The 142,714-nt window shown below is 52.1% G+C and overlaps 3 protein-coding genes and 1 long non-coding RNA gene across 8 annotated transcripts; 1 reads left to right on the top strand and 3 right to left on the bottom strand.

Moving 5' to 3' along the window:
- Positions 1-3,577: 3,577 nt before the first annotated feature.
- LOC144719838 (suppressor of cytokine signaling 5-like) lies at positions 3,578-13,806 on the bottom strand. 3 transcript variants are annotated; one of them, XM_078596079.1, is made up of 2 exons: positions 13,702-13,806; positions 3,578-10,646 (listed from the first exon to the last, which is right to left on the bottom strand). In XM_078596079.1, the coding sequence occupies exon 2, from the start codon at positions 10,636-10,638 to the stop codon at positions 8,830-8,832; it is 1,809 nt and encodes a 602-aa protein (XP_078452205.1). In that variant the 5' UTR covers positions 10,639-10,646; positions 13,702-13,806; the 3' UTR covers positions 3,578-8,829. The 3 variants fall into 3 exon arrangements, with proteins under 3 accessions (XP_078452205.1, XP_078452206.1, XP_078452203.1); XM_078596080.1 differs by having other exon boundaries at positions 13,731-13,781; XM_078596077.1 differs by lacking the exon at positions 13,702-13,806 and adding an exon at positions 11,435-13,448.
- Positions 13,807-20,376: 6,570 nt separating this feature from the next.
- Positions 20,377-66,250, bottom strand: LOC144719837 (pleckstrin homology domain-containing family H member 1-like). Of its 3 annotated transcripts, XM_078596074.1 has the most exons (31): positions 66,124-66,250; positions 65,819-65,964; positions 57,292-57,433; positions 56,623-56,937; positions 48,070-48,132; positions 42,630-42,785; positions 41,207-41,290; positions 41,020-41,089; positions 39,106-40,220; positions 38,607-38,697; positions 38,404-38,498; positions 37,073-37,316; positions 36,783-36,922; positions 35,872-35,982; positions 35,391-35,477; positions 34,230-34,388; positions 33,898-33,978; positions 33,221-33,409; positions 32,424-32,532; positions 31,584-31,696; positions 30,176-30,355; positions 29,247-29,344; positions 28,149-28,326; positions 27,692-27,847; positions 27,268-27,365; positions 26,703-26,844; positions 26,424-26,569; positions 26,146-26,275; positions 25,644-25,730; positions 24,927-25,100; positions 20,377-24,309 (listed from the first exon to the last, which is right to left on the bottom strand). In XM_078596074.1, the coding sequence occupies exons 4-31, from the start codon at positions 56,920-56,922 to the stop codon at positions 23,938-23,940; spliced, it is 4,968 nt and encodes a 1,655-aa protein (XP_078452200.1). In that variant the 5' UTR covers positions 56,923-56,937; positions 57,292-57,433; positions 65,819-65,964; positions 66,124-66,250; the 3' UTR covers positions 20,377-23,937. The 3 variants fall into 3 exon arrangements, with proteins under 3 accessions (XP_078452200.1, XP_078452201.1, XP_078452202.1); XM_078596075.1 differs by lacking the exon at positions 65,819-65,964 and having other exon boundaries at positions 66,124-66,213; XM_078596076.1 differs by lacking the exon at positions 66,124-66,250 and having other exon boundaries at positions 65,748-65,838.
- Positions 66,251-72,434: 6,184 nt separating this feature from the next.
- Positions 72,435-127,701, top strand: THADA (THADA armadillo repeat containing). The gene is made up of 39 exons (XM_078596072.1): positions 72,435-72,665; positions 76,208-76,308; positions 79,773-79,948; positions 80,781-80,965; positions 81,109-81,141; positions 81,311-81,359; positions 81,950-82,137; positions 85,183-85,277; positions 85,931-86,053; positions 86,282-86,406; positions 86,854-87,548; positions 87,895-88,158; positions 89,031-89,200; positions 89,785-89,940; positions 90,705-90,830; positions 91,193-91,316; positions 91,940-92,076; positions 93,069-93,224; positions 93,890-94,028; positions 95,000-95,135; positions 96,256-96,392; positions 98,793-98,944; positions 99,585-99,694; positions 100,905-101,037; positions 101,707-101,829; positions 102,358-102,480; positions 102,647-102,738; positions 103,756-103,848; positions 104,679-104,816; positions 108,620-108,791; positions 114,961-115,085; positions 116,825-116,910; positions 118,679-119,094; positions 119,752-119,876; positions 119,987-120,062; positions 120,434-120,590; positions 122,265-122,390; positions 125,913-126,139; positions 126,462-127,701. Exons 1-39 carry the CDS (start codon positions 72,587-72,589, stop codon positions 126,963-126,965), a joined length of 6,372 nt encoding a protein of 2,123 aa, XP_078452198.1. The 5' UTR covers positions 72,435-72,586; the 3' UTR covers positions 126,966-127,701.
- LOC144719836 (uncharacterized) lies at positions 123,240-142,330 on the bottom strand. The gene is made up of 3 exons (XR_013585671.1): positions 140,764-142,330; positions 129,493-129,584; positions 123,240-128,328 (listed from the first exon to the last, which is right to left on the bottom strand). It is a non-coding gene; the product is annotated as an uncharacterized LOC144719836 (long non-coding RNA).
- Positions 142,331-142,714: the final 384 nt, after the last annotated feature.

The raw sequence follows: 142,714 nt of genomic DNA, 5'->3' as shown, positions 1-142,714 counted from the left end.
CAGCCACCAAGCCCGAGGCGCAGCTCCTCACGGTCCGCCCCATCAATTATTTAACCAATTCACTCGCTCGACGCCGATAAATATTTTATTGGAGCAGTCTGGCGTTTCCATTAAATCCACACGGTGCCGCCAGCCCGCGATGTGACAGGGGGCGGCAGTCGCCTGCGTCTCGCTGTGTGCCGGGAGCAGAGGGGGTGGCATAGCGAGGTGGGCACTTGTGAGGAAGCGGGGTTGGGGGGGGGCGAGAAGAGTCTCATGACGAGGGCGGAGGGGGGGGGTGCAGGTGATACGGGTGGGTGGGGGGAGGGACACCAGTGTGTGGGTGTTCGAGCGATGTCCGTGATTCATACACGCTCGGCCGTGAGTAATGGGACATATAATGATGCTGGGGAAAAAAAAGAGGGTAAGGAAGCTGAACGTTGACACAAATGTAGTCGGGTCTATGATTCATCATCACCAGCCATGGTCTATCCGCCACCGGATGACGGTCTCCTCATTGTGGCGCCATCCATCAGGGGGATAGCAGACTGCGGACATTGGCATTTATCGCCATACGCAAGAATAAAATTGCTGCATCGCCATGGAGGTTGTCCTTTTTGGAGTTCCATGTTGGCTGCTGTTCAGTCACCAGTCTCGTTCATCTGCCGTCGTCCCTTAGAAGTGACGTGCCCTGTCCAAGCCCACTGATTCTTCATAACCAAAAATATAAGCAGACAATACTTATCATGTATACATGTCTCTCCACGTAAAACATAACTGTATTTTTTCCACAATCCATCAGCCTCACGGCCTTCTGGGGGTGCACGTAAGCAGGATTTCGACATACGTTGGCTTATACTGGTAGGAACCACCTGGTTCCACCAGCCCACAGGGGATTATTGTGTCCGTCCGTCCGTCGTGCATCCAAAAATGGGAGGGGTGGGGCTGGGTGGAGGGGAGGGTGGAGAGGGGCTGGGTGGGAGGGGTGGGGCTGGGTGGGGAGGGGCTGGTCACCCCGTGGTGCCCTTATAAAACTCAACGTTTAACCTACTCACGCCGGCTTGTGCCGGCCCTCACAGTTGGGCATATTTGCGGAATACACCACGCCGCCATTGACCCTGGCCATTGACCGAGAAACCCAACGTTCCTACCAGCTCCCTCCGCAGGAATGTGTTCAGCAGTGTGCACTGAGGAGATACTCTTCGTCGAAACTGGCCCCGAGTTTGGTTGTACTGAATCAATGCTGCCGAAATGATGCACTCCCAGAAGGCCGTGGGGTCGATGGGTTGTGCAAAAAATACTTTTTTTTACATTTCATGAGAAGACAAAAGCTCATCCATATTGTTATATGTATTCTCTGCAACGATGCTCAATAACTATTTCGTGTTATTCTGCAGTCAACAAGATGTTATAATTTCAACTCCAAACCATGCATTCCTCAGCGTAATTTTCTCCATACCTTTTCCCTCAGAATAGACGATAATGGAGTGTTTTTTTTGGGTTAGATCGGGTAAATATATAAATGTGTCGTTACAACCCACCTCCACCCGACACAGCCAACTAGTAAGGGTTGTCACGTAAACAGAACATGCCAATTCGTCACGAGTACGGCACACCGATGTGTTGGAGAGCCAAGCCACAACATTTACAATCAGAGTACGACGTTTCACCAGTAATTACAACTAGCTTCATCAGGCGATAGCCAGATTTGGTTTAAAAAAACCCTCGCATTTTGGAAAAAAACTTTTTTTTCACAGATTCTCGGTGTATTGCTCATACTTTTCGCTCGGAATCTTTTTAACTGAGAAACAGGAACATAAACTATAGTCCACAACCCCTTTGTTGAAGGTAGACAAGTGCCCTGGGTAAGTTAGGAGGGCATTTGCCTTGGCCGAGTTGGTGAATCACTCGGAGATAGTCATCGCAATTGAGACAACCATTTGCAGGGCTGTGAAGTGCTTTTCAAAGATCAGTGCAAAAAGTAGGTTTATTAAAGAGTCATCATCTACTTACATATTTTTTTCTCAAATGTGTTAGTTTCTCTACATACTCTGGTTGTGGCCATACTTAATACTAAATTCATCGAAACTAATACCCACAACTCTCCACCAAGCAAAAGATTCTGACATGTACATAAATGATTGACTGATGGTTTATATGGAAAATGGCTCGTCATTGTAATGTGCGATGCTAAGAAATTATATATCTGCAACTGACCATTGCGTTCTAGGTTTGTGCACGTTGGTTATATAAACTATAAATTGGCCGGCCACTCAAAACTAAATGACACCGCATGCAGAGAACATGAATAGTAGATCCAACTAATTAAAACACTGCCAAAATATATATTTTAAGTGGTTTATTTTTGCTAACATATCAATACGCAAAGCTTCCATTTGGAACACTCGCAAAAAAAGCAGCGCCAAATCGCCCCAAATTAAAGGACGGGCTCTGGAAGGTTTATTTTTGTTCTCAAGAACCCATAATACAAAATAGACATTGAAGAGGGGGAGAAAACGACAAATCGCGTGTGCAACAAACCCCTAAGCGATGCACCCTCAAAATTAGGCACAGACCGCGTGGGCGTCTTGGCCCGCGACCCCACCACGGCAGGGGTAACGGCCGGGAGCAGTGTATTTGCGGAGGGGAAGAAGATGCAAGAAGGAACGGTGGGGAAAGAGGGGAAGTAATGTTAACCAAACAGAACGGGAAATAAAATAACATGAACACGATGTCCAAGTTGTGTCATTATTATTTTCTCCCAGGAGCAGCGAAGGAATCTGGAAGGAGTTTTGACATCAATCGTGATACCTTCAAATAACTCGTATCCACACTTGGCCGTGCACCATCCTCACAAGCGCTGCTAGACGTTGTGGATAATACGGAATTTGGAATTTTCTCATTTCATTTCCGAACATGGGTTGTTTTGTGCAGTCGCACTGTAACTTGAAACTATTAGTGAATGATCAATCATATTATTGGAGCTGATCAGCCAAGCCACACCTCCTTAAGCCACTTTGGCAGTCATTGCTCCGAGTCTGAAGCATGGGAACACCGCCAACGGGCAGGAAATCCATCCGTCAAAGCTGAGAATGACTCTCTTTTCAACTCGGTTCAGGCATTACATTCCCATTGCATCCATCATGTTTTAATTGGCTTGGGACATTTACTATTATGTACAATAATGCTTGATACATCGAGCTCACCGACTGCTGCTGCCAATGATGCACCTCTTCATGCTCCTAATGCGAATGGATTTCCCCCCCCATTATTATAATTTGCCCCTCTCACCATGCATGACTCATCACCCACACTGATTTATTGTACTGTGGCATGCAGGAAGAGGCTGCTCGTTGTGTTCCTCCTTCAGAGACCCGTGAAGTCACGAGCTCTATCGTGCCATGAGTGAGATTAAAACTGCTGGGAATTTCCCACACTCCCCCGTTTCCCCCGCTCCGCAACAATATCGGCAGCGCATTGATAATACCACACAGCCGGAACGCGCTTAAATACGCAGAAAGCACATTTAGAATTTTACAGAAATAAATCATCATTGCCATATTTTCGTTCCGTATGAAAGCAAAGCAGAATGGTGGTGTAATTTTGCACCGTCTTGTGCTACTTTATTAAACAGTTAAGTAGTGTGCCTTGGTATAGCAAGGATGCAAACCCACAATACAGCACTTGTGCAGTCGTTTTAACAGCAGTGCAAATAACCCAATGTTTCACGGTGCGCGGTGCGGGACACAGCACACTATTCAAGCCGTGCAGCACGCAAGCCACACTTTTTAAGGGGGGGGGGGGGAGGGGGGGTTCAAACCCGTCTCCGGCGCAAAAGACAAGAGGCCAATGACCCACACTCAACGTGAAGTATCTCTGCAAGGAAGAACACGCAGGGAACGCGTGCGGCCTGGTTCCACAGGTTTTCCATCAAGCGAGAATCGTGACATTTTTTTTTGCCTTGTTGAAACCTGTACCGTTGCGTATATGTAGTTGGTGTCGTTCGAGTCCTTGGCCCTGGGCTACTGGCGCAACGAGACAAAATCACGGCTGCGCGTGTAGGGTTCACACCACACCCGACTTCAGTCAAATATGGCTGTGCTTTGAGTGACGCTTCACCAGCTGCTTCTTTCATGTGTGCAATAGGCAAATAAACAAAACGCGTTGTACAAACAATAAAATACACGACAATGTGACTACGCACAAATACACAGTTTAGTGTACGTCCTACATCTACAGCAAGTTCAGATGACGATTCAGATGGGAGACTTCAACAGAGTACAGCACGTAAAACGTGACACGTCCTTTAAAAGGTGATGTAAAAGCTACTCGGCTATTACCAGCTCAGAACCAAGCTAGGCTTTAATTAAACATCAGCAGGAGTGCAAGGCTCATATAACGCGATTCCGTGTTCATAAATTAACTTCATCAGCAGCAGTAGCGGCGGCGACTTGGCCTGCCAAACTGCACCACGAACAGTGACTACGCGAACAAATACTAAATGCTCACAGCTATAACGAGTACAACGACCAAACTACAGCTCCACGTGTGTGTGTGTGGAGCTGGGGTCAGAGCACTGGCTCAGACATATTCTACAAAAAAACAATTCACATACACCGCAATTGTGTCCAGCTGCAATTGTAGGCACATCTTTCCGTGTGTACTCGTCTCTCTGTATTGATACAAGTTGAAAACCCCACAATGCAGGTCACACTCGCAGTGCCGACGACTGCAACAGTGTGTGGCACCTGCTCACACCGGCACTGGGCAATCCAATAAATGTGTTAGAGCAGAAATGAATAACACAGGAGAGCATTAAATATTAAATTCACATACAGACACTCCTCTACTTACGAACATTCGACTTACGAACTTTCAGAGATACGAACAAACCTGTCCCCGTATGTCCAGTTGTCTGTTCGGACCGAGTGTCATAAGTTTAACTACCATACAGCAGAGGTCGCAAACGGGTTTTGATTCCTTACCCGTACCCGGCCGGATACGGGTAGGGTACGGGTATCGGGTACCCGATTGCGACCTCTGGGATGAAGCCATGTTGCAGGCGCGGGTGGGTTGATTCTAGGAACTTGAATTGTGAGAAGAGACAAGACGTTGGGAAATGAGTGACAAACGGTTACTCACCAGTGACTCACGGCCTACCCGTACCCGGCCGCACCAGGGTCGCAAACGGGTACCCGTACCCGGCCGGGTACGGGTAGCTGGGTATCGGGAAGGGTACGGGTATTGGGTAACCGATTGCGACCTCTGCCGCACAGAGATGGCGGTGGTGGCATCTACATCCACGGAACATGAAGAACCATTGGCATCTACATCTACAGGAGATTATCCAACTTTTAAAGCCATTCCCCGTGTTTAGTGTACATGCCGTACATGTTTGGAATCGACAGGAGTAAAGTTGGACTTACAAATAGCCTTAACAGACCTCTGAAACCTAACTCATTCGTAAATAGAGGAGTCCCGGTAATTATAATTCATAGCCACCTTTCAATCCAATGCTGGATGAAGGCTTTCCCATCCTGTCTCTATTGGTGAAGTATGGGGCAGCCAGAACTGGTTCCAATATCACTCACCACTCATCAATGCTGTTAGCAATGGTCAAAAATTCAACTTAGGTCGCCAGGTTCACAGTACAGCACACGAACCACTGCGTTACCGTTCCACCCTGGTAAAACCTGAGTGGTTATCAATGTAATTATAAGGTCAATAAAAGTAAAATGTGATCAATGTTTCAAATGAATAGGCCATCAGTAGTATCATTGCTTTTTTTGTATTACAAAACATCCCGCTACATTTAATCGGTTCTGGTGGCGCTGGCGATTGAGATATCTGCTCAAGCCCATGAACCAGAGACGTGGAAGGCGGCCGCAGAGGCGGAAGTCGGCGCTTACAAAAATGTGACATTGAAATCAAAGTGAGAAGTGCCTTCGACCACAAACCAACGTGACCGCATGGCTGCGCCACCTGCATACGTTCACAAACCGATCGCACCAGAGTCTGCGGATTTATGACGGCCTCTGGTGGTGGTGGTGGTAGCGATGTTCACACGCGTATTTTGCGCGTGCGCCGCTCAGGCTGAGGGAAAGAGCCGACCAATTGTTGTTTAATGTCAACTGCACTTCTGGTTACAGAAGTCTAGCAAGTGCCACCCGCTCTTGCGTTAACTCCGAACACATTTTAAGTTTCATCGCCCGTCTCAAAAGACACAGGGCAAACTCCGCCTCACTGTCTCATCATGGCATTTATGACTCAACCAAACAAGATCACCTATCCAGACTGAGAACTGCCATGTGTGGATAACCTTATGTAAATAACATTTAACATTAGTGTAAGCAATCGTCATCATAAGCAATTCATAAATGTCCACGTTTCAGAGGGCTGTGGACAATACTTTTCTTGTGTCATTCAATGAGTATACAGTAAGCTCTGAATATCTGGATTGTTTCAAGATTACACCATTTTAATAAATGGCTGGGTGCTTGAAGCAGTGTAAACCAGTACCCTGTCATATCGCTGGGCGAAATTAAACACGCCTGTAATCCTGCCAACTATTTAAACTCGAAACTATTATATTCACCAGGGAAAGCCCACTGAGCTATTAGCTCGTTTTCAGAAGTGGCTTATCATGTGGATATTTATAGCAGCCAAATAATCTATGCAGAGTAGCAAGGTACTTACACTGCACGTAGTAAGTACATGGGTGTGAGTACATCACGGGCAGGTGCAGTTGTTTCTGCTCAAACATTTGATGGCGGGGAATGCTGTAAAGCTGTACCCTGCTCAAATAATCACCTTGCTGGGCTCCTTGGCTACTCGCAGGTTCCCATGGCTACCTGCCCTCTCAACTTAAAAAAGGTTTATCACATGCCTGCTTGCAGAGAACAGAAGCTAACATGTTTCTGACACGGTATTTTGAAGTAAGTGTACATTGCAGTTGTAAAGTTGTACGTTGGAAAGGATCACAAGTTAAAAAAGGGAGTGTTACAGATGTATTGAGGTTATTCTACACATAGTACTTGTATTATTATTTATATTCCTTCGAGATATATAAAAAATCACACGGCTTCAAATCTCCAGCACCCTGCTTGCATGCACAGCACCTACAGTTGGCGATCACGGGATTTTATTGCAGTAGCGTGGACGGTCAGCTCAACCGAGATTGAAGCCAGGGCGATTTTAATCGCAGGGAGCACGTACGCAGAGCCCACACGCCAGAGGGCTTAACGCGCCCTCACGGCCAGTCATGAGATAGATATTCCTTTCATAACTACCGTCAACAAAGACCGCCCTTTTAAGTACGCTAATAAAGGTGGAGGGTTTCAACGTGGGTTCATAGCGCTCTGAAGGCGCTCTTGTAATATGTGCAAGTATGTAAGGCAGGGCAAGCAAGTGGTTGTTGGCTTTCTGCTAGTGCACAATACGGTTTAGGACCCCACTACCCTCGCAAGACTGCATGCCAATTCTCATATCGTTTCTTATTACTTTAGAAACACGTTTTTTCCCCACCGTTATACAAATACAACACACGACAATAAAATCACTAAGTGGTCAGTGTCTACCTTTGGTCAGCCAGCTGTCAAACGACAGTAGCCAGTAATCATTATAAAAAGGTACAGAAACCTGCACTCAACATTTTCTAAGTTTGCGAATTCGCAATGGCTACACACATTGGCGTTAGGACTTAGAAGTATGGTGCATATATGTGTATATACATATACACACACGAGAACTTCTAATATTTTATGCGACACTTCAAAAGTCTCAGCCCTGGCATGTGAATATATACATTTACACAAATATTGATATATTAATCACAAATAATGTACGCACATACATACAACACACATAAGTCAAAAGTCTAATTCGTTGGTGCGACCTTGTGTAAAATACAGAAAGCTTTTAACTTAAGGGTGTAATGATTCATTCCCACGGTATTCGACAAATGGTCCAATGCAAGGTGGTGATTTGATTCAAGAAAATATTTGTGTTTGTTACTTTGTGAATGGAGGGGCCTCCAGTGGTTGCAGGAGTCACGTGAAAGCTTTACATATAGGAATCCAAAATCACCACTTCTTTGAGACACAAATTAACGCACGATTCGGGTTTTTACAGAATTGTTACACCTCTAATTTGTACCCGTGTCCTGTATGCGTGCGTGTATACGTGTGTTCACATATGCAGTACACACATCATATCTCTCCTGCACATGTAATATGTAAAGCTACAAACTCAAGCCCTCACCTCAACCCCTAAGTCACCGTTAGTGCATCTTCTTGGCTGGTGGTGACGAATATTGCCATTTCTTCTCTCCGTATAGAATTGATGCTGCTGCGAGTTGCCACAGGAAAACTTCCGTATGTGTGGTTGGCCAACCTGTTGCTGAGGCAGGTAAAATTCTTGATGTCTTGTCATACGTTGAATTAAAATGTGTAGGTATTCTCACACGAGTCAATAATGCAAATAATATCATAGGTGGTTCTATTCAGAGGTGCACCCCCCAAATCCATAGGTGAACAGCGGAGTTGGAACAATTTTCTCCTATATTTTGATGAATTTTCACAAATTGGCATCACGATTGGATTCACGAATATTTTCTTTTTTTGCCATTGTGGTGCACGTAGAAATTTCAGTGGCTGCAAAGGTGTTGACAAAACTCCAGTTTCTACGTATCAATCACGTACGAACCGTATATATAATCCATTCTTACAATGCACAAACCGTGCGCATAAGGATCGAGCTTAACTCACAATTTGTTACAAACCCAACCGAGAATTCGATGCTCCCAGTGCTGGACCCTGCGGCGCTGCCACCACCACCACCGTACAGTTGTCATCAGCGCAGCCATAGTGGCTCGTCCAGCCGACGCACGCGCACCTTCTGCTTGTAGTGGTACTCCTTGAGGTAATCCTTGAGCACGTGTGGCACCGGCAATGCGTCGATGCCGTCGTAGGTGACGCGGCCGCAGATGGAGGCGCGGCACAGGCGCTGCAGGCTGAAGGGGAACGAGCGGTGGAGCGGCGTGGCGAGCAGAGGCTCAAAGAACATGCATGCGCTCGGGTCCTTGTAGTGGCGCAGCAACGCCGTGACAGCCGGCGCGTGGAACACACAAGGGTCGTGTGCATCGAAGCTAAAGTTGTGGTTCCACTGCTCGACACGTGCGTGCAGCGAGCGGCCGTAGCGCCGGAAGCTTACAGAGAAGAGGTAGTCCTCCTGGGCCGAGTCACGCAGCAGGAAGGTGCCCTCGGGACGGCCCTCGAGCAATGCTTCCGCCTGGTACCGGTCCATCACGCCCCAGTAGAAGGGACTCTGTGTGATGTCCAGCAGATCTGGCACCAAGCAGTGGATGTAGTCGATCTGCGTGTGCGCGAGGCGCACCAGCCCGCCCACCGCAGGCCCCGCCGCTGCCCCCATCACCGCCGCCGACTGCTGCAGCTGCTGCTGCACCTGTTGACAGAGAAGCTGGCTGAACATGAGCGCCGAGCTGGACTCCAGCCGGTGTCTCTGGGGCGGCGCGAGCACTGCAAGGGGCAGCTCATCGTCCTCAGAGCCGGATTCGCCGCCGGCCCCACTGTGCCCCGCTGGCGGTGTGTTCGGCTGGCTCATGCCAGGTGCCAGCTTGGGGCCAAGTTTGCACAACGGGTTGATCTGTGCCGTTGTCTCGAAGGTGTGAATCTGTGCATCAGGTGGCGGGTCCACGCCCTCCTCTATGCTCATCCTCCTGCGCTCCCGCAGGGCATCCTCCTCATCCTCCGCCACGTCTAGCGAAGCCGTGAGGAACGGCCCACGCGTTGGCCCTACCGACGTTCCCACTGGTGCCGTGTGCTGCTTGATGAGGTGCCATTTGCGTGCCAGTTCCGAGCCTGCTGGGAACGGGCAGTGGTCCAGCATGAGCTCCGACAAGTGAATCTTGCGTTTGCTCGAAAGCTGCCCGACAGACAGCCTGTTGTTGCTATTGTCACAAGCGCCATACGAGGCGTGGTGGCGACGCGCGCCGGTGCCGCACAGTGGGAAGCACTGCCCGACGGTGTCTTGCAGGCGGTTACGCAGCGTCCGCGAGCGTGCAGGGGTCTGCTCAAAGCGGTGTTCCGTGCACACGCGCGCCTCTGCGCTCTCCACCTCAGCGTCAACACTACCATCGCGGCCCTCTTCGCCCACCAGCCTCGGCTGAACATTAAGGTCGTCTGCATCCAAGCAGGCGGCAGCATCGTCACCGCCACAGCCATCACCACTACCACCACCGCTCTGGGAGCGTTTTTTCTTGCTGGCCCAGGGAGCATGGCGGAAGTACGAATCTCTCAATGAGTTAACAGCACCGACTTTGGATTTTGGTTTTGCCCCCGAGCCGCCATCCTGGGGAGAATTGAACCCAACCGTGATCTCTGGCACAATAACAACAATGTCAGAGCCGCCTTCGCCCTTTGCGGCTTTGTCACCGCTCTCCGCCACCTCCACGTTCAAGCCCGAGGCGTTCTCCATCGCAGCCATTGCGGGGCTCTCGTGAGCCGGCGATTCTTGCTGTTGCTGGGCAGTGGGAGCTCCCTCCGGATGAGAGGTGGTCGACCCCTCAGCTTCACGACACTCACTAAACCAGCTGTGGCATTTGTACTTCAAGCTGATCCAGGCCTTCTCAACCCTCTCCATTGAAGCACCTATGGAAAAAAGAAGATTAAAGGGTTTTAATCTGTTTTGATGTATTGAAGAGCAACGGATGTAAGCTCTCGGAGCTTAGCTTTAAATGAACTACTCTATTAAAATGTACAAGGCCAAAGGACCAATTGGAAAATTAATTTCACATGTGACTTTATTTTTACTAAGCTCACGCAATCTGCAGGTTAGAAATTACAAAAACAACATTTAATATTTGTTTAACTCGTATTTTCCATTTCCGATAAGTCATTCTCAATACACCTAGCTCCTGAATGGCACATTACAAGCACAGAAAAATATCCCCCACATCAAACCAAACCCGGTCATGGGAGTTTGATTTTTAGGCAGGATTAACATGAGTAGCGAGTTAAACCTGCATCTGGTTTGGGCTTCCTCTAGGTCGGCACAGCCTCACGTGAACACCTTGTGCATCGTGTAAACATCAGAACTAGGTAGACAAAATTGGTCCGAGCATGATACTGGCCACACTGGTCGCTCACGAGCCATCTATGAGTTAATAGGCGTTTGTCAACAACAATTACCCCAACAATTCATCCAGGCTGTGCAGTGGATAGTTGTCTTTGCACGCATATCTGTGTGGATGGATCAATGGACCCATATGGTTGTATCTTTGTTCGTGTCTGTGTGGGGAGCGGTGGCACATGGGTTAACGCACTGCGTTATAAACCCAGCGATCCGGGTTCGATGCCCACTTACGGTCAACACCAGTGACAATTATCTGAACAGGTCCTGGGCCTCCAAAAAGGTCGACTCAACCTCGAATGAGTACCTGGTGCAGTGTAAACATCACTACTGGGGAGACAAATGCGGTCGGCGTAGTGCTGGACATCCACCCTCTCGTGTACCATGCCGGGTTTCATAAGTGCTTGCTGACAGCACTTGCCCCAAGCCTGTTAAAGTAAAGGGGGATTATTCTTTGTCTTTGTCCGTGTCTGCAATTGGGTAGCGGAGCCTGGAAAACCAGCTCGTCAGCCAAGCCAAATTCACACCAAGTTCGAGGTTCAATGTCTGCCACTATCATAGGTACTTTCAGTGTGGCATTACCTAAGCCAAGTGTGCTGTACAGCAGGTAGATAACATCCCCGTGACATTGTTTAAAAAGTATGGCGCTGACAGCGGCGAAGACTCAACAACCCACGTACATTTCGATTTAAAGCTTTCGTGACTGCAGGGATTCATCTTCTTGGTTCTTTCGGTAGAGTAACGTAGAAGGGAGATAATAAAATAATAAAAATAAAACATAAAAAAATAATACAATTATGTTTAATTTTTATTATTTTATTATCTCCCTTCTACGTGACTTTACCGAAAGAACCAAGATGAACCCACATACACTAATACTTATTAACAATAAAAGTGAGTCTATACAAGCACCTCTACAATTAAAGACTGAGTCCTCTATATCTGTATAAACATCTACAGCCACCCTGTATGTATTGAGGCCGGCATAGCACAAAAGAGGGTGGTCTGGTCAGCACCAAGCTCAGCCACTTGTCACCCTAGCCATAACACGTTCAAACACCACACCAGACACAGTACTCATTTAATGCTAAATCAACCTCGGAGAGGCCCAGCACAAGCCTTGAAAACACTTACCACTTTTGTTAGCCATGGCCGGGAATTAAACATGTAAACCAATAATACACTCATCCACATACACACCCCAAGGCACATTATTTCACGCAAAAAAAAAATCACATGCAAACAACACTGAACTACTATACACACGTACACAACTGGAGACATCCCTTAAGGTCCATAACCATCCCTACACACAAACCAACACGCACACACCTGCACATCCTAATAACAGCCGCCATTCGCCACAACATTGGCGGTGACGTTACCACAGCTCTTGTGCGAGGCTAGAGGGTCAGAGGTCACAGGACGCGTGAAAGGTCGCCGACGGGTCATGGGACAGATCCAGGTGTTAAGGGCTACGTGACTGAGATTTCTGACACCCTTACAGTGTACTGTACAGTCTTTGCATTGACGCACAACGCTCTCGACACCCTCCCCAGCTATCTCCAGACACCTACACGCACACCTCTATACACACACACATCTTCAGAAGACCCCCACCACACAGGCCTGTATACCACACACCTACACAGCTTAGACAATTGACACAGCCCTCAATAATAATCCTTTACATAAACATCTCCACATACCTACACACTATTAACACTCCCTCCACATCCATCCGAATATAACTGATTCATACCCACCTGTCTCTACAATCACACACGCCACAAACACCTCCACACCAGCGTCAATCTAGTCAGCTTCCACGCACATAAACATGACGATTAACAGACACAGAGATCAGCCATACAAACTGAACAGACTTGGGGGCAAGTGGTTAGCGAGTAGAAGGCCGGCACGGCACAGGTTGGTGGCCAGCCTCGTGGCAATGTTTACACATTGCACCAGGTACTCATTTGAGGCCGAGTCGACCTAGGGGAGGCCTAGAACTCGGGCCATAGGGTTGGAGGCAGTGGTCACCACGACTCGACTGCTCCCTCTCCATACTTCACCCTTTCCCCTAACCCTCTACACACACAAACATCCCGCTCCTCTCACCCACACACCACCCCCGAACCCTCCTCTCACCCACACACCTCTCCACACACACACAGAGACCTCCACTCACCCACACACCTCTCCACACACACAGAGACCACCCGAACCCTCTCCACACATCCCCTTAACAGTCTACACACACACATACACACACCCGCTCCACTCACCAACACACCTCACCACGTCCCCGCCCCCACACCTCTCCATAACCCCCACACCACCCTAACCCTCTCCACACACACCGTCTCCACACCTCGCCTCGATCATTTCCCAAGCGCCACAAGCGGACGCCAACACCGACCGACAACCGCCTCATCAAAACCACCAACTTCACGACGCGATTTACTGCCCCGCGTACCGTCGCCCCCCTTCCGCACCGCCCCCACCATCCCCACCGTCCCCACCGTCATCACAACAAACAAACATCGCCTCAAAAACACGACGACCGCGCACCCCGAGCGAGCGAGCAATGTCCGCCTCACGACGTTCTTCTCCGCTGCCGCCACAGCTCAGCTCCCTCCGCTCACAATGCGCGGGAAACAATGGAGGGGTGGGGGGGGGTCTCGTGAAGGTGGAAGGGGGCGGGGCGAACTGACACGTGATGTCGCGAGATCCAATAGCGCGCGCGAAGACGTCATCCATAGCCCCGCCCGCCCGCCCCCCCTATCCCCTGGGGACGTGCGTGTGACGTCATCACAGCGAGAAGCTCCTCCCCCACCTCATTGACACCCCCACTCCCCACCCCCCACCACCCCTCCCCCCACCCCCACCACCCCTCCGCCCACCCCCACCACCCCTCCTCCCACCCCCACCACCCCTCCCCCCACCCCCACCACCCCTCCTCCCACCCCCACCACCCCTCCCCCCACCACCTTAAAGGAGTCGCGTTCATTGAGACTGACAAGCCTCGCGCTTAGTGACGTCACTCATTAGAATACCAAGGCCAATGAATGGGATTGTTTAAAGAGAGATTGCTAAACCGAGGTGGATATATATAAGGAGGCGGGTTGAGAAAAGTATAGACGTTGGAAGTTGAACCGAATTGCAATTTGTCACGCGAATTTGTTTTTGTTGTTGTTGTTCTCACTCGCAATACACACACGCCTACTCCAAAATGCGGTGACATCATCATAATTGCACATCCAGTCAAACGCACAAACGGTTGAAGTGATCCCCACTGGACCCCGCCCCCTCCCGACACACCAATTAGCAGAGGTGGGACATAGTCATTGTTATGCAAGTCCAAGTCGAGTCGCAAGTCATCAAATTCATGACTCGAGTCTGACTCGAGTCCAAGTCACATGACTCGAGTCCACATCTCATAGGTGGGACAAAGTCATTGTTATGCAAGTCCAAGTCGAGTCGCAAGTCATCAAATTCATGACTCGAGTCTGACTCGAGTCCAAGTCACATGACTCGAGTCCACACCTCTGCCAATTAGTGACATAATCCTGCTTGTCAGCATACCCCAACCCAACGATCATGAATGACGTCATTTTACCAGGCCAGCCAAATACTCAATGAGTGACGTCACTGCAAGATCCTCCCCCTCCCTCCCTCCCCACCACCGCTCAATGAATGACAGCCCTCCGCCCTCCCCCCCAAACGCCCCTCGCCAACAGATGAATGAATGACGTCACCCAACCTTACCTCCACCTGACGTCATCACACTGCATTACGTTACTGTAATTCATTACAGTCTTGACTTCGTTTCCTGCCAATATGCAAAGGTAATTTCTGTGGTGAAAACCTTAATACTATTCCTGTAAATCCTGAGGGAAATAATCAAATTTTATGGTTACAAAAACAAATATATCTGCGGATAATTTATATTTTCTCCACGTCTAATTTCTAGACTCCTTTTTGAAAGAGGTGCTCATGTATTTGTACTGGAGGAATCCGATGAGATATACACCTATTTTTCACAAATCTCATGAATGTCCTTGCTAGCTACAAACGAATAGGCAATGAACCTAGCATACAATGACACGATAAGCACTGGGAGCATGAAAAACGTGTCAGCTTGATACCTTAAAACTGATATCACTTAAGAGACCAAAATGGAACCATAACGAATGAGACAATATCTCAATATTGTACCGATAAAGGAATTGTATGCATATTTCTTATTGCAAAAAGTAATTTAGCCCAGAAGTCAAATAATTTCAGATGAAGAGGAGGTTCCTGATGTAACACTTGAAACCCTTTTTTTTATTCAATATTTCACCTGGAAAGCCCCTTGAGTTGGAAACATCTCGTTTGCCAGGGTGTTAAAGTTATCACCCCACAGTCAACGTGGAACGTTGATCCAACGTTGGAATGTTGACTGAGACTGCCCTAGGCATTAGTAACTTTTGAAAACTTGACCAGATGGAATAACTGGACATCTCTGGAAAAAAAAATGATGAAAAGCCATTTGCTGAAGTGGAAACTGAGTCTTCCAAGCTCTTACGAACCAAGTATTTAATTAATAAATACATGATAACTAAAACTAAACCAAAAAAATCAGAAGATAAGTTAGGGGAGGAGATACGCTCTCAGTTACACCAGAATAAGCGATAAAACCCTGGATTGAAGGAGCAGGCATACAAATACAGAATCAACGCATTTCCCATCCCACATTTGCTGACTAAAATGTAACTGCAAGCCACAACTAAATAAGTTAAGAAAGAACGAACACTATCAGGTGTAAATACTCTTGGGATAATTATCAATTGCTAGTATCATGGGAAGAGTGCTGGAATTAAGCTTGGCGTTCACGCCAAGCTTAATTACATTTTAAACTGTTACAATGTCCTCACGATGCAGCATTGTGAGGTGATTTTAGGGTACTGGGATCCCACAGTCGTGTACATAAACACATTCCTGCGGAGGGAGCTGGTAGGAACGTTGGGTTGCTCGGTCAATGGCCAGGGTCAACGGCGGCGTGGTGTATTCCGCAAATATGGCCGACTGTGAAAGCGGGCACAAGCCGGCGTGAGTAGGTTAAACGTTGAGTTTTATAAGGGCACCACGGGGTGACCAGCCCCTCCCCACCCAGCCCCACCCAGCCCCACCCTCCCCACCCAGCCCCACCCTCCCCACCCAGCCCCACCCTCCCTACCCAGCCCCTCCCTCCCCACCCAGCCCCTCCCTGCACGACGGACGGACACAATATTCCCGTGGGCTGGTGTAACCAGGAGGTTCCTACCAGTACATGCCCCACACTACATCTACTGCATACATGTTAACCCCTTATCAGTGCCCTACCTTATTACAGACCAATTCAGACCTTATTGGTCACCCGTATACATCTCAACGGTCATCCCACAAAGTCCCATCACAAGGGAGAAACACAGACAAATAGACAAATTATTTTGGGTTTTTTTGCCCGTATTTAAAACGGCTGTACGCTTTATGGACCTGAAAAATCAATTTCCCTGTACAAGAATAAGGGACATCGCGTATGGGTTTACAATCTATGTCTACACAGTCGTTAAACGCAACAACTGTCATTAAAAAAACAACAACGTTATATACAGCGGGCATGCACAGACACAGGCTATGTGGCACACTTGAATGAACGTGACCTGGGTTGGATTGTTGGAGGTGACAGGATTAACCGATTGTGACCCCCTCCGAGATAACCACAGGAGCCACATTTAACATTTCACCTAATCGCGTTCATCGGCAACCATGCACGCGTTTATCACCCCTGCCAATCCCAGCTTTGTTTATACTGCATGTTCCCTTCCAGATGAGGGAGGGAGGGAAATTGCAGTTCACGAAATCGTCACAAAAACCTGATTAATTGTGCCACCAGCGGCCAGTGCCCATGCTCCCGAGGGCATAGTGGCAAGCGGTGCGAATTTAATTGCACTGAAAATTATGATTTATTTATCTTTTATTCACTCCTTACAAAAGCATTTATGTTACTCCAAGAATGGTAGTTTGTGTGTCCCCGAGCTTATGAATAAATAATGCGGATGATTGTTGTTGTTCTTGTTGTTCTCCTCCCCTCAAACTTGGCTCTCAACTCCCAGGCTCTGCGCTTCAAGGTGGAATTTTGGACTCGTCTGTCCATTGGAACGATGCGTTTGTTGCAGGCGTTAGCTCTCAATGTCGAGTTCACTTGAATCCCCATCGCGAGCAAGGCTGCCGTGTGCGTTGCAGCCCAATTCGTTGCAGATTGCTCATTTCCCTTGCCCCGGAGAGCCCGAGCAGAGCTTCTCACACTGCGGTCACCACAATGGAATGTTTGACCGGTTCTTGTGTTTTTTTACTTCAACGCGCGGGAGGAAACCATGATGGCCAAACCATCCCACCCCCGCTTCAAACGTCGACTATAAGAAGTGTGTGGCAAAACCTACTTGCTGTGCTTCCCCACACGAAGACACTGCCGGCGTTTTGCCTTGCAGGTGGGTATCCCAAGCAGCCTCCTTCATCTCTATGAGGCTCACCAACCCCACCGCCAAGTCTATGGGGGACATGGCGTACGTCCATAATACAGGTTTGTTTTTTTATTTGGGGGGGGGGGGGTTAGATCGCGTCAATATATTGATGTGTCGTTAAACCCGCCACCACCCGACACAGCCGATTAGCAAGGGTTTGTCACGTAAACGGGCGTATGTCATTTGTGACTGCATTCGGCATGAAGGGAAATATCTGCCTGACTTTATCACACGAGCGTTATAGCCTCAGCTGAGCCACCGACCCGAAACAAACAAGCTTGAAGGAAAGCCGCTGGACTGCTATTTCTCAGAAGCGGCAAGGACGAGGCCGCGAAAACGTGAATGTCAAAGACGTTCAGAGCGAGCTTTTTATATCACCAGAGTTCCAAGTGGATTAAGCGAGTTTAGCTCGAATAATTTGAGACTTGATTTAATACGCAGCGTGTGGACAAAAAAAGCACAGCTTGAGATGATTCCACGGCGAACCCTGCGACACGTTAAACACCCAGGTTCAATTCCTTATCCTAAATCCCCTCTTGGTTCCAACGGCATGCAGCGAGAGACAGCGCTCCTGGCAGGCCCCCCACCGGCACCAAACCCAAAGGGGTCGCTCCTGGCAGCCCCCCAAGAGAACCCTCTTCCTGGGTTCCCATTGTATTCAGATGAACGAGAGGCTGTAATTCATAATAAAGGTTTTTGGGTTAGATCGCGTTATTTATCAATGTGTCGTAACAATCCACCACCCGACACGGCCAAAGAGTAAACAATGTGTCACGTTCAATTTTGATTTAAAGCTTTCGTGACTGCAGGGATTCATATTCTTGGTTCTATCGATAAAGTCACGTAGAAGGGAAACAATACAATAATAAAACAATACAATTATCACGACGTTTCGACGGCAACACAAGCAATCATCATCAGGTATGAAAAACACAGCAAGCAATATTGAAAAAGTGGCGGTTTTTTCTAATTTTCTTGCTGTTTTTCACACCTGATGATGATTGCTTGTGTTGCAGTCGAAACGTCGTGATAATTGTATTGTTTGATTATTTTTATATTTTATTGTTTCCCTTCTACGTGACTTTACCGAAAGAACCAAGAATAGAATGTGTCACGTTCACAAAAGACAAATAGTTCACTACTTTATCCCACCGGTGTGTTGAAGAGTGAATCAACAAGAGGCGGTAAGTTGCGCTTTGTCTCCACGTGTTGAATCCCTTCCCTGCCTCGCTCTCCGATTAGGCACCTGGGAATGCTGTTATCTACTCTCGTTAATTAAATTACTCGAACGGGAAAGAAGCAGCGACGGTTGAGCGGACACGCACGCGTATTGAATTTATGAACGCAGCACTGATCAACCTTGTCATGGAACTCCCGGACCATCTTGCCAACTGTGGTTGCGTGGCCCCATGAGCGTTCAGCTGAGTGAAACTACTCCTCAAAAATCCATGTTCTCAAAAGGGGTCAAATAAAATAAATTTGAATTTACAGCCCTTTTGTGAATAGACTGCTGGATCTTTGGCCATGTTTCTCTACGCTGGTCAGTGTGGATTGGTGGAAAAGCTCTAAACTTGTTCATTGATGTGAGTCGGGCCCGGGAAACTAACTCAGATGGTCGGGCTTATAGCACCAACACTCCACAGGCAAAATGGATAGCGAGGCTTTATTTATGGGGCTTCAACGTGTCCCATTTTTATTATTACACGCTTTTATTTAACTCACTGTCTGTTGTTGTCGTATCCTCAAATCTTGTAACTCAATTTTAACCCACTTCCCAATGTGGTATCGACTACAAGCTTGGTATACTTATGTCATACTGATGACAACACTATATTCTATCATAAAAAAAAGTATTTTTAAACATTCATTTTTAGATATTATGTTTCGGCTTGGGACTAATTGTCCACGCTCAACTGACGTTGGCTGTAATTGGCCACGGTCCCTTACGTTATGGAAAACTTCGGGGCCACTTCCTGGAGTTCTGCCATTACGAGTCCGGGTACATTTAATTAAAGCGTGTTTAAAAAAAAAGTATTTTTAAATATTACTTTTTCCATTCGGGGCACCGAACACACATTCTCGCTACATATTTGAAGACGACGACGACTAATGTGCTCATTACCTAAGTCAAATTGCAATTCTCAGAAAATAATAAGTCTCGAGAAATGGCTCTTTTCGGCATTTAAAGGCTGAAAGTTTTTTTTTTTGGCAGATTATCCAACAAGAGCGACGTCACATACTTTTTAGACAGAGCCGAACATCCGCTGGTGGTGCCAAAGCCAATTTCGTCGAGGCTCAACAATTCACTTACGTAACCTATATTGCAAATAGTTTTTTCCTCTCTCGGCACCCACCGTATACCACTGCGTGAATTCCATGACCCAAAAGTAAAATGTACAGTTTAATAGCTTTTTTGTAATCTATGCTGTAATTTACATAACATACGCTTCTGCAGCCCCTCGGCTACGTGGCACACATGAAAACGGCAGTGAAGAAAAAGACATTGGTGTACTCTACGACATGTTATGCTCCCACGTCGATGGTCACCACCATCACCAACCCCGCACTAATCGGCATGGTGATTTATGGTCAAATAACCCCTAAGGTTGTCCTCATCCAGCAGTAGATTATCCATTCACGAGCCCTTGCACGGTGGGAACAGGGTTCGCGAGAAATCATGACTCCAAAAATGACGCCGCTAATTGAATTGTTTTTATTGTGGGAGGGTAAAATGTTACAAAACAAGCGTTTTAAAATGCTGCAAAGCTGTGCTTACGTTTACAACAAATCGCATGTTCTGGCCCCTACATTAACAACGATTAGTGGTCTTATCGTCAATCCGTGTGAAATGATAAAACCTGCTGTGTCCATGTCAAGACCAACCCCAGTGGTTCTAGCTCGCAGTGCGGCAGTCACACCGAGAGCATCCCGCGTGACGAGGTGTCGTGAGATTTCAGGTATTCTTGGCGTTGTGTATAAATACATTGTAGTTTAGAGCGCGCACCCGGTGGCCCAAAGTGATCAAATGTGCAATGGAGCATTCCAGTGGGACCTCGAGGTTGGAGGGACATCGTTTGACAGGCGGCACAGTGGTTATGGTTCGCATTGGCTGTTTTGTAAGGTGGCCGAGCCTCTGCTGCAGATGGTTGTAATTGAGCAGGCGTGAAAATGATTCATTTGTGGGGGTGGCCCATTGGCCGAGATAAGAGAGGAGGCATTGAGTACAGAGGGTTGCTATCCTCCTGTCACCGCGACCTCCTCTCAGATCTGCCTTTTACACCTCGTGGCACATCCCTCAACCTGCTCGTCGTTATACTCTTAGGTTTTTTCGGTAAAGTCACGTAAGAAAATTTTTAATTACTAAAAGTAATAATAGAATAATAGAAAAAAAGTAATCATTAATATAAAATAATAATAAAATGTGATTTTTTTTTTGTAATTTTATTTTTTACCTACGTGACTTTATCGAAAAAACCTAAGAGTATGAATCCTTGCAGTCACGAAAGCTTCAAATCTAGACCCTTCCCCACGGTCGCTGCGTCCGTCTGGAACGCCGCGTCCGTCTGGAACGCCGTTCCCCCATTCCCACAGGGAGCACTCGAATCTTGATTCACTTTTGGGGGGAAAAAAGGCAGCCAAAGACGACCCTGTTCTGGCGAGAGATATGAACCGAGCTGGGCTCCACGCCTCCAGAGTCGCGCTAAAACCGGTTTGGTTGTTGTCAAAATTGTGCGCGTTATAAATAGACCACCGTCATTGTGCGGTGGAAAGGCGTTCCATCCCTCGCCTGCTATCCAGGAGTACGTGGGTTCGATCCGGACCCAGGCGTCGCCTCTATAGTCAGAGTCTGCGTGTTCTCTCCCCCCTGGAATTTGTTTTTCTCTCCAGATCCTCCAGATGTGTTATAGCCTTGCATATTTAGAAACGTGCGTTTTGATTATTTAGCCGCTTTGCTATAAATCCCCACATGATGTTGTTAGCCACACGGGCGAGCTATCAGACGTTGTCATGTTGCCCCTGAAAACTCCTCCTTAATAGCTCAGTGGGTTTAAACCTTGTAAATCAAATCATGTAGTTTTAGGTTGTTGTTATTGTTGTTGAAAGCGGGGCTTGACTGCGGCTCAGCAGACGCAGCTCAGTGAAAGCGTCAAGGTTGGCCGCTCGCAGGAGCAGCTGCTACAGCGGCTGTGCTGTGCAAGTCGCAAAGCTGCGACTATGTGGCCACATGCGGCTCTTTAAGGACCGCTTCGTGACCTTGTCTGGTTTGGGCCACCCGTCTCGTATTCACGTGCGTTGTGCCTCTTGACATACTAAGGTTGGATCCTTTTTTTTTAACCAAATTCGACTAAGATGGCTGATTTAAAGTTATTTTGGTTGCCGACCCATGGTCTCGTGGCAAGTGGAACCCTGGGCTTCAAGGACTTGACTTCCTATATCACCCCCAAACTGTTATAAAGGAGGTTTTACACACGTGGGGGAAAAAACATGTATCCGTGTGTTATTCCGGCAGCGCTACAGGGGACGCAGGAGACAGGCAGCGGTTACAAGTTCCTGGTTTTTGGCTGTTGCGGAAGGACGTTTGATAACACACTTCGGTCAGTCGGTCGGCCGTCTGATCCAGTGCTACGGGTTCTGTTCCAACTCTGTGCTGCGCCTCGAGCTGTGATGGGCGGCGTTCGCTGAAGTGGCAAGTGTTCGCCAGTGACTGGACCCGAGTGTTTACCGCACGCGTCGCCACGTGAATGCTTTTCTTTAAGTCACCTTTGTTGTGCGTAACAACCATTGTAGCTGTGCCGTGACCGGATGGTTGGTGGCTCAGGCCGGTACAGTCGGTTGTCTTGGATAGCTGCAAGCTTTGTGAGTGTGACTGAATGTGCGTCCCCTGCGCTACGAACCCCGGCCACTCGAGTTCGACGGTTATTTGAACCGGTCCTGGGCCTCCGCTATGTCGACTCAGCCTCAAATAAGTACCTGGTGTGGTTTTTGTAAACATCACCGCTGGAGAGACAAAGGCGGGCGTGGTACTGACCACCCACCCCTCGTGTGCCATGCCGGCCATCATAGCAGCTCTTGCCCCAACAGTATGTTACAGGTTATACGGGGAGATCGTTGTCTTTGTTTGCATTCCCTGCATTAAGAGTGAGCTGGGTTGTGGAGTGGGACAGGGTAAGGACCTGTGGAGGTGTGTGCGCGCACGCGTGTGCTCTATTTCACTCCTGCTGTGTCCACTCGTGGTCTGTCGGTGGCTCCCGAAAGACACGCCACCACTCGTCACCAAAGTTAAACCCGTTCCGTCTTTATAACGTGTAGTGGCGCAAAACCAAAACCGTCACACTCTTCAAACAGGATTACAGAAGCCAACAACAATACGATGTGGGCCAGGGTTGGTAAATGTGCACAACTGGCCAAAAACTCCATGTTGAGAGAATGCCCGGCTTAATAGTTAATTGTACAACGTTGTCTTCAAAAACAAGGCTAACACTACTACTACGAGTCTTTGTCGAGGATTAGGGTCGTGAAGACCACGAAACTTGATCTTGACTCAGTTAACTAGGTGCAGGACGCAGTACTCATCACCAGGGCCACTCCTGGTGGCGAGGTTGACTCGAGTTTATCTGTGTGCGGTGACGAATGACTGCGAGGCAGAAACGTGTTCTCGGCCCCCGGTAGATTCACAACTCTAGCTACTGGCGTAGCCACGTCAGTTTGAACTTTAACAAAAATGCAGCCACGCCCTTGCTTGGTCTTTGGCATTCGCTCTGCGTTTCCTTCGACAATTCTCGAACGTGGAAACTCAGCGGCCCCTGGTTTTGGCCCACGGCGCACAGCCTGTGCAAATAACTCCCCCCGTTCGTACGTGTCACGTGGGCTGGCGCGTCTCACGCAGCTGAGGTAGGCTACTCGACACTCGGGCAGGCGGCCTGGTGTCACACCCTGCGCAATCACTATCCGAAGTCCCGTGCTCATCTACTCTCTCAATAAAAATAAACAACTGCTGCTACGCACGGCCTGGCGAGGGTGTACAAAACGTACCGAGCTGTGAGCGCAAGACTCACGTTCGCGTCAAGAAGTGTGCAATAAAAAGAAAACAAAGAGGAATTCACGACCACAGCCAACAGTCGTTGACTTAAGACTTGCACGGTCGATCGTTCTAAAAGGTTAAGACCACTTGACAGAAAGAGAACTCGCAAAAGTGAACGCAACAGCGAACGAGAACAATTTAAAACAACGACAGTAGCACAGAAACCGTGGCACGCCGTCACAGTACGGTGGGCCCCTTCATGGCACGAGGCAGCGTGGCAGGGCCTGCGGGGACAGCCCGCCTCTTGTCCGTCGAGTTGCCACCTGGAGCCGCTGTGAAGATCGGCTGCGCGCGCAACGGCGACGTGGGCAGTGGCCTCTGGGGCGACTGCGGCAGCGGCCGCTGTGGAGAGTGCGGGAGCTGCTGGGGGCGGCCGCCTGCGGCAGGCGTGTGAGCTGACGCAACGGGTACGGGACCCTTCGCCTCACCCTGCTGCAGAGTGGCAAAGCCAACTGGCTGCAGGGCTGACACCCCTGCATGCTGGAAGCCCTGCTGCTGGTTTTGGCGGCTGTTGGCATAGCTGGCCACCAGCAACGTTATCTCCAGGATCTAGGGATGCCGAAGGAAATCGATGCACAAGAACATATTTGCAAGTGCGGTCTTTCACACTGGGTGCATATGTGTCTAAAATACTCACCAATCACGTAACCTTAACAAACGGTTGACATACTAGTAGTGAACATTACGTAGTGGTAAATCAGCGTCATTAGCAGCCATGATGAATCCACTGCTGGAAGGGGACTGTCACATGCTGTCGGCATCCCACGTGGTCCTGCACCGCAACACTCCATCTCACTCCTGCACTCGTGCACATGAGCTGATGCCCTCGCTCCACCTCTATGGTGGTAGTTCACTCCTTTGGCTGGCGTTCTTTCACCAGCCTCCTCAGCTGTCATCCCCTTCCAGCGATGTACACTTAACAAAGCCCATTAAATCCCTCTATGGTCAATATGAACATTTTGAACTTACGTATATCACATGTCATACAACGATTAATTACAAATTTATGTTTAAATAATATTATATTTGTTCTTCTGCACCACTATCATCAGAGTCACATATTAAAAAAATACATATATTTTGGTGCAGAGGCTTCAAGCCGAGCGCCTGTGTGTGCGAGCAGCATCCTCATGTTTGACGATCCCAAGATGCGGTGGCGGCGATACCTTGGGCGAGGGCATGCGGAAGAGCAACTTGTGCGTGGGCGGTCGGGCTCGCTGAGGTGAGGGGACGTCACCTTGCCGGCACGGAATCGAGGCCGACTCCACGACCAGCATGAAGTCATCGCCGCAGCCTCCAAACGACATCACCGAGCGGTACGGGTACCCGGCCAGCAAGCGCTGCACGGAGCCACGGGGAACCACGCCACATTGTGTCAGTCCACAGCATTCCGCTTGGAGCTTCACGGTGACGCGAGGCACCAGCGATGCAAAGCCATAATCCGACCGTCTGTGCACTACGCGCGTAGGCGTGCATGATATCCTCACGGTTTCCCAACGGTATCCCACGATAAGCAGTGCAACATCACATTCATCCAGGTGTGATGCATAAGCCTCATTAAAACCATTGGTTCTGCACTCAAGTTGGCAAAAGGGTGCTAAATTGCAACTGAACATGCACTCCCCGTTGCAAGCTATGTGGGGAATTTGCTGCCACTACGGTGGTGCTAAGAGGTCACTTGAAGGAATCTTGGAAGTAATTCTGTAATATCCACTTCCATGGGCTATTCTCTAATATGAAGGGTTACACTGTTTCGCGTGAGTTCCAAACCGATTCTTCATCCCGTCACGTGACACCAATTGGATAACGAGGATAACATTTATCGAGAAAGATCCAAATGTATTTATAAAAGTAAAAGCAAAGTCCACGATATGCAAGCGTACCATAGCGGGTCCCTGCAGGATGCTCACTCCGTCCTCCTTCACCGCCAGCCACACCGCGCCCTCACCCAGCAGTGACGGCAGCACGGGCTGGAGGGGGGTGTCACACAATGACGGAAACTTTAATACATCTCAATGATATTCTCCGTTGGCATGATCCAACCGTGTTTAAAAAATGAAGCTGTCATCAAACCGGAACGGTTTACATAGCACATTTTTACGACGGAAAGCATCTTTGAAAACTAATAAAATTGTACTGCGTGCCTTGGAAACTTCACAGTGTGGAAATCATCAGATGCCGCCGTGACAAGGCTGACAGCAAAATAATGTCCGTCACGAATAAACGTATCCAAAGAGGTACAGTTGAAAATCGTACGTACGTACACATATGAATCGGGAGGAATTCTATCTAGGGGGTCACTAAAATGAGCCACAGGAAATCCACCCACAGGGGTGAATCGAGCCAAGCTATGCGCAGCACCACATCAGTGAACCGCTCCCTCACCTTGGCGCTGAAGAGCGTGGCCCCAAAGAAGGGCCACTTGCGCACCACCGTCAGGAATATACGGGCACAGTCCGGGGCCGAGCGTCCATGCAGGCCGCTCCAGCGCGTCGCCAGCGAGTTGCACAGCTGCCTGTACGTGCGCGTGGAGCGCACGGAGGCAGGCGGGGGGATGAGTCGGTCGCACGGACCATCGGTACAGACGTCCGCGTCGCATGCCACCTCTGCCCGCGTGCGTCGTATCGGTGCGTGAACGAGCGTGTGCACGTGCGTGTGTATACCGGAGCTGCTCGGGACCGGAGCCCGCTCTGTAATGCTGGGGGTAGAATCGGTCGAGAGCCTGTGCCAGCATCTGATTGGTTGCGTGCTGAGGAGGGGAGGAGCTAGCCAGGGCAGATGTGGGCCACTCCAGGTCTCCGTACTCCACCTGGTACTCGCATACAGGGTGACCCCATGCCGTGCCCCCACGTAGCCTTTAAGGCAAGCATTCTCAGCCAGCTACGTAATCTCAACGAGCAAAAAAAAAAAGAGGACAGGAGAGGCATGCGCAATCGCCTCACCTGCGCCATGAGGGCGGCCATCTCCAGGGCGAGCGCCCTGCTGGCGGGGAAGCGTCCGCTCGCCACCTCCGCGCTCACCTGGTGCGCGAGCAGCACGCGCTCGCGCTCGCTCTCGTCGCGCCACCGCGAGCGGTAGTAGAGCCTGGGCGCGCACCGGGAGCGCAGGCAGAGACAAGTAACGGTCGCACTCATTCGATTCGTACACTCGCGAGATACGCACGGAATGGACAACATAAGCAAGCAACACAATCCGGAGGGGTAAAAATTAGACGAAAACTAAGAATCATTCGTTGATGTGAATCATAACCGTTTTATCACAAGTGCAAGGTGGCATTCTTGGCCACTCACAAACTCCCAACACTGCCAAGCTCACACACGCACACATACATAGACACGCACACGGACTCACACATGCATGACTCACCCCCCCCAACAGACTCCCACACAGACTCGCGCACACAAACAGACTCGCGCACAGAGACTCGCGCGCACACACACACACACTCCCACGCACACAAAGACTCGCACAGGCACAATCGCGTGGGACTGGTGGGGAGGCCGCCACCTGTTCTTATAGGTGAGTCGGACGGTGCGGGCGGCCTCGTGCGGCCCCGCCTGGTGCCCCTTGAGCGCTTGCTCCCATCGTGAAATCACATCGCACACCTGCCGCGACACGCCACACCTGTCAATAGCTCGCCAACGACCGCCCCGCCCCCCCCCCCCCCAAGCGGCTGGCTGCCGTGCTTCCTCCATCCGCTTCCCGGCCGACTGGAAAACCCTGCCTTCGGTGGCGGTGGCTCTCGGGGCCGGAGGGCCTCGCCCCGGCGTGAACACCTCATCGTTTGTGACGATGAAATTGCCACCTTTACATCAAGAGTGAATTGCCAGAGACGTGGACAGTGAAGGCTGAAAGAGTGCGCAAAGACTGAGGGGGGTTCAGGGTGCAGTGGGCACCGTTGACTGAGAGTGCGCAGGGGTGCAGTGGGAACCTTGACGGCGGCGTGCAGGCAGTGCAGGGTGCTGTGGCCAGACGGGTCGTCGATGTAGAGCGCGAACCCCGAGAGTCGCGAGTGCCGCACCCCGACAGCCGTCGCCAGCGTTGCCTCGAACTCCTCCACCGTCGAGGAGCCATCGAAGCCCACCACCTGCGGTGGACGGCAAGTAGTCAGCACCGCGCAACCGGCGGGACGCGTGGGCGGGCGGTGGCGCATGCCTGCGATCGGGTGCTTTGAAGGAAAGGGTTGGGCGGATCATGCAGGGGATTGCAAAACGCCTAAATCCAATTAACCTCGTTCACTGGAGTAGACATTTGCAAGATATGCAACAGAGTGAGACAAGATAAGAGAACTAGGAGAGTTAGGAGGGTGTGCGACGGGAGGAGAGAGGTAGGGGAGTGCGTGCAGAAGAGCAGAGTGAGCACGTGTCCCCCCGGGTAGAGCGCTCCACCTGGTAGGCACCGCTGGCGAGGTGCACGGGGATGCTGAAGGGCAGCGAGTGGTGGAAGGGGTTGCGCAGCAGCAGGGAGAGGATCTCGACGCGCGAGGGGCGCGCCACCCGGTCGCCCGCGCGCAGCGTCCGCTCCACGCACCGCCCGCAGTACGCCGCGTACTTGCCCACCTCTGACCTGCAAAGACAAAAGATCCCCACTATAGCCTTGTAACAGACTGCTGGGGCAAGTGCTGTTAAGCGAGCACCTATGAAAGCCGGCACGGCACGGCACGCGAGGGGGAGGGTGGCCAGCATGTATGTACGTTGAACTTCTTTCCCACGGTACGTAGCCAACCAAAGCTAATTGGAGGAGCGGGGGTAGGACAACAAATTAAACACAAAAAGCAGTTCTAAATAAATGAGAAGCATTCCGCCCCAGTGGTGATGGTCACACATCGCACCAGGTACTCATTTGAGGTTGAGTCATCACTGGTGTTGGCCGTGAGCGAGAATCGAACTCGAGTCGACGGGTTCATAGTGCAGCGCGCTAACCGCTACACACACGTGCATGTACACACACAGAGAGGTATGTACACATGCAGGTAGGTAAGCACACATACACTTGTATACATGTATGGTTAATTTAGATGTCAGGTGACAGGCTAGCCCTGCAGAAATGCTTGTTCTAACTCTATTCCTTTTGCACCAAACCTTAAACACGTAAGCCTGAATCCCAACTTTCAAACCGTGACACAAATCCCCATATAACCGACACATTAAAATCCAAACACTAAAACCCTGAACTTCTAAAAGCTCGATTAAAAACTCTAACCTCACAAAAATTTTTTTACAACAATTTAACCATTGTACCTCCAACCACAAACCCCCAAATCGAAATCCCAACTCTATTCCGCTGGCTTTATATTACCACCAACAAATATCTCGCTCAAAACATCAACCCTCGTTCTTCAACCCCCACATCCGCTCGGTCCCCAACCCTGAACACCTGAACACGTCATTCCTAAACTGCAACCCTAACCCAATAATCCGAGAACAAGAAAGCACGTGGCCCCCGTCGCGACTCCCCCTGTGGCATCTCGCTGTGGCCTTGCCCACCTGGGGTCGGCGTGCCGATGCAGGTGCTGCTTGAGGTACCACAGGAAGCGGTGCTGCGGCAGGAAGAGCGACACGGCCAGCGCCAGCAGCTGCCACGCCTGCGAAGCGGCATCGCCACATCAGCCACTTTCCCGCGTCAACCCATACCTGGTGCGCGAGTGTGTGCGTGTGCAATGTGTGTGTGGAGCGGCGGTGCAATGGTTAGCGCGCTGCACTACGAACACTGTTGACTCGAGTCCGATTCCCGCTCACGGCCAACACCAGTGACGATTATCGGAATCATTCATGGGCCTCTTCTAGGTCGACTCGGCCTCAAATGAGTACCTGGTGCAGTGTGTAAACATCGCTACTGGGGAGACAAAGACGGCCGGGCGTGGTGCTGGCCACCCACCCCCTCATGTGCCATGCCGTCTTTCAGAGGTGCACGCTAACAGCACTTGTCCCAACAGTCTGTCAAGGCTACACAGGGGATCTTTGTCTTGGTGGCAGTTGAGAGTGCTGAGCTACAAACCGAGGCGCCCGAGTTTGATCCATAGCCGTGTACACCCACGGTGGCCATCGGAATCACAATCTAAAGTTTCCTTTCGACTTCTGAGAGCATTTTGCACAAAATAAACAATTAGCCTCATCATGAAATTAGTCGTACCACTCACAATTAGTGGTAATTGTCCGTAAGCTGACTGCACATGTTTGTAAATATCAGAACAACGTGCCCAGGAGTTCCGTCACCCGCACCGCCACCGTGTGCGACACACATATGCGAACAGCGCGGTAGTCGAATACCGGAACCAAAGGTGGCCCGGTTGAGGTGTTCGCCACACCACTGCCTTGTGTGCCACACTGCTCTCATAGGTCCTCGCCAACATGCACCGGCTCCTGCATAGCCTCAAGAGGGTGAACGTGCGGGCGACTGTGTTTCGCGCATTTGCCTGCAGGAGCGAGTAGTGGTTGAGCGGTTGGCGCCGGCTCGTCTGCTTGATGAGTTGGCCGTACATCTCGTTGTGCAGCTCGGGGTGTGAGATGCACACTTGCAGCACGCTCTGTGCCAGCGACACGTGGTAGTCGATGGCGGGCGCGTCTATCAGCACGTTAATGAACAGCTGGCACGACTGGCGTACAAGCGCACACACGCACGCAACGACGACGACGCAACAAACACAATGGGAAGAAGCGGCGTTAGTTAGGCGTGAGCCCCCTGCGTTACGGCAATGTCAGTGTTTACATTCACAAAGGCTTCACAATTCTCTTTCATTTTGCTCCACTTGTCCATCTGCCATAAACCTATTTACTAAGTTAATAACAATCGGTTACTTCAACTTATTAAATCGTTTCCTGTATGTGTGTAGAATTTTTTTTCGCTTTCGGTAAATACATTGACTCGTGCTGGTAAACAAAGATTGCTGTATTTACGATCCATGCTTACCCACAAATAAGTTAATCGAATGAATGAGAGAGAACAAACAAGACAGGTAATATAAACACAACCGTGCAAAATGAAAAAAATACAATCAACTGTTGAATCCAACCTTAACCCAGAATCATCGCAATTGAATCGTATCGGGAGGTGGGGGGGTTGTGTAAGTGAAAACCACTGTATGCCGACTATTTTCTGTGTAATAAAACACGTTGCTATATTATTCTTATCTAGATTTTATTGATTTCAGCAACAAGGGCCCAATGAGCTGCTCATCTCTATTTTCATGGGCATCCTGCACCGGTACAGATGTTGTTAAGTAGAGATCCTAGTTCCACAAGTAATGGGTTTTATATGTGTGCTTCATCTGTTACAGGAATAAGGAAGCGTTCAAAAGCACAAAAATAAAAAAAAACGACTACATTATTTTTATTTACAAAATTAAATTAACTACAAAATTTAAATTTTACAAAGCAAACACAAACTATTTAACTATTTTTCTTTTACCAGGCAAGGCCCACTGAGCGTTTTCGCTCTTTCTCAGAAGCAACCTGGCCACAAATAATAGCTCAACGAAGTGGCTTATCATGTAGAAATTTATAGCAGCCAAATACTCTAAATGCACGTAGATTCTAAATGTGGAGGGAAAACCCAGAGCATCCCACAGAAAAATCCAAGCGACTACGGGCAGAAAGACACGCAAACTACAAATAAACAGGCAGGCGTCGGTGTCCGGATCGAACCCATGACCTCCTGTAAGCCAGGTGAGGTAGCTAACATCTCGCCACCGTGGCACCCCCAACGCAATCGGTGACCGTGAACCCCAAGTACAATCTAAACACATCGGAATGCAATGTAACACAGGTTATGAAAGTTAAACCACGGACGAACGCTGGGGTAAGGGGCCTGCGCGCGCGGGGTACCTTGAACAGCTTGACGGCCTCGGTGTGCAGCGCCTGTGAGGGCAGCGTGGTGAGCGGCCGGGCGATGCCCTCCTTGCTGAAGCACAGCGTCGGGTGCTGCCACAGCAGCGAGCCTGCAGGGCACACAGGCGCAACGAGAAAAGCATCCGCCGACACAAGAACACAAGTGAAGGAAAAATCATTCGTTTGCACGGGATTCTCTAGCACTCTCCATCGCGTGTTCGCTTTCAAAAGTATGCTTTAAAACTCAAACATTGGATTCACCAGGTAAAGCACTTTGAGCTGTAAGCTCTTCTTTAGAGGGAATCTGGCAACACATGATGGCTCATGGAAGTGGCTTACATTATCACGTGGGAATTTATAGTAGCGGCCAAATAACTGCGATATAAATGCGTTTACATGCGAGCAGACATCCAATTTTTTCTCTGTTTGGCGTCTGCTAAGTATGGGGCAACCCTTTGACCAATGTGGCTGGTTTTCAATCGGGTACATTCCAAAAAACAACATAACTTTAAACCGCAGCAGATTCGTTGACGTAGGATCATCTTTACTCGAGTTATCGTGCCATACCCCCACCGCACACATTACGGAGGAGAAACGCATCCAAGATGAGTTGGAAGGCGTTAAAATAATTCCCAAACTGTGCATGCATCATGTGGTGGCCACAGACAGAGCCGAAGTGAAACTCGTTTCATCGGTAGAATAAACACGACGGCGTGTGAGCTGCGAAAGTTTATCGGTGGAAAAGAAGTGGCGAGCGAGCGGCGTTTGTGAGCGGTGCACGTTTGCGAAATTAGAGCGGGGGAGTGAGCGGCGAGCGTCGGTGAGTGGACGGCGTACTCGGGTCTCCATCCATGTCCATCAGCTGGCCGACGAGCTGCTCGTACTCCGTGCCCACTTTCCCGCTCGTGCTCCCCGCGGCCACCGTCAGGTGGTACAGCCACGTGTCCTAGACGCGCGCACGCACACATATCACGCAGCACGCCGTGTGGGTACGCGAGCTCCGCCCCCTTGCTCCGCTGTGGCTACCCTGCGGTGCTCACTCACGCCGCCGCCCACAGAGAGCGCCAAATCAATCGTGGAAGCTTGCGCTCACTCGGGCGAAATCACCTGGGATGGCATTGCAGCATTGTGTGCGCTCGCTCACGTGAGGTTATCTCAAGTGTCGGGGCTCACGAAGGTGAGGGGTCACCTGGGACGGTTCTACATTATGGGTGCTCACACAGATGACATCGCCTGTTCGTACGCTACAGCACTGCGGCTGCTCACACAGGTGAGGGTCAACTGCAATGGCTATCTATCACTATGGAAGCATCTACAGGTAAGGGGTCAATGACGGCTCACACAGTCAAGGTCACCTGGGTTGCTTCTTTACCACCAATGAAGCTCACGCAAGTGAGATCACCTGTTGCGGCACCGTAGCATCACGGCCGCTCACACAGGTGAGGCTGCTTGTGGTGCTACTGGAGGGAATGAACGTGTTCACTCTGGGGCCACGCGCGCTGGTGACGCTGTGTACCAATTGCTGCACCATTCCGCGCCGCACTACACCGCACCACGCCGCACCACTTTGCACCACTCCGCAACGCACCACAACCGTAACACTCCACAACAGACTATCCCACACAGCGCCGCACCTTCTCGTGCCGGCCGGCGATGAGCAGGTACGTGGGGCCCTGGTCGCGCGGCTGCACGCACAGCGTGAGGTGCGGGGGGGCGGCCACGCTGCGCCGCGCCGACGTCACCTCGTAGTCCTCGTCCGAGTCGCACGAGCGGTCCACCTCCTCCACGCGCGCACCGCGCACGTTCAGCTGCCCCAGGGGCATCTGTCGGGGCGAGGGTTGGGCGGGCGGCGTGAGCACAGGTTGCACGTCACGCGCGCCACGTCCGCATCACGCCTCCCGTGGCTCGTTAGTAACGCTGGCTTGTTATCGAAAGCGAAACAAAATACATAAAATAATTAACCACAAAGTGGAGACACGGTGTTCCTTTCCCAGGCTGTGTTCTTTCCGCTGCGAATGAAGCGGTGCCAAATCTTAACAAGAACCCCCGTGGCCAATTTCTATGCCGGTCCACACACTGGGGTCTTCACACATCATCATCCCGCGCATATCAATATGCTCTCAGAAGTTCGGCTACCAGAATGTGTTATTAAACGTACGTTACGGACATAACAGCACGTAGTAGCATTAAAATAAATAGTAAATTGACTCGCCGACTTTCTTTAATTAAACCTAAAACAACTGCTTCTGGAAAGTATACTGAAGGCTTTCAAGTTATTCTTCTTCGAGCCAGCTTGCTGGTGGACACACACCTTGTCCTCCTGGCTGCGGAAGTAGTAGAAGACTTTCCCGACGAGAGCGCACCATACCCGCTTGGAGTAGCCATGCTTCACCTGTGGCGGGGGGGGGGGGGGAGGACGTAGCAAACGCAGCCCAGAGAATGACAGCAGAGATGTACACAACATAGAGAGGGGGCAACACGGAGTTCGACTGAGATAGTTGAGAAAGGAGATATTCAACCGACGCCACGGTGGCGTCAAATGTTATCTCCCTCGCCCGGTATGTACAAGGGTCGTGGGTTCGATCCCGTGTGCGACACCAGGCTCAACGCGGACACGTGTTCTGGGCGTGTGCGCGCGCGCACCTTGGTGAGCCAGCCGTGCGCGCAGGGCTTGAGGTGCGGCCACACGAGGCCCGGGCGGGCGGCCTGCACGTGCAGCACGGCGTGCAGCGCGCGCACCCACTCCTCCAGCAGGTTGGGCGAGTCGGCCGCCAGGAACATCACGCGTTTCTCCGTCACCAGCTGCGCGGAAAAGAAAAAAAAACACGGCAGCGGCGGCTCGAACCGCGTTGATATCGGCCGTGACGTCGAGGGAAGATGGCGGCAGACAGCCACGAGGGAGGAAACGCGCCACCGAGAGAACGGCCGTCGCAGAGATGGTGACATTCCCCCGTCACCCGATTTTATTCCAACCAAGTTATCGGCACAATCAATTGGTGGTTGGGTGGGGGGGGACGGTCGTAGAGAGTCAGAGGAGAAAACGCGCGCGGGTGGACATCCCACGCAGACGTGGAGGGAATCGTCGCAAACGACCGTGAGAGGTTGAAATGCGTTAATTAGGGAGGCCTTCACACAGCAGTGGATAGAGCATGGTTGTTGATGATGCTATCAGCGTGATTTCCATAAACAACTTGATCTATTGAGAATTGTTGTAGAAACAGTGCATCATGCCATGTTAGAGAATGGTCGGTGGAAGGAGCTACAACAGCACTCCAGAAATGCCTTCAAGTGACTCTCAATTCACACACACAGTAGGGGGCGCACTTTCCCACATTCAAACCGATATCTGTAAGTGCTCGGGGGGTGGAAATTATCCAAACTAAATACAAAGCGAAATTTAACATAATTTTTCTCCGTGCAATAATTGCCGACCGTACCGAGACCATCATCAACTCGATACACTTGGCAACCCGGCTTTTGATCTCTGGTGGCTCAAGCCCAGACTTGATGCTGGCACCTCGGTGGCGTAGGCTCGAAGCCTCCGACACATGAGCCACCTGACCACCCCCGCATCTCTATTCTGAAGGGGCCGTCGGGTGGCACAGGTTTGCCGGACTGAACGGCGGAAGGCAGAGGTCGCAAACGGGTTTTGATTCCTTACCCGTACCCGGCTGCACCAGGGTCGCAAATGGGTACCCGTACCCGTACCCGGCCGGGTACGGCTAGCCGGGTATTGGGTAGGGTACGGGTATCGGGTACCCGGTTGCGACCTCTGGCGGAAGGAAGAGACTCGGGGGTCCTCACCTGCATCATTTGAGCTTCGTCGCCACGAACCACGCGGCAGCACGCGTTCAGCTCGACCTGCCCCTGGGGCTTCCTGATGACGTCGCTCTGCAAGATTTCAAGGGTCGAAGGGCGGAGGGGGGGAGAGGGCAGTCATTAGGTCCCCAGTTAACGGTGACAAACACCCAGCCAACCTTGAGGGATGGGATGCATGGCATCACCGTAGCGCACACGAGGACACTGTGATTGAGCAGAGCTAAGGGGGTCTTCTCTCTCTCTTCCCATCAGCACAAAGTTGTGCCAATGAGACAAAAAAAAGAGAAATAATACGATCAAGATTGTGAAATTGAGACAAAAACACATTTAATTCCAGGCTTCAGAGCAGCATTACACAGTTGATTCACGCACTGCACTTTAATCCCTGTGAGTTAAAAGTTCGACTCCCAGACGTGGACAATATTCGTGGTATCCGGGAACAGCGGCCTGGGGACGGGTGTCTCACCGGGGATTTGTAGTAGAGCAGCTCCCCGCCCCGCAGCACAAACCAGCGGCGCTTCCATGCGGGCACCTGTCCGCCAAGCTTGAGCAGATAGCCTGACTTCTCCAGGGTTTCCTGCCAACGCACGTCAAGAACTCCCTTTATACACCCAGGGAAGCGACACCGAGTCTCAAGCCTTTCTTGCAGGAAGGTCCCGCAATGGGGCACGTTGGGCCACTGCCGGAATTTATGTTTGTGCACGCCGGAGGAAACCAGCGGGCCCCAGAGAAAACCCCACGCTTATAAGCGGGCGGCACTCTCAATTCTTTAGAAACTTGCTGTACCGCCATCTCCTGGGACAACGTAGAATTCCTTCAGGATGCAAATTCTCGCACAGACGCGGCGATCTCTGCATGATCCACCAACCCTTACCCCCACCCCCCTCCCCCCCAAGGCAGGATGCTACAGGCGTGCGGCGCCGCATGCGTACCCTACGAATGGCTGCTCAGTTCAGAAGGCGGCCAAGCGACACGTACGTCAAGCACCGGGCTTTATATCGCGAGAGGATCTGGGATCAGGAAGCGGAATCTAAACGGTGCTGGCTCGGTGCTCTAATAACGCCAACATCTATTCATCGAGTGGCATAGCTATCGAGTGTGCAGGTGATGCAACTGCACCAAGGACTCACCGGCGCTGGGCTAACAGGAGAGAGGGAAATCAGAGAGGAGGCCCAATTTAATTCCTTGCAGCAAAGCCCAAGCCAACTACGCTACCCTACTGCATCCATTGTTTAAACTTTCAGCTCTCAACTGATCTCTTGCGCTCCCAAAAACATCCCGACTACGCGACAGGCATCACATCACGAAACTCTCGCACTGCGGTGTCACCGAAACGGCGAATGCCGATGCTGTAACTGCACAAGCGGGGGAGCTTACAGCACGCGCGCTGTCCGAAGATCGCGCCGAGCAGGTCTTGAGCAACTTGTGCTCCGGCTCCGAGTGGTCGCTGTCGGCCCAGCAGGCGTCCGGCGGGATCGCGTAGTCGCTTTCCGACGATATCGACGACATCGACACGCCTGCTCGCAACGCACGCACGACGCACGCACGGCACCACATGAGCCGCGCAACGACGCCAACCCGGCAGAGATACGATCCGTCGTAGGCAAGCACGAGAGTAAGGATTTCAAGAAATCAGCGGAAGCAACGGAGCAATCTGTAGGCCTCACCTCTCTTGACGGCGCGGGGGCTGCCAGGGCCGCTGCCCTTGCGAGCGGCGGCCGTCGAGGGCTGTGCGGCCACGGTGGGGGTTTGCGGTGGGAGGGGCGGGGGTCCGGGCGGTGGCGCCGGCGGTGCCGACGATGGAGGCTCGGAGGCCGAGGCGCGGGAGCTGGCGCACGACGAAGAGCCGTCCTCGTCCGAGCACGAGGCCCGCTCGGGCGACAGTGGTGACGCGCTCAACTCCGTCGCTTTCTGGAGCACGCGAAGCGGGAGGGGCGGCAGAACAATGTCGCACTGGCCACAACGGTGTAGAAGGCTGCCTGTGACGCGGGGCAGCTTCGTGTTGCGGACAGGGTAAGCCTTGCACGTAAGAGTGGATCTGTATCGTCATAGAGGTGAGCACGGTTGGCTACGTACAGTGCGAAAGAAGTTCAACTTACATACATACGTACATGTGACAATGCATCGATTCCTCAGTGAAAAATCGATGCCATTGCTCGCAGCATGCGCATCGAATCGTGCGCGTCATGCAAATTATATATTAATGCTAAATATAGGCTCACGGAGAGTACGGCAACATACAAATAAGGCAGGATTATCATTTTAATAATAAAAAATTATATCGTGAATGCTAGACAAAGATTAACCTGCTCTTGAATCGATGGGGGAACGGGAGTGAATCATGATGCGCACACTGCACTGTAAACTCGTCGCCCTCAGTTCGAATCCCGGCCATGGAGACCATCAGCAGCATGTGGTACCTGAACCTGTCGCGAGCCTACACCTGGTCCACTCAGCAATAAATGAATACCTCATGCGGTGTGTGCAAGCAAAGGCACGGGGGAGACTAAGTTTGCAGGGGGTGGTGCTGAACATGCAACCCACCTTATGGGCTGTACCGACGTTAATAGGTATTTGTGAACAACACTCAACACTCATCCGAGTCTTGATGGCTTAATGAGGGACTTTTGTCTTTGAGGAAGGATCCGAGTAGGAGACTTCTAAACTATTGTGTAAGCGATGAATTGGGCACGACACGGCTGCTCATGAACATATTTCGTTTTTAAGATTTTGCCACTAGATGGCAGACGTATCACGTGGTAAAACTATGGGGGGGTACCCTTGCACACCTGCACATTAGAATAGTGGTACGATGTAATAAATTGTTTGTAATCTCACGACACGTGACATTTATACAACACTGCAATACGGCCACAACTGTACGAATCACGGAAACCATTTGAAATTGCGCGGCAACATTTAAACAGATGTTGGGCCCTGTTCACTGCGGGAGTGCCGATAGTGCAGGGCCGTGTGCTCTGCAGATGGTGCCGCTCACCCCCTTGAGCATGGCGTACACGGGGGCTGTGACGCTGTTGTAGATGAAGTTCCTGAACGGGTTCGACGACGCCCAGGCCACTGGGCTTGACACGGCTGTGGAGAGAGAGCGAGAGGATTGTACGACAGGCGACAGGCAAAAGGGGGGCAGCAGATTATCGAGGCCAACAAGCGCCGTCGCCCGTGCCGGACAAACAGACTCACCCCGACCCGCTGGGACCACGGACTCCGCACCAGCGCTCCCTGATCCTGACATCCTCAGGCCGGACTTGGCAATGGCATAAATGCGGCTCTCCTGTCGACAAAGCAATACATTCATTTTTTTAATGAATAACAATATATATTTAGACTGCCATGACTAAGTGAGTGATGTAAATTCGAATTATGTTCTAGAAAGGCTACACAGGTGAAATTTGGTAAAAACAAAAATCTAAAACCGGCATTTTTGTAATTATGGACACTACATTTTTCACAATATTTTATTTAATTTCCGTATAACTAGGCCCATAAAAGTATCTGGTGGTGTTGGAAGTTTGCCGAATCCAAACATGAAACCTTGTTTATAACACCAACATTTTTCTGGTACTTGTTTTTGGCGAGTGCAGCCCTAAACACCGATAACAAATGGGCTGCGAGAAGTGGTCGTCGGTCGTAAATCAAATACAAAAATGTTGCGGAACACGCCGCACGTAAGAAACTGTACCCAAGATGGCAGGCGATGGAGCGGTGGCGTTGGTGGTGCCGGGGTGCTCGCCACCTGCCCCACCACCGCCACGCCCTCCCCGTCGTCGGTCTCCATGCCGTCGCTCTCCTCCTCCCTCTGCGTCTCCGCCGTGCAGCGGCCGTCGCCGTTTTCATCGGCGACCGTCTCTCCCTCTGTGTCGTCGTCGTCCTCGTCGTCCTCCTCATCCGTGTCAATCTCGGTCTCGAAGCGAGCGCGGATGGGCGGTTGGCTGCGGATGTGACGTCTGAGCGCGAACTCTGACCTGCGCTCCGCCGAGTCTTCGTCCGTTCCGCACGCTCGCTGCGCGATCCCCTCCGCGGCCGCGCGCACCTTGGGGAGCGTCGTGCACACGGGGCGGGTGTCCTGATGCGGACGGCGCGAGATGCCGCCGTCCTTGTCGCCGTGGCGTTGGCCGTCGCGGCCGTCGTCGGCGTTTCCCGTTGTGCTCTCCGAGCCCGCGTCGCACACCGAGTTCGAGTTGGCCGGGCCCGATGTGGGGCCGCAGGCGGAGTTCGAAGAGGAGGAGAACGAAGAGAAAGATGACGACGAGAAGGAGGGCGGAGTGAGGCTCAGCGCAGACACGCGGCTCGGAGACAGCTCCAACGCGGCGGCATCACCGTCGCTCGCACCCCCGAAGCCCGCAAGCGCAGGACCAGCTGCGCTTGCTGGGGTCGGGGTGGCGTCCCTTACGGTGGCGATGGGCTGTGGAGGAAAGGCCGGGCTAAGAGGCGGCACAGGAGGAGCGGTGCACGGCCTCCGGGGTGGGCTGGACGCCGCTACGCCCGCCGCTCGCGCGTAGGGCCGCAACTGCTCCCGCGTCTCTGGCGCCACGAGCGTCTGCTCCGCTTGGCGCACGACGACGCCGCCGTCGTCGTGGGCGGGGTGGCGGAAGCGAGGCTCCCAGGCGCTTGTCACCGACGCCCGGCCCGGACTCTGGCCGCTGGCGCTCGGCAAGAACGACCTCGACTCTGACACCGCCAATTCCACCGAGTCGGCGTTTCTGCGCGGTTCGCCCGATTCGGCGTCCGCGTCATCGTCGCCGTCTATGTCGTCGTCCCCATCTTCCTCCATCATCGCTAGCAGCGTCTTTGTGGCTGTGAGAGAGAATGCGGAGTTCGAAGAGGAGGAGAACGAGGGGTTCACCACCACCCACGTGGCACCCCATTTGAGCAGCTCCTCATGGTCACAAACACAACTGATAAATGAACCCCTCCCCCTTACTTGAAAATGCTTGAATTTTTCATTGCACGTGAAGTTGATCAACATTTAATTTGTGGTCTGATTTGTTATTGTTTTTTAAGTGATAGATTTATACATTGAAAAAAGGTTTCTTTTAGGCTCATCCATGGACTTGTGGCTTTCGAACCCCCCCCCCCCTCTCATCTCACTCTACTGGCCTCCAAAAGTTATCTGCTCCAGCAACGAAGATCTTCTGTTATAACATCAAGACGTCCTTTGCTCAATGTGAGGTCATTCCTTCTGTCTATAATTACCTCCCACTATCCTTGCACTGTAGCCGCGCTGGAAGAACCCCTACTTGTATTAGTCCAGGCTTAAGAGCTTCGATCTTGATGCCTTCTCTAAAAGCGGTCTTCACATACAAGCAGACAACACCGAATTTAACTCCCTTTTCCTCTCTGCCCTACACCCTTCTCCCCTCTCGCTGCCTCCCATACGCACGACCATACTGTCGAAAATCCGTCAATGTGCTCACATCCCCCCCCTGTTTGTCCAGGGCATGGAGACGTGTTCACAATCACGCGGACCATAAACTCGAATAGCAGTCTACAGCAATGACGCTTTCAACACGTGGGACAAACGGTCGCTTTGACCGTGCGCGTGATGCGGCGCGTGATGCCACTCCCAAGACAAGGGGGCCTCTGCAACACTTACCCTGCAGGCTCTGAATCTGCTCCTGCTGCTTCTGATTGGCTGCCCTCAGGGCTTGATTCTCAAACTCCAGCTGAGAGAGAGGAGGAGGAGGAAACAAAAAATAGAAAATATTTTAGCACAACGAGAGTCGGCAAAGACGCTGACCCCTCGGCATCGCCGCGAGCGCCGTGGCCTCCGTGCCTCTCACCTCGCGTAGCTTCAGCGTCACCCACTCCTTAATTTTCGCGGCTTTCTCTTCGATCATTTTGGTCTCCTGAGCTCGGATTTGCTTCTGTTGAGGCGGAGGGGTGGGGAGGGGGTGCGGAACGAAAACCGACGAGGAATCAGAACCTCATGCCATCAGGTTTCAAGCAACGCTCACTTGGTTTACATTCAGTCGCAGGATAAATAACTCATTTGATTTCATATTCATTCTCATCAGATGAGGAGTTTATAAGTTTCCAACACGGAACTGTTCCTCTTTAAACAGCCACGACCAGAATCTCGTGATGTTAGTCACATGTTGGGTGTTGTAGTTAAGAGTAGCATCCTGATCAGAACCATCTGCAATCGGACGAAATCCATCAGGTGCAGGTGGTTTTGATCTGAAATGGATTCACTGCAGCCTAAATGCAATAGTTTGAACAAAATGTAGAGGTTGCATTAACTTGTATCGCTCAAATACATTTTGTTCAAATACGTTTTATTCATGCGATGCAATTTGGATTTGAATACCTGGCACACTAAATTTTGAACAAAAAAAGTGAGCTGTTCATCTGTAAGATGAGGTCACGTGCAGTAGCGTAACGAGGCCATCAACTTTAGCCGATACACAGAGAGGGTGACTTCAAAGGGCCCATCACCCATGTGGTCACGTCCGACCAACACTCTGGTGGAGCCTGGATAAGAATAGGCCACAACAACTGTCACCAGGCATTGTGAGCCCCGGCAGAGGGAGCAGGGTGAAAGGGCGAAGTTCACGCGGAGGGTAACACGTTCACACCTGGAGGTGGCGCTTAGCACCCCCGTGGTGCAGAGGTCGCAAACGGGTTTTGATTCCTTACCCGTACCCGGCCGCACCAGGGTGGCAAACGGGTACCCGTACTCTACCCGATACCTGGCTACCCGTACCCGGCCGGGTATTGGGTAGGGTACGGGTACCCGTTTGCGACCTCTGGGATGAAGCCATGTTGCAGGCGCGGGTGGGTTGATTCTAGGAACTTGAATTGTGAGAAGAGACAAGACGTTGGGAAATGAGTGACAAACGGTGACTCACCAGTGACTCACGGCCTACCCGTACCCGTACCCGGCCGCACCAGGGTCGCAAATAGGTACCGGTACCCGTACCCTACCCGAAATGAGTGACAAACGGTTACTCACCAGTGACTCACGGCCTACCCGTACCCGGCCGCACCAGGGTCGCAAACGGGTACCCGTACCCGGCTGGGTACGGGTAGCCGGGTATCGGGTAGGGTACGGGTATCGGGTACCCGATTGCGACCTCTGCCGTGGTGTCACACCAAGCATCAGATGGGGACGAAGGTGTGCGTGCGCAAGTGCGCGACACGGGGGGGGGTGGGGGGGGGCCACACATGCGTAACTGCGAGGTGAAGGTGTGCGGGAGATCGTGCCTGCTGGTGCAGGTCGCTCTCCAGGCCGGCGAGGGCGATCTCCTTCTGGTGGAGGAGGTCGAGCAGCGAGGGGCAGCGAGGGCAGGGCCCGTCTCCCCTCCCTCCCGAGTGCGAGGGCGACGACGTGGCTCTCAGTTTCTCCTCGAGCACCCGCACCTGACGGCCACGGGCACGCACACTCGCTCGCTCGGGACGGCGTACACGGGAGGTGGCCGGGTGGCTCCGAGGTCAGGGCATTCGTGGTTCGAAGCGGAGTTTCAGACGCCGGTGATTACGTCGGAATTTTAAGCGTCGCACATCGATGGTCTCGGCCAGGTCACCGATGACTGAACGAAAGATTCCGTCACATTAGCATTTGGTTATTCATTATTTCGGTAAATTCCAGCTGAGAATGTGAAAACAGCAGTGTGGCTGCCATGCGATGAACTTTTTTTTTCCCGTAGAAAGCTGGAAATGACCAGTGCCCCTCCGTCGACTGTGTCGACAAAAGAAAGACGTTTTGAGAAGGGACCTCCGAAGCGTTTCTAGGAACCCTTCTTCCGCGGGCCGTTCCCTAGAATGCGCACAGCCGGGCCCCGACCTCACGCATCGTCCCGACGGCGTCACCCCCAACAGCAGAGTCAGGTGTTACAATTGTGGAAAAAGATGAAGCAAAGGGAGCACCACACAGGCACAGTAGTAGACACTGAGAGGGGAGGGCTAAAGACACACAGGGGGAGACAATGGAGGCTGTGGGAAGGGGTGAGCCCAGAGGGGGGGGGGGGACAGGCTCGCGCATGTTTGCACGCTCGAGTGTGTACACACACGGAGAAAGAGGAGAGACCCCCCTTCCCCCCCTCGGCAGCCTTCCGGCTCCCCCTCCCGTCCACGGTTTAAGCAAACAAAAAGCTTGCTCCGTGCTGAAGCGCGGCTAAGTGCTGGGATTACAAACACGGAGCACGCATCTGTAAGCCCGGGCCATTTTCTGGGCCAGGAGAAGCAGACAAACGGCCGCTAATTGTTTTGTCTCCTCCTCTCAAGAGTGCGGCGGAGCTCTTTTCATTCGCTCGAGCGGCCCGTGGGGCTGAGGCCCGTGGGGCTGAGGGCCGTGGGGCCGTGGGGCCGAGGGCCGTGGGGCCGAGGGCCGTGGGGCCGAGAACCGTTGCGCATTCTTGTTTTCTCCCGAAAAAAAAAAATCGCCGACAAAGCCGTGCGTTTGTCTCGCTCAGAAACGCACAGAGCTCTTCCTGTGCCAAAACCAACAGCTGATCAATATATATATCTCTTTTTTAATCCCCATCAGCTGAAAAGAAACATGTCTTGTGAGAATTTGAGTTTTGAAGTATTTTTTGTTTGAAATGTACTGTAAACATGTTTCTTATTGAAGCTGCTTTCATCCAACTGTTGACCGTTGGTGGCAGCCAGCCCCCACCCCTGACTCCCACATCCTCTCCCCGACCCCCAAAATCCTCTGGGACCATCCTGAGCTTTGCAAGAGAAGTTTTTTTTTTACGCCAAACAAAGCTTGGGGGGCGGGCGGTGGGGAAGGGCATGGAGGGGGGGTTCTCGTGCTCCCATCCCAAGCGCAGCTGTGATTAAGTCACCTTGCTGACGAGTGCGACATTTCACACTTTTGGTTTTGCCAGCAGGAGTCCGAGCGGCCGCAACCAAGCCCGACGGGCAGCCTGCGTAGCATGCGTAGCCGCCATTGAGCGGTGACAGAGCGAGGGGGTTGGTGGATCGTGCGGGATCCGGGGAAACTCACAAACTCGTCCGTCTATAAGGCGGCCCAGAAGGTGGCAGTGGAGCAGGTGGGTCGTTGATCCTGCCTGGGTGAACGTTTTGAGTGTCATCCTCTTATGATGAGCGAGTTTTGTTCTAACACTGTGTTCCATATTTACAATTGCTTTAAATGGAGTTGGGCAAACATCCCAACGTACCGAGTCTGGAGACGTTGAGTAACTCTCCTGGATAGGTACGTACAGTGAGAACTGACAGTTTAATGTAGTACATCATCATCAATATGATCATCATCATTGTTACGTGTCCTCATGGAGCTCACCCCATCTTGGCATACCGTGAGACTGAACGTGAGTTGGATGGATACAAAATAAAATGGAGATGGCAAATAAAGGCAGATGATGCGACGTAGAAAATCTCACAAGCGATGTGGGAAGAGGAAAACGGGCACAACAAAATGCAAAACAAACGGAAACGCGCTGTGAATAGCACGCACCCAGACCCCGGCAGGCGGCACCGTCCGCGGAGTTGAAAACACGCGGCGCGGGATTAAGATGCCTTGGAGGCAGGATATCTCCCACACCTCCTCGATGCACAGCCGATTTCAGAGGCGCGGGGGAGACTCGTTACATTATCGTTCCTGTTTAAATACGTACGCCACAAAATGGAACTTGCTAGATGTGTGCGAAAGCCAAATTGCTCAAACAACTTTTAATCATGAACGCCGCTGCAGGGTCACCCAGGGTTCGTATTTGTGCCATCGTCGTCCTGATCTTTGTGGCAACTGTTGCGGCGTTACTTTTCGGTCGGGTGGGCCGAGCGAGGCTGTGTTTGGTGTCCCCGATGTGCAAAGAGCAGTTGGGGGGGGGCTTAGGGCAATCGAGAGCCGAAAAGCGTCGCAGGCTTTCACGGCGCCGCCACAACAACAACGCGCGCGGGAGTTATGTGCACAACGCGCATCATCAAAGCCAAAGAACCCCCCCCCCCACCGTGTGGCCCACACAGGCTGGGGGGGTAGTTCTGTTAGCGAGTGTCTATGGAGGCCCGCAGGGCGGACGAGGGAGTGGTGTGGTCACAATTACTCGCGGCCACGTTCGTCTCCACGCTGCTGAAGTTGTTGACGCGCCGCAGCAGCGACTCGTTTGAGGGCCGAGGCGGCCGCATTGAGGCTCAGAACTCCGGTTTCGGTGATCACGGCTGTTGTTCGCCACGGCCAGGATGAATCCCACTCAGGTTTCCGGGTTCATCGCCCGGTGAGCTAACCGCTATGCTACCGGTCCGAGCGCAAACACCACATACACACACACAGACGCGCGGACGCACGCACGCAGGCACGCTAGTTCGCGCTCACCATTTTTTTCGGCAAGAAGGCGCCAAAATGGAGGGGAAAAATATCAATCCATTTAAGTATGAAAGGAATGCCCCCCCCACCACCACCACCACCCCCCCCTCCCACCACCCCCCCCCCCTCGGATAAAAATAAAATGGGTAAAACCTGTTGGTAACAGAATAGAACATCATCGCCCGACTGCAGCCTGCGTGAGCAGCAGCCCTGTGAAGGCGGCAGTCGGCACAAAACGAGGACCGCACAAACGACGACGGGGGACGATGTGAGGTTTGGTTGGGGGCTAGGAATGAGGCTGGGGGAGGGGGGAGACCTGATTTTGAGCCCGCAAAGAAAGATGAAGATCCCTCCGTATAGCCTCAACAGACTGCTGGGGCAAGTGCTGTCAGCGAGTGGCGTCTGTGACGGCTGGCGAGGAGTACGAGCAGATGGTGTGGCCAGCGCCACTTCTAACCCCCTTCGTCCCCACAATGCCGGTGTTCACACGAAGCATCAGGTAATCCGTTATGGCCGAGATGACCTAGGGGAGGTCCCAGGACCGATTCAAATATCAATGAAGTTGGCCATGGCTGGGAATCGGAATTCGGGTTTCTGGGTCCTGGGTCAGTAGCGCAGTGCGCGAACCACTACCCCTCCCCCACTGACACACTCTCCCACACGGACAGGCTCATGGACACACGCACACAGATTTACCGGTATTTCCAGGTGCAGTTTGATGGCTAAATTGAGGGTTTGCTTGTGGGAAGTTTTCAATATTTTTTCCCTTCCTCTTCCAGTTTTTCTGCATTGTTGTGAGCGATCTTAAGGGTTAGCAGCGCTCCTTCCGCGGAACGGTTTAACGCCCGTTTCGGAGAACCGAGACCGTGACTTTCGCAGCCTGGGTTCGAGTCCCAGCTAAAGTAAAGCAAAAAACAATAACCCACTTATTAAACGCAATTCTTACTCTCATCAAATTGGGTTAAGCAGATTATTTTTCTGGAACATCCATTGTACGGGATTGGGTCACGAAAACCACACGAAAGGTTAATGGAATATAGATTTCATATCCTGACTGCAATTGTCAAAAATCATGAGCCCGGACAGTGACGATTCAGTGAGTTTTGGACGGGGGAGGGGATTGTAAGAGTGGCTAATCTCGGCACAAAAGCACCCCACTCTCTCAGAGAGACACCTGCTGGCCTGCTTCATGTGTTAAGCGCCGCCAATCTATGAGCGCCTGGAATACTGACAGAGAGGGGCAGAGCGGTGGCGCGGTGGTTCGCGTGCTGCTCTACGAACCTGGCCAACCTGAGTTAGGTTTAATATAAGAATAGGTTAGACCCATTCTGGCAACAATACAGGTTCTAGATTTGAAGCTTTCGTGACTGCAAGGATTCATATTCTTAGGTTTTTTCGGTAAAGTCACATAGGTAAAAATTTAAAATTTTAATTAATAAAAGTAAAATAAAAATAAAATAAAAATCATTTTTTATTTTACTTTTATTTTCACCTACGTGACTTTACCGGAAAAACCTAAGAATAACAAAACAAGTGTGAAGATGTTAAAACACCAAACCAAAACCTTTCGCTAGGAATCATGTCTGCATTAACCACATCTACTTGTGGTGAACATGCAAACAAAAAAAAGACATGTTCTGATAGTATATGCATTGTCTTTGAAACTTTACAGCAGTCCCTCGGTGTGCCGCTCACACCCCCAACTCCCTCGCCAACCTGCCCTCGCCAGCGTGGTGAGTTGCGTTGAAAACGACCCCTACGGCCGATTGACAACGGGCTGCACTCCGCGCAACAAAGGTCGGCCGCAATGCACGGGAGAGACGTGGGGTAGTGGGGAAGGTGGGAGCGAGCGAGCGGTGATGTGGGGGAGGGGCAGTGAGTTTCTGGCACCATTGTGAGTTCACCACCCCCCCCTAGCCCCCCCCTTCCACTCCCAAAGACTCCAGTTAAACATTCACAACCGCGAGCGTGGTTGTGGGGTGCGGTAGCCGCTGATCGACTCCCCTTCATACGCGAGCAGCCTGCCGTGTCCACGTGAAGTGTTCACGTGATGGAGGGGATGCCCTGTGACCACGTGAAGTGTTCACGCGACGGTGAGGATAGGGGATGCCCAGTGACCACGTGCAGTGTTCATGCGACAGTGAGGATAGGAGATGCCCTGTGACAACGTGAAGTGTTCACGCGACAGTGAGGATAGGGGATGCCCAGTGTCCACGTGAAGTGTTCACGCGACAGTGGGGATAGGGGATGCCCTGTGACCACGTGAAGTGTTCACGCGATGGAGGGGATGCCCAGTGTCCACGTGAAGTGTTCACGTGATGGAAGGGATGCCCTGTGACCACGTGAAGTGTTCACGCGACGGAGGGGATGTCGCCTCACCTGCTGCTCTGCTTCGTCGGCGCGGCGGTCGGCCTCCAGCACGCGTCGATCCAGCTCCCCCATCTGCACGCACGCACACACAGAACACAACGACATTTATAATCCTCACCAATATCATCATCATTCGTCATCTCTCCACTGTTGCATTAAGGTATCTTCAAGGCATCGGCTTCCTTCGTTGTCACGCCATGGTAACAGGCCATCTAGTTCGCGCTCACGAGCCGGTCTCATCGCTCCATCTCCACAATCGACGTCCTTCCAAGCGTGTTTTCCCTTCTATGACTGCCACTCCACCGGAATCAGAATCATCAGAATCTTGATTTAGACTGGAAGAATCGACACTGTCGCAGGTCTCGACCACCGGTCATCATCGTGGATGATAATGATAATAATCCATTGCCGGATGAAGGAATCTCCCGCATTGGTCATTGTGGATGTTTAAATACACTGAGCCCCGCTGCTCAGTGTGGGTGTAAGTTTGGGGGGGGGGGGGAGGGGGGCAAGACCGCTTCACATATCACTCGCCGTTCATGTCAGTCGAGGCTGGGAATTCAACTTCACATCGCGAGTTTTGGAGGGCAGCAAGTGCGCAAGCCGCTGTGCCTGCGGCGTCTAATAGATGTGAACGCGCATTCTGAGCTCGTGACGAAGGGGGGGGATTTTTAGTTCTAAAAAGAAAGAGGAAGTTAGGGATGGAGAGGTACGGGAGAGGAGAGAACGTGTGTATATGCACGGACACAGTTTCGGGCATAATTTGAAATCCGTGGGAAAAACGCAGAATCCACGAGCATCGTCGTAACACGCTTTGGTCGCGCTTCCATTCACCACGCAAATCCGTTCCAACCCCAAAGGCGCCGTGCATCTAAATGCCGAGTTGGGACCACAGTCGATGCTTTCAAATGCCAGTGACGCCACAGGCGTGAAGGGAACTGCGAGGAGCGAGGTTTTTTTTACAGTTATAATCCTACCCACGGATTAAAAAAAAAAAGTGCTGTGTTCTCACGACACCGATGGATAATTCTCGCTCATCATCGCCCGACGGCAGCCTCCCGTGAGAAGTGCGCTCTGCAGCGAGCGGCACTCCCTGTGCCCAGCGACGGCCTTTCTCCTCCCCCTATTTTTTCTGCGGCCACACACTGGTCTGCCATCGCGTGCCAAGGCCCGATGGGCTCTCGTTCCAGGAACGGTTACACTTGCAGACAGAGAGGGCTTCAGTTGTGTGTTCGAGAAATCCGCCACCGCCACCACTTAACCAACTCCCCACAAAGAGAAACCAAAATAAAAAAAATTCCCCACCCTCCCCCACCCAAACCATTCACCTCTCCAACCACGACGCTTCATCCCAGCCTCCCTCCTCTCCTCTCTCCGCGAGACTGTTTTGGAATGTTTTTGGTTCATGAAGCTCTGTCAAGAGCACGCACAAGAATGCTCGGTATTGCAGGTGAGCTCCCCGGGAAGGCGAGCGCAAGACCCTTCCCTCTTCCCGTCTGAGCCACTCCCCGGCTTCACGCAGTGGCGCACAGACGTACGCACGCACGCAGGCAAGCACGCGCCCGCGCGTGTGCGTGCACGCTGGGAAAACATCACACGGGGCCACGGCGGCAATAAAGGGCCCAGCCCCTCTAACCCTTCGCTCAGACGAGGGACCACACACGCAGGCCAGGTGTCCCCCCCCCTCCCCGTTGGGAAGGCGTGCGCTCACACAAACGTGTTTGTGTCGCGCTCGAAGAGGCCCAGGCACACGCGTGTGCGAAGGCGCAGAGACGCGCAAAGGAGCCGACGGTGACCTCTGTGTAACGCGCACACGCCGCGCGCAATGCGCGTACGCCCACACTCTCGCGTTTCCCTTACCCGGAGCCTCGTCAAAGCAACACAGCGGCCAAACGCGAAGACGAGTCGCAAAGCGAGCAAAGAGGTGACGAGGACGGGAGGGTGGGAACCGACACCCGGAACATCAACGTTGCGCTCCGCTGCGCCCGGGCCAAGCTCTCGCACGGGGAGGCATCTCCACCCAAATCCTCCGCTCCCCGACTCCACGCCATCGCGTTCCAGGAGATTGTTTTTTTTTTGTTAGAGCGTTGAGCTCATCCCACGAGCAGAGTCCAAATCCGCAGAGGAATCCATGGCAACGTCGCTGGAGAGCCGGCACGGGTCGAGGTCGACATGGGCGAAGCAGAGGAGGGGTGGCTTACGGCGCGGCGGGGACACGGTGCGGACAGACGATGTCTGGGGACGGGCGATGACATTTTTTGTTGGTTTTGGCGGCAGCGTGGTGGTGGTGTGCACCGCGCTCTCTCCGCTGGTGGGTCCAATGAGATGGCAGGGCCCTGCCCGGTTGCCGGGCCATGCCAGAGCACCATGGGAAATTCATATCGACACCCTCGGACGGAATTTAAATTAGAAAAAACTCAACACGTGCGAGACGTATCGAGTTGTTGATATATATTCGTAATATATTACCACCGAGATGAAACGTGAAAATGCGGAGGAATTGTAGGATCTCCCCTATTTGTGCTTTACGAGGCCCCAAGAGCTGAACTCTGCCCTATTCAATCCCCCGCCACCATCCCGCCGTAGGGTTCAGGCATGCGGGCGGCGGTGTTAATCATTGGAAGCTGGCCTTAAGCGGAAAACCTGCTGTGAAAGCACGGCTTTTTTTGTGTGTGTGTGTGCAAGGATGGAGGAGGGTGCACGTGGCGGGGGAGTGCCCTGTAAATTATGCGTTCGCAGCCAACGCTCAAGTTTGCGTCTCCGCTCCGACACCCACAATTCCAGAGCCGCGACTCACACGACTATGTGCGGGTTATTAATTAATTATTATTGTTTAAAGCACGAGGCAGCTGAACGGCCCCTCCGGTCTCCTCCGCTGCAGGTAGACACGGGGGAGCAGCTGCAAATGGGCACGGAGACGACACCCAACTTCGCTGGCGCCGGCAACATGAACCCAGGCACGATGCGGTGGCGGCGGGGGGGCACGTTGTGGTGGGGGGGGGTGTGCCCCCTTCTCCTCGGTCATCAGCAACAGACACGCACAATGCAGGAGGGGTTCGCGGGCGGATCTCTCAAGGAGCTGTGTCGTTGTGGGGCTGGATTCAGCGGTGGGCGGGCGGGCGAGCGCAGCCCCGGGCTGGGCTCATTGGGATGCACAAACAATCATTCGGTTGTGCACAGCAGGAAGCCGTTTTAATGCGGCCGGCGTGGGAAACGTGGGAGTCCTGTGTGGGGGGAGGTGGTGGAGAGTCGTGGATGAGGATTACGCCTCCCTTTGGTGGGGGAGCGGATCACTCGCATGGCTACCCCGGTCATTTGTGGACTCGATTTCGCGATTCCAGCACTCCACCCCCCACCCCCACTCCACCCCCCCCACTCCACTCCCCCCACTCCCCCCCCAATCCACCCCCACTCCACCCCCCCCCCACTCCACCACCCCTGCCCCCCCGGAGCATTGGCAACTACCACCCGGCCGACCGGCACGCGGAAAACCCATATCAAGGTTTAGCCGCTCGCCCTGTCATTTGGGAAAAACCTCTCAAAATTAAAATAATTGCAGCAAGAGACCTGCCTCTCTCCCCGCCCGCCACCAAAACCGCACCATCATTAAGAGGATGCAGACCCAGCGCCGCGCCATGGCATGCTCCCCCGCGAGCTTTCATCTTCATGGCTGCGAGCGAGCACGCCTGACTGAGCATCCCACAGCGCACCAGCGGAACCTTCCGCCCCGCGCTGCCGGCGGGCTCACCCGCTCACCCGCTCACCCGCCCGCCCGCCCGCTCACCCCGCTCTCCCAACTCGCCCTCTCGCTAACCCGCCTGCTAAACGACTCGTCCTCTCGGTTGCTCACCCTCTCACCCTCTCACACCCTTTCACTCGCCTCCCAACCCGCTCACCCACTCATCCTCTCACCCACTCGTCATCTCAACCACTAAACCTCTCGACCACTCACTCTCCCACCCTGCACACTCTGTCGCCCGCTCTCCCCCCAGCCCAACAGGACCACATGGCCCTGCAAGGAATCCGTGCCGGGGAACGGCAGTGCCACGCTACGCCCTCCCCTTAACCGCCTGGTGCCGTTGGCATACCGAGCCTGAGCCGAAGCCACATTTGCTACTAAAGGGATTCGCGAGCCAAGTCGGTGCCCGGAGACTCGGCCGCGTGGCACCCAGCGCTCTTGGGTCCAGCAGGATGCTACCGTTCGCCACGCGTCGCCAGCCTCCCAGTTATTACCGCATTAGCACGTGCGGCCTGCGGCGGGGGCCAGCGCCGCAGACTGCCTGTGACACAGAGAAAGAGAATGTGTGGGTGTGTGTGCGTGTGCAAGCGTGTTAGAGTGTTTTGTTAATGTGTAGGTCAGTGGTTTGTGCTTTGGACTATGATCCGAGCGAAAGGGGGGGTTTGATTCCCGGCCACGGATGACATCAGCGGTAAGCGGTAACGGAACCTGCCCAGCTTATGTTGACTAAGCCTTAAATTCATATCTGGCGAGGTCTGTGTGCCCAGCGGTGCCGTATCGACCAGACAGAGGGAACACTTCCCACCACACCATCCCTTCGAAAGTGCGAATAGAATCTGCCACTATGGTGTCTACGTCTATGCAGGAGATATTTGACTTCGTTCGTGTTAAGGATTCCACACTCAGGGTCGGGCATTACTTCTGCTCTTCAACCGTTTATAACACGTGGATGAGAAAACAGGACATCGACAAAGAAAATAGAACAAAAGCTGAGAAGTGTGCAAGAAAGTGAGGGGAGGAAGACGCTTAGAATTACACAGAGAGACAGCGCAGGGAACACATGGACCCGATAACGTCACGTTGAGAGTTCGACGCATCACCTCAACCGTTGTTAAGAAAAGCCAAGTGGGGTTTGGGCAGCAGATGTCGCGAGAAGGGACGTTGGCCAGAGGTCGACGCTCACCACAGTAGCGGCCAAAAGGAAGAACTTGAAACCGGAGAGAGAACATCTACCGCGGAGATGGAGCGATGAAATCCGCTCGTGCGTTACATCGCAAGAATGTGACAGATGGAGACAACCTTGTGGGGGGAGGGGGGTGGGGGAGTGGGGGGGGGGGCTTCATCCGACAGTGGCTAGATCGTGGCTGACGATTACTGGTTTTTACCACTGCATGGATCGGAGTCCGTAAACGCCGCTGCTGCTGCTGCTGTTGTTGTTTTTGAGACACAAAAGAGGGCGCCGCCTTCCTGTAAGTCACTGCACCCCCTCCTCTCTCCAGAGAGAAAGGCTGGAACCCAATTAGGTCCCCCACCAAAATAAAACGCGTTTCCGAATTTGAAACGAGCGTTAAATGCCGTCCAATTCGGGCACCGCATTTGGCGGCATGTTAACGCTCGTTGACAACAAATGAAACGCGTGCCGTGGCCGCTACAATGGACGGCTTCCCAAGGCGTATCGTCACAACCGGATCGCACGTGCGGCAACTGCAAGTGACGGATTGTTCACAGAGGTGGCCATCCTGAAAGTAGATGACGAAGCAGAGAAAAGCAAAATCGTAGAATTGAGATGGGGAGAAAAAATGTAAACAATCCCAAGCGAGATGATTTTCCCACCCTGCATCACCGGAAGAGAGAGTCGTTTAAAATCTGTGCGCTCGCTTTGAACATTTTTTCGTGACCAAATGAAAATGCGCAGGATGCACCGTGCCAGTTGCTGTGTTGAGAATGCTCGCATCTGTCTCTTGCCAAGTGTCGGGTGACCTCGGGGGAGAGAAAGACAAACACGGTGGACACACGCGGCCCGTGGCTTCAGCGTTGGACACGGCTCCCAAACACGATGCTAGATTAGCGGGACACGAAAACCCCCACACTCACGGACCAGCACGAGGCCACTTCACTCAACTGGCAGCTTCAGCACACGCGGTCGATTTTGTTTTTCCAATCCGAAGCAGCCAGAGTGTCTCATTGCTCGCATGCAGTGTGGGCCAGCACTCACGGCTGTCTAGAGCCAGCGCTGGAGTTTCCACATTGACATGGGTGGTGCAGTGGTGAAAATTGTGCCTCACCAGCGAGCAGAACCCGGGGATTCGATTCCAAACTTGGATTGCCTTCCTGCATGGAGTTTATATGTTCTCCTATTCTGCACGAGTTTGCTTCGGGGTCTCTGGTTACCTTCCATAGATACCAGTTCTGTTTCGTCTCGTTTCAAACATCTCGTTTGTGTTGTAATCACGAAGTGAGACTGTTAAAGAACGTTGCATTAGCGTATCATTTGCAGAACCAGTAAATAATCGATTCTCGCACGCATGATTCGATGTTTCGATTTAAAGCTTTCGTGACTGCAGGGATTCATCTTCTTGGTTCTTTTTGCAAAGTCACGTAGAAGGGAAATAATAAAGTAATAAAAATAAAACATAATAAAATAAATGTATTATGTTTTATTTTTTATTTTATTTTTTATTTCCCTTCTACGTGACTGTACCGTAAGAACCAAGAAGATGATTCGATGTATTCATCTTGCAAGTAACAACTTATTTTAATTGCTGGATCGATCACATGGACCCCTGGTTTCTGCTAAAAGCTCGACCACCGCACAACACTCGGTCCCCGAAAGCGGTTGTTGTTTTTTGCTAATAACACTCAGCGCCGAGGCGTGTGTGCGGATATTAATTTCACAAGCTTGGAAATTAAGTTCACAAATAAACAGCAGGTGTTTAAAAAGGTACTCGAAAAGAAGCACGAAAAACTCGACCGTGAAACCTTTACAAAAGCGGCCCTGTTCGGAGGGAGCACTGCGCGCTGCTCGACACGTCAGCGCAGACGGTGCATTCTTGACAGTTTCTCCACTTACATGGGAAGTTGGCTTTCATCGTGCGACGTGCGAGCCCTGCATGGCTAACATTACAAAATAAACCCATCCGGGAAAAACCTGACCATCCAAGTCCGTACCGTGAACAGTGCGCCAAAAAAACAAATGAAACATTCCTCGCTCGAGCGTTGCAAAAGAAACCGTTGCATATCGATCAAATATAAGTGTTGGGCTTCAGCCAAGGCAGAGGTGCTGAGCGATGATGGGAGACGCCCTTCAGAATATGACACCCCCCCCCCCCCCCGTATATGTGCGGCATTCCGGCCAAAGCAGACGGCGACCTTGCGGACTTGTGTGATCAGCTGTCGCAGGGCTTTATAAACAGTGACGAGTCTCAAAATCAAAGCTCGCTTGGTGAAACTACATCTGCCGGGATAACAGATGATCGCTTTGTGGATGGACTGGCCCTTGTCGGAGGAATAGGGAATTACGTGATGACATTAATTTATCTAGGAAAGCCTCACCGAGACAAATATTCAGGAGGGTCCTGCATTCGGATGTTTGGTCAATTACATTAAGAAGTCTGTTTGTCCCAAAGAGACACTCAAACCTAACTTCGAAATAATCTGCCTCTAATGTTTGCCATTCAGAGGACAACTTTGACAGGGAACAATAAATGGTTGAAGAGCATACCAACACCAAGGGCAACCTCACACAGAATCCCACTTAGCTCCTTGCTCCATCCCCATGTCAGCTTTGGCCTCATCACCTCCTCCTCCCACATAACGCGTTACCAGGACGACCGCCGCTCCCACGTGCGAGTCCTGGCCGTGCCTCTTGCCCAGGCACGGCGCGAGCTCGCGCTCCGTTATGGAGCAGCTGGCGCGGTGACGCACACCGGCACGAGCACCGACGAGCTCGTTCGCTCTCTCTCGCACCCGTGCGGCCACTCGCGGGTGAAATCGCGCGGGAACATAATGCCGGCGGCGGCGTTGTCGAGGCGGCGGGGGGGGGGGCAAGATCAAACGCGCGCGCGTCGCCATGGTGAAAGTTACCGCTCGATGTTTTCCAGCGTGCGTGTAAGCAGGCACAGGATACGTGTGTCGGTACTGCCACCGTGCACAGGGTTAAACTATTCTCAAATTCCTACCAAGTGAATAAGGCGAACATTCTTCAGACGCACATTGTTCATCAAGGAGAACTAACTACGTTCTTCAAAGACACAATGGTTTCAAGCTGTCCGTGGGTACATGACCGTAAAAAAACAATCCACGTTGCTGCGGTTTAAAAGAATGAGCGAGCCGGAATATTTGTAAAACCTGTACTGCACGCAGGCCATGTGGCAAAGCATTTGAGCGCACAGGCACGCAGCAAACCACCGTGCCTAACGTGGGTCTAGACCTGCGCTGGAAGAAAAAACTAAATCCACACTGCCAAGTTGGGTTTCACGTAGAGGTCATTTAACGCAAATAAATCAACTATTCCCAATGCACAGCTGCGCACGCACGCACGCATGCACCGTTTGCATCAGCGCCCAGAGAAAAGCAGCGCAAAGAAATAGTGTAAAACAAAACGAATCCACTTTCACTACAGATGCCACTCCCGGAGTCTGTGTGGCTCCCAGCAGCGGATAACAAGTCTTTACCCAGCGGGTGCCGAGTCAGTCCGAGCTCAGTGGAAACAACTTAATGGAATTTGGAAAGGATGAGATCACGGCCGATGACGCGGCACCGTCTGTTGCCCCGCGGTTCAGGGGACGCCGGCTCCAGCGGGCGGATGGATGCGGCGAGCGTACCTTGTCGGCGAGCAGCTGGCGAATCTTGGAGGCCTGCGTGCGGAAACGGGACAGCTGGGCCTCCAGCGACAGGCAGCGCTCCTGCCACGCGGCCGGACACGCGGGGGGGCCGTCGCCTGCCCCGCGGCTCCCGTCCCGGTCGCCCGGCCCGCCGCCGCCGCCGCCGCCGCCGCCGTCGGCCCCCGTGGGCTCCACCACCACGGCGGACGCTCCCTGCTCGACGTCGTCAGGCGACATTGCCGAGTCGTCCAGCGCTTGCTCGTCCTGCGGCTCGTGCTCCCTCGCTGCGCTCTCCGCCATGCTCTCCCACACGATCTGCTCAGGGTTTTCAAGTGGACAAGGGCGGTGATTGAAATTACGTGTCACTCGAACTATATAAGTTCATCACACGTGTAATTTGTAAATGGTATCTAAATGACACTCATCCAGGTAGCTTGCAATTTGCGTCCAAATGACACGAGACGTGGTTAATCGCTATCATTTTCACCTGGTGACATTTGCTGCGGTATATACGAGTGCGGCTCGCTCCGGCCTACGGATCGGAATTGTGGGCGCACGATGGCGGGCGGTCACATCGTGGCAATTTTGAGCAGCAAAACAAGACGCGCGTGGCGCTGGGGGGGGCAGGGCGGCAGGGATACACACACACACGACACACACGACACGTACGGCTTGGAAGAGCGCAGACGGCACAGGGAGGGCGGCACGGCCGAGCTCGCCCAGAGGAAGGGTGCGAAAGCCTGGCCACGGCACACGAGCGACGTCACGCCGTCATCTCTCGCAAACGTCTTCGCTGAACGCCTCTCCTTGGCTGTTTTCAAAAGTTGGAGAAAAAAAACGAAGAGATTCCTCTTGTTTTTGTTCCCCGCCCCCACCCACCACCGCCAACATTCAGCTATCGGCATCCTCGAAGGCCCTCTCCAGAGCCGAGCAGCTGTTTGTTTAACCGCGCTGCTCTGCACTTCACACACAATAACAGCTCACAACATTCATAACCCTTACGACACGCATCACTGCTCCCAGGACATGGGTTCCTTTTGTGTGGGAGCTATAAACGTTGGGCCTAAAAAAAGCAGGTCAATTTGTTTTCAGTGGAAAAGTAAACTCATTCACGCTTGCGCTATATATACAGTGTTACGTTATAACGTACGGTCGCTCGGTCTAAGGCGGTAGGCTACGGGGTCACGTTGTGTTGGCGTGAGCACCGATATCCGGCCAGCACAGGGGACGTGATAGGGGTGACGGAGCCAGCACCAACCCGGGCTGCTTTGTGTATTTCCAGTGCCGATGGTTGCCCCCACCGTACCGAGGATTCGATTTTGGGCCTAGTCTACCAAAAGCAAGTCCAGGCCGGGTTCACATTCCAATTGACAACACAATTATTCAGCATAGACCAGGAAATCAAGCCAAGACATTGGGATCAAAGCGTGCATGTACTACCCACTCCGCTACGCAAAGGTATAAACATCCACGAACAATTTAATTTCCACTTACAATTGTACGGAGCGTCAATATGCCACACGGTATGCATACGGTCCACGCATACAACAAATAGTGGCGGAAGATCTTTAATTATAAGAGTAAGCTCGGATATTAGAACGCAAAGTGACGGCTCTCCTCCGTACGAGGTCATGCCAATAAAGTCCTGCGTTCTCAACCGCAAAACCCTTGAAGCCGAACATGCAGCCAGCGCGTGCACCCATCCACAGGCTGATTAAACACCAATCAAGCGGGGTTAAAGTTCACGTCCCGGAGGGGAGCGCCCGTAAAAAGGTTGCCGCTTGCCACTGTGTAGCAGCAGTTCCACACGACAATACGAATGCGGCGACTTAAGAGATGGTGGGGTTGGTGAATCACGCAGTGACGGAGATCAACAACAACAACCGCCATTCGCCACGACGTGGCAGTGATGTCACCACGTTGCTTGTGTCAGGCTAGGTGCACGCACACACACACACCAGTAGGTCTGCCAGGAGATGCAATGTCCTGTTAGCGCGTGCGACTGCTAACAATGCCCTTCATAAACACACGATTTGTGTTATTATACGAATTTCATTTTGAAAAAAATTCCCTTAAAAGGTTAGCACAGCAAGCCAATCTCTGCCGGACGATGGCGACACAGTCTGTGAGTTATCCCCTCGTATGCGTGAGCTTTCTCCAACGACTCTGGTTTCCTCCAACACCGAACAAAACTACTCCAGGTGAAGCCGAGAGGAACAAAACGCCACAACTTCGGTCTGGCTCAAGAAGTTGAGAAGCAGCGCAACACCCCCGGCCGCACAAGTGACGACGATCAGGAGGAATTCATTCTCCTCTTATCTCGCGTCCACTCGCTCGCTTTTTTACATTTTTAACGTCTCGCTTGATCCGTATCGTGTGTACTGCCTCCACTTCATAGTTTGCACGACTACGTGTTGACTTTTTTGCTCATTCAGACGCTGTCTCCCCGACAGACCTGGTCTTCACCTGAGGACGGCTGCTTGCGTTGTGGCCGAAACGTCGTGAGAATTATTTTATTATGTTTGATTTTTATTATTTTATTATTTACCTTCTATGTGACTTTACCGAAAGAACCAAGAAGATACGTGTTGACTGTCTGCCGTCTCGTTTTTTTGTTTGTGCTGTCTCTCATTCGCTTTTCCTGGTGTGTACGATCAGAGTCCTGTCTCGTCTGTACTGTCCGTCTCGTTCCTGTCCCGTCTGTACTGTTCATCTCGTTCCTGTCTCGTCTGTACTGTCCATCTCGTTCCTGTCCCGTCTGTACTGCCCCTCTCGTTCCTGTCTCGTCTGTACTGTCCGTCTCGTTCCTGTCCCGTCTGTACTGTTCATCTCGTTCCTGTCTCGTCTGTACTGTCCATCTCGTTCCTGTCTCGTCTGTACTGTCCCTCTCGTTCCTGTCTCGTCTGTACTGTCCGTCTCGTTCCTGTCTCGTCTGTACTGTCCCTCTCGTTCCTGTCTCGTCTGTACTGTCCCTCTCGTTCCTGTCTCGTCTGTACTGTCCATCTCGTTCCTGTCTCGTCTGTACTGTCCGTCTCGTTCCTGTCTCGTCTGTACTGTCCGTCTTGTTCCTGTCTCGTCTGTACTGTCCATCTCGTTCCTGTCTCGTCTGTACTGTCCGTCTCGTTCCTGTCTCGTCTGTACTGTCCGTCTTGTTCCTGTCTCGTCTGTACTGTCCCTCTCGTTCCTGTCTCGTCTGTACTGTCTGTCTCGTTCCTGTCTCATCTGTACTGTCCGTCTTGTTCCTGTCTCGTCTGTACTGTCCGTCGTGTTCCTGTCTCGTCTGTACTGTCCCTCTTGTTCCTGTCTCGTCTGTACTGTCCCTCTCGTTCCTGTCTCGTCTGTACTGTCCGTCTCGTTCCTGTCTCGTCTGTACTGTCCATCTCGTTCCTGTCTCGTCTGTACTGTCCGTCTCGTTCCTGTCTCGTCTGTACTGTCCCTCTCGTTCCTGTCTCGTCTGAACTGTCCATCTCGTTCCTGTCTCGTCTGTACTGTCCGTCTCGTTCCTGTCTCGTCTGTACTGTCCGTCTGGTTCCTGTCTCGTCTGTACTGTCCCTCTCGTTCCTGTCTCGTCTGTACTGTCCCTCTCGTTCCTGTCTCGTCTGTACTGTCCCTCTCGTTCCTGTCTCGTCTGTACTGTCCATCTCGTTCCCATCTCGTCTGTACTGTCCGTCTCGTTCCTGTCTCGTCTGTACTGTCCGTCTTGTTCCTGTCTCGTCTGTACTGTCCCTCTCGTTCTGTCTCGTCTGTACTGTCCGTCTCGTTCCTGTCTCGTCTGTACTGTCCCTCTCGTTCTGTCTCGTCTGTACTGTCCGTCTCGTTCCTGTCTCGTCTGAACTGTCCATCTCGTTCCTGTCTCGTCTGTACTGTCCATCTGGTTCCCGTCTCGTCTGTACTGTCCGTCTCGTTCCTGTCTCGTCTGTACTGTCCATCTCGTTCCTGTCTCGTCTGTACTGTCCCTCTTGTTCCTGTCTCGTCTGTACTGTCCATCTCGTTCTGTCTCGTCTATACTGTCCGTCTCGTTCCTGTCTCGTCTGTACTGTCCATCTCGTTCCTGTCTCGTCTGTACTGTCCCTTTTGTTCCTGTCTCGTCTGTTCTGTCCATCTCGTTCCCGTCTCGTCTGTACTGTCCGTCTCGTTCCTGTCTCGTCTGTACTGTCCCTCTTGTTCCTGTCTCGTCTGTACTGTCCCTCTCGTTCCTGTCTCGTCTGTACTGTCCCTCTTGTTCCTGTCTCGTCTGTACTGTCCATCTCGTTCCCGTCTCGTCTGTACTGTCCGTCTCGTTCCTGTCTCGTCTGTACTGTCCATCTCGTTCCTGTCTCGTCTGTACTGTCCCTCTTGTTCCTGTCTCGTCTGTACTGTCCATCTCGATCCCGTCTCGTCTGTACTGTCCGTCTCGTTCCTGTCTCGTCTGTACTGTCCATCTCGTTCCCATCTCGTCTGTACTGTCCGTCTCGTTCCTGTCTCGTCTGTACTGTCCGTCTTGTTCCTGTCTCGTCTGTACTGTCCCTCTCGTTCTGTCTCGTCTGTACTGTCCGTCTCGTTCCTGTCTCGTCTGTACTGTCCCTCTCGTTCTGTCTCGTCTGTACTGTCCGTCTCGTTCCTGTCTCGTCTGAACTGTCCATCTCGTTCCTGTCTCGTCTGTACTGTCCATCTGGTTCCCGTCTCGTCTGTACTGTCCGTCTCGTTCCTGTCTCGTCTGTACTGTCCATCTCGTTCCTGTCTCGTCTGTACTGTCCCTCTTGTTCCTGTCTCGTCTGTACTGTCCATCTCGTTCTGTCTCGTCTATACTGTCCGTCTCGTTCCTGTCTCGTCTGTACTGTCCATCTCGTTCCTGTCTCGTCTGTACTGTCCCTTTTGTTCCTGTCTCGTCTGTTCTGTCCATCTCGTTCCCGTCTCGTCTGTACTGTCCGTCTCGTTCCTGTCTCGTCTGTACTGTCCCTCTTGTTCCTGTCTCGTCTGTACTGTCCCTCTCGTTCCTGTCTCGTCTGTACTGTCCCTCTTGTTCCTGTCTCGTCTGTACTGTCCATCTCGTTCCTGTCTCGTCTGTACTGTCCCTCTTGTTCCTGTCTCGTCTGTACTGTCCATCTCGTTCTGTCTCGTCTATACTGTCCGTCTCGTTCCTGTCTCGTCTGTACTGTCCATCTCGTTCCTGTCTCGTCTGTACTGTCCCTTTTGTTCCTGTCTCGTCTGTTCTGTCCATCTCGTTCCCGTCTCGTCTGTACTGTCCGTCTCGTTCCTGTCTCGTCTGTACTGTCCCTCTTGTTCCTGTCTCGTCTGTACTGTCCCTCTCGTTCCTGTCTCGTCTGTACTGTCCCTCTTGTTCCTGTCTCGTCTGTACTGTCCATCTCGTTCCCGTCTCGTCTGTACTGTCCGTCTCGTTCCTGTCTCGTCTGTACTGTCCATCTCGTTCCTGTCTCGTCTGTACTGTCCCTCTTGTTCCTGTCTCGTCTGTACTGTCCATCTCGATCCCGTCTCGTCTGTACTGTCCGTCTCGTTCCTGTCTCGTCTGTACTGTCCATCTCGTTCCCATCTCGTCTGTACTGTCCGTCTCGTTCCTGTCTCGTCTGTACTGTCCGTCTTGTTCCTGTCTCGTCTGTACTGTCCCTCTCGTTCTGTCTCGTCTGTACTGTCCGTCTCGTTCCTGTCTCGTCTGTACTGTCCCTCTCGTTCTGTCTCGTCTGTACTGTCCGTCTCGTTCCTGTCTCGTCTGAACTGTCCATCTCGTTCCTGTCTCGTCTGTACTGTCCATCTGGTTCCCGTCTCGTCTGTACTGTCCGTCTCGTTCCTGTCTCGTCTGTACTGTCCATCTCGTTCCTGTCTCGTCTGTACTGTCCCTCTTGTTCCTGTCTCGTCTGTACTGTCCATCTCGTTCTGTCTCGTCTATACTGTCCGTCTCGTTCCTGTCTCGTCTGTACTGTCCATCTCGTTCCTGTCTCGTCTGTACTGTCCCTTTTGTTCCTGTCTCGTCTGTTCTGTCCATCTCGTTCCCGTCTCGTCTGTACTGTCCGTCTCGTTCCTGTCTCGTCTGTACTGTCCCTCTTGTTCCTGTCTCGTCTGTACTGTCCCTCTCGTTCCTGTCTCGTCTGTACTGTCCCTCTTGTTCCTGTCTCGTCTGTACTGTCCATCTCGTTCCCGTCTCGTCTGTACTGTCCGTCTCGTTCCTGTCTCGTCTGTACTGTCCATCTCGTTCCTGTCTCGTCTGTACTGTCCCTCTTGTTCCTGTCTCGTCTGTACTGTCCATCTCGATCCCGTCTCGTCTGTACTGTCCGTCTCGTTCCTGTCTCGTCTGTACTGTCCGTCTCGTTCCTGTCTCGTCTGTACTGTCCATCTCGTTCCTGTCTCGTCTGTACTGTCCCTTTTGTTCCTGTCTCGTCTGTACTGTCCCTCTCATTCCTGTCTCGTCTGTACTGTCCGTCTCGTTCACGTCTCGTCTGTACTGTCCCTCTTGTTCCTGTCTCGTCTGTACTGTCCCTCTCGTTCCTGTCTCGTCTGTACTGTCCCTCTCGTTCCTGTCTCGTCTGTACTGTCCATCTCGTTCCCATCTCGTCTGTACTGTCCGTCTCGTTCCTGTCTCGTCTGTACTGTCCGTCTTGTTCCTGTCTCGTCTGTACTGTCCCTCTCGTTCTGTCTCGTCTGTACTGTCCGTCTCGTTCCTGTCTCGTCTGTACTGTCCCTCTCGTTCTGTCTCGTCTGTACTGTCCGTCTCGTTCCTGTCTCGTCTGAACTGTCCATCTCGTTCCTGTCTCGTCTGTACTGTCCATCTCGTTCCCGTCTCGTCTGTACTGTCCGTCTCGTTCCTGTCTCGTCTGTACTGTCCATCTCGTTCCTGTCTCGTCTGTACTGTCCCTCTTGTTCCTGTCTCGTCTGTACTGTCCATCTCGTTCTGTCTCGTCTGTACTGTCCGTCTCGTTCCTGTCTCGTCTGTACTGTCCATCTCGTTCCTGTCTCGTCTGTACTGTCCCTTTTGTTCCTGTCTCGTCTGTTCTGTCCATCTCGTTCCCGTCTCGTCTGTACTGTCCGTCTCGTTCCTGTCTCGTCTGTACTGTCCCTCTTGTTCCTGTCTCGTCTGTACTGTCCCTCTCGTTCCTGTCTCGTCTGTACTGTCCCTCTTGTTCCTGTCTCGTCTGTACTGTCCATCTCGTTCCCGTCTCGTCTGTACTGTCCGTCTCGTTCCTGTCTCGTCTGTACTGTCCATCTCGTTCCTGTCTCGTCTGTACTGTCCCTCTTGTTCCTGTCTCGTCTGTACTGTCCATCTCGATCCCGTCTCGTCTGTACTGTCCGTCTCGTTCCTGTCTCGTCTGTACTGTCCGTCTCGTTCCTGTCTCGTCTGTACTGTCCATCTCGTTCCTGTCTCGTCTGTACTGTCCCTTTTGTTCCTGTCTCGTCTGTACTGTCCCTCTCATTCCTGTCTCGTCTGTACTGTCCGTCTCGTTCACGTCTCGTCTGTACTGTCCCTCTCGCTCTGTCTCGTCTGTAGTGCGCGTCTTGTTCCTGTCAATAATATTCACATTAATCAAAAATAATCGGTTGTCACAATCGCGATTCTTTGCACATATCGTGATCTTAACTGAGCATAATCATGGTTAGCGAAAAGACGTCGCGTGACTGCCGCAGATGTTTATATATTACTGAACTGATTAATGATTAATCATTATGCGTATTAGCTTCCACGGATTCCCAAGCAGTACCTACTTTAGCAATGCGCTGGTGGTCGCTATCGATTTCTTTTTTAAGTTTAGACAAAGTATCCAAACCGCGGGACTGCCGCAGATTTCCAAAACGTTTCAAATTAACACGAGACCGCGAGGAGGCTGCCGCGGATTTCTGAAGACCCACTCTTTAGCACTTGCCCATGGCCAAATCATCCGGAATGCGTCCGTCTGGGTCGCATCTCGGAAGCTAAGCCACGGGGTGACCCTGGAGAACGCTCGGATGAGCCATGAATAACAGGCGTCATAGGCTTGCTTCGTTGTCAGCAGAGGGCAATGCAGCATAACACGTTGTACTGTACTTCTACGTCCCGATGCCTATGTTCATCGCCGTCGTAACGCAATATTATTAAGTACGTGTGGTCGAAAACGCCCTCCTCATCCAGCACTCCGATGCTGTGCGTGTTGGCCGCGATAACCGCATTGTGGATGAGACGCGGCCCTACAGTGTGTAGCTTCCACGGATTTCTAAAAAAACTACTTTAAAGTTTACAATTGACGCAGCGGCCAGGTGGCTTCCGCGGATTTCTAAAGACCTACTTCTTAACGAATTTAAAGAGGCTGCCAAGCGCGCTCGGTCTGCTGCACAAAGATTCTCCCAATATCAGTGGTGGCGCAGTGGTTTGCGTGTCCCGTGCCCTCTGAACCTGGCCACCTGGGTTCGACTCCTGGCTAACATCAGTGGGCGAGCGTTATCTGAACCAGTCTGAGATGCCCCCCACCACCACCACGAAACGGCGTCAACACCCGCACTGACCGGCGTGGTGAAGTGTAGCCAAGCGACACAAGGGAGGGGTCTTCATCCAGCGGTGTATTAACAAGACGCCTACATCTTCTTGGTTCTTTCGGTAAAGTCACGTAGAATGGAAATAATAAAATAATAAAAATAAAACATTATAAAATAATTCTCAAGACGTTTCGGCCACAACGCAAGCAGCCGTCTTCAGGTGGAGAACAGGTCTGTCGAGAAGGCAGAGTTTCCACCTGAAGACGGCTGCTTGCGTTGTGGCCGAAACGTCGTGAGAATTATTTTATTATGTTTTATTTTTATTATTTTATTATTTCCATTCTACGTGACTTTACCGAAAGAACCAAGAAGATGAATGCCTGCAGTCACGAAAGCTTTAAATCGAAACAAGACGCCTACAGTATCGGCATATCCTCGAAAGGGCAGTCGATCTACGACTCCACCACCTTCAAAGGCTCAAGCCCAAACAACGCGAATTTCACCCCAAACCTCGCGGCTAAACGCTGCGAGCACGAGCCGAGCATTTGCGTCCCCTGTCACAGCCCAGCGCCACGTTCGAAGCCTCCTCCTCCTCCCCTTGATGATAAACATTCACAATTATCGTGGTGGGGTGGGGGAAGGGGGGGGGGACGATCACAAGTGCGACAAATCGTGTGTCCGTGTCGTACGTGGGCACGGCAGCGAGGCGAGGTCGCGGCTGCGAGAGAGAGAGGATGCGTGGGGGGTCCCAGGAATCCACCTCGGAACTTTTAATCTTCTTTCTGTCTCTCCTCTCTCTCTCTCTCTCTCTCTCTCTGTCTCGTCTCTCTCTCTTCTCGCCCAGCGACTTTGAAACCAGCTCGCCGTGCGGCGATCCGCGTAAGCCCGGGGCCGTGCTCGTAGTCTCTGTCGTTGCAGAGAAGACGAGAGAGTGAGAGGGGCACAGAGAGAGGCACAGAGAGAATCGCCGATTCGCGAGCGGCGTGGTGGTGCTGGTGGTGCTGGTGGTGGTGCTGCTGATGGTGGTGCTGATGGTGGTGCTGGATGGTGGGCAGGGGAACTCACGGCGGAGCGAGGCCCGGGCGGGGGTCGAGGCGGGGGGGTCCGCTGAGTCTGTGGTCGCCTCCACCGCGCGCGGCCCGTGCCCGTACCCGGGGGGCCCGCCCCTTCCCCGCCCACACAGCCGCTAGCCCCGCCTACTGCCTCCTGCCCCGCCTCCCCTATTCACTCGCCCCTCCTCCTGCCTCCTGCCCCGCCTCCACTATTCACTCGCCCCTCCTCCTGCCTCCTGCCCCGCCTCCCCTATTCACTCGCCCCTCCTCCTGCCTCCTGCCCCGCCTCCACTATTCACTCGCCCCTCCTCCTGCCTCCTGCCCCGCCTCCACTATTCACTCGCCCCTCCTCCTGCCTCCTGCCCCGCCTCCCCTATTCACTCGCCCCTCCTCCTGCCTCCTGCCCCGCCTCCACTATTCACTCGCCCCTCCTCCTGCCTCCTGCCCCGCCTCCACTATTCACTCGCCCCTCCTCCTGCCTCCTGCCCCGCCTCCACTATTCACTCGCCCCTCCTCCTGCCTCCTGCCCCGCCTCCACTATTCACTCGCCCCTCCTCCTGCCTCCTGCCCCGCCTCCCCTATTCACTCGCCCCTCCTCCTGCCTCCTGCCCCGCCTCCACTATTCACTCGCCCCTCCTCCTGCCTCCTGCCCCGCCTCCACTATTCACTCGCCCCTCCTCCTGCCTCCTGCCCCGCCTCCACTATTCACTCGCCCCTCCTCCTGCCTCCTGCCCCGCCTCCACTATTCACTCGCCCCTCCTCCTGCCTCCTGCCCCGCCTCCACTATTCACTCGCCCCTCCTCCTGCCTCCTGCCCCGCCTCCCCTATTCACTCGCCCCTCCTCCTGCCTCCTGCCCCGCCTCCACTATTCACTCGCCCCTCCTCCTGCCTCCTGCCCCGCCTCCACTATTCACTCGCCCCTCCTCCTGCCTCCTGCCCCGCCTCCACTATTCACTCGCCCCTCCTCCTGCCTCCTGCCCCGCCTCCACTATTCACTCGCCCCTCCTCCTGCCTCCTGCCCCGCCTCCACTATTCACTCGCCCCTCCTCCTGCCTCCTGCCCCGCCTCCCCTATTCACTCGCCCCTCCTCCTGCCTCCTGCCCCGCCTCCACTATTCACTCGCCCCTCCTCCTGCCTCCTGCCCCGCCTCCACTATTCACTCGCCCCTCCTGCTGCCTCCCGCCCCGCCTCCACTATTCACTCGCCCCTCCTCCTGCCTCCTGCCCCGCCTCCACTATTCACTCGCCCCTCCTCCTGCCTCCTGCCCCGCCTCCCCTATTCACTCGCCCCTCCTCCTGCCTCCTGCCCCGCCTCCCCTATTCACTCGCCCCTCCTCCTGCCTCCTGCCCCGCCTCCACTATTCACTCGCCCCTCCTCCTGCCTCCTGCCCCGCCTCCACTATTCACTCGCCCCTCCTCCCCTATTCACTCGCCCCTCCTCCTGCCCCGCCTCCACTATTCACTCGCCCCTCCTCCTGCCTCCTGCCCCGCCTCCACTATTCACTCGCCCCTCCTCCTGCCTCCTGCCCCGCCTCCACTATTCACTCGCCCCTCCTCCTGCCCCGCCTCCCCTATTCACTCGCCCCTCCTCCTGCCTCCTGCCCCGCCTCCACTATTCACTCGCCCCTCCTCCCCTATTCACTCGCCCCTCCTCCTGCCCCGCCTCCACTATTCACTCGCCCCTCCTCCTGCCTCCTGCCCCGCCTCCACTATTCACTCGCCCCTCCTCCTGCCTCCTGCCCCGCCTCCACTATTCACTCGCCCCTCCTCCCCTATTCACTCGCCCCTCCTCCTGCCCCGCCTCCACTATTCACTCGCCCCTCCTCCTGCCTCCTGCCCCGCCTCCACTATTCACTCGCCCCTCCTCCCCTATTCACTCGCCCCTCCTCCTGCCCCGCCTCCACTATTCACTCGCCCCGCCTCCACTATTCACTCGCCCCTCCTCCCCTATTCACTCGCCCCTCCTCCTGCCCCGCCTCCACTATTCACTCGCCCCTCCTCCCGCTTCCTCGCTCTTGATCCGCTTCTTTCTCCGCTGAACCTCCCTCTCGGACCCACATCTTAGAGAGAGGGCCCTTGCCTACAACAACAACAAAAAACTCAACACATTCGTCAATAGCACGGCCTTAAAAGGAAAAGTATACCATCGGCGACGTGCCTATCAACATCACGCAGTTCCCCAACAAAGCCGACTGCCGATGAGACGCCGCGTGTCGAAACCGGCCCTGAATTGTGTTCATGTTCAATCCCAGAAGGGAAGTGGGTCCCGATGGGATGTTGTAATACCTTGAGAGTTTTATATAAACCTAGCAGTCGGTCGTTCGCCAATTGTTGTAGCGGCATACAGTTCGAATTCAGCGGCTGCCCTGATTAACACTGCGGGTGTAATGACAACACGCTCTATCCGTTTTACGGTGAACGCTTCAAATCGCTTAAAACTATTTAATGTGGCGCTGCACTCTGATGTCGGCGAAAACATGTATTAAAAAGGAGGCGTTGGAAAGCTGAAATTTAGCATAAAATGCACTTGAAATAATTCAGCGTCTAACTAAAACTGCAGATGTTCAGAATATTATGTTGAAATTCTCTTTTAAATATTAAAAGTAATTATAAATATAAATAAAGAATTGAAACTTTGTAGTAGAACGAAGCAAAATGGGGAGTACAATAATAACACTCAAATATTCATTCCACAGAATGAAAAGCCCTGATAGAATCATTAGAATCAAAATGTTTAATAACAATCATTAAAAAAAGTTCAAAATGTATGCTTCTCCATTCTTCCATGCTCCTTCATGGAATAAATAAAAAGTGACCTTAGTAAATCTAAATAATAAAAATGAATCAAAATTAGTGTTGTTATAACAATTCTATATTCATTTGAAGTTGCGCATTTTGATGTGACGTCACGTTTCTCACCCCCCCCCCCCTTCGTCACACATCGTCACAAATGTCTGACTCCCCCCCCCCCCACCTAGGTGCGTGACGTCATTTATGGACGTCCCCATATACGTTGCAATCGTCTCGGTTTCTGTGCCTGTTGTTGTAACGTTCTGACCCGCTCCTTCTGGACATCTGCGAAAAATTGCTTTATGGCTCATCGGATTCTTCCAGTCGAAATACAGATTCGGATTCCGACTTGGCAAACGGGATCCTCGTGAACAAAGAGCTAGGAGGTTCGGCGAGGCTTCCCCCCGGGTAAACAAGCGGAATGACAACAATACAATAAGTATTGTAATACACAAGTAGAGATTTGTATCGATATTCTTAGTTTTTTTCGGTAAAGTCACGGAGGTAAAAATTTTAAATTAATAAAAGTAAAATAAAAAATAAAATAAACATCACGACGTTTTGGAGGCAACACAAGCTTCCGTCTTTAGGTGTAACCGTCACAGCACGAAAGCTGTATCAAGTAATATCAAGTAATACAGCAATCGTGCTGTGACGGTTCCACCTGAAGACGGAAGCTTGTGTTGCCTCCGAAACGTCGTGATTTTTATTTAATTTTACTTTTATTATTTTTAATTTTTTACCTACGTGACTTTACCGAAAAAACCTAAGAATATGAATCCTTGCAGTCACGAAAGCTTCAAATCTTTGTATCGATGTTTGTTGTTTAATAAAATGCATCTCCGTGCTTACCGTATTTCCCCCCACGCCTCTCCACGCCTCTCCACGCCACGCTTCTAATTTCCCAGTCCACGTCCACCAATGAGCTCGGGCCGCTCGCAATGTGGCCGCTGTAATATTTACGAACAAATTGAGCAGAGTATAATTGTATCTTGTGTAAATGGAATGGCAGTGAATCTTGCACTAAACTATGTCATAAAACACTTCACTGCAATACTGTATTAATGGCAGTGATTCTTGCACAAAACTAAGTCATAAAACACTTCACTTCATGTCACTGTAGCACTGTATATAACTGACCTTCAATTTGTTCAAATTCATTGCTGTGATACTTTATTCTCTTCTGCTTTCGGTCGCTGGGGTTGAAATAAATTGAATTCGATACAATATCTGGGAAATCACCGAGAAATGTCTATTTTACCCTAATGTAGAAGCATAAATTAGACTTACCTTTTGTCTTAAGTGCTGATGAAATCAATAAAGACACCAGATCGACTTTGTCGCTGCGTAGAATTATTTATTAGGTTCACTTTCAATAAAGAAACGTGAAACTTGAAGCGAATTTGCGAACAGAATTATTTCCGCGTGAGTGTAAAAATCCACCCGCTCATAAATATTAATGACGGAGGGGGGGGCATGTGGAGTGACGTCACGCGCGTTACACACAGACAGACATTATTGGCTCAGTATAGTAGTAACTAGAGGTTGTTCCATTTACGGCCTTCGGCCAGGAAAGTCACAAAAAAGTTGCACACGAACGACGCATTCACGCAAGCACCCGATACTCCGTTTACAAGTTTTAAAATGAAACATCTTTGAATTGTATTATGTTTCGAACTAGATCATTGCATTCATTAAAAGCTTACTATCATTTTACATCTGGAAGACTTAATTGAAAAGGACATTTCGTGGCGAATTTTTTCTCGTCGTTAAGTAGATGGCCTTGCTGGCGGTTGGGTTCGATGCGGACTTTCACCTGGTTGGGATTGCGGGATCGAGATCAGGCGACACGGAGCTGCCGGCAGTGCGAGAAGACCGCCGTCTGCAGATCGATTCCCACGTGATCGAACGTCTGTCCCTGCGCCTCCGTCGTTCTCATGCAGGGCGCGTGTAGGGTTGTAGCGCCCCCTGCATGAAAACGACGGAAAGTGCAGCGTTCATCACAGATAAAGTTGTGCGCTTACATTATAGTAGTAATGGTTGAGGGGGGGTGTCCACCGCTTTCTTTGCCCCCCCCCCCTCATCTCTCTACACTTTCACCCAGCATAGAATGCCCTCATATGGATAGGGGACCTAATTTAATTTGCCCATTTTTAACGTGCAATTAGAAATGCGTAATTTTTATTATGAACGGAGATTGGAAGCCGCGTGTCGAATACGCAATTTTTGTCTGTCGTGCACATTTTAATTCGGCAGAAATTAACATTTACATTTTAAACGCCGAGGAGGAGCAATGTTTTTTCTTGGTTTGAGCCGTTGCAGCAGACAAGATTCCCAAAGTTCAAAAGAATCAGAATATTTATTTATATTGCACTGGAGGAATCCGATGAGCTACAAAGCTATGTTTTCATATGTCTGGTCGTTCTTCCTGTTATCCGCAATATTCCGGGATCAGAGGAGTTTCCAGACGTATCCTGCTCATACTCGTGGTAACTAACGTGCATGAGCTTGAAAACAAATTTCCCCTGCTCACGTTGGTTTAAATCACGCATTGCACCAGAACTACATTTACTGTCTTCTTCTTGGTTCTTTCGGTAAAGTCACGTAGAAGGGAAGTAATACAATAATAAAAATAAAACATAATAAAATGTAATTTACATTTACTGTATTTTAAAACAATACTAATAAGCGTAAATATGTCTGGATAATGAGTTGGGCAACGTTTTTTTTAACAGGTACGAAATATGATTTTTTTAAACATCCCACTGATTTTCAGGACGGGCTTGTTGGAGTTCATTGCGAAAAATGAACGTGATAATGAAAACCAACAGACAAGTCCATCCAATGTACTGTACTGTGCATGAAACTCTGGTACATTAATAATAGGGTTTTCCTCCCTTTTTCTGGCAACAAAACTGAAACCTTTTTACAAGGATTCATGTCTGCATTAACCACAATATTTGCAGTCAAAATGCAAACAAACACACACTATAATATATGCATTGTCCTTGAAACTGGTCCACACCAAGGGACGGCTTTCTTTTGAGCCTCGACCCAATTGATGCTCGACCAGAGGACGCCAAAAGGCGTACAGCTCAAAGACAATGCACTATCAAAGTAATGAGGGCTCGGGGTGAGCATCTACATCATTAGACCTCCTTTGCCAGTACCAAAATAGAATTCAGACCTTATTGGCCACCGCGTGCCCTTATAAATCTCGACGTTCATCCCACAAAGTCCCATCACAAGGGAGAAACACGAACAAAAAAATAATCACGTGGATTTTAAAACAATGTGTTGCCCGTATTAAAACGGCTGTACGCCGTATGGACCTGAAAGCTCAAATTTCCCTGTACAAGAATACGCCACAAACCGCGTGGGTTGACAGCTATGCAATCGAGCACAACATTATTATTTTTGGGGGGGGGGGGGGTGCGTCTTATAATCCGGACAATGTGCTCAATGTCTGGCACCGAGGGTATGGGGGGGGGGTGGCTTTTGGGGGAATCTCCGCGCCACGTGCGAGCCACGTGACCTCGCCTCGACTTCCGGGTCGAGGGGCGGTCTCGACGCACGTGCGGCGACTCCGACTCATCAGCCGCCACCGCCACCACTCAACCACGAACGATCACCGCTTCCATCATCGTCACCCCCCCATCCTCATCCTCTTCCAACATCAGCGCCAGGATGGGCCGCAGGAGGAGAGGCGGCGCCGCGGACGTCGGTGCCATTGAGGTCGACGCCGGGGAACTGCAGCTGTTGGCGAGTGAGTACAGCAGCAGTAGCATCGGCATCAGCAGCAGTAGCATCGGCATCAGCAGCAGTAGTAGCAGCGGCATCGGCATCAGCAGCAGCTAATTAACTCAAACGCCGCGCTGTTTTAATGTTATCGGTTCTCCCGCGCGCAGTCATCGAGCGTTTAATTAATTCGCGCCGCGACCACCACCACTACTCCACAATGCCCACAGTACGGGTTCATTCACACGGTGGTTGATTGATGGTGGCGGTGTGAGCGATGCCAACATGACTGATGCGAGATTAGCTGCCGTGCGTTCATCGATTAATTTAAAACGACGCAACTCGATGCGACGAAAACCACGACGAGCTCGCGGAGCGGCGACGCACCGAGGCCACGTCGCCGACTGTCAAGGCAAAGGTCCCCCGTGTAGCCCGGACAGTCTATTGGGGCAAGTGCTGTGAGCAAGTAGCAACCGATGAAGGCCGGCACGGCACACGAGGGGGTGGGTGGCCACTGCCACGCCCGGCCGCCTTTGTCTCCCCTCCCCCCCCCCAGTGGCCGATAATTTTCCACACCGCACCAGATTACTCATTTGAGGCCGAGTCGACCTAGGGGAGGCTCGGGACCGGTTCGGATAATTAATCGACGTCGGTGTTGGTGGCCGTGAGCGGGGTAATAATATAATCGAACCCGGGTCGCCGCTAAGCGCTGCACCACCGCTCCTCCCCACCCCACTCTGCCACACACGACGCACGCGAACGTTCTGAATCGTCCTGAGCGAGAGCTGATTAATAAATAAATAAAGACTTCTAAGTTACTCCCCGGCCGGCGCCTTCGATGCACTACTGGTGAATGAATTAACTTAAAACAACAACGTCATCAATGTGGTGGAGGAAGATCTAATGACGAGGCCGTTCGTGATAATTCGTAGGAATGTCATAATCACGTGCTTTTTCATAATTTTGGAAACGTAACAGCGATCAGCAAAGTGAAGTATGTTCAAACAGACCCCCCTCCCTTGGCGGAGACTTCATCCAGCAGTGGATTAACAGGGTTGTGCACAATCACACGGTACAATAATTTAGCTACGTGGCAACGCGCATCTTCAACCTCGACCATCAATGATGGCGAGACGGATGTGGTGACTTTCACGGTGTTTTACAATCATCATCACCATCATCATCACCACCCGTGAAGACAAACTCGTGCACGTGGGTCTCGTGTGTCACGGCGGTCGCCACGGTTACGCCACAAGCTACGTACGGTGCGAAAGAAGTTCCACGTACGTCGAAAGTTCGCCGCTCAAGTTAACCTCAACTGGGAGTTAACCAAAGGAGGAAACCGTTAACCGACGACGATTCAAATCGATTTTATTTTTTACAAAAGTGAGAGGGGGAAAACTCAAGTTTTGCAATAATATTATGCTTTTTTTGTTTTTAAATCGGAACCGAATTTTTTAAATAAACAATACAGATAAATACAGATTTTACAATACAGTAAAATCACAGATATTGCTCCCTGGTTCCCCGAAGGAGTTTTTTTCCGAATTGCTCATTCGGAATCGTCACCGTCATCGTGCGTGTTTGGTTGCTGCACTGTGTAACAGAAACATATTTATTTGATCCTGGGTAGTAAGTGTTATTTCCTAATTGCTTATGCCTGAAAAGTACAGAAAACGGCTATTACTCCCCACAAACTTTGCTTTTGTGACCAGGACAGTGATATTTTGAAATGTACCTATTTTCAATTAGAAAACGTGGTGTGCATTTGTGTCATTCCTTCACATAAATTCCTGGTCACAAAAGCAAAGTTTGTGGGGAATAATCGCCATTTTCTCTACTTTTGAGGCATGAACAAAACTCGTGTTACATCGTGTTGTCAATCCAAACAAATCCGTGCGCCCTCTTGTGGGTGAACGTGGTCATTGCTAACAGTCCCACGGTGGGCACCGTGTCAATCACCCGGCCCTCGCCCCCCCCAAGTCCTTTGTAAAATCAAGTTCAGCAACACATTACTTAGTGGTGGTGGCGGCGCTCAGGCACAATTAACAAAAAACTCAACACATTCGTCAACAATGCCGCCTTTAAATAATCTGAATCGGATAGAATTTGCTACGCTTCAGGCATTGGCCCTTCTTCGTTGGTCCGTGTGCCATGAAGAAGGGTCATTGCTCGAAACGTCACCGATTATATTTATTTATTTTAAGTTGAAGGGGGCCCCGCGGTGGAAAGATGTTAACTACCTCGCCTGGTTGACAGGTCGTGGGTTCGATCCCGACGCTGACGCCTGCTATATATTTGGAATTTGCGGTGTCTCTCTCCCCTTGGCTGCGTGGATTTTTCTCCGTGTTAACCTACCGGTTTTTCCCTCCACATTTAGAATCAGCAACACGTTTAGCATATTTGGCTGCTATACATTTCCACGTGATAAGCCACTGCGTTGAGTTTTTATTTGTGGCCAGGTCGCTGCTGAAAAAGAGCCATATTGCTCAGTGTACCTTACCTGGTGAAATAAAAAAAATAGTAAAAAAAAATAGTATAAAAAAAATTTGCATAGTTTTATAGTTAAGACGTGACGTCTAAATCGCAACCACATCTCAAGAGCTTTTTCAGCTGAGCGGCGCTTGAGTTTAAGGATGTGCGCGTCGTTGAAGGCAAAGTTACGACTGCATTGGTGCGTCCCGGCTGTACGTACGAATAAAATAGACTGACGTTGAGTACACGAGTCCCTTGGCGTGTTTCTCGTACAGCACAGACACCTACAAGTAGCACAATGTGTGTGACGCTGTCGGAGAATAAATCACAAAACTAATCATCGTACTTCGCTACGTCGTGAGAAGCTCCCAACCAAAAGGTTGAGAGTTCTGATTTCGAGTTTGGGGTTCACCCAACCCATCATCTATTCGAGGTCGATAAATTACACACCGCTTTGTAAGGGAAGTCGACATTGGTTGCTGCATGGATAGACTCATCCCCACCATAAAAAGTGGAAATTCCACCGCTGACTTAGAGCTGTACACAAGAGATGAGCACTGCCTCAATGTTCACTTGAGCAGAAAATCACTTTGACCCTTTCTTTTTGACACTCCTCTCCACTGGTTGACCAGTGGTAGCTGGACTGCATTCATGTGGAATTGCAACGCTCTGCCCGAGTATTTCAAGAGTCTCGTCGCAATGCCGTTGCTGCCACCACACATCGCCATTGCATTCAAAAGACAGACAGTTATGGATTGTCTTTGAAACTGATTGGTCCACACCAGTTTCAAAGACAATGCATAAATGATCAGAGTATTGTTTTTTATTTGCATTTGACTGCAAGTATTGTGGTTAATGTAAGCATGACTCCTTGCAAAAGGTGTCAGTTTTGTTGCCAGAAAAAAGGGGAAAAACCCTATTAGTCGGTACATAGTTTATAATAGTTGTAGGCCTTCCTCAGGCTGTCACTTCAGTGCCTGTCTCGGTAACCTGCCCTCCTCTACCATGCGCACGCGTTCCTCCCAGCGCGACTTCCTCTCGTCAAGGTATAATCGTGGAGCGGTGTCACGAGTGCGCTCCCCACTGTCGTTCCAGCACTGGCAGACAGCGCCGCTGCGGACGGCGAGGCTGCAAGAGCCGTGCTGGATTGCGTGCAGCTTGCGGATGGCATGGCGCAACTGGCGCAACTCAAAAAGGTGCGGCCTCCTTAAATTGTCAAAACAATACGACGATAATGTTAGACAATCTAAATACATGTATTTGTTTATTCTGGAGTCCCGATGTCCGTTGTTCAGGAGCGGCTTGCCTGGGATGTACGTCCATCGCCTACGTGAACGAGTGCTTTGCTTTGTGTTATCTCCGTACGTACACGGGGATAAGAAGCGGACATTCTTGCCGTGCTGTCTTCTGGCCACCGAGCAACTCGGCGGGTTTTGGCAGTTTTACAAACCTATGTGATCCACCAACCCTCGTCTCCAAAGCGTTGGGCCACAGGCGTCCGTGAGCACGCGAGCGGCCCGCGTTCGTTTCCTATCTGTGCCTGGCATGGATGGCCAGTGACAGCCGAACCAGTCCTGGGCCCCTCCAAGGTCACAAACCTGCGCCGACCAGCATGGCTGAGTTTGGTGAAACAAATCCCCACAACCAAGGGGTGTGGGGAGGCCTTCATACAGCAATATATTGACAAAGGTCTGTACATTATCTACTTTTCGATTTAAAGCTTTCGTGACTGCAGGGATCTATCTTCTTGGTTCTTTCGGTAAAGTCACGTAGAAGGGAAGTAATAAAATAATAAAAATAAAACATAATAAAATAATTCTCACGATGTTGTAGCCAAAACGTCGTGAGAATTGTTTTATTGTGTTTTATTTTTATTATTTTATCTACTTTTGTTATTTATAAATGTACACAAAACACATGAACATGCACACACAAAAGACAAAGATCCCCTGTATAGCCTGACTGTTGGGGCAAGTGCTGTTAGCGAGCACCTATGAAGGCCGGCATAGCACATGAGGGGGTGGGTGGCCAGCACTACGCCCAGCCGCCTTTGTCTCTCAAGTGGCGATGTTTACACATCGCACCAGGTACTTATGTTAAGCTGAGTCGACCTAGGGGAGGCCCAGGACCGGTTCAGATAATCGTCACTGATGGTGACCGCAAGCGGTAATCGAACTCGGGTCACCGGGTTTCGAAGTGCATGGTGCTAACCACTACACCACCGCTCCCCCACGCATGAACGTTCACGCACAACTCCATGCTGCCAGTAGGGGGCAGTGCAAGTTTCTGATTTCGTCAACAGCATTGGTGCCCATCCTCTGTGGAGCCGCGGTACTGCCACTGCCAAACCGCACGAGTTGTTGCGCTGCTTGTCGTGCTCCGACAGCATACTTTTCAAAATGTCTCCAAATGCTCGTGTCTGCAGCCGTTTGACGGACCACTTCCCACAATTCTAGATTTGAAGCTTTCGTGACTGCAAGGATTCATATTCTTAGGTTTTTTCGGTAAAGTCACGTAGGTAAAAAAAAATTAATAAAAGTAAAATAAGAATAAAATAAAAATCACGACGTTTCGGAGGCAACACAAGCTTCCGTCTTCAGGTGGAACCGTCACAGCACGATTGCTGTATCACTTGATACAGCTATCACTTGATACAGCTATCGTGCTATGACGGTTCCACCTGAAGACGGAAGCTTGTGTTGCCTCCAAAACGTCGTGATTTTTATTTTATTCTTATTTCACTTCCCACAAGCCTTGCGGACCACGGGTTGGGAACCACGGTGGAGCTTGTTTCTTCTCCAGTAAACGTGGCCTTTCCCCGGACGTTCGAGTTACAATATACTCTAGAAGCTCCCCTCCCGTGGGCGTCGAGGAGGAGGTGCCATGCTCTGGCTCGCAAGGAGTGGCTGGTACAGCAGCATGCTGTTAATTACCTCGCCTGGTATACAGGAGGTTGAGGTTTTGATCCCGACCCTGATGCCTTATACAGGGTGACCCAAAAAAAACGGGCCCCAACTCTAATTAGGCCCCGTTTCTTAGTGTTTTGTCCGAATGAAATGAAACTTTGGTCATAACTAGTTTATTATATTCAAAACATCAAATCAAAACACTAGGGTCTTTGGCCTTTTTTTCTCCGTTCTACAGCATGTGCTCTAGATGGCCTCCATTTAGCTCCGTGCATTTCTTGAGGCGCAGCACGAAGTTGTCCATGACGTTCTTACAGACTGAATTGGTAATGGCTCTCATCTCCTCCCTGATGGTTTCCTTGAGTTCCGTGATGGTTCTGGGTTTCCCTGCGTAGACTCTGTCCTTAAAATAGCCCCAAAGAAAAAAATCTGGGGGGCTTAGGTCCGGTATTTGGAGTTTGCATGTTCTCCCCGTGGTCATGTGGATTTTTCTCCGGGTCCTCCGGTTTATCTCTCGACATTTAGAAACGTGCGCTTTGGAGTATTTTCTTGCCATACATTTCCACGCGATGAGCTACTGTGTTGAGATATCCATTTGTGATAGCCAAGTCGCTTTTGAAAAAGAGCTGTATATTTCAGTGGGCCTTACCTGGTAAAATATTATTTTTTTAGTAGTTTTATAGTTTAATATCATCTCTCCCTTCATGTGTATTCATTTTCTCCGGGCGCTACAGTTTCCTCCCACATGCATAAACACTCATTTATCGGCTGAATTTTTAATTATTATTATATATATAGGACTGCAGAGCTTGAGAAATGGTTGGCACCGGCTCACCGACTGGCTGCCTTCCAGCTTGTCCGTGGTCGCTCGGCGATCTTGGGATGCAAGTCGCACGGACGACGACGCTATTTAAAGCGAATTATTATTAGAAATATTCTTGGTTCTTTCGGTAAAGTCACGTAGAAGGGTAATAATAAAATAATAAAAATAAAACAATAAAATACAATTCTTACGACGTTTCGGCCACAACGCAAGCAGCCGTCCTCAGGTGAAGAACAGGTCTGTTGGAAAGACAGCATCTGAAACTTGTCAAACGTCCAAAAAAAACCCTGCTAAGAAGATGAGACCCAGGTTTGCTTTCCTGGAAAAATAAAGACTTCTCTATAGATGTATTACTCACCACTGTAAAACGTAGATAGGTTCAAAGAAAATAACAAAAAGCTACGATGTTTCGATCGCAACACATTCGGTCGTCATCAGGAAAAAGGGGGTTAGCTTCTAAAGACAAACTGTTTCTAAAAATGGCTTAATGGTAATTGTTTTTTGACCCTTTTATCTGGCAATAAAACTGACACCTTTTTTACAAGGAGTCATGTCTGCATAGACCACAATACCTGCAGTCATAATGCAAACAAAAAACATAACTCTGATAATGTATGCACTGTCCTTGAAGTTGATTGGTCCACACCCGAGACAGCTTTCCTTAGAGCCTAGTCTCACATGGTGTTGGACCAGATGACGCCAAAAGGCGCACAACTCAAAGACAACGCACCATCAGAGTATGAGAGCTCGGGGTAAGCATTTACACCATTGGAACCTCATTTGCCATTAAAACTGACACCTTTTTTACAAGGAGTCAGTTTTGTTGCCAGATAAAAGGGTAAAAAAACATTTATCATATTTTTTACTGGCAAATGAGGTTCCAATGGTGGCTTAATGGTGTTAACAGTGCCGTTGCCTTTTTGTCTGGCAGGTGGGAGCTGCCCTGCAGAGGGCGAGCGAGAGGGCGAGCCACACGGCCAAGGGCGATCCGCCTGCGGGTTCCGAGAGCCACGTGGCACGCGAGGTGGCGTGCCGCTGCCTGCGCGTGCTGACGCTCGCGCACCTCACCGTGTCGTGGAAGAGCCCACTCAAGCGGGCTCTCGCCAGGTACCCTGCACGGACCCACGGCCGACTGTCGATCCAGCGTCGTTGACGTTCGCTCGGGTGGTGGTGCAATCGGTGACGCGGCAAACGGATTTCACTGGCCGCTGGACGCAGCAGGGGAAGTCTTGGGGCGCGGCAAGCGCGGCTGCCTTGACTTTCAGCGTGCATCAGGGGGCTTGAAGGAATGCGGCGCGACGTCTTCACATCGGAGAGATGAGTTTGTCTGTAATTATGTGGGTGGCTCTTTGTGTGGCCATCTCATCGAGAGAAAGAAAAAAAAACAAAGCACCTGGCACAAGTGTGTCATTAGCTGCACTTGGGAGACAAAGTAACGATGCTGGCCTTTCCAGCCCCTTGTTCTAACCGTAATTGATGGTTCGCTAAGAAAGCTTTTCCTGCGGTGGTTGGTTGGGTGGGTCAGAGGTCAGAGGGCTGAGCTGGGACCACCAAGATCCTGGATTCGAATCCAGTGGATCCGCTTGCGATCAAACCGGGTTCATAAGTGTCATTAGTTGATGGTCTCGGCCTTGTCGCAACATTTCTGCACAGAAAACCGTCATGTGAAGTTTGTTTCTGCACTTAATATGGCAAAATTCCAGCTCTAGGAATTGGCGAACGTTACTCTCGTGTGGCAGGGCAGGTGGAAAAGTGGCACGCGAGAAGGGTCGCACTTTCCTGCGGAAGATCCACGTGGAATCTTCGTGACGTTACGTGACATAATGGCACAATCAGGATACAATTGAGGATAATTTTTGTGAACCAAATATACAAAAAAAAGAATGCTTGTGCCCACGGTATAACCATGCTAACGAGCGGCTTTTTTTGCCGACCCCAGCCTGCTGGAGTCCCAGCGTGGCGAGTGGAGGGTAGTGGCCTGCGACGCCCTTGCCGGGCATGTGAGCGACGCTGTGGGGCGGAGCGGGCGCCAACCCGGTGGGGAGCCGTCGCCCACGGACGCCGCGAGGCCGGGCTGGCTAGCGGTGTCCACGCTCGCCTGCTGCCTCGAAAACTTCCCGCTTGGTCAGTGCAGCGCCACTCTCTTCGCCTTTTATTTCTGTTGTCTCTCGACACCACCACCGCCACCATCACCACCCTCCTCTCTTTGTCACCAAATCAACAAGTCTGAACTCTGCCTGATGTCTTCCTCGTGTTTTCCCCTGCAGGCGAAGAGGCCTTGGTGTCTGTGCTGTCCCCAGGTGTGTAACTGAAATGGGTGCCGGCCTTGTCTGTGTCCGTGTTCCTGTGAGCGTCGCGTAACTGTGCACGCGCATTCACACGTCGCGCTTTCGTTCTCCGCCGCCCGTGGGTTTGTTCTTCGCGCGTGCACAAATCGCGCTCGGCGCGCGCGTGTCCGTTTTGTTCCAGTTCTGGAGCTCCTCCTGGGCCTCCTGACCGACTCTGTCAACCGAGCCAGGTGAGACGCCTTCCTAAACAACACCCGGAGTTCGCAGTTGAGGTCGCGCTACGACAGAATCAGCGCAGCGAACAAGATGGTGGAGTCTTGGTCGACCGGATTAGCACACCGGTGAACGGAAATTAACTCAAGTAGGCATCTGACGAATAGGAGGAGACGTGTCACTTCTTATACTCGCGATTCGCACGGTGCATCTTCCCTCTCAGAATCAATTGTCAATCATAAATGCAACTGACCTGAAGATGTTAACTTGGTGTTAATGACACTGAACAATCGACACGGAACATAAAACACAACATAAATGAGACGGTACAGTATGTACAAGATAAGAAATAGCCCATTACTGAAGTGAATCGTAACCTTGTATAATAATATAAATAATAATATACTCGGGTCATAGGTGGGGAAGTGGGTTTTGTAATCGATACATGCTTGCACTTAAGCAAATCTAAAGTGGAGAAGATGAAATCGGACGTTGATGCTGTGGTGTGTCGTCGATGCCGCCGCCGTGCGCTGCCGACGCCGTTGGGAGGGTGTTGTTATGCTGCTGCTGCTGCTGCTACTGCTGCTGCTACTGCTGCTGCGTTGAGGGAGTGCGCAGGGAAAGCGGCGGAGCGGACCGCGTGGATGCACGAGGCGCAGGCGGCGGTCAAGACGACGATGGTGCTGCTGCAGAAGGCACTGGGGCGCCTAGGGAAGGCTCAGGACGAGGACTCGATGTCGCTACGGACAACCAGCGCAGGCTTTCTCCGCTGCTTCGTGGATATTCTTTCTGATGGTGAGCCGTCAGCAACGCACTGAAGTTAGCGATAATAACTAAACAGGTGAAATTATGAACATAGCCGTATTTATTCATCCAGGTACGTATCACCAAGTCTGATTTTTCATGGGGGTTCTGCAATGGGATGTTTGGCCAGTTAAGAATTGTTAAACACGTTTTGGAGAATGCTGGCGTACCTGGGAAGAATTATGTGGAGATGACGCTCTCCCAACTCCTCACAGACAGCTACTGGAACCCACTTTGGGTACCGCTGCCATCACCTTTTCACATCGCAGGCCAGCAGGCTTGGGAGAATCACATCCACCTCTAAAGTGCTGAAACACGGGCCTACACAGCCCCCAATATTTACATAAATTACAAGATGTTGTGTAATTAAAACGTCCACGTGTTCACATTTAAATATATTCATACCACGCCGAATCTCTGTTGAACATTACTGCAGAGCAGTAACGTTCAAACTCCTCACCGCCCCTAATAGTGCAGCTGAATGACCGATATTTTCCAGTCGTGTGCAAATCAAAATCAAGTCTCTACACGTTGCACACGCCTGATGGTTGGTGACCGCAGAAAAATGCGCCGGGGGACGGGCGTGAGAGCAGCACCATCGTGGAGGAACTTGCGAGCATGAGACCTGAACTCTACCGTGAGCCATACGGCTCACGGTAGAGACGTGCACAGATGTCTGTCGCTAAGTCTGAAAGTCGCTCACTGACGGCCCTTAATGCCGCGCTGACACGGCGCTGTGCCGTCGGCGGTGGCTACGTCGGGGGGAGGCGTGAAGGCGTGTGTTTGTGTTGGGTGCGGGGGAGTGCCTGTGTGTGTGGTGGTGGGGGGGGGGCTGGCGTGTGAGGTTTGAAGGATTGATCGGTAGGAACTGCTTTGTCTCTGCGGTGAAACGTGAGCCGTTCGACGAGGGGACGGGCGGACGCCCAAGGGGGGAAGGTGGGCGAGGCGGCCGGGGCCAAACAGGAGGATGAGCTCACGACACGACACACACACACGTGCCTGCGTCCTGCTGTTGGCACGCCGGCGCGTTAACACGTAACGCTTGAACAAAAAACGACGAAAACAACAGGGGAAGCTCTTACCGTCTTGGTCGAGCAAAGAGCCCCCCCCCCACCCCCCCGTCCCCGCGCTAAACCCCATGGGTGCACGGCCGGCCGCATCCTGTCGGTGCCCGTCGTCCGAACTCGGGCGCCGTAGCGCATTCTCTCTCCGGTCTCGATGTGATGAACTGCCACGGGTTGGGGCTGCGATTCGAGTCGTAATAATGGGTCCTTGTCGTCGTTAACTTTGTGGTGGTGCGTTGTCACCACCTCCTGTGGCTGCAGGGGGTCATGTGAAATAATTGTTCGTAAGATACGAATGGAAATACTCCATTCTTGCACGCACACACTATTCACCGCACGCATCGTGAGCGCAAATCAATGCTGTTGAATGGATGGCTGATTACTCACCAGCCAAGCGTGTGTTCAAACTCAAGATATGAAACCCGCACCTCTGTTTATAACAAAAAAATGCAAGAAGTTGGGAGGGTTTGCAAAGAGGTGATTTCCTTCTGTTGATCAAGTTTGGCGTTGTGGCAATATTCTCTGTGGAAAGAGGATAAAGAAAGATCCCCCCCCCGCCGTGTGTATGTGTGTGTGCGCGCACATGCGCACGTGCGCAGACAAAAGGGGGATGAATTCTCCCATTATCAGCAGGACAGGGAGAGGGGCTGCCATTGAAAGCCATTGAGGAAACTCTCCCAGGCTCCCTCTGCATTGCAGAACAGCGGTGACCACGCAAAAGCGAAAGAAAAAAACACTGCTGCCAATGTCCTTGTCCACGCTGTGAATTTTGGCACGGTCGGCAGTATTCAGCGGTAATCTCGGCATTACAAACAATACCCGTAGCCCACACGGAGCAGCAGCAATGCTCGGCAAACTGAACCGTGACCTCCGGCCTTAGCCCTAAGCACTGACCGCCACACTCCGTGTGAATGCCTCAACACGGCCATTGATTCGCAATCTGCTGGCATTGACGCGTTTAGTTTTTTCCATCCAATCTCCGTTTTTTTTGTGTGTGTTTTTAAACGGCAGAGTCGTGACCTCCCTGGGCCCCCACTGTGGTGGGCGGTGGCGGGGTCACGCCCGTGAGCGCCGGGCGATTATCCTGCCAGAGCGACCCTTTTAAAGGCGCCCGTCCCGTTTGCGCGCTCGCGGTTTTGGTTTTTGCCCGGGCTTATTGTCTCCGGGAGATGATGGCCCAAAGAAAAAAATACTGCCATTTGTCTAAAAGGTTTTTTGGCGATGTGTGGAGAGAGAGGACAGGTGATGGAAGGATGGAGCTTGGGGGAGTTGAAATGGGAGTGAAAGGTGGGGAGGGGACCTGAGGAGTTGGGCCATAATAATCTGCTTCAGCAGCATTTTATCTTGGGCATCATTCTACCGTTAATTGTAATGGTTGATCCGCTTTAACCAACAGACATGAACAGAGGCTCTTTTACGAGGTTATGCAGGGGGGCAAAATCAGTTCTCAAAGAAAAGAATCTTGCAGGAACTGTGACGGCGGAGGTTCGTTCCATTCCTCCGAGTGCTAATCCTGTTCGCGAAAACAAAACGACTCCAGAGGATGGGTTTAGGGGTCACAATGGCAGAGACTCTTGGAAACTCATTAGTGGCAAAGCTGTTTGTACTCCGACTTGGCCACACATTCTCCCCCGTCCACCTGGTGCTCTCATGCCACCAAGACCGCCCCCCCCCCCATCCCTTAACACACTCTGATCCAGTGTGGTCAACTGTGGTTGACTTGCAGGCTGACGGGCTGATACTTTAAAAAGGCAACGCTTGCAGGCTTTCCTGGGTAAATAAATGGCTCTATTGTGATCATGATATGAATGGCATTCATTATTGCTATCCGACGCGATAAAGTTGCCTTGGAACGTGGCACGATGCGGGAGGGAGCTGCCCCTGTGTGTGACGCGTTGACCCCACGCATCCTGTCGATCTCTCCGGGTGACCCCCCCCACCCCCCACCCCCCCCCACCCCCCACCGTGGCAGCCGGGTTCCTGCGGACGTGTCGTGCGGCGGCAGGCATGGCCGCGGTGCTGCTGCTGCTGTTGGGCCCCGACACAGCGTCGGACCCAGCTCCCCTGGTACCACCACCGGCTCCCAACATCCGCCTCCTCTTCATACTCCCCCCTCCATCCCCGCACTCCACCTTCACTGCTCTCCCCTCTTGTGGAAAGTGAACTTTTATGACCAACCGTGTGTTCGCGGTGAAGGCTTCCCACTTGGCACCTTTGCTATCCAATGCCATCGTTTGCTGTCCCCTCTCTGCACTTCAGCCCCATCCCGTCTCACTCCACCTCCAGGAACGTCACATCTCTACTTGTCTTCCTCGTCCCCTTTGATGGATGTCCTCTATATTTGTGCAGCGTCTTGAGATGCGGTCGCATTTGAGCACTTTGTAAATCAAAATTGTGTTGGATTATGTGCCAAGTTGCAAAAGCAAGCAATGAATAAAGGAAGCTCAGTGGCTTTCGATTTAAAGCTTTCGTGACTGCGGGGATTCATATTCTTGGTTCTGAATCCCTGCAGTCACGAAAGCTTTAAATCGAAATTTAACCGCCTCTACGGGAAGGGTTTCCACATAACTTTAAGATACCCTTACTTCCTTTCTACGTGACTTTACCGAAAGAACCAAGAATATGTAGCTCAGTGAGTCGCGGCGGTGGCTTTCTGCAGTATCGCCGTTTGATCGCACAGCCGAGGGTTTTCCGTTCCTGCTCCCCACCCTGGCCCGAAGCTCGCGCTGGCGCTGTTGGGCTCACGGGAGGCGGGCACCAGCGGTGGTGGCGGCGGCGGCGCGGTGGCTCTCCCGGCGTGGGCGAGCGACGAATTCCAGCGCTTCTGCGACGTTGCCGCCTCCGTGAGTCTCCCCTTCGTGCACGAGCGCCAATCCGTTGCTTATTGTTGTTGGGTAACTGCAAACTCTGGCTGCCCGAAGCCCTGCTGATGCCCTACTCATTCGTCGTTAATAATAACATTGTTGTCGTGTAGCGGTCCAGATTGAAACCCAAAATGACACGAGGGAAAGTGGCACAGGCCGTCCGTGGTGATGGAGGTGCGGCGGGAACGGCTGCCGCGGGTTTTGCAGGACCGGGAGACGTGGCTGAGCGTGTGCCACGGGACCCTCGCGATGCTCAACTGGGACGTCGCGAGCGGCCCCCAGCTGCGCCTGCTGCTTCGCGTCCTGCGGCCCCTGCTGGAGCTCGCTGCTGGGTGAGCGGCCCGGCTCCAGGGCGCCCGATGGAATGTGACGTCTCTGCACTTAAACTTGCTGCTGCGTAAACACAGCGCAGCTTGCACCGCTGGGTAGAGATGAACCTACCGGGAGTGCACTTGTCACGCAACAATGCTTTGGTCCGTTGATTTCAAATGGGCTTTTTTATTCAATTGCACTCATAATTATTGATTACTGAATAGGGCTACGCAGTGCACTAAAGAAATGTGAAAAACACTCAACAAAAAATAAATATTACATTTAATTGTGACCCCCCCCCCAATGGTGACAATTCAGGCAATTCCTAAAGGACAGATGGAATAGTTCCATGTCTCCTGTTCATCCAGCAACACACCTTGGGTTCAGGCCCTGACGAGTTGAATATGACATCCACTCTCGTTGTTTCCTGACTGAGCAAAGTCCTCCCTGCCCACCGTTCCATCCAGATCCCAGGAGCCCAGTGCTGCGCTCACCCTCGCCCGAACTTTGACCCTGTGGACGGCCTCCGCCCTCGCGGGCCTGGGATCCGAGGCGGCGAGCGCGACGCCGCTCCTGCGCTCTGCGCTGACGGACAGCGGCCGCTGCGACGAGTTCACCTCGCCGTCGCTCACCCCGTGCGATTCGTCGCCCCGGCCACCGACGTCCACGCCAGCGGCGGATTCGTCGTCGTCGTCCTCTTCGGCGGAGGTGCCCGCGGCCGACCTGCTGGTCGAGCGCTACGTGTGGGCCAACCTGGACCACCCCCTGGACGGCGTGCGGCACGAAGCGCGGCACATCCTCGCCAACCTCCTGAGGGCCCACCGCGCCGCCGTGGTCCCGGCACGTCCCTCTGCGCTCGGATCCGGCATCGGCGGAGACGCGGCGGCGAGCCCGGTGGACGGGCTGGCGCGGGCCGTGGCGCATCGGACCCTGGCGCTTGGCTGGCGGTGCCGGGCGGCGTTTGGCGCGGCGCGGGCGCTGATGGAGGTGCAGGGCCCCTCCTGGCTGCTGGCGCTGGCTCCTGGCACGCCCCGCGGCCTGCTGGTGGCGGCCGCCGTGGACCCCGCCATGTGCCCGCACGCGGCGGACTTGCTCGGGTCGATGAGTCGCGCTCACCTCCAGGAGATCGGCCACGGTGCGGAATCGAGGGAACGGCAGGACGGTAAAAACAGAACCTCCAACTTGATCAAGTGTGCCTTGAGCGGTCGCTCTAGCTAAGCTTTAAAATCGATTATTTCATACGTGCATTGAACTGTGTATGTAAGAATCAATTATAAGCTATGCACGCAAATTATACACTGTTCCTTGAACTTAATTGATATAATATGATCCCCGAATTGTGAGAGTCCTTTTTAATTGGAGCGATTCGTCACTTTGCCTAAACCCGACCACAGCAGCCAGGACTGCGACGTTTAAAGAGCCGCGCCGCCGGCTGCGGTTGCACCCCAGGTAACGATGACCCTGAACCCGCGACGCCGCAATCGGCACGGCCTGCGCCCTTTTTTCAGTCGACGGCGTTGGCATTGGGGGCGATTTTGCGGACCCTTGGCTGCGCACGTGGGTGTCCCCGCTCCTGGAGGTGCTGTGCGCGCCGGCGTTGGGAACGGGCACCGCGGAGGAGGGAGACGGAGCGGAGGGAGACGGAGCGGAGGGAGACGCCGACGCGGAGACGGGGAGGAGTCGCGTGGTGGAGCAGTGCCTCCCACGGCTGCTCCAGTCCAACCCGGCGTGCCTGGCTCTCACTGTGCAGGCCCTGCAGGCGCGCCAGCCAGGCAAGAGATGCCCACAATACAATTACAACTCGACGTGCACTTACCGTAGAGTCTCCACGTGACCGTATTTCTAGACGGTTTACAGAAACGGTGGGAGATAATTAGTTTGCAGCGAGAGAGAGGTGGTCACGGACACAGGAGGTAAGGAGCCTGGACGTAGGCAGGGGCAGGAAGTGTGCAGTACAGATGGCTGGGGGAAAGAGAGTTCCAGACTCGCAGCAGAATGATCTCTCACAGGGCAGGTGCCTTTGAAAAACAACTCTCACACTGTGGGATTGTGACACCGTGAAAGTTTGTTTTTGAACACACACACGCACGTTGATGAGGCTGCCTGTCAGCCGAGATAAATGTATGGAGGATGGCACAAATTCGTCACGTAATACCTAATACCCGACCGGTGGTAAAGCGGCCAGCATATCATCATGGAATATACTCACAATGCATGGACTGTACCCACAATGCATGGGCTGTACCCACAATGCACAGGCAGCTTCTGGGATTAGTGGGTGTGGTCACGCCTGACCTACTGCGCTACCGCTCTCCACACGCAAAAACAAAGATCCTACGTACTGCCAACCTGCCAGGCTGTCGGGACCAGTGCCCACAGTGAGCACCTGTGAAGGGTCACGCGGAATACGAGCTGAAGGCGTCACCAGCATCACTTGTGGCCGCCTCTATCTCCCCGGTGCCAATGTTCGCCATGTCATCATTTCTGGAGAGGTCCCAGGACCGATTCAGATATGACCCGCCACTGATCTTAGCCATCGAGCTCGGTCGGGTTCCTGGGTTAGCAACGCAGCGCGTCAACCACCGCACCGCCGCCGCGCTCCCCGTCCCGCCGACCGGTGCCGCGTGTTGCCCCGCGGGTGCAGGCGGCCGAGGCAGCCTGGGCGGGCTGGTGGCGTGCCTGCGGGCAGCGGCGCGGTTGCGCGGCGGCGCCGGTGCCGGGCACCCGGACGGCGAAGCGAGGGCAGCCGCTCCCGACCGGCTGCTGCTCGGCGAGGATCTGATGGAGCGAGCTCTCGCGCACCGATGTGACCAGGTTTGTGTCGCGCTCGGTCGATGCGCTCATCCCGGCCGCCGAGGTTACGGGTTCCTCGGTAGTCAGCCGGGTCCGATCGCGACTGTGAATGGGCCGCGGTGCCACCACCCCGTAGCGCTCGTTTGGTTGGAGCGTAAGCTGGAGGGCTCGCGAAGCGATGAAGATACGATTTGTCAGGCGTGGAAGGATTCGTGAATGGATATCGTGCTCGCGATACGTGCATCGGATCACGTGCGCAAGAATAGATTATTTTTGTGCACATTCTGCACACGTTATGTTCAGGATGATTGATGAGATTGTATTAATGAGACGGAACAAACGAGAAACATACAAATGCAACGGTAAAAAGAAGACGAGAGAAACAACCTGTTTATTCATATATTTGCGACTAAATCGGGAGAGTTCATTGCTTCACGGGGGAGCCTGGGAAAGGGCAAGGAGACGATTCGTGACATTCTGCCGTCTCCCCACATCCCATGCAAGTTACGCACAGCACCCAGCCCACGCGGCAACGATGCCGCCACCGCCGCCGTTGCGCCTCCGCCGCACGTGACGCGGCTCCACGTCCCCCGCGTCTTCGCCAGGTCCGCCTGGATGCGCTGGCGCTGCTGTGCGAGAGCGTGCGCGCCACGGAGCCCGTGCTGCCGCACGAGCTGGCGCTGCTGCGCACCGCGCTGCCGCTCGCCCTGCCCAGCTGCTCCGCAGCCACGCGGCGGGCCACGCTGTCACTCCTACGCAAGGTGCGGCCGCATCACCACGGGTGCCATTCCCCCTGGCGGGCACTCACTCGCGATTGCCGCGTCTGCCGAGTTTACTCTAATCCCTAACCCCCATCTAGTTGTGTTTGGTTTGTTGTCCTTCATGCCGAGCATGCGTGTGTGCGTGTGTCATGCCGAGCGTGCGTGTGTGCGTGTGTCATGCGGAGTGTGCGTGTGTACGTGTGTGATGCCGAGCGTGCGTGTGTACGTGTGTCATGCCGAGTGTGCGTGTGTCATGCCGAGTGTACGGTGTGCGTGTGTCATGCCGAGTGTGCGTGCGTGTGTACGTGTGTCATGCCGAGTGTGCGTGTGTCATGCCGAGTGTGCGTGTGTGCGTGTGTGATGCGGAGCGTGCGTGTGTGCGTGTGTCATGCCGAGCATACGTGTGTACGTGTGTCATGCCGTGTGTGTGTGTATCATGCCGAGCGTACGTGTGTGCGTGTGTCATGCGGAGCGTGCGTGTGTGTGCGTGTGTCATGCCGAGCGTGCGTGTGTGCATGTGTCATGCCGAGCGTGCGTGTGTGCGTGTGTCATGCGGAGCATGCGTGTGTGCGTGTGTGCGTGTGTGCGTCATGTGGAGCATGCGTGTGTATGTGTGTACGTGTGTCATGCGGATCGTGCGTGTGTATGTGTGTACGCGTCTGTACGCGTGTGTACGTGTGTCATGCGGAGCGTGCGTGTGTACGTGTGTACGAGTGTGCGTGTGTATGTGTGTGCGTGTGTGATGCTGGGGCTGTTGTCCACAGCTGTTGCTGCGCATGCGGGACGGAGCGCTGGCGTGGCTCCGGCAGTCGGGCTCCTCGCCGCATCATCGACACGGCCCGCCGGGAGTGGACGAGCGGCGCCCGCACGTCGGCCTGCAGCAATATCGCGTGAGCCGACCGGGCGGTACCTTGGCAAACCCTCGCGCCCACACCAAAATAAAATCAACCTCACCACGTCTGTCACGATAACAGACAACAAACAAAGCAGATGAATGTTGCCGGCTAGGGGGCCGCCCTTGTTGGTTGGCGACACAGTGGCTCCGGATCGGGGACTTGAGGCTTGCCATATATTTGTTTTCGATCACGAGGCAATGGCATTGTTGTTGATTCGTCCTCGTGCTCCACTGCCAACACAGCGGGGGGCCCACTCGTTATGCGCTCACGCGGCTTGTGGGTGCGAGGCGATGGTTCCCCGCCGACGTTGCAGTTTGTCGCATTTCCTCTTCCCGCCGCTGACGGACGACCCCCAGGAGTTTCTCTTCTGGCTGAGCGACGTGTCGTTCGACGCCCTGTTTCCCGGAGCCTCGTTCCCACGCAAGTTCATGGCGCTGAGCATGCTGGGATTGCTTGAGGAGGTGTTCCCCGACTTCCCAGGTGAACGCTCCACATTCTCCCCCTCGCGCCCACACCCACACGTCCTTACCGACCAGTTAAGTAAATAAATACATTCTCAAGTTCTCTTGCTTGTGGTGTGCATCCCATAGACGTGTAGGTGTTTTCCCGTTTTAAGTGGTGTAACTTCGTTTAATTTTTTATATGGCTGTTGGAGTGGAGCGGTGATGCGGTGGTTAGCGCGCTGCTCCAATGAACCTGGCAAAGCTTGGTTCAATTCCCCACCACTGCTGACATCATTGGCGAGAAATATCTCAACCGGTCCCGAGCTCCCCTTCACCACCCCAGCGTGGTGAAGTTTGGTGAAACAGCACCATTGACTGACGTGGTGTCCCGGACACCTTTGTCCGGCAGTGGATTGCCACGTACACACTTGCGGGCTTGATGAAAGTCTACAATCATTGCAATAATAATTAATTCGTAGCTCCACGGGCGTTTCACGAGATAACGAGAGTTTCTAGTTTTTTTTAAACGATTCAAAACCCTCGAGCACCGAACGCGTGAGGGCGCCGGCAAGGTCGTCGCGTCGCGCCGGCAATGCGGTGACCGTCGAGCCAGACGGTCGTGTTGAGCCCGGCTCTCCGCGCTGCCGTCTGGCGGTGCAGGGTTCAGCCTGGCGGAGGCGGTGACGCCGGAGCGAGCCCGCGTCCTTCTCGGCTGCCTGGCCGACAACTTCCCCGAGGTGAAGCGGCTGGCGAGCGCCCTGCTGCAACTGCTGCCAGCAGAGCGGCTCGGGCTGCAGGTGCGTGATGCGTGCCTCTCTTGATGCGTCGACATGGATATCGGTCGGTGAATTGAAGCGTCGCTATGCGACAAGCAAATGGCATTGCCTTCAGATATAACGTGCTCAAGGCACCGTCGCATGGAGTGGCTTGGCAGCTGCGTGTGGTGGTAAGTGCGGTGGGGAGTGGTGGCGTAGCGGTTAGCGCGCTCTGCTACGAACCCGGTGGTCCGAGTTCGATTCCCGCTCACGGCCAACACCGGTAACGATTATCCGAACCGGTCCTGAGCCTCCCCTCGGTCGACTCAGCCTCAATTAAGTACCTGGTACTTAAATGACCAAGGTGCTCTGCAAACCCTCGAGCTACCATCAGAGATTTGTTCATGAAGCCATCCAGATATACAAACACAGACAAAGCTTTCATCGAGAAGATGGATTCAGATTGAGCGATCATTAGAAGGACGTGATAATCCACGTCAAGTTATAACTGCTGTGATTGTCACTCTTCCACCCGTGCTGTTTTCGTTTACTAATTCAAGCTCATTGACATGCTAATTTCTCCAACCCCCAGCCGTCCCTGCACGCCACAAACCCTCCCTCCCTCCCCCCCTCTCCCCTGTGAACTCCTGCAGCCACGACTCTACAAAACCCCCCTCTCCCCCCCCCTCCCGTGCCTATATAAAGCCACAACAGCAGATCATTCTTTCTCACCTGATGACGGACGCTTGTGTTGCGATCGAAACGTCGTGTTCTTTTTATAATTTTTTCTATCTACGTGACTTTACCGAAAGAACCAGAGAGTATGTACTTAGTGCGGTGTGTAAACATCGGCACTTGCAAGACAAGGCGACCGGGCGTGGTGCTGGCCCACCCACCCCCTCGTGTGCCGTGCCGGCCTTCATAGGTGCTAATCACCAACAGCACTTGCCCCAAAAGCCCGTTCATGCTATACGGGGTCTATTTGTCTTTGGTGGTAGGAGTCACATTCTCACCACGTGCGTGTTTGCGTGCAGACGGAGGAGTGCCTCCGCTCCCTGCTGGGGGCGGCGCTGGCGCTGGCCTCCAGCCCGCGACCCTCCGACCCCTCCACGGCCGCCCCCCTGCTGGCCCTGCTCGTGCGCTGGGCCCCCCACGCCGCCCTGAGCCGCGTGCTCCCCCAGCACACGTCGGTAGGCGACGCCTTCCCGCACCCGGGGATGTTCCAGCGTCTGTGGTCCACAGTCATTCAGCAGTTGAACGTCTGTATGATGGATGACGCTACCGTTTAATTTCTGAGCACTGAGTAGGGGGTGGGGTCAGACAGGGGAATATGGACTGTAGTGACGAGAGAGAGAGACGTGGAGAGATACAGGGAAATGGACGTAGAGCAAGAGAGACAGATGGACACTGAGAGTGATGCAGAGACACAGAGAGGACGAAGAAAGACGGGACATTGAGCAAGAGACAGCGGGACATGGAGAGACGCAGAGAGACAGACCACGCGGTACACAGGGAGAGACGCAGAGAGACAGACCACGCGGTACACAGAGAGGGACACAGAGAGAGAACAAGAGAGGCGACACACATTGAGGCAGGCAAGGCGAGAGACGGACACTGTTTGACTGTCCCTTTCTCGAGGGCCATGTGCTCGTACAGTTGTTACAGTGTATGTATGTTGAACTTCTTTCGCACCGTACGGAGCCAACCTCGCTACTAACCGTGCTACTAACGGCCCATCACGACGAAATTGTACGCGAGAGCCACTCCTGCCCCATGGACGGGAGAAATAAAACGTTAGCTCCGGCTCGTGTGAGCATGCGTTCGTCTCCGTCGCCCCCCCCCCCCCCCCCGCTAGGAGGACGGCGTTGAGCAAACGTGTCCAGGAGGGCGAGGCGTGGGAGAGGTCACGGGGGCGGATGCCGTCTCTTCAGCCTCCCAGCCAGATGGCGTCCAAGACAAACCAGGCCGCAGCCTGGAGTCCAACACGCTGGCAGGTCTGGTTTGCACGGTGGCTGCACCGCCGGCGCAGGTGACCCGGCCCGCCGTGATGCTGGTCAACGCCGAGCGCATTCACGAGCCGGACGGAAACGGCATGGTCATTTGGCGACGACTGGCAGAAATCCCGTGTCGTGCACACAAAAATTATTATTTTGCGTTCCTGTAGCTGATGCTTGAAGGGTTAGTTTGTGGGGCTGCCCATTGGAATCAACAGTGCGGCAGTGTGGAGTGTGCGTATGTGAGTGTTGCATCTGTGTACAGGACGTGTGTGTGTGTTTGACAGTTTAGCAAAGCGGAGAGCAGTTTTGCATCTGCCAGTCAGTCTGGTCTGTTAATCAACAAACGACGGCCTTTGTCCTGTGACTTGCAAGAAAGCCTTCGGTACTCTAAAGTGCACCCAGCCTCGCACAACAATCATGGTAAGGGGCCATCCATTTAGTAGGTACGCAAAAATCTGTCAAGACTTGACCCCTCCCCCCCTCCTTGTACGTACGCAAACTTTTTACACCCCCCCCTCACCTGCGTACATACGCCTGACGCACCCCCCCCCCCTTCGTTTCCTATGTGTACGTACATTGTCAGTAGACCCCCCATACGCAAGCGTACGCGTTTGGGTTAACCCCCCCTCCCCCCTCCATGCTTACGTACTAAATGGATGGCCCCTAACTCTATCGACAGTGCCGAATGGTGGTGCGGATGCGTGCGCGATATCAATGATATCGTGCCGTGTGTGCGCGCGCGTGTACAATGTGACCTGTGGCCCCGTGGTTTGCACGCTCTGCTACAAACCCAGCGACCTGGCTAACATCGGTGGCGAGTAATATCGGAACCAGTCAACCCGGCCTCAAATCGGTGCATGGGTGCAGTCGCGTGCAACGGACACCGACACCGGGGAGATCAAAGTCGTCTGGTCGTGGTGCTGATGCCGCCGTCCGTTGTCTTTGTCGTGGGCATCGTGCCGCTGCAGTGATGGGCGTGCTGGTGTCGGGCCTGGAGGCCGACGTGGCCGTGGCCGAGCACAGCCTGCTGGAGGCGGCGGGCACGCGGCCCATGTACGGTCGCCTGCACGCGGCCGCTCGCCTCCTGCACGGCACCCGCCCGGGGTGAGTTTTCTGGGCCGGCGCGAGACCGCTCGCTGCACCGATACTGGGCTGGGGGGGGCGCGGGGCTTTGGGTTTTCTCTTCTCCTGGGGCCTGCAAGCATGGCTCAGTCGCCCTCGCCGTTTCATTTACCCCAAGTAAGAGCCGTGTGCTGCGGAACATCCGCTCCGTGTATAAATGCAAATCTTTAAATCCTCAACCCATCGTGCTGTCGGCATCGTAGTGTCGCGCAGAGAGCGGTGGCGGCGTGCCGCGTTCGAGAACGGCCTCCGGAAGGTGACGTCACTGAGGTCCGTTCATTTGCCTCTAATCCACACGACGTAGTGCCTGCCACCTTACCCGCCTGTCCTGCTATATAGAGTTCATACTTCATGGCCATTCAACTATTGGAATAAACCAATAGTGAAAGTTCAAACAAAATGTCACCGTCATTTTTTTTCATGGTCAATGGTCACCTGACTGGCTCGCTACATTTGGGAACCTGGTTTCTGCATGCGACGGGAAGCTAATGTGCCCGGAACAAACACGGATTCCAGTGGATTGCGCTCATACTCCATGCCCATCAATCGCCTATACTTTATTTGTATTTATTATTTTCTTTACCTACGTGACTTTACCGAAAGAACCAAGAGTATGGATCCTTGCAGTCACTTAAACTTCAAATCTAGAATGACATCAATCACCTACTGGCAGTTTTGTCTCCTGTCGGTGCCACTTTGTTGTACACTAGGTGATGGTGGTGGTGGTGGGGGGGGGGTCTCACAGGTAATGGTTCCACCACTGCCTGGTCCACCAAACCCACATCGCTCGCCACAGGTGCGCATCTTGGCCTGTGATCTATCATTTGGGACCAGGTCGCTTCTGAAAAAGAAGCTAATAGCTCAGTGGGTTTCACCTGGTAAGATAAGAAAAAAAATTGGTTTATAAAAAAATTGAAGTGATTTGTTTACCTTTTCTATACTTTGCACTCCTATTGCATTCGTTTTTGTTTTGCTCGTCGTTGTCATGTTCTGACCTGCCCCTGCTGGACATCTGTGACAAAGAGCTTCACAGCTCATCGGATTCCTCCAGTCGAAGTAAATAATCTGATCGATTCTAATTCGGCGGCATTGGCTGTTGCAGCTCTCTGTGCGCCGAGCCCGCGTGGCAGCACCTGCTGGAGAGGCTTCTGTCGGCCGCTTGGCGCGTGTCCCGCATCGCCTCCCGCGTCGTCAACAGCTCCTCGCCCGAGGGCTTCATCCCGGACCGCCCCGGCACCGGTGAGACCCCGTGCTCTGGTCGCCCCCCCACCCCTAACGCCACCAACACCGCCGCCGCCAATCTCGGCGTTTTGCCGACGCGTCGCCGTGCTCGGTGCTCGCGAGCCGAGAAGTTTGCTCGAGTTCGCGGTTCAAGTTGCCGCGGAGCGACGGCCGCTCGCGTGAAGCGTACAGCGATGCCTGCAGCGCCGACGGGCGGTGGAACGAAAGGAGATCGCATTCTAATTCATCGCCCGGCAAGCAGCAGGAGTGCACGTGGTGCTTCCTGCCGTTACTTGCTCAGTCGCAATAGGTGCCCATTAGAAATGTATTTTTGTTAACTTTACTCGCCGAACAAAAGGAATGTAATTGTTGAAAAGACGCAGGTCTAGAACACAACAGGGTATGTACGTACATATCCACGGCGGTTCTCTGGGAAGTAACCAGAGTGGAATGAAGAGGCATAGGCGAGCAGCGTCGAGTGCTTTTTCAATTTTTAAATAATTATTCTGCCAAGAGCATAAAATGTCAAATCGGTGCGTATTACCTGCCCATTACAAGCTGGGAATGCACACCGAGAGACACTGAAAGCAACACGAGGATTCGAGAACAAATGATAATTAGACTCCTTATTGGCCGTTAAGAAGCCGCGCACGCTTGAGAAGAACACCGCCACTGCCGGGGACGAGACTGGTGAAGGAATGGCGACGACACCAGGGAACAACAACGTGCCCAAGAGGATGACCAACGTGGAGGAGGAGGAGGGATATGATCAGCTCGTACACAGGAGCAGCGAGATGGATTTCAACACGGCAGGATGGCAACGGCCTTTCATCCAGCAGTGAATAGGTAATGGCTGACAATTTCTAATGGCACAAAAAAAAATGCACTTCCATTAGCCGCAGATGGCCGCAAATCGCTGCCGGAGGACTCTTCCAACGGGCAAGCGCAGGACAACTCGGCCGCATGTGCCAGGGGTCCTTCCTCTCTCACCGGGGGAAACCAGCGGGTCGCCGGTGTTGCCACGCCGACGGCAAATGGAGAGTTGCCGTCGGCGCCAAATATTTGCCTGCCGCGCTTGGCCGCGTGCCCGGTGCCACTCGAGGAATTTCTGAGTGGAGCTTTCAAAGCCTGTGAGGTGGGACAGAGGCCAGCAGGCGGAGACACACACCGCCGGTGCAATGTGCGTAGCAGCCCGTGGGCTGCTCTGTCGGGAGTGCAACGGATGAGACGAGGTCGTGACTACAGTGCAGTATAATCCGCCGCGGTTTTATTGAATCTTTTCGATGAGAAAAGTATCGCAGAGGGGGCGCAGCTGCAATCGTCCGCTGTGCGCCGCGCGCCGCGGTGAAGATAAGGGGGGGGGTAAGCGCGGGACAAGGAGTCTGTCGTCGTTTGCGTGGACACAATTCTTTGTCTGGCTCGTGAAGCCCCCTTCTCTCTCGTGTCTCGTGACCGCCCCGCTGTCCGTGACCGCAAGCCGCTCCATGTGAACAGCGAGAGATGTGCGTCACCGCCCTTTCTGGGCGCTCGCTCCCATGTGTATTTCTTTGTCCTCGTTTTATTTCGGGTTGCATTTCTTTTTTGGGGTAGCGGTTTCCTGCGTTAAATCTCGATTAAAAAAAACATTTTCTTTAGAATCGCTTTTTTGTGTTTAGTTTGTTGTCTTTCCCAGCACCTCCTGATTAGCACAGTGGGATACGTATGGTGTGAAAGAAGTTCGACATACAAACATACGTTTAAATCAAAGCACAGCAGGGACTGTTTGTACGTGTGGATCGAAGTTAACTGATCCAGCGCCAAAGGGAGCTGGGAATGGCTTCTCCGAGTGCTCGTGAAATGAACGTGTCTGACACCCATCGGCGTAAACTTCCCATAATCTGGCAAACCCGCAGCTGTGAGAATGCAGAGATGACTCCAGCTGAACCAAACCCAAGGTCAGCAGGTTATCATGGCCATTACAGCTGATGCCACCACACTCATCATCACTTGCTTCCTTCACTCAATCCCGTAGTTGCTGCAAAGACCAGATCTGTCCTCCATGGGTCACTCTTAACAGTATCCCACCATTCTCTTTGGTTCTTTCTGTAAAACCTCCATTGGCTGGAGGTTTTTTCCCATGGTCACCAGAACCCGGGTCTGATTCTGTCAGTAACGTGCCCCCTGCACGTTCGTCCCATCCGCCAAAACCTCTCTTCGGTGTCTTAATGTCCTCCCCTTACCGTCCCCTATTCCAAATGTCCCAAGTTTCCTACCACCTGATCCTTCCACGAAACCAAATGCTGCTCTTTGTTTCCTGAGGCTTGCGCTGCGCTGCCCGAATGCTCGTCGAGCCGTGTCTGTGCCGAGCGTGCTCGCGAGTCGAGGGGGGGGAGGCCGGACTCGCGCGTTGCCCGACCCGTGCCGCTGTGACCTTCGCAGGCGCGGGCTGCGTCGTGGCCGCAGAGAAGGAGTGCGAGGGCGCGCGCAGCGTCACCGCGCAGGCCGTACTGCTCTGCTGCTGGCGCAGCATGAAGGAGATCTCGCTGCTGCTCGGGCAGCTCTCCCAGCATGCCGCGCTGCAGCCCGCTCAGGTAACCAACTTCCTAAGCAGTGTGCCCTCCCCCCCCCCGCCCTCCCCCAACACCGCACCACAGAATTCCACCGGCCGTGCGTGAGAGCCAGGCAGGAAGCAGGCAACAGATTCACCCACTCCATGCTTTGGAAAGTTTTTGTGATTCGCAAGTTACTATTGGATTTATTTCGGGGGCGGGGTGATGTTTCGTTGCCATTTCGGCGCATGCCGATTCTGTGTCGGTGCAAATGCATTGCCCAGTCTACTGGTGGATGAGGACGTCGGCACGCTCTGGGGGGCCGCGGGGGGTTGTTGGGCCACACTTGACGATGCTGGTCAGCGCGGCTTGATGAAGGCGGGCAAGTGGGAGCGTAGAAGCACAGCGCGTTTCAGGCCATTTGGTTACACTCACAAATAAAGAGGCGTAAATAATCGGCCCTCGCAGGAAGAATTCGCCGCGTGAGAATATCACTCTCGGGTTCTATCCGACGAAGGCAGACGAGTCGCTAACGCGTCCGCGGGCCGCGCGATTAAATGTTTTTCCAGCGCTAAATCCGTTCTGGCCGCCGAGTTGCCCTCGATTCGATGCGATGCGATGTGTGTGCGTGTGTGTGTGCGTGTGTGTGTGCGTGTGTGTGTGTGTGCCCGCGGCCGTGCAGTTGGAAGCCGTGGGCCACTACTTCCGGCAGCAGCTGCTGGAGTCGAGGCACCGTGGGGCCTTCGAGTTGGCCTACGTGGGATTCGGAAAACTCGTGGACGCTCTCGCTCGGTGAAGGGCTCGCCCCTCACCCCGCTTACTTACCCCCACCTCCCCCACTCACGATCACCGCTCCCCACAATCCTGGCACAACCACATCTTGCCCCCGAAGCAGAGCCTGCAGCTTCCCCGGAGAGCATGTTTCTTCATGTTTTCCCGCTTGTCAGATTTTCCCAATTTAAAATGCAGACAAGTTAAACGCACTTCCCAAGACCTCTCCTTACTGTGTCAGTATTTAGTTGTGGTCAAATAGCTCTGAGACTTTCTTTCGCATTGTTTAAACCAAAATTGCAGTTGTTGTTAATGCATCGTGTCTGTGCATTTCCGCAGAGCCCTGCCGAGACGATCGTTCTCTTTTTGCCATTTTTTTCCCCCCCTCCTCTTAAACATCCCATCGGCCTCTTGCCCTCCGCCCCGGTGACAAGGAGGCCTTTGTTTTTGTTTAGTTATTTATTTTGCGTGCGCATTTATGTAATCTCTCAGCAAGAGACACTCAAGGGATGACACGTCAACCCTTTATCAGTGATGGAGGAGAGGCCCTCGGAGGCACGAGGTCACAGGGCAGCGGCAGATAACGGATTATAAAAGGTGATCCGGAGTGCCGCTCGCTTTTATTTCTGGCGGTCAGGAGCCCGCGGCGGGCCACTTTCATGGCGCTATCGGCCCGCGTGCCGCGAATTGGCACACAGTTGAAGTGCTGATTCCAGTGACGCACGCGCACTCGGGAGCACACGCACGGCGGCTGCGGCGCTGCCGGCCTCATGCGCTGTCTCCAGGTTTGGCATGAAAACATGTGCTCCAAGTGATTGCATTTGTAATTGTGTGCATTGTGTGCGTTATGCGTGCATCCTCCCGTGGGGAGCGGTGGCGTAGTGGTTAGAAGCGCTGTGGTACGAACCCGCACCCCGAGTCGCGATTCCCGCTCACGGCCAACACCAGTGACAATTATTTGAACCGCTCCTGGGCCTCTCCTAGGTTGACTCAACCTCAATATCGCCACGAGGGAGACAAAGGCGGCCGGACATGGTGCTGGCCACCCACCCCCTCGTATGCCCTGCCGGCCTTCTTGGATGCTCGCGAACAGCAGTTAGTCCTCCAGTCTTTTAAGGGCTATACGGAGGAGGGGGGAGGGGGTCTCTGTCTTTGTACGCCCTTGTTCACGTGTGTGGTCGTGCATCCGTACCCTGTGTGTTTTGTCGACGTTTTGGGGTGGCCATCGCAGAAGTGAGGACCCGGCCTTGCAGACTCTGCCGCGGCAGTGGCTGGAGGCGGTGCTCGGCGAGGTGAAGGAAAGTGCCGCGGCTTCTAAGCTGTGCGCCACGCGGCGCAGCGCCGGAGTGCCCTTCTACATCCAGGTGTGTGCCAGCAGCGCCGCGCGGCGATCTCACGCCGGCCAATGCGGCCGGGCCTCATCCGCGCCCGTCGGGGCCTCGGCTAGGCCCGTCGGGCCATGCGCAGGGGTTGAAAAGCACTGCGCCGCATCCCCAGTGACCTTGGTCCAGTTCTAAAGCAATGATTGATTGCGTCAGTGCCAAGTGGGGTCCCATAAGCCAACCTGGCCTTATATAAGTGTACTCGGTGTGGTGTGTGTGACCATGAGTAGCAGAGACACGTAAGCAGTCGTGTATGATAATAGCACTCGTCGTATTAGTTGGTGTGACTTAACTGTCTTGTTTTTGATACAATTACTTTGATATGCACAATAAAAAATATCTTTGGAAGGCTTTTGGTGAATGTGCAGAAATTCCGACCCACGATGCCACGGCTAATTTGTTGCTTATGCAATGGGGTTGGCAGATCGCTTGCTGTTTATCACATCGCTCTCAATTTCTGAGAAAAGCAGCGCCGCTTGGCTCTTCTAAAAACTGTGCTCCACGGGGGAGCCAGCCCACGTCGCGGCCCCAGTCGTGAGGGAGCCAGAGCCACCAGACTGCCCACTCCACTCAACTCTTCCTCGGTGGACAGCCTGCCGAGTCTTTGATCGTCCGCGTGCGCGCCGCGTGTGTCTTGCGTGCGCACGTCAGGCGCTGGTCTCCGCTGAGCACAAGCGCTCGGGACGCTCCCTGCTGCGCACCGCCATGAGCCAGCTCCTGCCTCTTGCGCTGCCGCAGGGAAAGGGTCCCGATGAACCCGGCGTCCACGCCCAGGTATGCGGAACCCCGGGGAGACCAACGGCAAAGGGAGATGGAAAAACAATCCCTTCGGCACAATAACCCCCAGGTGCCTTATAACTGTCCTACACCGCAAGCTGAAAGACAACAATTCTGTTTCACTAGTAACGGCCTAGAGTGCTCTTGTCGCAAATTAACCAGGTGGCTGATGTGGTCGGCAAACATGACTTGGTGCAGTGGCAGAAACCTAATAACTTGACAGCGCAACACGAGTTGTTTGTCACATTCCCACGACCACTAGCGATGCTGCGATGTTAAAATAATAGATTCTTGAAATCTGGGCTATTGAATTTCAATGGAGTTAATGGAAAGCTAACCTTGAATGCAAACGTCGTGATTTTTTTTTTACTTTGATTAATTTTAATTTTTTTACCTACGTGACTTTACCGAAAAAACCTAAGAATATGAATTTGAATGCAAGTATCTATGCTGTCCGATTTGTGCTGAGCCACAGACTGGTGACGTCTGTGCCCACCCATTCGCCCTTTTTTACTCGCGACCCAGGTGCACGCGCTCAATATCTTGCGGGCTCTGTTCCGAGATTCGCGGCTCGGCGATCACATGACCACGTACGTCCCTGACGCGCTGCGGGCTGCCATCCTAGGGTTCGCGTCGCCCGTCTGGGCCGTGAGTACATTGACTTCACCGCGTTCAGTTTACTTAGCGCCGGTCAATTGTAACGATTCGGAGCAGTGACGTCGCTCTTGTGCGCGCTCTGGATAGGTCCGTGGTCGCCGTGCGTTTCCCAGTCTCGACCGCGTTTCGCCGGCCTCCCACCCTCCCTCCCCTCTAGGTGTGCAACTCCTGCACGCTGCTGTTCAGCACCCTCATCACGCGTGTGTTTGGAGCGAAGAGGTCACGCCGTGCGCCCGTTGGCAGCAACAGGTGGGCATGGCGGGGCCCAGAAACGCGGGCACACTCTTAAATGCACACAAACTTCGCACCACGCTACCGGGCCACGAAAATTTGGTGACGGTTGCCAAGAAAGTTTTGGCTGCTCATCGCATGCCGCTCCATCCTCACCGCGCCGGCTCGCTGGGCAGCATCGTGATGTTGAGAAGGTAGGTGTTCAATTATCACTTTCCAGCAGAGGTCCCCCAATAGCAAACACCTGGGCTGGCAGTGGACAAAAGTGGCATTGCCAAAAAGGCCCCTCCCTACACATCCACATGCCCCAAACACCCACAAATCAATACCGTTGGTTTAAAAAGCCGCCAGCCTTTTACGTCAGCAAAAATAAAAACACAATTTGCTCCAAGAAGTCTCAATAGCTGCATGGGATGGCATTCGCAATGTTTGGGGAGTAAATTCAAAGGAGGGTGAGGCGGCTTTTAGGTGGGGTAACGTAATGGTGGCGAGGCCAACAGGTGTGGTGGCCTCATCAAGTTCAAGTTAATTTATTAGGTCTAGCCCTGTGAGCCATTCGGCTCTTGAATCGGGTGCAACCGCAACAAACAAAAACATCATCAAAAAACATCTTAAAGTGAATATGTGACTGAGTGCAAACAGAAAATCCAAGAAAAGACAGCAAAATATTGCAAAAAAAAAAACAGCGTACACCAACGCTATATGATAGTGGTGTTCACGTGGAATGGCCTTAAGGTGGAGTGGTTTCGGGTGGGATGGCTTTCAAGATGCCATCAATTCACTTGGACGGCTGGGGTCCGCTGCATCGATCCCCGATGACCTTTGCATATCGCTTCGTCCAAAATCTCACTGACAGTAGAAGGTGCCGAGTGATTGACGATTCGAGGCATTCTTCAAAATGGGGTGGCCGCCACATCCCACATGTAACGTGACGTTAGCCCCCATGTTGTACAGGGTCGGCTGTGGTCACACGGGGCCAGGCCGGGCCTCCGCGTCGGTCTCACCATGCCACGTCCGCCGTCCGTGTTCCCGCAGAATGACCGGGCGGGAGTTTTTCTCCAGGTACCCCTCGCTCCATCCGTTCCTCCTCGAGCAGCTGAGCCGTGCGGCCTCCACGTGCTCCCACAGGTACCGCAGCAGCGTTCAGCCGATGGCTTCTCATGCCTTCACGCCATATGTTTTTGGAACATTCATTTCTTTGTAAGTTAACTTTTCCCCAATCATACCAAATGTGTGCAATTGGCAGTCCATTCTGAACTCTTGCAGAAAACAGCGGATTGTCACTTTGTTTATAGAACAGACTCTGGAAGATGACGTTCTAGAACTACTGCTGAGATCATTTTGATTGCCTCTCATCCACACTGGGTAGTGAATCTTATGCTACATGTTTAAGCGGCTACTTGTTTGTGCCACTTGGTCTAAAACGAGTTGCTACTTACAGAAAATCACCATCATGAAGATTATTAACCATCCTTTATATTTAACATCAATGTTGAGCAGCATCACCTTCTACGTCTCAGAGTTAATGCCAAGGTTGATAGCACAGCTGCTGTCAGTAAACCTGGCGAGAAGTGCTGTGCAGTGATGGTGGCGTCGTTGTCTGTGTGTGTTCGTGCGTATGTGCATATGTGTGGAGAGGGAGTGCAGCAGCAGCAGTTAGTGCACTGCACTACGAACTCGGCGACCCGAATTCGATCCCCGCTCTCGACCAACACCAGTGACGTTTATCTGAACCGGTCCTGGGCCTCTCCTCGGCGCCCGGTGCAGTGTGTAAAAACCACCACTCAGGAGATAGGGGTAGCTGGGCGTGGTGCTGGCCACCCAACCCCTCGTGTGCCGTGACGTTCTTCATAGGTGCTCACGAAGAGCACCGTCCCCAACAGTCTGCTCAGGCTATACGGGGGGGGGGGGGGGATCTTTGTCTTTGTTGTATGTGTGTGCGCGTGCGTGCTCGCTAGCGGCGGTGCGGTGGGTACGGCGAGCTTACAGCCGGCGCTCTTCCCACTGCTGCTGCTCCTGGCCAAGCTCTACCCGTCCCCCATGGACGGCACCTACACCGAGCTTAGCCTGGCGCCATTCCTGCCCCTGCTCGTCCGGTACCACCGCCGCACCAGACCCGGCGTCCACCGCAACTCACCCGCCCCCACCCCCCTCACTTTACCGAGCTGTATCCAGTCATCCGAGTACAGGAGCGAGATTGATTGTTGCATCGTAAGACTGTCACAGGTAGTCATGGCTTGGGGATGCTGATAATGATGATGATCCAATCGTGATTACAGAGACAGGCACTGGAATGGCACCCAGAGGTTGGCGACCAAGATTAAGACCCAAACCGGGGTGGAGGGGAGGGCCTAACTCTATTCTAGAGCGATATAATTTAGTGGACCATGGCAATCTGCTTTTGAGCGCAACATCTATGGGGCTTTAGCAGCAGACGCAACGGACAAGCGTGGTGGCCTTGGCCGTGAAGAACTCTTCACCGTGACCCCGTGCGAGACGTGTCGCTCAACGCAGGACGCAAAGCTGCGTGTGTTGCACAGTGAAAACCGTTTAGCGGAAGTATTGTTGCGGTCGCCTAGTGTATCTCAAAGGGTCTGCTCCCACACGCGGTGTTTCTGGGGTGGCTGGTTCAGCCACCGTTACATACAGGCGCGTATCTTGTCGCCTCCAACTACGTATTTGACCGGTGTGCCATCTAAACCGAAGCCAACGGGTGCCGAAACGGTCAGAGCGTTTCTTCTACCCGCTCCGTGCCAGCACTCACGTTCCGTCTTCTTTCATTCACCCAAGTTGACTTGCCTGGCACACGAGACGCGGGGAAAAACAGAGAACAAAAATATACACGACACAGCCGTCTCTCCCTCTCTCTCTCTCCGTGAACACCCAGATCACAGCGGTGACGACATTGACTTTAAAAAAGATACGCATCTTATACATAGGAACGAATCTTGTGTCGGTGGCCGCTGTTGCTGGGGTGGACTCGGTTTTACGATGCGTGCGCGCGTCCGTGCGTGCGCGCGTGTGCGCGTGTCCTTGTAGCTAGGTGTGCGAGCGTGCATGTGTTTAAAGTTTGCCCGGCTTTCAGGAATGCTCTTCCATTATAAAGGTTCCCCCCCCCCCCTGCCCCCACCCCCCATATGGAAAGGCTCGACCTCCAGGCCTGGCCTTCAAGGCCGGGGCAGCCTAAACGCAACGCAGATTACCGCAGCGCCAGCCCCACCGCGTGGGGGCCGCACTCCGCATTCCTCGCTCGGACCCCGCTCGCCGAGGAGGCCACGGAGACCCTTCCCCCCCACCCCTCCAGCCCCGCGGGCAGACGAGGCAGAGAGTATAAAACTCGACTCCGGCGGAGAGGGAGGGAAGGGGTGCAGTAGTGAGGAGGAGGAGGGAAAAACCTCAGACGCTCTTTCACGCGCAAATCACAAAAGCAGCGTTTCACAAATCAAGATTTTTGTTTTGTTTTTAGAAATCGGTCTACATTTTTTTCTTGAGGAATGGCAGGAGGGGGGGGGGCGGGGAGGGCGACATGGGCCCGGCGTGCGTGTGAAAGCGCACGAGTGTGCGCACGCAGAGGGAACAGCCATCACAGTTAATGAATCGCCCCTCGCTAAATCAGACTTAGACACTAATTGCTACGGGGCTCGTTTTTAATCATCGCACTGTTTTCTTTACTGGGGGTAATAACTAATAGCTGCAATTTTTTTTGCGTTTTAGTTGCATTTGCGCTGCTGGACTCGCCTGCGCATGTGGAAAGTATGCGTGCGTGTTTGTGTGTGTGTGTGCGCGTGTGCATGCGCTCGTGTGTGCGTGCGCACGCGCACACACACGCGGTAGTGCAGTGGTGTGCAGTGGTTATTGCGCTGCGCTCCGAACCCGCCGACCCCGAGTTCGATTCCCGCTCACGGCCAACACCATCGACGATTATCTGAACCGGTCCCGATGCGGTGTGTAAACATCGCCACCGGAGAGACAAAGCCTTCATAGGTGCTCGCTAACAGCACTTGACCCAACAGTCCGTTCAGGCTATGTGGCGGATCTCTGTGCGCGCGCGCGCATGTGCACAAGGCATGTGCGCTTGCGTTTTTCCTTTTTTGTTAGTCAGCATGTGTTTGTGTTTATAACACGATCACTCGATGAGTCCAAACGTTTCGCATGCCCCTGATCGCGTCTTGCCAGAGCTGCAACCGCAGCCTATCGCTCGTGGCAAGCGAGCATCTTCGTGTTTATTTGTTTAATGAGTTCATTTCCTTCGTCCAGCCCCCCCCCTGTCCCCGCATCCCTCCCCCTGCTGCCCCTCCCCCGTCCGCACCATCCTCGTTGTAACTGTAACCACCGCCGCATGCTTTGCCTGTTAAAATTAAAATGCAATTTCATGCCGTTGCTGCCAGGCCCAGGGATAGATTTAGACCGAGCGTGGCAGACGCGGTCACGCAACGGCGGAGACATCTCCGGACCAAACTTTGCCCCTTTACGTTAACACGAAGCGAAGAGCGCGTCCAGGGGCCGGAGAGTGTAAGACCTCCTTCGAGTGAGCCACAAGTAATGCAACCTTGGGACTATTCTAAGAAGGTGGGGGGGAGGGGGGAGTGAACAGATTTTAAATGTCAAGTTTCATCACGCTTGGCTTTGTGGCACCACCGCCGTCGTTACTTTTTTTTTGTCTGCAAGCATCCAGCAAATAAGGAAAAGCATCGAAACACTCGACCAATTTTGGCTGTGCGTGTGAAGGCATGTTAAAGTGATCGCAGACCAGTTTAGCCCACACTCCAGTCTCTAGTTCCTGTTCTCCCTCGCCTAGCCCATTCTTTCTCATCTATCCCACATTCACATCTGTTGTGGTCCATGCTCGACGAAGTTCCTGACCGTGAAAATACTGATGGCCATTACACAATGTTGGGCCTGTGAGTCACAGGTAGGACAATCCTATTTTGAGCTGTGGATCGGTGTCTGTGTGTGTGCGTGTGGGGAGCGGTAGTGTAGCGGTTAGCGCGCTGCGCTATGAACCTGGCGACCCGGGTTCGATTCCCGCTCACGGCCAACACCGGTGACGATTATCTGAACCGGTCATGGGCCTCCCCTAGGTCGACTCAGCCTCAAATGAGTACCTGGTGCAATGTGTAAACATCGCCACTGGGGAGACAAAGGCGGTCGGGCGTGGTCCTGGCCACCCACCCCCTCGTGTACCGTTCCGGCCTTCATAGGTGCTCGCTAACAGCACTTGCCCCAACAGTCTGTTAAAGGCTATACGGGGGATCTTTGTCTTTGCCGTGTGTGCTTGTGAATGTGCGTGAGGAAGTGGTGTAGTCGGTTACGCACTTCGCTATAACCCTGGTCACACCTGGATTCAACGTAAGTGGCACTTCGTATTTGAACTAGTACCAGACCTCCTTCAGGTCAACAGTCTTAAATGATGTCCCTGGTGTAAACATCAGCACTGGGAAAGACAAAGACGGTCGGGCATGGCTCTGGCCTCGTTTCGCCTCGTGAATCGTCCTAGCTGCCTGCTACCATCACTTGCCCCGACATTCCGGTATGTAAGGCTAAATGGAGGATGTGCAGTATGTGCTTGTGTGCATGAGTGCTGGAATGGCTGTTAGCCCACTGCGCAAAGAACCCAGCTGCCTGAGTTCCATTGCCAACCATGGCCAACATCAGCGAGAAGTAATATCCGAAACAGCCCTGTGCCTCCTCTGTGTCCACTCAGCCTTAAATAATTACTTAGTGCGGTGTGTAAACAACGGCACCGGAGAGACAAAGGCGGCCAGAAGTGGCGCTGGCCACGCCGCTCCCCCTGGTGTGCCGTGCCGGGACTTAATAGGCGCTCGCTAATGGAACCATCTCCGTCGGCTCCACGAAATGTCTTCTTCCCGCTGTCTTCTGTGCGCGCGGACGCTTGCAGGTGCGGGGGGTCGCCCGTGTGGCGCGCCCGCGTCATGGCCGCCCACGCGCTGGTCGCCTTCATCCCGGCGGCGGCGGCGACGCGAGTTCTGTGCGAGCTCCTGGACTCGCTGCCCCGGGGCCTGCGGCAGGCAGACGGCACGAGCAACCGCACGCACGGCACCCTGCTGCAGGTTTGTGCAGCAGGGCGATGAAAGGGATGGATGAGGTTCGTGGGCCCGACCAGAATATGAACTCCCCAACCTTGAAGTTGTGATCTATGCCCTATTAAGTCCCGGGCACGGCCGTGCTGCTCAGCAGGATTATAATATATCAGCCCTGGAAGAGGAAAGGGCAGCCAATTTCCAGACAACCCCACAATAAGTATCTTCCTCCCGTCGGCGCACAAGCGCGCGTGACGTCGAACGGCAGATCCGCGCGTAGCCAGGCAACGGCAGCCCCTGTCCCTTACCACCCGACGGCAGTAAACACCGCCGCCGCCGCTGGTCACGGTGTCACCAGCAGGGGCTGCAGGCGCTTGCCGGGGATGGAAGGAGGAGGGGGGAGGCGGACGTCGCACATCTGTTTGGGGGTCGTGTCGCAGGGAGGATGGTTCGTCCCCTCCCCTTGCCCTTGCAGTGGTGCCATGCCCCACCGCCTGTGCCCAGCTCCACTGCTGTGTTTGGCTGGGGTGGGCACTGTTTGTGTAGCGGGCACGAGTGCCAGCTCCACTTTAGCCGAAGGCAGCGCTGGTAATGGCTCGACGGCCGAGTGTTGAGTAAACAGCAGCAGTCGCCGTCGACGGCGCTGTTACGCGGTTAGACCAACACCAGGGTAATGTCGTGTCAACACCCGGCACTGAAGCCCATCTACAACGTATACATCATCACCGCCGTCGTCGTCACCACCACCGTCACCATCATCGACGGCGTTCTCTGTGCGCCAAGTATCTGCGATGGTTGCCTTTGGCATTCCTGGCCCGTGGATGCCAATCAAGAGTGCAACAGAGAGTGGCTTGGCCGAGCAAAAATTACGCACGGCATAAATCCCCCATTAAGCCGAGTGTAACCTCCGTAATGATCAACAGCCTTTTGTCTCTCGCACGACTTTCTGTCAAGAGGCAGTTCCGCAGCAAACGGGAGTAAATTATAATGAGCAGGTGCAGCAAAGTGGCAACACAGCTGTGACAGGGCTGGGCGCTCGAGAGGGAGCGAGGGGGGGGGGATTAAAAAGGGGAACAAGACGGGGGGGGGGGACGAAAGGGGGGTCTCTGGAGGGGTCCCCGTGCCTCTGCAAAGCCAGCTTCTATGAGGCCGTGACGTGGGCTAATTAGAAAATAAAAGAAGCTATGATTCTGGGATGAGCCCCCCCGGCGTGCTGCTCTGGGTGACCACGTGTGAGTGGTGACGGAGCGTGCCGCGAGTTTTCTATTTTCTGAGACATGAGCAAAACTTTTTTTCTACAGTTTTAAGAGGCCATATGGTGGCATTGTTAAAGAGGCTCCCAGACCGCAAGAGGCCATTTGACGTTTTATCCTCTGCGCGAAAGGTTTTATTCCATTCTGTGAAAGCAGAAAATAGATGCATTACACCGAACTGTATTAATAAAGTACCCTAGCGACTGGTGGCATGCGGCCATGCTGTGGGGACTAGCGGCTGAAGAGTGAGCGCCGCTCACTGCCCGGCCCTGGCCTCTCCCTGACCTGCACCGGGGTCTGTTTCTCAACATCGCTGTTATTTACAGGCCAATCTTTTTTTGTTTTAATGTGTACACTCAACATATGAGTCACTTATTTTTCTACTTGCCTTATCGCTATATTTTCCAATCTTGTGTTTTTGTATTTTACTGTACGTATATGAAACGTACAAAGTTCAAAGGGACATTTTGGTTTTACTTACGCTCAACTGCAGCCGTCGACCAACTGACCTTACAAAAGGCAGTCCCATGATTCGTCACCTCTAGGGCTCATCAGCAAGCCACGGTGCCCCTGCCCATATCACACTGGGCATGGCCGTGGCCACATTTCGCCAATGAACCCCCTCTGAGAGTGCAAACACGTTCGTGCTTGCTATACTGTCGGCTAAAGCTGCTCACTCAGAGGAGTTGGAGGTCCTCCTGCTGAACCTGGAGCGTCCCACTAAGAGAGGTGGGGCCTTACTATCAGCTCCTCCAAAACTAAGCACCTGCCTGGGTATTTTGTATCATCAAAGACTCCACCCCTCAACTCCCTATTGGTGATGGAGATGTGGAGAGAGTTGAGAGTTTGCCATACCTGGGCAGTATGCTAACGCTTAGTCTGCTTGACAGCAGAGTTCTTACTCTGAATCAGTCGGGTGGCATATTTTCCATGGCTGCGTTAATAACGCTGTGTAGAAGCTACCTGGTCTGTCGCTCCACACAAAGCTTTGGGGCCTTCAGGGTCACAGTCATGGCCCTCCCTTCTCTATGCTTTGGAAATGTGGAACATCTGTGTTGGTTAGAAACATTCGGGCTCGCCTGCCTGTGATTCATCCTGGGCTTAATCAGGCTGGATTGTGTGAGCTCACAAATCCTTTAAAGATATGAACACATTCCCATTAGTGAGCTCCTCCAGCAGGTAAGGCTGCGTTGGCTGGGTCATGTTGCCTGCATGCCCAGCCATCGCATGCCCAAGCAGCTTCTGTTTGGCCGGATAGAGGAGGCTAAATGGGCGCTATATGGGCTGGAAACGAGATGGCCTGATGCTGTTCAGAAGGATGTGGAGCCGTGTGGACTTGCCGAAGACTGGTACCAGCGGCGTCAAGATCGGCCTGTATGGAGAAGGCTCGTGAAGGATGCTCTGGGGCAGTTGGAGGCAGTCGCCCTCCAACAACGGAGTCCAGAGGAGTGACGCTCACAACGAGTGGGGCGCCAGGCGGCTAAAATACAAAAAGTTGGCACAGTAGGGGGAAAAGCTGTCTCGTGTCCGTCCTCATATCAACAGCGAGCCTTCGACACTTCACGTGGCCTCAGTGCACTTGGCCTGGCACAAGCGCCGTGGCGATGTCACCACCACGCCGTGGAGAATGGCGGCCGTTGTTGTGGGCTACCGACGGATGCAATTGTTCAAGGCTTCCACCATTGGAACCTCATTTGCCAGTAGAAAAATATGATAATTGTTTTTTACCCTTTTATCTGGCAACAAAACTGACACCTTTTTTACAAGGAGTCGTGTTTGCATAGACCACAATACCTGCAGTCATAATGCAAACAAAAAACATAACTCTGATAATGTATGCACTGTCCTTGAAGTTGATTGGTCCACACCCCAGACAGCTTTCCTTAGAGCCTAGTCTCACATGGTGTTGGACCAGATGACGCCAAAAGGCGCACCAATACTCTGATGGTGCATTGTCTTTGAGTTGTGAGTGCGCCTTTTGGCGTCATCTGGTCCAACACCATGTGAGACTAGGCTCTAAGGAAAGCTGTCTCGGGTGTGGACCAATCAACTTCACGGACAGTGCATACATTATCAGAGTTATGTTTTTTGTTTGCATTATGACTGCAGGTATTGTGGTCTATGCAAACACGACTCCTTGTAAAAAAGGTGTCAGTTTTGTTGCCAGATAAAAGGGTAAAAAACCAATGTTCAAGGCTTGTTTGTCAACAGAAATTAAGTGATCGTCACGTAAAAAAATCATGGTTGTAAACATTACCGGTGGTTTCTATTTAAAAATCTCGAATCAGCAGCATGGGCGCACTGGACCGTGGCTGGACATGTGCAAGGGTTGGTCAGAAAGTTTGAGGACATGACGTTAACAGTAATACACTCGGGGCTTTTATTATTTTTTAAGTCACTTGCACCATCTGTGCACTTATTCTATTACGGTAAACGATGAAGGTATAAAGATGTCACTTGAAAAGAGGGCCTCGTGCAAATCTGGGCACACTTTTTTGTTGTTGTTGCCTCATTCTAAAAAAAAAACCGATTGGCCACTCACGTACACGCATATGATATCTACGCTAATGTCTCACGCGTAAATGGTATTCGCGTTTGTTAGCGTGTACGCATTCGGAATAGTATTCAGTTCACCGTCAATAACGTTGTAGCGTTTTCGCTAGGCCTTCACTTTCTTTGTAAATCCGCTGCTCGTGCCATTGTCTCCTTGGCTGTTTCCGAGGCTACGTTTCCTTCATTAGAAGAAAAAAAACCACATCTTTCGTTTTTAACGTTTTCGTTTTTTCTGGGACGTCCCCAAATAACCTGACAGAAGAGCAAGTTAACGTCCAATTTCAACCCCCCCCCACATCACCACCGTCTCCTTCAGCGTCCCCACCACCATCACCCCACCACCACCACCCCCCACCAACTCCCCCCACCAACTCCCCCCCACCACCATCTCCCCTCACCAACTCCCCCCACCAACTCCCCCCATCACCACCACCCCCCACCAACTCCCCCCACCACCACCACCCCCTACCACCCCCACACTCCACCCACCACCACCACCCCGCACCACCTCCCCCCCACCACTTCCCCCCACCTCCCCACCACCACCTCCCCGCACCCACCACCGTCTCCATTCCCTGCCAAGCCCCAAGCCAGGGAAGTTACAAATATTTTCCGTGATGTCACGGGCGCCCGAGCGAGCCAAAATAAATTCACTTAAAAAGCCTCCAGGGGCGCATCTGGCAGAGGCAGCCTGCGCCTTGCAGGACATGGGTGCACGATCACTGTACTCGCACTGTACTGTGAGTGGCCTTCGCCGTCAATAAACTCTTTTGTATTTTATGCTGCGGCCGTAACGATGCGGCCGTAACGAAATGTCTCAAGAGCGCGGGGGCTTTCAACCCATCGCTCGACTTCTTCAAGCTCGTGGGCACGCTGGCACCAAGCTCGCTCAATGCCCCCCACGATCTCACTGAGTCTCGCTCGCTCGTTCGCTCCATTCGCATTGCGTTTGCCCGCTCGCTGGCTGGCTCACGCTCTGCACAGAGCCTGTGACAAAAGCCTCCTCGTGACCCCACCACGCTCCGTCGACTCTCCGCGTTTACCAATTGACTTCCCCCTCCACCAATTGACTTCCCCCTCCAAATGCGAATTGACTCCATCCACCCTGCACGCGCCTGATGATTGTCAAAGCGTGTCCCACTCGCACGGCGATGAACGCGCACGTGTACACACGCACACGCCGAGTTCTCACATCGGCTCTGTTAACGCAGACTGCGTTCATTACTGAGCGCGTCACATGGGACGTTTAACAATCATCCTGGCCCGTGCGGCGTGGAATGAGTTCATTTGAACGGGGTGGGGGTGATGGTGGGTTAGTAAATTGGTGAACGGGGTGGGGGTGGTGGTGGGGTGGTGGTGGTGGGTTAGTAAATTGGTGAACGGAGTGGGGGTGGTGGTGGTGGGTTAGTAAATTGGTGAACGCGGAAAGACGTGGCGTTTGGTGGGTCGCGAGGACTGGAGTTGGGCAACGTACGTCCACGAAGCTTGCGTGCAGGCGATTTGGCGCGCACAGGCGAGCGGCAGGGATGAGTGCGCGTCTGTGAACACCTCCTCCGAGCCGCTGACAAATGTTGTCAGCACCGCAGCCCCAAGTCTCCCCACACACCCCACCAACTCACCCCCCCCCCCACTGCCCGCCACCCTGCAACTCCCGAGATTACGGAGGTGCTCGCTGACCCTTCACAGGGCTACCTGACAGTTCCTCATCTTGCAAAAGTACACCTTGAGTGCACCTAAAAATTCGCGCACAAAAAAGTCGTGGGAAAGTTCTGGGCACAGCGGCGGTGGTTGTGGGAGCGTGGAGCCTCGGCCCATGGTGAGCAGTCTCACCGCTCATTCCGGCAGTCGCAATTTTCCGTGCTGATGTGGCCCCGCTCGTGGTGACAGTCACCCCTCACCATCTATAACCGCAGCGCTAGATACAGCCCCCCCCCCTCACTACAGACCCCCGCCTCCTCCTCCCCCTTGTGCCCTATTAAATAGTGGCACGCAAGCCATACGCTTTTCATCATCAGTCCATTTTTTTAAATAAAAAGTCACCGCTTGTTTTTCCTCTATTTAAAAAATGTATGCAACGGGGGCTAAATCAGCCCACAGGCCCTCTGCAAAGTTGCAAAATGGGACACGGTCTGAAATGTGGATTTGTGCTTTGCCTTCCACGGGCACGCAAAGGGGTTTATTTTTTTGTAATGAAGATAAAACGTATCCAGATGGTTTGTGACAGCGCGGGTTGGCTGCGCTCGATGACAGTTCGGTTGACCGTTTGTGGAATGTGGACGCGGCGATCGGGGGGGGGGGTGCACGGAACCGTGAGATGTGTTTTGATGCGACGTCGCTCTCTGACAAGACACCTAACCCTCCCCCTCGCCCCCTTTAACTCCCCCCCCCAACAGGTGCAGCACCTGGTGCATGCGCAGGGCGAGAGTTGGGGGAGCAGCCCCGACTTTGTCCCTCCGAGCGGATCCCCCGGCGAGCGGGTATACGAACGGCTCCTCGACTGCGTGTGGCTCGCCACTCGGTAACGACCGACACTTTGCGCGCTGCCACACCCATGGCCGGGCGGCCTAAGGGATCTTTAGACATTTTTTGTTACTTTTCAAAAGCTTTCACACGGCGTACGCTTCCCGGAATATCACCCCACCAAAAGCATAAAGAGTTCGTTGAACTTTTTATCCGCGTAAAAAAAAAACTGCTTTTATCAAGCAGCATGCATAGTGGTTCGATGCTCTTCGCAAGTGTTCAGTTTGTACGGTCGTGGCGAATGTTTACGATTTACAATCCCAAACAGACCCATAAAGAACGTGGGCCCTAAACAATGCCACCGCCACTTACAAACGCTTGCCCGCTCCCCTCCACTCGTCCCACCCACACGGAAGCCGGAGGAGGTAGCAACATTTGAGTGCCTTCTGGAATCACTGCCGAGGCTTGCCCTCGTGCTCCACGGCACGGCGGTTTCACCGCAGCTCGAGTCGTCTCTGTGACGGAGGGGCTGGAGGATGCGGAGGAATGCAGCTCTCCCAGCCGCCAACATCTCCAGCCGCAGCCCTGGGTAGGATAACCAGCGGCAGCTGCGCTTGGGGACACCGGTGGGAGCCTTCCACGCCAAATTTTTTGACCGCGCGGGCGGCGGTGACCGCTTGGGCTGCGCATCGATGTGTGCCTCGCGCCCGCGTCGACTGCGGAGCGAAAACAGCTGCCGGCTCCGTGTCACCCAGAGCTGCTGCTGCTCTCCCAGTCGTCCTGTTTTGACGATGGCTTTGGGTGGGCCCCCCTTCCCCTGCCCATGCCCCACAACCAATTCCCACCCCCCCCCCACCACCACCACCAGTCCAACACCCTGACACTCACCCCTCACGCTCCAGATGTCACCAGCAGTGATTCGCCGCCACTTTAGATTTAAGCTGCTGAAAGCGAGCACATGAACAATGCTATTTTCCCAGAAGTTGCTGCAGGGGAACGCCCAAACAAGTCCACGCTGGCAGCGCCTTGTGAGCACACACGCGGTGCACGCAAGAGAGAGGAGGCCTCAGGGGATAGGAGTTAATGGCTGCGGCACGCTGCTAATTAGTCGGCCTATTCACTTAAACATAATTCTTTTATACCTCGTGATAGAATAATAATACAATAAAATAGTGTAATAAATGCCACACCTCGTTAAATAGGCCTGATGGAACGCAGGCGATTTTGAAAAGATGGTAGTTGAGGGGGGGGGGCATACGTGGGGGGGGGTGGGGGGCGTACTTTGCGGCGGGTGGGGGGCACAGGGAGGAGCCCCAGGTTCCCTCCCAGGAACCAGCACTCTGAGGTCATTGGGCAGCAAGCGCTTCGCTTGCACCAGCACCTGGCCAAACACGCGGCCTCACGGCGGCCTCGCTGGTGCTGTGCGCGGCGCGCATTGCCGGCAATTTTGTAACACCTGTAACAACGATTTCTGTTGTTTTTCACGGTGTACAGTGCGCCCCGTGTGTGTTTGCCCAGAATTATTTTGGGGAATCGACCGCCGTTTCTGAGCGCCGGTTGCGCCTCGGTGGTGGGAGAGGGAGGGAAATGGCTTGGAATTATTGACGACTGTTATACCCAGGCAACAACCCACATACTCGTATTTCACAATTTGAGTTCTTGTATATTTTTTTTGCAGCTATTCATTCTCTCATTGAATTTCAATACTCCCTTCCCTTTTCCCGTCTGTCTCACCCTGAACTCTCCCCCCCCCCCCCCATTTCCTTCTCCCCCCCCCCCACCTCCTGTCCCTTTCAGGATGAACCCCTGCGCCATCACCCGTGCCGCTTACCTGGACGTGCTGTCCCTCGCCATCACCCACGGGGAGAGGAGCGGTCGCAAGGGTGGGTACGCACCGCCCACCACGGCTAGATCTGGAAGGATTTGCGTGATGGACAGGAGTGGCCGAGGCCACGGTGTCGGCTTTACATTGTCCAAACACGCACCGGCATGCACCGTGCGTGCGGCGCTCTGACTGCGCGATAACCGTAAAGGCGGTGCTCCTCTCTCATCGCGCAATAACTGCACGCTCTGCCGCACCATCAGATGCCCAGTCACGTGTGCAGGGTCGGCAACAAAGGGAGGTCACACCTGGAAGATGGGTGCTGTGAGTACCTGTGCAGCTGATTAATTCAGGGCCCCTAGGGACTACAGCAGGAGCCACTGATGGCCCAAATCGACCCTTAAACCTTCTGCTCCCCACGACACGGTCGGGGGGGGGGGTTGGGGGGCTGGGTGTGTGGAATTTGACAGGGTGACCCCACGCATGAAAAAAAATCACCCACGCTGAATTGCAGCCGGGGCCGTTTCTCACAAACCTCCCCTTATTCTCATCTTAATTCAATTGCCGCTTTTTCATTCCGTATTTTTTTTCTTTCTACCCAAAGCATTCCTTTGCGGCGCACAGGCATGGTGTCACTTAGTAAATCTGTAGTGGTCTTGATTATTTTGAAAGCACGTGGACCGAAGAGTCAAGTGATTGTGTATTATTGTTTCACGATCGGCTGATGTGTTCCTTATTGCTCACCTGACAAGTGTGGCCGGGATCGGAATGTGCCTGGCTTGCATCTCTGTGACGACTTCCCGGGTGCCCGCTCGCACACAAGCGCCCACTCTTCCCAACTCCCCCTGCTCCCACGGCCAAGTGTCCGCTGTGCACGGCCACTTAAAACGTTACACATCGCACTTCTGTGAGAAGGGTGACTCACAAGGAAGGTGACATGAGCGATGGGTCACGGACGGATCTGGGTGCAGGGAGACGGCACGGACATCATGTGCCTCTGACCCCGGGGACTGAACGTGCGATCCCCATTCGCGCGGGGTAGACAACAGATTAAGCGCTTGGGATGGGTAATGGGGCATGTATCCCAGGCAGGGGATTTATATGTCGTATTGCTGAACAAAGTCCCCAGTGATACCATTCGACATCAGGGCTATGGAGCAATTGGATACGATGTCTTCCAGCCCATCGGTGTGATGTTTGTAATAATGTATTCGGTGTAGTTGTTTGACATACTGCTTGCATAAACGTATACAGTTTTAATTACACCTGTTTTATATTTACACTAGCATGTGAATAAATTGTTTGGGCACGTTTATATAATCGCATAACTGGTTGTCCTTTGAGAAGGGTAATACCAATCGTATATCCTAATGAGCTCCTTGGCCTGTTGACAAGCAGTCATTATATTGCATGTGATCCGATTAAAAATAAAATATTTCATGATCCTGTTGTGGCAGTAGTGCACTCGCATAAACAACAAAATTCACCACATTCATCAATAACGCTGCCGTAAGAGGAGAAGTATACATTCGGTTGACAGCAAGTAACTAGAGAGGCCACGGAGATAAGAGCGAACTTATCCAATGGTCAGATTTCCACTGCCGTCTTAATTCTAAATACCACCACTAGACTTCGCACCCAAACGCCTGAGAGTCTACATTATCCCAATAATCCATCAAAACCGGCTGCCAATCCAATTTTGGATCGGTCTCAGAATTACCCTTACCATCTCCAACATCTACAAAATAGCTATGCCCACTGCTTTTGTAAACCGACTCGAGGTGCGGTCGCATTTAAGTGCCATAATGTACTCCGTTGTTCTCCCGCAGGCGCCGTCTACGCTGCGCTCGTGCTCCGCACGCACGCATTGGTCTCGGCGTGGCTACAGGCCCCTCCCGATGGGCAGGTGCTCGAGCCGGGCCACGCGCTGTGGGAGGCCAGCTCCGCTCACCTGGCCCTCGCGATGCTCCACGCGCGGCCGCGCTACCAGCGGCAAGGTGCGAGCGGCACGGACAGTCCGGCCGTGGACGACGCTGCTGGGGATGAGCGCGGGCTGCTGCGCCGTTTGCTGTCGTCCCCGGCGTGCGAGGTCCACTCGGCGGCCTTGCGTTGGCTCGTGTCCGCCCGTGCCAGCGAGCACCGCCCAGGTCAACCGCAAGGCGGCACCCAGCCGGGCGGCACGGAGGTCGTGGAGGCCGTGCGGGGTTTGGCCGTCCAGGAGATGCACCCGCAGTGCCGCACCGAGGTCAGCATTGGCTTCTTCCGTTTAAAAGTTTCCGGTGCAGCTTCACATACAGTCGTGTGCCGTACCTCGCCTCACATTTGCGAGCGCTTGGGTTGAAGCCAGACACGAGTCACTCAGGAATCGATGTATGCTGCCCGTTTGAAAATCGTGTTTCATTAAAAGAAGATTCTGCGAGACAAACATTCCTTTTATACGCGGTGCCGGTGGGAACGTGTTGCCCTCTCCTGTGTAGATCAGAGGTCACTTGAAGGGACCTCGGAGGCAGCTCTTTGGTGTCCACTTCATTGGGCCGAATGGATGCTTTGTCTCATGACATGACACTCATAGGTTATGCAGCTCAAAGAATGCAAGGCTCATATCTTGTCGTTTCACACCTAAACTGTGGCCCAGGATGACTGACATGAATGAGGAACTTCGTTAAAAAGTAACAAACAGAAACTTGCAGGTGTGCCACTGTAGATTGATCAAGTGATGGCACCGCATTGATGTGGTGTTACAATGTACACGAGTGACAATGCATCCAAGTCACTGGATCACGGCAGCATGCCTGGAGATTAAAGTCTTTCTTTCTCTCTCTCAAGGCTTCAAAATCGTGTCAGAAAACATCTTAACTCATGCAGCTATTTCCTCCAATTCACTGCGCACTTGCTATCACAGGCATTCAGGGCACTCTGTCGCTGGCCGGTGGAGGATATGGTGCCATGGCCCCAAGGGGTCGGGTGCCTGGCTGCCGACGGACTCCTCGACTGGATCGTCGCCCTGATCGAGGCCAACCTGCACAAGTGAGACGGCGCAGAGCGTCGCTGGCGTTACGCGAGCACGCCAACGCACCACCGTGCGGGGGAGCGATCATCCGACGGGTAAACGTTTGACCCCTTGTCGTTCACCGCAGCGTCGACCTCCGATGTGCCGGCTTGCAATTCGGTGCCGGCGTGGTCCGGCACTTGCTGAATCGCAGCCCGATGCAGGTACGTTGATCTTGCCCTTCCTCGTTTGTGTTGAAGAGACGTTCAATTTTACGTAATTATTAAGTCGATGTGCTGCCTATGCTTGCTCACGTAGCCCACGGCGAGATAATCCGCCACAGCATTGCCTAACATTCCAACGGAAGTCGTCGCACCCATACAAGCAGCTCTTGTGATCTCGGCTCAAGAGGACAGCAGTTCCCTATTTGGTTGCCGCTTCGTCGCCCATCGCATGTGGGCATGAGCACAACAGGGATCGTTCACAACAAACACCCCCCCCCCTCCTTGCTCGCTGCCTCCTTCCGCGCTGTGACATTTTGCCGAGACAATGTGCCCTCGTCCCATTTCTCCGCTCCCTGACTTTTTCCGCCCAGGAAGTGCCGCCGGCTTGGGCCTGCTGCGTGGAGCGGTGGATCCGATTGGTTGTCGCGGGTGGCAACGCTGACACCTGGTCGGAGGTCAGGGTCGTGAGCGCGGAGGTCATTGGCGAGGTCGCCGCTTCGCTCCTGACCAATGACAGACTTCCCGTGGGTAAAGAGTGCAGTGCGTGCGAGCCGGACTCGCCGCGCACACCTGTGAGCCAGAAGCACCGCGGGGTGCTGGGTGGACCCCAGCCTGGTGCGCTGTACCACAACACGTGCACAAGGAACGTTTCCTTCACATGCACAAATCTGCCACAGTATTGTTGGTTTTATGGAATTCCGGAAAAAAAAATCTGTTTTGTTTGCACCGAGGTGGCACCGAAGTGAAAAGGCACTTACTCATAAACATGACTGAGTGTGAGCTTCTATTATTTCTCCAACAAATGGCTTTTGCAATCGTTCATGTGCCTTGGTGCCGAAACATTTCTCGCGATTCGTGCTAGCTTTGGAATGTGGTTTATTATTTATTTACTTGAGTGGTTTTTGTAACATCTGCTTTAAAAATATATATATAATTTGCAACACCCCACGCACACCCTTGCTGTGGTCTTGGCGGGGGGGGGATCGCAGTACCAGGCGGAGGGTCGCCCCACGCCGACACGAGCCCTGATCCTTCCTCCCCTCGCCCGCTCAGCCGGCTCCATTTATTAATTTATTTACGCGCACACGGAGCGCGATGCTTAACAAGCAGCCCATTATCGCGCCGTTGTTCATTTACTCGGGTGGTGCTGGTGGTGGTGGTGGGGGGGGGGACAGCGAGGACTTGTCTTGTCCCCCATCACTCGGTGTTCCACGGCGCACGTGGACGCACAACTATGGGGAGCTGCTTGTGCTTGACGATTGTGGGGGTCGGCCGGGCTGCGTCCCCCCCCCCTTTCTCTGTTCGTACAAATGCCCCCATTTTATTCATTCTCGCCAACACCACCCATTGTCTGCCTCCCCACAGACGGCGATGACCCCACGTGGAACTTGGCAGCAGTAGCTGGCTGCTTGTCCTGTGTCCCGGTCATTGGCCATGTTTGTACAAATTTAGTTTTCTTTTCCCCGTGCGGTTTCCAAATTGCCCACCGTGGGGGTAGAGCTGGACCCACTTGTAAACAAGCAGCTGAGTGCAACAGCTGCACATAAACATATTTAATAATAAACAAATGTGTAAACATCAATGGTAAACTGAGCAGTCAGAGCTTGCGCAGCAAGGGAGAGAATTCTGGGAATGAGGGGGCACGAGTGTAAATTTGGATGTGACTACTTGTTGTTTGACAACTGCTGTACTTTTTCTTCACTCGTATGGAAATAGCAACATTTACAAGGGGAGATCGAGTTGAGAAATCCAGTCGAGAATATCATCGAATGCGGAATTAACTATTGTCATCCCACCGGGAAGTGAATATTAAGGGAAACTGTTCACAATGTGTTCCATGAAGTTCGCTGCAGCTGCAGTGGGGATTGTCATTGAACCATCGCCACTGGTGCATCAGATATCAACATCTCCCATGTTCAAACCCTGATGATCACCCACTGCCATACACCGTGTTACCAGGGCAGGAATGAGTTGTGCTAGATGACTATGCCAGACTCGGCCAGTAATTCCGAAACAATGTCTCATCTCTTATTTTGGATAGTTGCACGTGTGAACTTGTGTGGAGATCATTGATGTTACATTTCTCTCTTCCCGCATCGCCCCCCTGTATCGTCCACTCGTCTAAACCATTTCTTGTTGTTTTTCTCCACCCACCTTGTTGGCCACCCCACACACATGGCGTCACACGCCGTGCCACTCCAGGCCTGGGGGGCTGTCTGAATCTGTGGGGGGCCCTCCTGGGACTGCTGCAGGACGACGATGTGGGGGTGCGGGCACGGGCCACGACTGCGCTGGGCGGCCTCGCGCCCCGGAGCCCCACGTGGGACGGTGAGGGGAACCAGCGGGTGGTGGTGGGGGGGGGGCGTGGGGCGTGGGGCGTGCGGGCCAGCGGTCGGACCATGTCCGGCGACCCGCACCGGCAAGCCGAGGCCTGGCTGTGCTTGCCCGCCGACTTAAATTACACGCAATTAGTCTCAGCCGTTTCCTTATTACCGCAACGAAGGCCTCGTGTGGCACCATGCGCTCACCGCTGTCGCTGCGGATTACTTCGCGGCCGGCGGAGGCTTAATGAGAGAAACTACGTAAAGGGATGAAATTAAAGTTTACCAGCGAAGCCGGCATTCGGGACAAAAGGCGTTGTGGGAGTGCAGGGCCTTAAAGGGAGCAACTGAAGCGAGAGCAGCGAGTGCACGGAACTCACTCGCTCGCTCATTCCATCTGACCGCCCCGCATAACGATAACGGGAGTGAGGAAGGAGTGAGAGACGCGGATGAGGGTGAAGTCATGACTTGCACGTCAGCGAGAACATTTTTCACTGCGTTTTAACAAAAACACTTTCCTGGGTATGGGTGTCACAGTAGGTCAAAGTCGATGTTATCTTTGCCAGGGACTGGTGAATTATTTCACCCTGGTTCCAAAGAAAAAAAAAGAGCGTTTAAATCGGTGTTAGCAGTTATTGCCGATGAATTAAACGTGACGTAGGTACACTTAGTGATAACTGGACTGTGGAGATGAGTGTGACTTCATTTCTGCGAAGCCTTCTGTGGGCAATGGTGACCACAAGCATGGGAGGATTCGGTCAACATTCTTCTCCATTTTACAGGAAGTTAACGAAACAACGTAGAGATGATTACAGTTTTTAGAGACACAAGTAATGCGACTGTAGTGTGTAATCGATTGTACATAGCACGAATACTTTTATTAACTCTCGGGATATATGCACAACGTGCAGCAAACACGCAGCCTAGGGGGGAGGCATGGCAAAATGAGCTCTATAAACATGCCTCAACAAACAAACAAAAATAATCTGCCGATGCCTCTGGCTTATTTAAAAGTAAACCAAGCTACCTTCAAGGCCAGGGCGAGCATATCTGACCAGGGTGGTGGAGAGACCTGCAAACTGTTGAAAAACAACAGCATTGCGCACATGTTTTCCATGCAACAAGCTTGAAAGAACCGAAAGACTGAAATATGACCTCCCACAATGCCTCAGGGCTGGCAGTAATGGCTGCAGTCACACATTTGGACGCAATCATCCATGGGTGCCTGTAACAGCTCCTTGTTTTCTTCTTTTAAATGATGTGAGTAATGAAAGTGTAAAGAAAAGCACAAAGAGTGATAAAACCGTGGCATAACCTCAACCCATACGCTGCTACTACTTATGGCTATGTGTTCAAGTTAAACACTTAACGTGAGGCCACTTGTCAAAAGGTTGAACTTTTAAATCTAAAATTCTGCTTTTTTCCCCACATTTAAACATTTTCTTTGGAGAATATTTCATTTAAAAAGATTCCTGTTATTTTTATTTAAGCATTATCACTCACTGCGTTTATAAACGAGATGGAAACCAGGCATAAAATGACAAGATGTTCATTTAAATAAAAGCATTCGGTACCCAGCCCAATAGATCATCACACTTTTATAAAAAAAAACATGTGGTCAGACCCAATCAGTTTGTAACATCTCAAAGATGTAAAATGCTTGTTGAGTCCCAACGACTCACCCCCTGCAGTCTGCTTTGTCTCTGGTCATTCGAGTTGAGGATCTATATGCAAATAGTTTATGGCTTTCAGCTGAGAGCGTTTCTCTTCCCGTTAAAAGGACTGAATTGCCACCACCTTCACGTCTCATCTTACAGCACCTGGGGAAATGACCCCTTTGTCTGCCATGTCTGTCTGCCACAATATTTATCACCTCCCAAGTTTTGTACGACTGCTCTCACCGGGGATGACTTCAACAAAGTGTACCCCCCCCCTCTCCCCACAAAAACAGGCAAAATGGCACGATACCGCATGCTTGAGCAGTGGACAAATTTGGTTTGGCAAACTTCCCTATTCGTGAAGAGCATAAACTCGCGTTAGTGTTGCAGGTGGATTACTTTACACCAATCAAATATTTTGGTGACTTCTTTGGGATTTGGAGAAGACTAAAATGTGGCCAAAAAACACTGTTTGCCTACTGATCCGTGTGCTGCCTCCATACGCCAAACGGGCCTCAGGACTCGTCCCATCGGCCCAGCCACTGGTGGCTGAGAAAGGTGCTGAGGATGCAACACATTCTGTCGATTCTGCCTGATGGTGCTCATCCAATACAGATCATCACAACTGTACAAAACTTTCGACTTGAGCTTACATCACATACATTCATTTCCCCTCCAAACAATAACTGTCTTGACATTCATAATAAAGTTTTTTGGTGGGTTAGATTGCGTAAATATAAACCACCACCACCACCCGACACGGCCAATTAGTAAGTTTTGTCGCGTCAACAACGTACCAATTAGTTACTTGAACACACCCGTGTGGAGAGTAAACTCACATTGACAATTTGAGTACGACGTCTTGACATAGATCCATCGGTGAGGTACGGCTGTATTTTCAAATGAAAGTGCCATTTTTACTTCCCCCTAAAGCAATAAACAGATTAAAATAAACATCAACCAGGCACATTTGTAATAGCAGGGCCCAAAGATAGGTCTGCTGTGGCTAAGGGGAGTTTCCAAACGACCTTGTTGGCCTGCCTCTTATCCACATCGGGGAAGTACCCAACCGTCCCCTCCCCCACCTATGGCCTCGCTCCAAACGCACGTACACACACACGGACAAAAACCCCTCTTCCCGTCTGCCCCGTTGAGCCTCCTCCACCTCCCTCACCGCCCCAGCGCCCCCCCCCCGGCCCTTCCTGCCACACTCCATCCTCACCCTGTAGCTCAGAGCGCTGCTCGGGCAGCCTGGAAGTGTTTATAAAGGCACGCTTGGCTTGCCAAGAAAATTTTTGGTCTTTTTTTCTCTCCCTTATTTTCCCTTTTTTTTTCCATCCTTCCTGGCTAAGAGCGCCAGTTTGAGTTGGAGGCCATGCACAGCGGGTGGCATGCAAGCGGAGGGAGTGAGCGGGAACCGCTCCCCGCCGAGAGCGAGCCGACTGCTGGGCCCGCGAGCTAACGTGCCTTTGAGCTTTAAAAAGTGTTTAATTTTTGCATCTGGTTTTTGTCTCGAGAAATTCCATATATACAGCTGCAATGCATGCATGGCGGCGTGATGCCGTAACTCTGGCATGCTTTAATGTGGGGCAAAGCCCCTAAATAACAAGACCAGGAGTAAAGCTAACAACTAAATAGCCCCCTGTAATTTATTTGCCTTTTTTGTACCTAAAGGGATTTTTTTTTTAAACAGTGTGTGTTACAGTCGGTATGCGTACCCATGTGGATTTATACAGTGTCTGAATAAAGTTATAGCTCAAGGCTGCACCATGCGGTAGCTAGTTATGGTAACAAATTGTTAGGGTGATGTATAATTGTTTTGTGTGATGGAGTAAGTATTCTTTGTATTGACGTCTCTGACATTCATTTAGGAGCTGCACTCGAGGAGGTGATGCCAAACCATGCCCTGGACCTGGGACTCAAAGCCCTCCTGGACCTGCTTGGAGCCTGGGGTCTTTTCTGGGAGGCCTTGCCCACCCTGCTGCTCTGGCTGCTGGAAGACGATGAGCCACGAGTGGTAGGGACAACTGAGGATGATGAGCAAGGAGGGCTGGGGCACCCGGCAGAACTTTTGATGGGGGCTGGAGAAGAGAGGGAGGTGAGATAATCACATAGCTTGGCAAAAATCCCACAACGCCAAGCACTTGAGAACTTTGATAAAAGTGCGGCGGCCATGTGGGCTTCATTACAACACGGATTAGTAATATGTTGCATTGAATAAAAATTCACCTGCAGGTGCTATACGGGATTTTTGTGGATAAGGCACATCTTTAATTGATGATAGTAAGATATTCAGCAAATGTGAGTGTTCATTAGACGTATATAAAGGTTTGTCATATACATCTATATATAACAGTTATAATAATGCGAGGGTTGTGATGGTTAATCATCCATTCATAAAAAACCTTCGTATTTTCCAGAATGAAAACGAGTTTCTCTTCGACAAAGGTGAAGTCAACCTGTTTGCCGAGAGGCTACTCTTCGCCCGGCTTCTTTCCACGCATCTTGAAGGGCACCTGCGACATCTCTCAGCGCACCAGCCAGCACCACCACCACCACCAAACCCTGACGCAGCCGAGCGACTAGTGGCCACGGCGGATGCGTTGGCCGCCGGCTCGCGGAAGGCTACCCGTGACCTGCTCCAGCTGCGGCCCTCGCTGTGGCCGAGTCTCCAGGAGGCTCCACGCTACACGGCGCTGGCGGAGCGAGCGGCGCGCTGCCTGCTGACCCTGCGAGTGCTGCTCCTCGCCGTTGCGCCTTCAGAGCCGGCGTCTGCGCTGCGGGCCGCCGTGCAGGCCGGTCTGCAGGAGGCGCGGGCGTTGGAGCGAGCGTGCAGTGGCACAGGGCTGACTCACGGCTTCTTGGCATGCACAGCTGGGATCCATCAGGGTTACGCATTGAACCCTGAACGCAGCTGCTCTTAGCATGCGCAAGCCTTTAAAATGAATTTGCAGCGTACTTAATTGCACAGATGCGGTTTACAAAATGTATGATTTAATGCTGTTACGGTCTCAATTGAACGGCATTTGGCCGCGATGGGATACACGGTCTGAGAAGAATGCGTTCGCCCAGAAGGAAAGTGTCCGAAATCGGTCTGCTGACAGAAAAAAGTCTGCCACTCGGATAGAGAACAGGGCCTAACAAATCAGAAACAACGACTAGATCAACTTTGTTTTTAGTACAACTCAAACCAAAGCTACTGGAGTCGTGTCGCTGTGCACATGTCGGCGTCGCCACTTCACACGCTCAAACGTTCGCACAGATTATGTCAAGTGTGTGTGTCACCCGCTGTGTGTGATCTCTACAGCCAGACTCGAAGGCAAACGTCAGCATGTTCAATTTGCGGCACTTTTCACACTTCTCTCCGTTTGTTTTCTCCACTCGTCTTACCAGTCGAGTCTGCTCGCCTTGTCACCCAAATTGACTCTTCGCAAGGCACACCAGGCCCCCAGAACCTCGCCTCGCCTCGGCATGGGAACAGGAAATTGGGGAACACGAGAGAAAGGGCCATATAGCTTGTCCAGCTCAGCGCCACGACTCAAAATCCCGGAGCCGCACGACACGCCGCCCCCCCGCCCCCACTGGCAATCGACTTCACAGCAGCGCCTAAGCCAATGGTTTTCAATCTTGGGGGGGAGGGGGGTGGAGGGAGGGGGGGCTTCTGAGGGGTAATACATTTTCGACAGGGGGGCGGCGCCAGCCTCTCCAGCAGTCATATTTTTAGCACAACGAAAATATACGACTCGGGGGTTTGTTTTTTTTTGCCCCATTTTAAATAATTGGGCGGAGGAGCTTGGTGAAGAGAAACAGGGTGTGCGCTTCACGTTCGACTTCGGTGAAATGAGAGAGAAGTCTGGAGGCGGTGAGGTGGGCTCTGGAAAGGAAGTGCGCCTCGCTGACAACTGGTAGGAGTAAGTGAACGCTGCTCGGCGTACGTGAACAAAAAATTCGGTGACAATTTTATTCAAACATCAGCAGCCCCGATATTCTATTATCGGGTCATAAAATGCTTTTATCTAAGTGCCTTGCAGTTCCTATAGTTGAACAATGAATATGCATTGCATGGTGCTCTGTGCCATTGCATACCTTGAGAGGACAAACGTTCATAAGGGTGTTATTTCACACCTGTATTCTGTTCGCACCTCGCGCCTACCATTCTCATAAGCGTCGGGCGTGCCAGGTCACGGTTAGTCATGTGCAGCGCCAGTGTGAAGTCATTCTCCTCCCGCGCATACCGGGCCCTGACCACCATCATATCATCCGTGAGTCCGCAGAGGCAGGAAACGTCTACATGGAAACCAAGGCATAGGTGTTTCAGATCTCATGCGGACATGGACCAGGCTTGCGTTATAAGATCGCATGCCCGACTGAGCTGGAATAAAAATTCAGGGTAGCACATGGATTGGCATCTGCAACAGTCACACTTGCCAAAGGGTGTTATTTTAACAAAGACGTCCCTGACGTGAGCTAAGACCCGCGTTTGCAATTAACTATATTTGGAGCGAGAGCGATTGGCAGCCCTGAACGGCGCGAGACGATGGCCACACTTGTGCGAGCTGCAGAGGGACTTGACAACTCGTTCCCGTAATTCTCAAGTATCGAGTTATCATTTACTTGAAACTGACAGCTCCCGATCTTTCGGCGGGCCAGCTTACGGGAATGTGCACGCTGACTTGTTGCTATGGGAATGTGGTTTCCAAAGGCAGACTTACGGAATCGTGAAAGGTCACATCCACAGTTGGGCAAACAAGAGGTGCCGTCTGACCTTGCGCGCACATGTTGTGTGCGGCAACAGTTACAGTCATATTTTGGTTAATTTTGTCCCCTTGATTGCTGCCCGCTTACGACAGGCTTGGGACGATTGCGATGTTGAATCCGTTGAATATGTTGTAACAATTTCAAATCGTGACGCTACTCCTGAGCTACTCAGAAGTGACACATCCCACTGTGAACATCTGCAAAACGTCCTCTTTTTAATATAAAGTTATTTTTTACAAAAAAGTGTCCCGATCAGTTTTCACACGGGGGGGGGGGGGGGGTGGGGAACATCGTGCGGGAGTGGAAAGTAAACAGAGGCACTTGGTGTCTAAACAGCAGTCAATTGAGACGATGTCATCTCTCGCGTATGTTCCATAATTACAAAGAAAACTATGATTGTGCTATTTCTGTAAAGGTGTTATTTTAAGTCAAGTACCAGCAAGGGGCATTAACAGTTGGCCCAATAAGGCCACACACCATCACAATGCATAATTGTAATTGTTCATAATGTATACTATTAGCTGTTAGTATGGTATTTGAATAAGCGCTGCAATACAGCCCCCAAACTGCTAGACTAACAAAGCAATACTTTCACGATGACCATTTGTCATTTCAGGTGCTAATTTACTCCTTACTACTAAAAATGACTTTCACTTGTCATATTATTTAGGGACAGACACCTCATATAGTTACCAGCCAGGATGAGAATTGATCAAATTGAACTCGATGCTCCAAGCCATCTCCATCAGTGCCCTCATGCTACAGGGCACCGCGTGTCCATCGCTCTGCCACACACACACAGGTAACGCACACCGTGCACACATGTTGATCGATGAACATCGATCTCCTTACATGCTGATTTCTCACGTTAACATCACTAGCTCCAGCCACTTCTTAATGACCCTTGAGCTACACCCATTTCAAACCTTTTAAAACAGTCTGCCTCAGCAGCAGCAGACCATGCTTTCCCACCTGATGATGGACGCTTGTGTTGCGCCCGAAACGTCGTGATTTATTTTATTCCATACCTACGTGACTTTATCGAAAGAACCAAAGAGTTTGTAGAAGCTGCCGAGTAGGGAGTGCAGTTCACGTGGGTGACATTGTGGAAGCCAGATTGGCACTGGGAGGACTTGCAGCTTGGGAGTTGCTGCTGCTGCTGAATATTCACTGTGAAGGTGACGTTAAATGCTGAGCAAAAACATCAAGGAAGGATATGTTGTTGCTGAGGACTTGTGCTGAACCTCGGTTTTGGAGATCCTGTGTTGGGTTTTCCAGGTACGACAGTTTTCTGCCCAATGCAGACAATCGCCAGACATCCAAAGTAGGAACTTCCAAAGTTGTCTCGTGACTCAAATTGCAAGGTTGCAGTTCAAATCTTTGGTTCACGTACCATCACACCTGGGATCAATACAATGACAAGTCACTTTGTGGGATCTCGACAGAAGTCATCCTCTGGAGAGACTGGTCCTCGCCAACGGAACGTGGAATTAGCAACACTCCCCAATGGAGTTGAGCTCCACTCCATTGCTCTCGAGTGAGGAGACACTGACTTTATTCTGTAAACCGTACTAATTTTGGACCCAGTCTCGATACTCCCAAAACAAATGCTGATGACGCAGATGCCCGTATATTGCCAGTTATGCGGAGAGGGGAGTGGAATCGAGATGAAACGATACAAAACACTGAAAATGAACAATCAGCCACCACAGGAACAAACCACGTGTTTCAACGCTACGTTTGTATTGTGTGACGAACTTGGACATGTTTATATGCTTTTTAAAACACTTGAGATAAAATAGTTTACAGCTGCGCTGTGTCTGACGTCAGTTTGGCTGCTTACGACTTGTCAAAAGTTGAGCGTGTGCAGTTGCGTGAACATCCTTAATTGTCATTTTCACGTCATCTCAGGGAGTGCTGTTTATTTGTCAAGTTTTTGCTGGCCAGCTCGCACGCAGGCGAGGGCACGGCAGCGGCGTCACATTCATCCCACGGCGTTGAACCGGGTTCGTGCGTGCTGACGTCACGCTTCTCAACCTCGGCCGTGTATGCCGCGAAAATCCGTAAGAAAATTTGTATTTTTTTAATTGTATAAATAGTGCTCTTTACGCTAGGGCGTCTCAGACATTTGACAGGGCACACCGGGTGGTAGATGTCCCGATTGAGACCAATGCGACTCAGCTCCTGGCCTGCAAACAGACATACGTTTACCAGTAGGAGGCTGATTACTTTGTGTAATCCCAAAACGGGTGAGCGAATGAAAATCAATTCTTCTTGGTTCTTTCGGTAAAGTTACGTAGAAGGGAAGTAATAAAATAATAAAAATAAAACAAAAAAATAATGTTACTTTATTATAATATTTTATTTATTTTTATTTTTATTATTTTATTGCTTCCCTTCTACGTGACTTTACCGAAAGAACCAAGAAGATGAATCCATGCAGTCACGAAAGCTTTAAATCGAAAAATGAAAATCAATTATCCATATTTTATCTTTCAGCGATCGTCATTCACGTGGCCGGTTTGAGACCCTGTCTGGGTGAAAAACAAGTTTACGTGCATAGGTGCTTCACCTAAAGTTACACAACACTACCGCATACAGCTTGCCAGGGGGGCCAAAGTCAACTGGATGAGAGATGCGTTAATTTACGAGCACCGCGCGATGCGTGAGAACCCGTGGCTGGCGGGTGACGGGTGCCCCGGTGAACCCCAACTGCCTTACGCAGCAGGGCTTCTGAGCGAGGCCACACGGCTTCAAAGAAACAAATAAACAGAGGAGAGGGCTCTGTCTCTCCGTGTGAAAATAAAACATTGTAGTTCATCAACACAGTGGCCCTTTTCAGACCAATGCCTTTCAGTAGCGTTTGTTTAAGCAGTAAAACCTGGATTCGTTTCGACTTTTGAGTCCAATCAAGGCGTGGCACGATTCACAAATATTGGTGGGTTGCCTGGTATCCAGTCATCTCAATCAGCCAACCCACCACGGCACCTGCTGGGGTCTGTCCCGAGACCTGTCAGCGAGCCTTCCCGACACTTCACGTGGCCTCAAAGTGCACAGGCGTCGTGGCGAACGGCGGGTATTGGTCTAAAGGCTGACGCAAATCATTGTCGAGCACGTTTATTGCGGCTTCACAAGGAGACGACGGGTTTACAACAGAAGTTCACTCACTGACGCGTTGACAAATATTTCGCCACGCGGACACACCACTTGGGTTGACTCAGCATATCACCCAGGGGTCTATGTATTGAGTAACAACTGGGTGGAAAGTCGAGTCGGCACGAATTGTTTTCAACAATAGCCCTGTCACATGAATGTGGAACGGACACCACTGGATCAGGTCCGCGAATGGAGTTGAGCGGCGACGCATGCCTCGAGCGGGGAGAAGCGAACTTTTTTTTCGGTTAAAATAAAAAAAATCTTAAGATTTGAAGCTTTCGTGACTGCAGGAATTCATACTCTTTGGTTCTTTCGGTAAAGTCACGTAGGTAGAAAAAATAAGAATAAATATAATGATTTTTTTTTCTACCTACGTGACTTTACCGATTTTTTTTTTAAAGTCAAAATAAACTGCACCCATCTCGGCGTGTCGTGTGGTCTTGTTCCTTCCGCAACGAACACAAGTTTCAATCCTCCTCGGCACGAGCAGTTCAGCCTCCTCCACCCCCCTCCCATCCCCACACAACACGCCACGTATTAACATGTCACGATTCGTTATTTAAAAATCGATTATCGTCGCGATGCATGACGCTTGGACCGTGCGCGCGCAAGAACTGATCGTTCGAGATTATTTACGGAGTATGCAAATTTATACACAAATTAAATGCCAATGTTACATTGTGAATAGTGAGACGAGCAAAACTGTTCCAATATGAAAGACAAATGAGTCAAACTACACACGCGAGAAGACAAAACGAGAGACCAGAGAGCACAAAGCAATGCTCGAATCAGAATCACGATTGTCAATTGGCGCGGGACGCATCATTGCGTCCGCTCACGAACGATTGCGACGTGTATCGGTCGTGCCTTCTGCCGCATGTGGACTCCCCCCCTCCCCCGAGGTGGGGTTGACGGGAGGGCAACGCGTCTCAAAATGTGGGCAGAACAAAGTTCCCGGAACGCAAACATCGTGCGCGCGGTGCCGCTAACGAGACGTTTCCTGGGCACCGCCGCCGCTCATTCATTAGCGCGCGCGCTGTTGGCCTGGCCGAGGGAGCGAACCGCAGGAAACGGGGCAGGTGGTGTGACGGCAGCAACACTTGGTTGGCGATGGTTGGGGGTGGTAGAGAAGAATACGGCGGGTGATGATGGTGACGGTGGTATTGGTGGTATTGGTGGTGGAGTTGGTGATGATGGTATTGGTGGTGATGATGGTGATGATATTGGTGGTGGAGTTGGTGATGGTGATGATGGTGACGGTGATATTGGTGGTGGAGTTGGTGATGGTGACGGTGATATTGGTGGTGGAGTTGGTGATGGTGGTGATGATGATGGTATTGGTGGTGGAGTTGGTGATGACGATGGTATTGGTGGTGGAGTTGGTGATGGTGATGACGTTGACGATGGTATTGGTGGTGGAGTTGGTGATGATGATGGTATTGGTGGTGGAGTTGGTGATGATGATGGTATTGGTGGTGGAGTTGGTGATGATGATGGTATTGGTGGTGGAGTTGGTGATGATGATGGTATTGGTGGTGGAGTTAGTGATGGTGATGACGATGGTATTGGTGGTTGGAGTTGGTGGTGATGATGATTATGGTATTGGTGGTGGAGTTGGTGACTGTGGTGACGATGGTATTGGTGGTGGAGATGGTATTGGTGGTGGAGTTGGTGGTGATGACGATGGTATTGGTGGTGGAGTTAGTGATGACGATGACGATGGTTTGCGAGTGGAATCAGTGATGATGACGTTGACAATGGCATGGTGGTAGGAGTTAGTGACACTGGACGGTGACGACTGTGGTGATGTTGTGAAAGGGTTAGTAGTAGTAGTACCCTGGCTCGTGGCGATAGCACGCCTGCGTTAGTCAGAGAATAATGCTCACTTCTACCGGATGTGGTAAACAGTCTGCATTAATTAAATAGCCTCCAACACTACCTTACACGATACATGTACAGTAGTGTTTAGGCATCAAACTTTGCGTGGAGTAGACACACTACGAGCGGCAAATATATATTTTGAAACAAAATTGAGTGAACTCGTAACTCGCTAACAAAGGGTCGTCCATAAATGACGTCACGCGATTTTGGACGATTTTTTGACCCCCCCCCCCTCGTCACACGGCGTCACAAAAAGTCAGACCCCCCCTCAAATATGACGTCACAATGCTCTGCCCCCCGCCCCCAAAAAAAAACCATGCTTCAAATTGCTTTAAACTATTGTCATTGTAGTGCGTATTTAATATGGCGCTGCACTCTGATGTTGTAGGAGAAAACATTTATTCACAAGTCTATTTAATTCAGTTGAAAGTGTTGTCTATATTTATTTAAAGTTGTGCATTTTGATGTGACGTCACATTTCTCAACCCCCCCCCCCTCGTCACACATCGTCACAAATGTCTGACCCCCCCCCCAGGTGCGTGACGTCATTTATGGACGGCCCCCAATGTAAAAGCTTCAACTATGTTCGACGTCAAATATGTGTTGTTACCAATGCTGTAGTATATACTGCATTGACAGTTTAATACGCAGTGCACATTGGGGGAGGGAGTGTCGTTTGCAGGACTGATGAGGCTATGGGATAGGAGGAATTTTTTTTATATCAATGTAGGGGTCTAATGATGTAGATGCTCACCCCAAGCCCTCACTACTCTGATAGTGCATCGTCTTTGAGCTGTACGCCTTTTGGCGTCCTCTGGTCGAGCACCAATTGGGTCGAGGCTCAAAAGAAAGCTGTCTCTGGTGTGGACCAATCAGTTTCAAGGACAATGCATATATTATCATAGTGTGTTTTTTGTTTGCATTTTGACTGCAAGTATGCAGACATGAATCCTTGTAATAAGGTTTCAGTTTTGTTGCCAGAAAAAAGGGGGAAAACCCTATTATTATTGTATATCAATGTAATGTATATGAATACATTAACCCCCCCCCTTCCACCCTCTCTAGTCTTCGCACCTGATTGGATCAGTGACGACATCACATCCCTCTATTTAAGACCGAAACCGGAGGATTTTCTCCACAATTCTGGCTGTCGCCTGGTGTTAATTACCGGCTAAATTCGAGTTGTAAATGTCGTGGGTTTTACTCTCCAACACGCCGGTGTGTCTAACTAGTTACGAATATGGCAAATTTTGTTTACGTAACAAACCTAACTCATTGGCTGTGTCGGGTGGTGGCAGGCTTAACGACACATTTATATTTACGCGATCTGTCCCCCCGAAAAAAAAACCTTATGGATTGTATCGGCGTAATAGTTTAGCGACTATTTTATTGTTTCCATGCCCCCTTTTAATGGTCTGTAAAGGTCGCGTTAATGGAATGGGGAGGGGGGGTCTCTGCACTGCATGGCCCTTTTTTATTTTGAGAAGTTGAGTTGGGCCAGATTTTGACTGAGAGTCTCGGGAAGGAATGTCCGACTCGTAAAAAAAGCCCCAGTCCAGCCGGGGGAGGCTCGAAATAGGTCAGCGAACCCACTGGCCGCACTGCCATCGTGTCTTGGCCACATCGCGGTCCATTCTACAGAACGATGACAATACGAACTCTTTGGTTCTTTCGGTAAAGTCACGTAGGTATAAAATAAATAAATAAAAAATTCTTTTAAAAAATTTACTTTTTTGAAATATAATTTCTATTTAATTTTCTACCTACGTGACTTTACCGAAAGAACCAAAGAGTATGGATCCCTGCAGTCACGAAAACTTCAGATCTAGATATGACAATACGAGTTTCACGAATCGCTTACCTCCCCTTACTCTCCAAAAGCACTGGATCACAGGATTTCGCCATCATTTGTACTTTAGCGAGACATACCAGTGAGCTGTACCGCACACACTGTAGTGATAACACACTTGAAGCATTGCGTTTACAGAATATGCCGCCGTTTCAAGTTCACTCCCAGTTTTAAAGCGGACCGCGCTTCGATTCCGGGCAACCCACGTTCCATTCGTGGCCGTGACGCATCTTGCAGTGGCCGTCGCCTGAGCCTGGAGGGTGGTCCGTACCGTGCCGATATCAGCAGCGGTAAGACAAAGGCGGCCGGGCTGTGTAGCAAGACTTGGAGCTAAACCTCTGAAAGCTAAATGGGGAATGTTTCCATTGTAAAGGTATGCAAGCGTAGGATGACAGAACACTTCCAACTCGTGTCACCTCATACAGTAAGGTTCAAGTGCAGTTAGCGAGCACCTATTACAGCCAACGTGACACGCACCCACGCCCTGTCGTCCGTCTCATAAATGCTGACGTTCACAAAGCGCTCTAAAATACTTACTGAAATCTATATCGACTTTAAAGGTTGTACAGACACAAATACCACTTGCCACCAATGTTATCCATGGCCGGCAATCGAAACCAGGTGGTTGGGTGCATAGCGTGATGTGTCGACTACTGCGTCATGGTTCTCCATAAAGTATATACAAAGATCCCCAGTATAGCCTTAACAGAACTATTGGGGCAAGGACTGTTAGCGAACGCCTATGAAGGCCGGCACGGCACACTGGGGGCTGGGTGACCAACACCACGCCCGGCTGCCTTTGTCTCCCCAGTGGAGATGTCTACACACCGCACCAGGTACTCATGAGGACGAGTGAACTGAGGGGAGGGCCCAGGACCGGTTCAGATAATCGTCACCGGTGTTGGCCGTGAGTGGGAATCGAACTCGGGTCACCAGGATTTGTAGCGCAGCGCAGCGCGCTAACCGCTACACTACCGCTCCCCACAAAATATAAACACACTCAACAACACTCAATAATCGCCATTCGCCACGAATTGGCGGTGACGTCACCACGACGCTTGTGCCAGGCCATGTGCATCTTGAGGCCACGTGAAGTGTCGAACGCCCGCTGGCAGGTCACGGGGCAGACCCAGGTGCCACAGGTCGACTGAGATGACCGAGATGAGTGGCTGATGCACCACCTGTGCCCCCTACTGTGCCAACTTGCTGTGCTTTAACCACCCGGCGCTCTTCTCGTTGTTGTGAGCGTCGCTCCTCTGCCCTCCGTTGTTGTTGGAGGGCGACTGCCTCCAACTGCCCAGTAGCAGCAGCGTCCTTCACGAGCCTCCTCCACAGAGGCCGATCTTGACACCGCTGGTACCAGTCATCAGCAATTCCACTCAGACACACTAGTGACTAGCCCAAACAGGCTACAGCATCAACACAAAATTACTCCAGTTGCGAGAGCAAACAAGTCCGTCTCATTGGGATCGAGTGCCCAGGGTAATTGCTTATTACCAATTAAGGCCGGCGCAGACGGTCCCATTGGCGCACACGGGGCCCAATCCGCGCCGCTCAACACGCGCCTTAACGAGAGGCGCGATTAAGATAATCGCTCCCACGTGCGCGCCTGCAGACCAATCTGCAAGGCGCTTAGCTCTGTAATTGAGATTCCGGTTCGCGTTCCACCACGGCGCGTTGCTGTGTTAATGAAGGCGCGCCGGACAGCTGCGTCGCGTTAGTCCGCGCCTTGAAACGAGTCTGCGTTGTTTACGCGCGCGCACACACGATCGCAAATAATGTTCAGGCACTCGGTAATAGAATTGTCATACCTGTCAACCCCTTATCAGTGCCCTACCTTATTACGGGCCAATTTAGACCTTATTGGTCACGCCGTACTCTTACACATCTCAACGTTCATCCTACAAAGCCCCATCACAAGGGGAGATGTATTACTCAGTTTCCCTGTACAAGACTACGGGTAAAACGATGGGTTGACAGGTATGAGAATGAAGCCACGAATTCCTAACCCCTCGCGGTTCGATTCTCGCGATTCGAGGTTCCCATTGTTGAATAAATGCTTGAACTGTATCGCACGTATTGTCTTCGCTTGTATTGTCTTCGTTGTAACCAACTCCTTTGCACCATTCCTCCAATTCGAGATGAATTGTATCAGCATATAACATAGATTATAGCCCGTCTTAAATCCACATCTAAACAAATGCATCCCCATGCTTAAGCAACGCTGGTCAGTACCGGTTGGTATGGTTTTTGGGTGACAAGTTCAGATAACACTTATCACGTTAGCCGTGCCCGGGTTCATAGTACACAGCGTGGACTGCGACGCCACCACGAACCCATCGCTTCACCCACGAATTTGCATAATCTATAAACTGTTCTCACGGTTCCCTGCTTGTATATATAAATCAGCTCAAACCTCGCCGCAAATCACGTGACGTTTGTATGGCCACCCTCGCCTCTCCCCGCCCCCTTTGAAAACAGACGCTGCTCTGTGCAGCTCATTTCTGCTCGCTCCTTCTCTTACCCTCCCCCTCTCATCACCGACATCTTTGTCCTGTAATACTTTCTCCCACTCCCGTTCCCTGCCCTGCGCTCCCTCATTCGACCAGCTGCTCATCTTGAGTCGTACCCTCTTCGTTTGTTTTGGGGACACACGCTCCAGCATTTCTTCCCTTTTCCCGTTCCTTTTCCATGCATCGTATCATCGACTCTACTCCTTCTCCCGCGAGGTGCCACGGGTAAAAACATTTTTCGTAATTTATTTGGCATTTCATTGATTACACTCGTCAACACACTTTTTCTGGCATAAGGTATTCCAACGGTGTTAGGGTAATTTTGGGGTGCCGATTCCAAATCTGGCATCAGTTTTTGTCTATCACATCAGGTTTTTGAGATATCAAATATTGCATTTTCAATAAAAACTGCAGAAGAAAAATATTAAATAAATGTGGATATATACATAAAATGATATTATAAACACACTATCCTAAAAATACAGCACCATATTTTAACACTAAAGCAGTCACTGACTCGCAACTTGCAATCATAAGTGACAGAGTTAATTTCGGGTAAAATCAATGAAAATGGGGTATGCCGATAGCATAAAAATGAGATGTGATAGAGCAAATCTGAGTTCAGATTTGGAATCAGCACCCTGAAATTAGTCTAAAACAGCTGCAAAAGTCCAGGCCAGAAATTTTTTTTTTGTTGACCAGTGTTATTTTACAACTACTCTAACCAGCACTGTATTGTGGGGGGGGGGGGGACCCGCTGATGAATCTAAAAAAAGGAACTCGACTGATTTGTTTTAAAACGTACAAATTATAAATCTTTAAACGATGAAAAAACCTCCATCATGTGTTGTTTGAAACCCACGTTTCAAACAACACATCATGGAGATGGAGGTTTCAAACAACACACAGCAACGTGTACAAGAAGCACACAGCCTTTGCGCACTATGCAAAAAAACATCAACAATTCCTGCAGAAGCACATTGTGGTTCTCTTCTGGCTTTTGGTTACCATCAGAATGACTTTAGTAAATGTGACCGACTGACAACAGCATTCACGCAGTCATGGACAACCGTTACTTCCATGGTGACCTCAGGCAATAGGCCCTCAATGCACTTCAAGGCATTTCGATGGCGTTTTCTCATTTAGTTTTGTCTCGTTTGAAATTCAAATGAACGCCCGACGCTGATAATAATACCCGTCGGCGGTCCTGAACCAAGCGACAGAGATTCCACATAACACATGGCAGGGGAGGGGGTAAAAGCCATACATCGAGACCGCTTAACTTCCCAACAAAACTGTGGTTAACATGATCGTCTCGGGACGGGATGGCGAGACTCGATTTAACAAAGGGGATTTGTATTCTTAGGTTTTTTCGGTAAAGTCACGTTGGTAAAAAATTAAAATGAATAAAAGTAAAATTAAAATAAAATCACGACGTTTCGGAGGCAACACAAGCTTCTGTCTTCAGATGGAAGACGGAAGCTTGTGTTGCCTCCGAAACGTCGTGATTTTTATTTTATTTTACTTTTATTAATTTAAATTAAATTTTTTTACCTACGTGACTTTACCGAAAAAACCTAAGAATATGAATACTTGCAGTCACGAAAGCTTCAAATGTAGAAAAGGGAAGGGATTTGAACTCGCACGCGTTCGGCAGCGAGGTGGAGGTGTTTTCTTGAGTGCAGCGTCACCCCTGGCCGCATCGTAAACTTGCAAAGGTGCTGTACGTTTTGGGTTCATTTTAAGAGCTTCGTGAATACTCTTAGGTTTTTCGGTAAAGCCACGTAGGTAAAAAATAAATAATAATAAAATAATATAAATAATAATTTCTATTCTTTTATTTCCTATATTATTTATATATTTTTTTTACCTACGTGACTTTACCGAAAAACCTAAGAGTATGAATCATTGCAGTCACGAAAGCTTCAAATCTAGCTTAGTGAATATTTGGTGAAATTCGCGGTCGATGTATAATTAGTATATTCTTCGCAGCTTTTCTCTCTCTCTCTCTCGCATTTTCGCCCTTGAGCAGCTTGCCCGAATTCCGACTAATCAGGATTGAAGCAAGAACACCGTAAACGAGGGGAATCCCTTTCGTGGGGGGAGACGTCGCCGAGTCATATTAGGAGTGGGGGTACCCATCAAAGTCATCATCGTAACAATCCTGCGGGTGACATTGTCCGCGTCTGATGTCGTCAATTTGAACCCCAGTGCCTTCCTCACCAGTCCCAGTAGCCGACTCTGGATTGAAGGTGACTGACAGTGGCTGGGTTTGGGGGGGGGGCACTGGCGTTCATTAGGGGAGCTTGAACCCCCCCCCCCACTCTACCCAATGCCCTCCAAGTTTTCCCTTCGACTCGCCACTGGGGTGAAAGAGGTCACAACGGAAAGTCGCGTTCGCGTATCGCATCAATCAGTGCTCAAACAGCGAAGAGGGGGGGGGGGGTAACTCATTAACGAAGCACTTTATCCACGAGCAGGGTCGCCAAACAATGATTAACAAGGGCACGGTGCAAACTTGACAGATATTGGGCGGTTAATACTCCCGGTCAAGAGACGTTTTACCTTCATCCCATCGTCCCACGCACCACCGTTTTCGGAACTTATCGCGATGGAACCCGCGGTCCAGACTGTACACACATCATCGTCGTGAGTTGAACTATTGTTGCCCACCCCTCAAGGTCACGGCGATGTCACAATCAACCTAATTTCTTGCACGCGAACTGATCGCCAAGCTCATTTTCCGTCCACTCCGACGAGTTATTTCCATAAGCCGCAACAAGTTTTAACCCATCGTCCATACCATCTCGCGATATCGTGTCTTGCCCCGAGCTAAGTTTTTTTTTAAAAGTCAGGATGTTCCATTTGCGTGTGTTCCCTAATCAATCCTGTGTTCCGTGTATTGTTTAAATGTGTGCACTATCACACTAGGGCAGGGGTCGGCAACCAAAATAACAAGAAGAGCCATTTCTTTCCAATTCGGTACAAAATTCAGTATTTCAAGAGCCGCAATGCATCTGAGTACATACTGTACATACGTACATATCGTCAAGAAGCAGCCCGCAAAGAGCCGCATGCGGCTCCGGAGCCGTAGGTTGCCGACCCCTGCACTAGGGGTAAGAAAACGCCGAATAATAGACGGGCCCTGCCCGGAAGGAAATACAACTCCCTATAATCAAGTGGAATTCGCGAGGTTTTAGGCCGCGAGGTTGAACTCCAATACGGGGAATTAGCGACAAATTAAACACGACCTTAATCTCATGTATACGCCCGACAATAACACCAATCACCAGCCGCAGTTTAACGCAGTAGTACAACTACTGTACCCAGGGTGGAAGAGGGGGGGGGGCTCACACGGCCGTGTTAAATTGAAACTATTTTGGCCACGTTGAGTTACAGCTTCCAAGTTACGGACTGTACTACGTTATACCGTAAACAACCATCTACGCACGCATTAGAAATGGGTCATCGCTTTTTCCGTCTGTCGTCCCCCCCCCACATCGACGACTTATCATCGTCGATTCTGCAGCAACTGCAGCAGCGACAGACATCCCAGTGAGCACACGCACCACGAGCCATAGGCTCCACAGACTACGACTGTAACCGCACGCTTTGCGCAAGTTTTCTGTTTACACATTTAGGCGCTAAGATCAACAGTGTTACATCATAATAGGGGGCAAGATTAACACATTTGCGAAACGGCTGAGAAACTCGTCGCTTTGCCGATTTGACCAACCTGGTGGTGGAGACACGTGGGGTTGGGACCACGTTTCCGTAAAAAAAAAGTTACTTTTTGCCAAACACGTGAATCTTATCCAGGATGTGAATGCACGAAACGGCGTAGCGCAACGCACGCGCAAAACTCTGCAAGGCACATCACGACACGCACTTCCCCCCAAGACGCGTTTGCTTCTAGTACAACTTTCAAAACCCTCCATCACACGTGTAGCAATGCAGTCCGTGATTACAAACATATTTCTCTCGATTTGGAAACTTTGGGAAAAGTTCCCTTAAGTGTAGTTTAATATATATACACAAGCGGCCACCGGTACAGTACTTGAGCCAGCAAAGCAATAATCATGGGTCCTGCTGGTCTGCCAATTCGCTGTTGGGACAAAGGCTCAAGACCCACTCCCACTTTCCCGACCACATTGCCTCCCTCCCCCACTCATAAATCCAGCCGTCTCCCCACCCCCCATCTCCATTCGTTCCGCCCGCCCCCTTCATAAAAAAAATCGCAGTCGCGAATCTTGAACAGTTCAGGCAGGAGGAGCCCCTTTCACTCGGCTTCCACGCCGCAAGTTCAGGAAATGTGTTTACGATCCGGACCACCTGGGTTCGATTCCCAACCATGGGGAGATTTTACTGCACAAACCTGTCCCTACGCCTCCCAGGAGTAGCTTCAGCCTTGCATAAGGCATTTGCTGCTGCCGTGTGTATCGGCGTGGAGGCGACACATGCGTCAGGACGTGACTCTTTACCACGGGAGTGTGTTTTGGGCCTCAGTGCTGCTGCG

This window comes from Lampetra planeri, chromosome 7 (assembly GCF_965212315.1).
Source record: "Lampetra planeri chromosome 7, kcLamPlan1.2.h2, whole genome shotgun sequence".
NCBI lineage: Eukaryota > Metazoa > Chordata > Hyperoartia > Petromyzontiformes > Petromyzontidae > Lampetra > Lampetra planeri.
The sequence above is the reverse complement of the archived record's forward strand: the minus strand, read 5'-3'. Positions and strand labels throughout refer to the sequence as shown.

Excerpts from the sequence above, each read along its gene's own strand:
- THADA (XM_078596072.1), top strand. The coding sequence starts at position 72,587 with ATGGGCCGCAGGAGGAGAGGCGGCGCCGCGGACGTCGGTGCCATTGAG. Across the intron at positions 89,201-89,784 it reads TCGCGCACCGATGTGACCAG|GTCCGCCTGGATGCGCTGGC; the intron begins GTTTGTGTCGCG and ends CGTCTTCGCCAG. Across the intron at positions 119,877-119,986 it reads ATCGAGGCCAACCTGCACAA|CGTCGACCTCCGATGTGCCG; the intron begins GTGAGACGGCGC and ends CGTTCACCGCAG.
- LOC144719837 (XM_078596074.1), bottom strand. The coding sequence starts at position 56,922 with ATGGCGGAGAGCGCAGCGAGGGAGCACGAGCCGCAGGACGAGCAAGCG. Across the intron at positions 30,356-31,583 it reads AGGCCGTCAAGCTGTTCAAG|TCGTGCCAGCTGTTCATTAA; the intron begins GTACCCCGCGCG and ends CTTGTACGCCAG. Across the intron at positions 28,327-29,246 it reads CATCGGCACGCCGACCCCAG|GTCAGAGGTGGGCAAGTACG; the intron begins GTGGGCAAGGCC and ends TTGTCTTTGCAG.
- LOC144719838 (XM_078596077.1), bottom strand. The coding sequence starts at position 11,525 with ATGAAACCCGGCATGGTACACGAGAGGGTGGATGTCCAGCACTACGCC. Across the intron at positions 10,647-11,434 it reads TGATGTTTACACTGCACCAG|GTGCTTCAATGGAGAGGGTT; the intron begins GTACTCATTCGA and ends TTTTTTCCATAG.